Source organism: Ursus arctos, unplaced genomic scaffold, assembly GCF_023065955.2.
Source record: "Ursus arctos isolate Adak ecotype North America unplaced genomic scaffold, UrsArc2.0 scaffold_26, whole genome shotgun sequence".
In the NCBI taxonomy this organism is placed as follows: domain Eukaryota; kingdom Metazoa; phylum Chordata; class Mammalia; order Carnivora; family Ursidae; genus Ursus; species Ursus arctos.
In genome coordinates, this window is record NW_026622941.1 from 41925658 (window position 1) to 42063229 (window position 137572).

The 137572-nt window shown below is 54.4% G+C and overlaps 5 protein-coding genes and 1 long non-coding RNA gene across 16 annotated transcripts; 5 read left to right on the forward strand and 1 right to left on the reverse strand.

Annotated features, from left to right (window-relative positions):
- Positions 1-3412: 3412 nt before the first annotated feature.
- Positions 3413-37138, forward strand: ACVR1B (activin A receptor type 1B). Of its 3 annotated transcripts, none has more exons than XM_026501825.4 (9): positions 3413-3558; positions 19691-19930; positions 20744-20992; positions 23965-24195; positions 26675-26842; positions 27888-28044; positions 29260-29384; positions 32308-32438; positions 33926-37138. In XM_026501825.4, the coding sequence occupies exons 1-9, from the start codon at positions 3468-3470 to the stop codon at positions 34049-34051; spliced, it is 1518 nt and encodes a 505-aa protein (XP_026357610.1). In that variant the 5' UTR covers positions 3413-3467; the 3' UTR covers positions 34052-37138. The 3 variants fall into 3 exon arrangements, with proteins under 3 accessions (XP_026357610.1, XP_026357611.1, XP_026357613.1); XM_026501826.4 differs by lacking the exon at positions 3413-3558 and adding an exon at positions 4819-4965; XM_026501828.4 differs by lacking the exon at positions 3413-3558 and adding an exon at positions 4986-18330.
- On the reverse strand, positions 34955-42631 carry LOC130544862 (uncharacterized). Of its 2 annotated transcripts, none has more exons than XR_008961541.1 (2): positions 42008-42631; positions 34955-40418 (listed from the first exon to the last, which is right to left on the reverse strand). It is a non-coding gene; the product is annotated as an uncharacterized LOC130544862 (long non-coding RNA). The 2 variants fall into 2 exon arrangements; XR_008961540.1 differs by having other exon boundaries at positions 34955-40559; positions 42008-42265.
- A 2388-nt stretch (positions 42632-45019) lies between these two features.
- TAMALIN (trafficking regulator and scaffold protein tamalin) lies at positions 45020-52819 on the forward strand. The gene is made up of 8 exons (XM_048216583.2): positions 45020-45336; positions 47447-47496; positions 49087-49141; positions 49246-49348; positions 50527-50620; positions 50723-50789; positions 51003-51069; positions 51495-52819. The coding sequence occupies exons 1-8, from the start codon at positions 45085-45087 to the stop codon at positions 51992-51994; spliced, it is 1188 nt and encodes a 395-aa protein (XP_048072540.1). The 5' UTR covers positions 45020-45084; the 3' UTR covers positions 51995-52819.
- A 21652-nt stretch (positions 52820-74471) lies between these two features.
- Positions 74472-95488, forward strand: NR4A1 (nuclear receptor subfamily 4 group A member 1). 6 transcript variants are annotated; one of them, XM_026501821.4, is made up of 8 exons: positions 74472-74588; positions 78509-78630; positions 90580-91457; positions 92259-92388; positions 92688-92839; positions 93178-93380; positions 93484-93662; positions 94652-95488. In XM_026501821.4, the coding sequence occupies exons 3-8, from the start codon at positions 90582-90584 to the stop codon at positions 94906-94908; spliced, it is 1797 nt and encodes a 598-aa protein (XP_026357606.1). In that variant the 5' UTR covers positions 74472-74588; positions 78509-78630; positions 90580-90581; the 3' UTR covers positions 94909-95488. The 6 variants fall into 6 exon arrangements, with proteins under 6 accessions (XP_026357606.1, XP_044241391.1, XP_026357607.1 ...); XM_044385456.3 differs by lacking the exon at positions 74472-74588 and having other exon boundaries at positions 78314-78630; XM_026501822.4 differs by lacking the exons at positions 74472-74588; positions 78509-78630 and adding an exon at positions 80351-80654.
- Positions 95489-104184: 8696 nt separating this feature from the next.
- ATG101 (autophagy related 101) lies at positions 104185-110332 on the forward strand. 3 transcript variants are annotated; one of them, XM_044385454.3, is made up of 4 exons: positions 104185-104283; positions 104568-104677; positions 107467-107793; positions 109631-110332. In XM_044385454.3, the coding sequence occupies exons 3-4, from the start codon at positions 107542-107544 to the stop codon at positions 110033-110035; spliced, it is 657 nt and encodes a 218-aa protein (XP_044241389.1). In that variant the 5' UTR covers positions 104185-104283; positions 104568-104677; positions 107467-107541; the 3' UTR covers positions 110036-110332. The 3 variants fall into 3 exon arrangements, with proteins under 3 accessions (XP_044241389.1, XP_057174992.1, XP_026357604.1); XM_057319009.1 differs by having other exon boundaries at positions 104568-104671; XM_026501819.4 differs by having other exon boundaries at positions 104185-104277.
- A 659-nt stretch (positions 110333-110991) lies between these two features.
- SMIM41 (small integral membrane protein 41) lies at positions 110992-115652 on the forward strand. The gene is made up of 3 exons (XM_057318848.1): positions 110992-112640; positions 113971-114187; positions 115177-115652. Exon 1 carries the CDS (start codon positions 111997-111999, stop codon positions 112513-112515), a length of 519 nt encoding a protein of 172 aa, XP_057174831.1. The 5' UTR covers positions 110992-111996; the 3' UTR covers positions 112516-112640; positions 113971-114187; positions 115177-115652.
- Positions 115653-137572: the final 21920 nt, after the last annotated feature.

Here is a 137572-nt window from a genome sequence, read left to right on the forward strand (position 1 = left end):
GGATGCTTGTAGAATAGACGAGTGAAGAGGAGCTATCACCTTCTTGAGCTGAATGAGCCTGCCATTCACCAACCTGAACTGTGCCAGATCCCCTACGAAGACAATGTCTTGGTGCATTGTGACTGAGATGGCAGCTATGACACTGGATGGTCTAGTCGGCGGAGCCCAGGGAGTGAGCTCTGGGGAATCCCATGACAAGGGGACATTGCAGGGCAGAGAGGAAGCTTATAGATTGTGATGTGGGCCCAGTGCTAAGACTAAGGAGGTTTACAGAAATGGACACTTTGCTGAGCTGTGGGCGGGACACAGACAGATCGCGCTCAGTAGGGCTCGGCTCAGGACCTAAAAGGGAAGGTAGGCACATCACATAGGAAAGCTCTGATTTGAGGGGATGCACCAAACTCTCAGGAATAGGGTGTAAGGATATAACTAACCCCTCCCACACCCCATCCAGCCTAAGTTCCCCACCTTCAGCTGGCTCTCGGAGACCAGTCCCTGGGAAAGCATGAGATGCTAGCACGTTGAAGGAGCACAGGACCAGCAGGCTGGGCCTTCAACACTTAATTATACGTGAGCTTGGGCAAGGTGTTCACCTTCCCCAGGTCGCAACTGCCTCACCTGTAAATTGCACATACACCGACATGCCTCAACCACTTCACAGGATTGCAGTAAAGGTCAAATCGTCGTCATAATAATAGCTATTCTTTTTATATCACTTCCGATGTGTCAGAGCCTATGCTAAGTGCTTTACATACGATATCCTCACAACATCTCTGTGAGATGGAACTACATTTTTTAAAAACGATTTATTTACTTTAGAGAGAGAGCACAGGGAGAGGGGCAGAGGGAGAGGGAGAGAGAAAGAACTTCAAGCAGACTCCCTGCTGAGCTCCGAGCCTGACATAGGACTTGATCTCACAACCCTGAGATCATGACCTGAGCCGAAACCAAGGGTCAGATGCTAACCCACTGAGCCACCCAGGTGCCCCGAGATAGAACTATGGTTATCAGTTCCATTTTACAGATGACTGAATCGAAGTTTAGGGAGGTCAAATGCTATCAAGCGAGACGGTAGAGCTGGCTTCGGGTCGTTGACCCAGGGTTCTGGTTCTGTGCACTCAGGTGTGTAGCTGACCTTGCAGTCTAGGAGTGAGGTAACCACAGGCTGCTTCTGGGTCTGCAGCCATAGTAGCCGCCCTTAGCAAGGTTTAGGGGAAGGACAGTTCCTCCTCCTTGGCCCCAGAAATGTGTTCCGGAGGGGTCAGCTTTCTCTTCCCAACCACAGGGGTTGGTAAATGTAAATGTATTGAATAGCATCTCCCCCGAATTCATGTCCACCCAGAACCTGTGAATGTGATCTTTTTTAGAAATAGAATCTTTGCAGATATAATCAAGTTAAAATTACTTGAACTCATACTGGATTAGGGTTGGCCCTGATCCAGTGACTGGTGTCTTTATAGGAAGAGAGAAATTTGGACACAGAGATACACAGAGAAAAGATGGCCGTGTCGAAGATGGAGGCAGAGAATGAAATTATGCTTCCGCAAGCCAGGGAACACCAAGGATTCTGGGAACCACCAGAAGCCAGAAGACACAAGGAAGGATTCTTCCCTAGAGGCTTGAGAGAGAGCATGGGCCTGCTGACACCCTGGTTTCAGATTTCTAGCCTCCAGAACTGTGAGAGAATAAATTTCTGTTATTTTAAGCCACCCAGTTTGTGGTACTTTGTTAAGGCAGCCCTAGGAAACTAACACAGTACCCCAGCGCTGTGCACCTCACAGCTGGGCGCCCTAGGCATGGGTGGAGCAGAGTTTGAGAGACCAGTTAGATGGACTGGGGTGTGTGTACCCATTTTGGGGTGATGAGGGAGAGCAGTATAAAAATAAGGTGTTTGCTCATCTAGCTACTGACCAACTCGTAGACAGCGTTTCTGAGTGACTTTGCACGTGTGTGTTTGTGTGTGAATTGTGTCTGGGGAGTGTGGCTGCAGTCTTTTTTTTTTTTTTCCTGGAGGTGAGGATGGGCATTCTTCAGATTGGTAACAACTTATAAGATGAAGGAAACATTGCCCCCCCACCTCCGGTCATCCTCTCCACCCCTCGATCTTGCATGATGATGCCCTGTACAGAGAGGTTAAGAAATTTGCCCAAGTTTTCATCCCAGTTCGTAAGAAAAGGAAACCTCAGAACCAGAACTCTGGTTCCGAAGACCCTGTCCTCTTCAAGAGCTCAAACTGTTTCTCAAGCTAAAGAAAGCAAACTCTTTTCGAAAAGATACGGGCAATTTAGTTAACCTTCTTTAAGTACTTTTTCTAATTTTGAAAGTAACACTTGTTTATTTGTAAAATATTTAGAAAACCTTGAAGTGTTTCAAGAAAAAGTAAAAAAAAAAAAAATCCTGGCAATAACTACTGATAATATTGGGTAATTCCTTTCCAGTCTTTCCTCCATACAGTTATATATTATCAACAAAATTACAATAATATTGCAAATATTTTTTGCAGTATTGGTTTGGTATTTTGCTTGCTCATTTAACATTATCTCACAAACATCTCACCTCATTAGTTTTCATAAATAGAATTTTTAATCATTAAATAATGCTCCATCACATGGATGGGCCACCATTTATTTGTCTTCTATTGCTGCCTACTTTCGTGTCCAGCTTTTTACAATGATAAACATGCAACCGTTAACATTTTTCATGCATATTGGTCCTCATCTCTATTATTTCTTGGAGACAGATAAGGAATAATACCAGCCCATGGGTATGGATATTTTAAGGCATTTGATACATAATGTCAAACTGTTTACCAAAAGGGTTCTACCTCCCAGCAGAATGGGAGTGCCTCTCGCAGCACCCTCACCAAGACTGAGCGCTAGCATTAAAAACCTGGCTCTGTTCTGCAAAGGGGCACCCCAGTATGCGATCACACAGGTTGCCTGCGTCCAGCGGACCGCAGGCGTACGCGCGGGACAGGGAGGCTGGTTGCGAGGACCCCGGCGGGACGTGAGACGTGATGGGGGCTTGAGGCGAGACAGCGGGGATGGATGGAACAGGAACACACGCACGCGACCCGTAGAATATTCGATGCCGACGACGGGGATCGGTGCTGATAACTGCGCACGGGGCGGGGTGCAGGCCAGGGTGGAGGCCGCGTGTCAGACTCGGGCCTCTCCGCGAAGCGCTCGGCACCCACCCGTGAGGTGGCCGAGGCGCGAGCCCCTCCCACCCCTTTAACAGGGACACTCCCCTTTAAGGCGGGCGCCCGCGCGCACCCGGCCCCGCCCTTCGGGGGCGCGCGCGGCGGCCGCGGCGCCGGCTCGGCCGGGAGCGCACGTGCCGGCGCCGGGCGGAGGAGAGGGAGGCGGGAGCGGGGCCGAGGGAGGAGGGGAGGCGCCGGGGGCGCGCGCGCGCGCGCTGGGCGCTGCTGGGCTGCGGCGGCGGCGGCGGCGGCGGCGGCGGTTACTATGGCGGAGTCGGCCGGAGCCTCCTCCTTCTTCCCCCTTGTCGTCCTCCTGCTCGCCGGCAGCGGCGGGTCCGGGCCCCGGGGGATCCAGGGTGAGTCCCGGGCCGGGGGGCGGGGGCCGGGATGGAGAGGGCCGGGCGAGGGCGAGGCCTCGCGCCGCGGCCCCTGGCTACAGCGCGCCCCCTCCCCACGCGCACAATATGGCCGGGTGGGGGGCGCGGAGGAGTCGGGGTGACCCACGGTCGCCGTCCCCAGACCTCCGAGGCGCGGCTGCCCAGCCGCGACCGAGCTCATGCGGGGCCCCCGGGGACCCGAGCCCTCTTCCAGGCGGAACTGGATTCGGGGAGCTCTCAGGGTCGCGCTCCCAGCACCCCCTTGTTCCATAGAGAGGAGTGCAGGCTCCCTTCCCTGAGATTTGGAGGTTCGTGCTTCTGCCTCTGAGCATGTCCAGGGGCGGGGGTCTTCATTCCCTCCCTCCAGATGCTCTTGGGGGGCGCCTTGTCTCCCGCCAAGATTGAGGGGCTCAGGCGATGGGTTTTTGCTTCTCCGAGGTATCCTGATGTTGCGAGCCCTTGCGCACCTCAGATGACGGGGGAAGGGGTCTCTAACCTTTCCTTCAGGACCTGCACTTGGGGTGTCTCTTCCCTTCCCTCTGTTTCCTCCCTAATGTTCTGGGAAAGGGAGTCACATTTCCCCAACGCGCAGCCCCTTTGAGTTCAGTGGGGCAAAACCCCCCACATACACATGCCCCGTGGAAGCCTTGTGGAGGAAGCGAGACCAATAAGGCCCCTAAACGTTTTTGGAGCTTGGCTTTGGAATCTCTCTAACCCTAGGAAACCTGGTTCCAGAACGGTTAATCTGCATCTAGGTGTATTTGCTTTCCACCTCGCTTCCCCCACCCCACCCCAGGGGGCCCATTCAGTTAATCACTTTGTGGTTGCCTTTTCAGGTGAAATCCTAGAACCTCCCTCCAACCCCCAAGATTATTTAAAGATCCCACCACTGGACCGACTCCCCGGTCCTTGGTCAGTACTTATTTACCTTCCCACACAATCCCTTTTCCCAGCCCTGCCCCCCACGCACTCCCCCACCCTTACACACCCCTTACCTTCCAACCCCCACAGCCTTCTGCTCCCTGACACCACCCCCACCCTTCTCACTATAGAGGTGGGTACCTTTCTGTGGGACACTAGACTGGGTGTGTTGTTTTTGAGGCTTCGGGGGCTAAGAAGAGCAGATGAAACCCTAAAATATTTAATTTAAGAGACTCGTCTGAAATGTGTTTTGGCATTGGGGTAGCAGAAGAAGGTTATATTTGGCAGTTATATTGAAGTGATTATTGACCCACAGATGGATCTGGGAGAGACGATGAGGATTGTATTCGCTCCCGATGTACAAAGCCTGGGCTTTGACTTCTCAGCAGCCCCTAACCTTCCAGCTATGGGAGATCAAGTGTGTGTTCTGTGGCTCTCCTCTCTACTAAAAATAATGATTCTCAGGTGGGTTCAGGCTTCTTTAATAAACCAGACAAACAAGAAAAGACATCATCTTACTTTGGAGTCTCAAAAACAAGTTCATTATCTCCAGCTTTGATATCTGTTCCCAGTGGTGTAGCCTGTGCGGTGGGGTCTTTGTTCACCGGCTAATGCTTCTGTTAAGCACCTCGTGTGTATTCCTGGGTCTTGCTGCTCTGTGCATGGCTAATATGCCGTGGGCTCTGATAAACATGGTGAAGGTCTATGAACATGGGCTGACAGTTGTGGTAAGATAATGGTTTTTGTGAATAATGTTTGCTGGGCCTTATTATGGGCCATGTTTTTGGAACGTGTAACATAATAATGCTATTTCTCTAGTAGGATAGTAAATAAGGACACGCAGCCACCAGGTTTGTCATTTTGTAGGTGTCTGAATACATCTTAACATTCTTCCCATAGAATTTTTTATACTGTCCCTAATATAGTTGAGATTTTTAACAGCCATTTCCCTGTTGATTTGGTGTAGTGTCTGTGGGGTTTTTCTTGTGGTGAGCCTAGTTAAGAATGTTTAATTGGTAATCCAGCTGGTTCTGAATAGGGCAGAGTTCATTTTTTGTAACCTTCCTAAAATGGATGTTTGTTAGGGTGAGGATGGGTGGGCATAATAGGGAGTTAGTTTCTTTTTTTGGTAAATTGGAAATTAGGTTGTGTGTCCAGCAAACATTCTCGAAGGCCTTTAAACTTCTTGGCCAGACAGTACAGTTTTTTCCGGGACACATGTAGTTGCCAATAGTGCATGCTACAGAGACCACTGTTGCAAGAGGCTTCAAGTAAAACGTCAGTTCTGGGAAAATAGAGGCTGTGGGATTAACAAGAAGTTGATTGCTTTCCTCCCCTGCACTTCCTCTGTGTGCTCTCCTAGGTGAGCTGGGGGAGTGGCTGAGCCAGGCAGCCCTGATGGCTGGTGTTTGGACATGACACGAGGGCAACAAGGGATAGGTGTTCCTATTAGTGCATTAACTGTGACTTAGTAGAAGGCCAGTGGCAAGGAGAATGAGTTCCAGGTTGTAAACAGCATCCACTTGATAGGTATAGCAGGTTTTAAGGCCTCCCTTTGGAATTTTCACATCAGTATTTAAAAATGTAAAGTTGCATTAGTTAGTAGTGGGAGAACATGACATAAATTTCTGAAGACAAAAGCAACAAGGGAGACGTTTGAGGTTCTGATAGGAACATTTTGGATTTCTGTGAACAGACTTAAAAACCTGATTTCAGGCCGAGTCTTGTAATTTTGTTGAGTGGACATGGATTTGAAGTACAGTGGAAGTGAACTCTTGTAGAGAAGAAGAGAGTCTCTAGTTGATTTTGTTAAAAGAGCTCCGGGAGCAGATGTGATTAAAACATAATAAAATGGCTACTCTGGGTAAAGGTTGGAGCCAGATGGAGGGAGGTGGCCAGAGCTCAGCCCCTGAACTTTGCTCCCTTACAGGTTGTCCTTGAACAAGTCACGTGCTTAACCTTTCTGTGACTGCCTCAGTTTTCCCTCTGTAAAGTAAGGAAATAGCCTGCGTAGTTCTTATTGGGACATTTGTGAGACTAACTTACTGATAGCCAGTTGGCTGGGAGGTATTTTTAGACACAGTTTCTGACTTCAGGGAACAAGCAATGTTGGGTTCCTTTTTATCTTACGGAGCAGAATAACATAGTCTTGGGATTGATAGAAGCGCCACAGGCCACAGGGAGGTTAATTTCTTCTGATTTGTGCATTTTCTCTGATAGACCGTTTCAGATTTCCTCAAGTTGATTTCTGTCTTTGGACAGGCTTGTGCATCACAGACCGGGCAGCGTACCTGTGCTAATCAAAGACAGTCTGGAGGGAGTGACCTGCTTTAGGCTTTATTGGTTTGGCAACGTTTTAATTCTTACGCAACTCTGGGTATGTTTATGGCACTATGTAAATGTTACATAAGAGCATGGAGGCTGAGAGGTGGCTGGAATGGTGCCTGTGAACACAGGAAGGTTAGACTGAGGACTTCATCCGAAAGGACCTTGGGAATCTGCAGTCAGCACAGGAAGAAGCTACACTTCGTTTTCCTCTAAAAACCTTTTCAGATGATTGTGTCTTTCAGGTGGACTGCTGTGTTATAAATAGGTTTATTCTCCACCGGTGAGCTAATTGTAACCTTTCTACCAACATAGGAATCCGTGCAGGAGGAGCGAGGAGCCGAGCTGCTGCTTTCGGCACGTCCTGCCGAAGCTGCTTGTTGCATTTTGGAACATGAGTTGAATTGCGTTGCAGTCTGCTCTCATAATAACTGAGGAGTGCAGGGAGTTGAGGTGGAATGGAATTCCCAGTTCATGGTGCTTTAGATCTGCTTTATTTTTGAAGGTTAAATCGGAATACTGAAGTGGCTCTTTTGTTTTAATTTTGAAATCCTTATTGTTTACTGTTCAGTTTTTGCTCGGAGCAGCAGTGAACATTAATTCCGGAATCCCGCCTCTTTGTCTTGAATTCTTGTGTTATTTGTCTGTTACAGTAGGAGTTGATGTAAGAGGGTCTTATCTCATTTTCCTCTCTGTGTTTATGAAAAGAAAATCCTAGAGTCCTCTTTCTCATCCATCCCTCTGACATTGGAAGTGCTCCTGGCACCCGCAGCCCATCCGTTCCGCCTGGACTGGGACCGCTGAAGCCTTTGAAGGAATGGGCCCCTCAGACCCGCAGTCTAATCTGCATTTCTCTCCCCCTCTGTAGGCCCCGCCTCGTGGCCAGGTTCAAACACCTACCTACCTGCTCCGGGTTTTTGCTCTCCTCAGTGTCTCTCACACACGTGGTTTGACCTGAGCTTGGGCTCCTGGAGGTACCATTCCCGCTCTTGCCTGGTCTCTCCGCCTGCCGGCTTCCCCGTCAAGGATAAATGTACCACCAAGTGAAAAACTATCGCGGAGTCTGGCTCTCTTTCCCTTGCTCCGTAGAGCTGCCAGCGTTAGGTTGAGCCGTGGAGTTTGCATCCCAGACAATCGGACCTGCTCTCTGGGTTTCAGAGACAGTGTCACCTCAGGCGGCTCTGGGGTTCTCTTTGGTCTTCTTTCCTCTCTCTCCACTTCAGCCTAAGCCTGCATTTGTCTTACTCAATATTTTGAATTTAACATCATGAAAGTAACTGCCCTTCCCTTTGAAGTGTCAGTCACCCCTGATATTTACAGAATTACATATAGGAGATTTCTGTATTCATTAGGTTGGGTATGTGCCTAGAATGGTTCTTGGCTTGGGGAGATAACCCCGAGAGAACGAGACGGACAAACATCCCTCAGTCCCTAACTGTCACGGAACTTACAGTAGCAGCGGCTTAGACTGAAGATAAATAAGTAAACATAATTCTCAGTCTTAAGTGCTCTGGAGGAAAAATGAAACAGAATGATGTGCTAGAGTGAGCTGAGAGCTACCATTTCACATCTTTCTCAACTTCATTGTTTCATCTGTAAAATGAGGCTAATATAGTCAAGTGTCATTATTTGTGGTACTTAATATTGTATAAAGTCAACTGGAACATTGGCTTAGCAAATACCGAACCACTGCTCCTAGGGGAAAGACGGGGTTAGGTTCCTGTGAGCCACTGCTCACCACCCTTTCTTCCACCGATCAGTACATAACCCTGCTGTGTGTGTGTTTCTGTTTAAAAACACCTTATTTCATATATATCGTTGGCTAATTAACCTTGAACTTAAGGCCAGCAGCACTATAATGCAATCCCGAGCGACACTCATCTGATACACGTGTTTTCTCTGCAAGGCACATCACTGTCTCCTTGAATTTGGGAACACTGGGGAGCATTTTAGCACTACTCTTGGGGACCGCTTTAAACAGCAAAATCCCACCACCAACACAAAAATGCAGAAAGGTGAAAAGCATGGCACAGAGTATACTGTGAAAAGAACACGTATTTACAGTATGAAAACTGAAACAAGAAGGCAGAGCATTGTCACCTTGTTCACCATCAGCTGGGGACATGTGCTTTGGAGTACCCACATTTTTTTTTTTTTAAGATTTTTTATTTATTTATTTGACAGAGACAGCCAGCCAGCGAGAGAGGGAACACAGGCAGGGGGAGTGGGAGAGGGAGAAGCAGGCTTCCAGCGGAGGAGCCTGATGTGGGGCTCGATCCCAGAACGCCGGGATCACGCCCTGAGCCGAAGGCAGACGCTTAACGACTGAGCCACCCAGGTGCCCCTAGAGGACCCACATTTTTTACCACTCTGCTCATGTCTGTGAATGACCACGAAAGCACTGAGAGTTTTGATTTTGGGGTTACAGATAAATTTTAATGAATATGGAATCTGTGAAAAATGATCACCTTTATTTTGTTAAAGCCATACAGATCGTTGTGGCAGAGGTAAAATTGTATCGTATGGAATTCCAAGGATTCCTAAATGGTTTCACTGAACCAGAATTTGAATACAGAGAGAAGTCCCATTTCCACCCTGTAAAAATATAGTTATTTGAAGTAAATATATGTAGGTATCTATAGTGATCTCAGTGATCTGTATATAGTGATACATAGATATGTAGTGATCTAAATAAACATACGGTGATCTGAAGATTCCTTTAACACATTTATTGAGCACCTACCATGTGCCAGGTACTGTCATAGGTGCTAGAGATACAGCAGTAGGCAAAAGGACATACAGACGCCTTCCTTCATGAAGCTTACTTTCTGGGAGGTGAGATAGACAATAAATAAAATATAAAGCGATTCTTCCTACCACAGTCTACTCTCTGCCCCTTCCCCCAAGATTTCCTGCCTTTGGAATATACCACCTTCCAATTATTAAACACAAATCTAGGTCTGCCTTGGAGGGATTTTGCAGATGTGATTAAGGTCCCAAATCAGTTGATCTTCAGCTAAGGGGACTGTTGTGATAGACCAACCTTACCTAACTACCGTAGCCCTTTGAAAGCAGTTTTCGCAGCTGATTGCAGAAGAGGAAGTCAGAAGTGCTCCAGCTGGTTTGGAGGAAAGCAAATATCTGTGTGTGAACTACCCATGGGGGCCACGTGGCTAGGAACTGCGGGCCAACTCTCAGAGCTGAGAGTGGTCCCTGGCTGTCAGCAAGGAGGCAAAAGGGGACCTCAGGCTTCCATCCACAAGGCAGTGGAGTTTGCCAACAACCAGTGAGCTTGAAAGAGGTCCCAGCCCTGGAGGAGAAGGCAGCCCTGGCCAACACCAGTCATGCTGTGCCTGGACTTCTGACCTACAGAAACTGAGATAGTAAATAAGTGATGTTTTTTAAAGTGTGTGTGTGTGTGTCTGTGTGTGTGTGTGTGTGTGTGTAGTGGCTCTCGTGGATGTGTGAGGAGAAGGAGAGCAAGAAGGGAACTAACTACCCAAGATAGGCTCAGGGAGACTTGAGACCTGGTACCCAGCCATGCTGTTGGTGAACCTCGCATGTGAAAAGTCCTTTGACCACATGTGGCTTTCACCTACTGCCAGTTGCCTTTTCCTAGATAGTCGTGAGTGAGTGGAGGAGAGAGGAGATTGTGGGTACTTTGGAGATAAGTTTTTTAGGTGGTTATGGTGTTTGAGTTGAGGCATCTGAACTGAAGCGTGTCTTTTTTTATTAAATAGCTGTGGTGAGCCTGCCTTGCCCTAGATCTTCGTGTGTTGTCTTGGTGTTTTCGTATATTACACTTTATAATTGTGGTCGATAAGATTGAATTGTCACCAGTGTTCATTTCTAACATCCAGGACCAAGCAGAATGGTGAGAGGGATACTGAGGAAAGAGTCTGGCCTTGCCCTTCAGAAGTTTACACACAAATTGACTTTTCTTCTTCCTGTTGGAACAAGCACAAGACTAGGAAGAGTTTAGACCCTTCTCGTGCACTGGGATGACAGTAGTGATAAAGGCCTCTGGCTAACTGAACGCTTACTGTACACTCGGGTGTGATGCTGAGGACTTGGGTTTTGTTGGCTACTCCGTGCAGCTACTCTGAGCACTCTTATCCCCGTTTTGAGATGCGGCGACCAGGGCATGGAGAGGTTCAGTGGGGGGCTGGAGGTCTGCCAGACTCCAGAGCATGTGCTCTAAACCCTGCACTCTACCATACCCGACGAGGACGTGAGAGGAATTTTCTAACCAGTCTCTGCTTCCAGGCTCCCACCTGCCGTCCATTCTGTTGCTGGCTTTAACTTTGCAGAGCACGCCCTCTCCACTGCTTTCGTGTGGCCTCCAGGATCCACCCCAGACCCCTTAGCCTGGCATCATGGTGCATCTGATTTGGTCTCGTCTCCCTTACTGTCCTTGTCTCCTGCTGGACCCTTGCATCCATCGGTTCACCGTGGACCTAATATGCCTTGTGTTTTGCTTGGCCTCGGCCTTCTCTTTTTAGCCAAAGGGACCATCCTCCAGTGTGGGACCTCCTTTGTCCTCCTGCCTTCCCCTGGTCCATGGTTCCATCCTCTCTGCTCTGCTCTTTGGTCCATCTGCACCTCCCACTCTCCCAGCCTCTGCCCCCTAAAAATGGATGCTCGGAACTGGCTTAGCCTCCATTCTGTGGCTTTGTCCTGTCACAGAGCCTTGCACATTTTAGGTACTTAATAAGATTGTTTAATTGAATTCGTTCCGTTCTTTTCCATCCTCTCAGCACCATCCTAGGTAAATAATTCCAGTTCTGTCCTGCTCTACTTTTACTGTCTCCTCTATATGCAGTTTTTATCCTAGTCACTCCAAAATGCTACAAACATTTGTGAGTTTCTTGGAACATGATAAGCTCTCTTGCTATCTCACCGCTTTCATCTTTGTTTTGTTCTACCACCTACCCATTTTATTCCAGCCAAATGCACTTGATCTCAGCCTCATTAGTTTTATTCTCAGCCCTGGCTGATTTTTTTCTCCTTCATTGTCCCAGTTGCCTGAAACCATTCCTATTCCTCTTCTCACGCAGACCTGTGACGTACTCTGTCTCCTCTCCACTCATCCATGGTATGGTAAATAGGTCAGGAAGCAAATACAAAATACCACTCGTAAACATCCTCCCCTGCCCTAATGAACCACAAATACGTCTATTTAAATACAACAAAGAGAGAGAGCAGAATGGTTTTACATGTTCGCTATAAACAGTAAGTTAAAGGAGAAGTACCAGGTTACTCCTACATGGTCTGAATAGGACTGCTGAGCCCGTACACTTGGGGCCTGGGAACACCGGGCACTCTTGGTAGTAAGACACCACTCATTCCAGTTTTAACTTGACGTTCTCCTGGGCAGCAGGTGGGCCCTTGCTAAGATATTCAGGTATTTACAGTCAGCCATAAATTGAGTTGCAATGACAGGTCTCCTTAGCATAAACATCAAACGTCTCTTTTGAGTGAGAACAAAGCTTTCATTCTCTAGACCTGAGGCTTAAGGGTGAACTTGTTTAAACAGCTCTCTAGGGTTGGGTTTGTCTCCAAGCAGAATGTCAGAAAGGTAGTTGGTAGAATAGATGGAGTGTGGAGCTGGCTTTTCAAACACCTCTCTCTTATGCAAACCATTCCGAGACCTTTTCCCAGATTGGAATTAAATACCAAACTTGTCAAGTGTCTTATTGTTAAATCTCTGGGTTTCTTCCCTCCTCGTACAAATTGCTTCCTTTATTAAGTCGGTTACATTTTTTTCATAAGTGCTTTTTACCAGTACATTTTTTGGGTTTTTTTAAGTACCACCCAACTACACATGTAAAATTTGACTTTATTTTGGCTCTTGGATACTTGAGAGGTTTGATTTTGTTTTGTTTTAATGTATTTTTAAAATCTAATTTTGATGATTGTGGAAGGTGAAAATGTAACTTGGGTCTGTTTTTTTGTTTGTTTGTTTTTTTTTACCAACCAGTAGCATCTGATTGCTTTAATGTTACGTGATGTTGCTACTTAGGTTAGAGGTTTGGCTGCTGGCGCATTGGCAGTTCCCCGTTACTGTCCCCCCTCGCCCCTACCAGGGGAACCAAACATTACCTCTGTTTTGTGACAGTTTAGTGCCGGACGCCTCCATTTTTTTAACCTGATTCAGGATTTTCCTAAACATTTTGGCCGTCGTCTGCATCAGTAGTTACTGAACAATGTTTTTCTTTTTTCTTTGTCTGTTTAAAGCAGTGCAACCCTTTAAAGAATACGAATGTAGAGCCACTCCGGCAGAGCCCCCTTCCCTCTCAAGTTATTAGGCTGAGATGTACCAAGCACAGCACTGTTTGCCAGGCGCTGTGCTAGACCCCAGTGAGAAGATGGTGAAGCAGCGCAGGACGGTGGCTCCCCCCTTGTGGAGCTTAAAGGTCCCCGGGACATGTTGGAGAGCACAGGGCTTCAGGAAGAACACAATCTGAAGAGCGCTAGACCTCCAGGGTTTTTTCCCGTGTTATTTATTTATTTGTTTAATCTCTGCACCCAGCGTGGGGCTCAGACTCATGACCCCGAGATCAAGAGTTACGTGCTCTACCACCTGAGCCAGGCGCCCTGAGGTTTTTTTTGCCTGTGCCTGTGTGAGGTGTTTAAATGTTTTTGTTTCACAATTGGGATTATATTATACATACTGTTTTTCAAAGATGTGGGTTTTTTTAAATTGTGGTAAAACAGGTAACAGAAAATGTACCATTCTTAACCATTTAAAAATGTACAATTCAGTGGTGTTACGTACTTTCATAACGTTATCACCACTCTGGTTCTAGAACTTTTTCTTTACCCCAGAGGAAACCTAGTAACCCCTTAAGCAGTGACTTCCCATCCTCCCTCCCACTCCACTCCCCAGCCCCTGACAACCACTAATGTGCTTTCTGGATATTTAATATAAATGGCATCATACACTATGTGGCTCCTTTCATGTAACATAGTGTTTTCAAAGATCATTCATATTGTAGTGTATGTCAATAGTTTATTCATTTTTATGGCTGAATAATACTCCATTGTATGAATATACCACATTTTGTTTTTCCATTCATTATTTGATAGGCATTTGGGTTGTTTCCACCTTTTGACTGTATATACATAGTGCTATTGTGAACATTCGTGTACAAGTTTTTGTGTGAACACTTGTTTTCAGTCTTTTGGATGTATACCTGCAAGTGGAATTGTTGGGTTTTATGGTAATTCAACATTTAATTTATGGAGGAACCGTCAGCTGTTTTTCGCAGCAGCTACACCATTTCATGATCCTACTGGCAGTGTTTGAGGGTTCCCGTTTCTCCGAGTCTTGAGCGACGCTGGGTGTTTTTCGTTTTCTTACGGCCTTCCTGGTGGCTGTGAAGTGGTGTTTCATTGTGGGTTTGCTTTGCATCTGCATTTGAAATTCATCTGCATTTGAGGTGATGTTGGACATCTTTTCATGTGCTTGTTGGCCATTTGTGTATCTTTTTTGGAGAAATGTCTGTTCAGGTCCTTTGCCCATGTTTTAGTTGTTTCATGTTACAAGTTCTTTACGTATTCTGAATACTAGGTCATTATTAGATATGTGACTTGGAAATATTTTCTCCCATTCCATAGTTTGTCTTTGTATTCTCTTGATATTGTCCATTGATGCCCAGAAGGTGCATTTAATTTTTGATGAAGGCCCATTTATCTGTTTGTCTTTTGTCACTTGTGCTTTTGGTGCTGAGATACGGCTGCAAACTGCAGAGTCATAAAGCTTTACCCCGTTTTCTTCTTTTGAGGTTTTACAGTGTCAGTTATCGCTTGTGTGTTTAGGTCGTTGATCCATTTGGAGTTAATTTTTATATATGGTGTGAAGTAAGGGTTGACTTCATTCTTTTGCATGTGGATATCCAGTTGTCCAGCACCATTTGTTGAAAATTAGTCCTTCCCCGTGAACGGTCTAGAAATTTTTGTCAAAAATCAGTCAATCATAAATGGATAGGTTGGTTTCTGGACTCTCCGTTCTGTCCCATTGGTTTACGTGTCTCTGTTTAATGCCAGCACCACACTGTTTTGATTGCTGTAGTTTTGTAGTAAGTTTTGAAATCAGGAAGCGTGAGTCGTCCAGGTTTGTCCCCCCACCCCCACCCAAGATCATTTTGGCTCTTCAGACTCAGAGTTGAAGTCTTTGTTCTAGCCCAAGGAAGCTCTAGGGGGTTTGGATAAGGTCCAAGGAGGACTCATTAAAATAATCATGCGTTTTAATAGTTCTTATCAATTTGGCCTGTCTGATGGGTGTGTCCTCTGGAAGGAGGAGGGCTGAGAGGCAGCTTGTGCTCAAATTGTAAAGTCGTGAAGAGGAAGGGCTACGCCAGCTGGTTTGGGTTCCTCATCATGGATACCGTAGAGCTAGAAGGTTGCCCAGGGAGGTTTGGGAGAGGCAAGTTTAGCGCACCTGAACTGGACAGTGTCCCATCCTGGTACGAAATCCGTGAAGCTCAGTATCCCCGAGGAGCGATCGATACAAGCTAAAAGTCACAAATACTGTAGCTTTAAAATGTTTTAGAACATTTGTGGATCTTTATCTACCAGACAAATGGATGTTTTGAGGCTTGCTTCTTACCTTTTGAGGTTGGTGCCACCACCCTGTGCTCTCCCACACCCTGTCCCCTGGAGATGGGGTCTGGGGCAGAATAGTGGGCTGAGTGGCCATGAGTCTATGGCCTGTGTGGTGGCTCTTGAGAATTCCCATGAGCTGCACCCTTGCTGAGTGTCCTCCCGGTGGGTCAGAGAGAGAGAGGACCCAGCCCCAGTGCCCTGGCTGCAGTGGGGCTGTCTTTGCTGAGACCTGGCCGTGTTAGTGCCTCCGTAACGTGCAGCTTGACAGAGGCTGCCCGAGTTGGGACTTGTTGGTCCTCCTCAAAACCCAGCCTCTGTCCGAGTCAAATCGGCGCCTACACCCTGCCCCGCACCGCCTTCTAATCATATCTTGGAGCCACGTTCAAATCCTGCTTGGGTGGTTTTGTTTTTAGCTCAGGCTTGCCTGCCTTGTTAATAACGAAATGCTGTGCTAATGAGAATTTCGTTCTGACCCCTTTTTAGGGCGGGGGGTGGCTAAGGGAGAGGGAGAGAGAATCCTAAGCAGGCTCCACGCCCACAGCACGAAGCCTGAAACGGCACTTGATCCCATGACCCTGAGATCACGACCTGAGCCGAAATCAAGAGTTGGACGCTTAACCGACTGCGCCACCCGGGTGTCCCCTCGCTCTGACCACTTTTTAACGTGGTTGTGTCTCAAGTGACTTTGTTACTCCTCTGTAATTGGTTTTCCGGATTGTGTTATTTCTACTACATAACTCCTTGGTTGCGGAATACAGAGAGTTTTAGGTATGTATTGTTTATAAGCGTGTGTGTAGACCGATTTAACCTGATGAGTCACTATGAAGTAGATTATAAAGGGCTTTTAGCATTCATTAGTCCAGATTTAGCTTTTCAAAGAAATGGCGATCAGGTTTATGGTTTAGTGTGCTAGTACACTTACAGTAAAGTCAGAGGTTTTCATAATTTTATTACTTATTTTGGAAAATGAATAGTAACAGAAGCCCAGCCCTAATGTCTGTCTTTAAAGTTCAGAAAGAAGTATATAAAATTTAAAGCAGAACTTCCCATTGTTGGTTCAGTGATCCAAACGATGTGAATTTAAAAAACAAACTGGATTCAGATTTCAGCTGGAGGCGTTTAGAGGCCATCTAGCTCATTGCCTTCTTTCTGATTACTCATGAGGAAAACGAGGTTCAGAGAGGTTAAGTGACTTGCCCAATGCCACACGACTAGTTACTGGCAGAGCTGACTGGAATAGCAGTTTCTTGCTGTGCTTGCTGTGGTCTTACTGTAACTTGCCACTTCCTAATTAGTGGTTAAAGAGACGTTTTACGTGTGCGTGCCTGTGTGTGTCTGTTTATGTTTGGGTCTCACATTTAGAGGAAAGATTAAAGTTCGTTGAGCACCTATTTGCTGAGCACTTTTAAAATGTATTCTTTCGTATCGTTCTTACGTAGTCCTGTAGAGTGATTATGAACAGCCCCACTCTACAGATTAGGAAAGCCAGGTACAGGAAGGTTGCTAACTTGCTCAGGGTCGTGTGATTGATGTTAGAGCTGGTATTTGAGCCTTGGGTCTTTCTGACCTGTTCCTGCTAACGTAACGCTGCTGTGGCTCTAGCGATAAGTAACTGAAGCCTTTTCAGGGGTGTGGGCAGGAGTGATGGCTATCTTCAAAATATATCTTTTTCAGACTTCTCCCTCACTCTGTAAAATATATAGATGGACCCAGATGTGTGCAGAGAGAGTCCTTCTCAGAATACTCACAGCACTTAGCGGATGTTTGGCTAATCTTCATACCATCTCTGTCAGATAAATGGTATTTTCTGGTTAGGCGGCTGAGGCCCAGATAGATTCAGGGACTTGCCTAATTCCTTATCACAAACCCGCATGGCCCTGCTCCCAGTTCCGTTCTTCATCCCGTCTCACAGAGATTTCACCACTTTTGTTCTTTCCTGTCTTACACCAAGATTGTTTAAGTACTTCCCAAAAATAATGAGCCACGTGTGGGTGTGTTCGTTCTCCAGAATGAATCACTGTGAAAGAGGCCATGAACCAAACGAAGGGAGAATAAGTATCTGGAATCGGAGACTCTTGGCTCTCCTGTCTGCTAATTGACAGACTCTGAAGTGAGGTTTCTTTTCAAAAGGCGGCTACGGGTCTGGCCTGTGTGTCCCACTGCGCTCAGAATAGCCCTCTTGGAGTTGTTCGTTTCCCTTCTTGCTTCCCAGAATAGCCCCAGTGCTGTTCTCTTTGCTGGATGTCATGGCACATGTGTGGAGAGGTGTGCGCTCCACGGGGACCCCTTTGTGCCCACATGTCCTCCCTGACACGCACGGGAGGGGCCTTAGCTTCCTCGGATCGCCGGTCAGGACTCCAGCGTGAGTAAAAGGTTTGGCTCCGGTGTTCAGAGAGTTGCAGAAGTAAATTTAAGTTAGCAAGAAGACTAAACGAGGAAGCAAAAAGAGGTACGGGCGGGGGGGGATGAGGTTTCTTCATCTTTCTTGTGTCTGAAAAGGGTTGGAATCGAAGTTTAGGAAGAACTTACTTCTAAAATTGCTTTTATGATTTGGATTCGAGTCTAAAGGGTACCTGCTTTAAACTTCCTGCCCTCAAAATAGAACACTACCCTCACCCTTCAGCAGGTAGCTGCGTGTTTTGGAATTTCTCCCAGAAGAAAGGGCTCTGATCAAAGGCCTTGCGGTGACGCTCCCCAGGGCCGTTTACCTGTCACTGTGCGCTCTCCTTTGTTTCCGTGGGTGGGAACGGCAAGGGATTGCGTCATTTATAGAAGGCCTGACGAAGGGGGCTTGGGCACAGAGATATTTAGAATCTGCCTTTGGAACTGAAAAGCCGAGAGATGCCTTCCAGTGTATTGCAGGAAGAGACAAAGATAGACTGTTTACCGCCTGAAGGGGTGAGTTACAACAGGCTGGTTTTTCATGGGATTGGTCATAAATGTCTCCTCTCTAGGGGCCCTAGTTTGAATGTATTCCAGATAGTATTCACTGAGTGTCCAGTGTGGGACTCGGGTGGGCTGCCCCGTCCATTCCCTGACGGGCAAATGCTTCATTCAGCACCGAGTCCCCACCTAAGTGTCCTGGTGGCCACAGCCGCACTCCTGCCGGTTCCGAGAGGTCAGGGCTGGGTTAGGCTCATGGGAGACAGTGTTGGGGAGAACCAACTGCTGCTGTCTGCGCTATTCTTGTTAGATGGATAAATAAAGGATTTCAGATTCCAGGGCTGCTGAACTGGCTTTCAGAGGCGCCAAATTCATTTACAGAAATTTCCTGTCAACAGTGCACACTTACGTATAAAACACACCCAGCAGAGCTCATTAGTCCCAGACATAATTGCACACACTGCCTATTGGGGGGGGGGAGTGTGTGTGTGTGTGTGTGTATATATGTATAAAATGTATTTATATATTTTTATATATGTGCGTATATCACATATACGTATATGGTATTTTTTAAATGATATACAGGGACCTTCCAGAGTAGGTTAAATTTATCGAACACTTTTTATGCATCAGCTCATTTGATCCTCACAATAATTTTATGAGGTAAACATTGATATTATCCTCGTTGGAGGTTATTCTTTTTGCCCCTCATGAGAGGTGCACCTGCCGTGGAGTAAAGGGAGGAGAAGGATGTTGGACTAGTGGGCGGGAAGCTTTTCAAAGGAAGTGGTGGTCAGGCTGAATTTTAAAGGATTTCTGAGAAGTAGCCAGGAAAACAAAGCACTGCAGCAGAAGAGCGTGTGCGAGCGTGCGTAGTGCGTTCGGAAAACTGTGGGCATGCCTAGTGCCGGAGAGGGGGCTGCGGTCGGTGAGCCGTCGTCAGCGCGGAAGCCTGGGCGGTTTGGGAGGGAGGATGTAGGGGTGGGGCAGGAGGTGGGGTCCTGTATCCTCCAAGGGGTAGGTGCCTTCCTCTCATCCTCAGGTATCTACATTTAGAGGGAGACCCCATTCCCAGCCACAGAACAATGTGTAATGAGTCCAAGGCAGAGTTCCGAAGGTGGTTTGTCTGTTTCTCGTGGGCATTAGGTAGGGCACTTAGAAGAAAACGGTGGAGCTTGGAAGCCTGGTCTCTGAGCTGAATAAACAGGCGAAAAGTCGGTGCTCCCATTGACGGTGTCATCTTTCTGGCCCTGTCTCTATAAAAGCGCCTTATTTGGGAACATCAAGTGTGCTAAAGGATTATATTCTGAGTCTGGAAAAGGACCTAGGAGAAGATCTCACCGTTAATGTCAGCGTACTCCCGAATTTCCTGCAGCTCTGCAGTGTGCGTGTACCAGCTGCCTCCAGGCCAACTACACGTGTGAGACAGATGGGGCCTGCATGGTTTCCATTTTCAACCTGGATGGGATGGAGCACCACGTGCGCACCTGCATCCCCAAAGTGGAGCTGGTCCCCGCCGGGAAGCCCTTCTACTGCCTGAGCTCCGAGGACCTCCGCAACACCCACTGCTGCTATACTGACTTCTGCAACAGGATTGACCTGAGGGTGCCCAGTGGTGAGTGGACACCCTTGTTGGCCTATTGGCTCATCCTGGAGGTAGGGCACCCCCGTCATCGCATCCTTCTCTACTCTTCCCCAATCCCTTTGTTTGGTGATAGGTAAAGGTACCTTTTTGATGTTCCCCAAGGTGACAAGGGGATGGGATTCCTCCCCAGTCAGGTTTGTAGACAAGAGGTTGGGGGAGACAGATGGTCAGGGTGGCCCAGAGGTGAAAGCTGCATTTTGGCTACTGGCTGAGCAGCCGTGGGCAGCTGGTGAGGAGCGGGAGAGCCAGGCAGGGATCCCCACGGGCAGGTATGGAGACAACCCCTGAGCTGTGTGAAGGCAGCTGCTGGGTGAGGGTGATGGCGAGATGGGAAGAGAAGCCGGAGTTGGAAAAGAAGGACAGCAGTCAAGGCTGGGCAGTGTTAGCTGGCAGCCCTTTGCAAGTGTACCGTTTAGAAGGCGTTACTGGGGAGAGCAGAAGAGGAGGGACTTAAAGCCGCAGAGCTTAAAGCAGCCATAACGAGTAGAAGAGCAGAAGCTGGCATGTGTCTGGGGCGCTGAGGTCGGATAGTCCCATGAGGTGCTGCGGATGGGAGTGGGTTGTGAGTCGGACTGTTGGAAAGGGCTCCTCCGTTAGAGAGTTTGCATCTGAGAGCTCCGGGCAGACACACAGCCTGGTAAGACCAGGGAGGTCAAGGGCACCTTGAACACAGGCAGAGGGCAAGGGCATTTTCACGCGGAGGGAGGTGCTGGGGACAAATAAGGGCAGAGCTTTCCTGTGTTTTTACTGTGTTCTTTCCCTCTCCTCTCTCACTTGACCCAGGTCACCTCAAGGAGTCTGAGCACCCTTCCATGTGGGGCCCTGTGGAGCTGGTAGGCATTATTGCTGGCCCAGTGTTCCTCCTGTTTCTCATCATCATCATTGTTTTCCTTGTCATTAACTATCATCAGCGTGTCTATCACAACCGCCAGAGACTGGACATGGAAGATCCCTCGTGTGAGATGTGCCTCTCCAAAGACAAGACGCTGCAGGATCTTGTCTACGATCTCTCTACGTCAGGGTCTGGCTCAGGTACCGAGTCCTCCGAGTCCTTCAGCGGTTGTGTCTGTCGTTGGTCCTCATCACCGGTTTCCAGCAGGATAGAGCCTTTATGAAGAAGGCTGGGCCTTGCACTTGTTTCTGCCGGCACCGAGGCCTTTGGCCTCCTAATTCCCCTTCTTCTGGAGTCTGATATGTAATAAGATAATGGGTCCACAGAAAATCTTTCTTTCCCCGGGATTCCAAAGGTCAAGTGCAAAACTCTCCATTCCAGAAACCCCGCCTCTCTTCAAGTCTTGTAACTGTACATCCATTAAAATTCACCTGGTTCCACCTGAGCAGTGGAGTGCTCCATGGAAGGGCCCCTCTGGAGAAACAGGAGTGTGCCGGGTTTCTGTGAGGTGGTGACAGCTAGTCATTGATCTCCGAGCAACCGCAAGGGGAGTTTAAGGACACTGAGTAAAGCTGAGAGCTGGGGCTTGGTGAATCATTGACTTGTACCAGTTGCCCAAGGGTTTTTTGGTGGGGGTTACGTAAAGGCAGCCTGGGCTTGCAGCATGGGATCTGTACAATTTGTTTCCTGCACTGCCTGTTGGTAACGGAGTCTTTCTTAGACGAGGAAATGGAACCGAACCCTGGCCCTTGGTGTGAGCCCCGAATTCAGGATAAAGGGCCTGGGGTTGCTCAGGTCTCGGGGCACAGCTCAGCTAGCTGTTAGATGTGAAACGACTGCGGAAGAGTCTTTTTATGAAGATAAACAATTATTTTAGTGATGGTGGTATTCTGTCCTTGTTAAAAAAAAAATCATCTGCAAAGGTCTCTATTGCCATTCTAGCTAAAACATACAGAATCGTATTGTGAGAATTTTGTGTGTGTTTATGTATGTTTCCTTGCCGCGTGACAAAGACTATTGTTCTGTAGGGAAATTATGCCATCAGTCATGGCCAGACATTCCTCCTTGAACACAAGGCATACTTTGAGCTGTGACATCTCCTGAATTTCAGTGGCTTTGCCTTTATTAAGCTCTGCAGTAGAGAGTGCCAAAATGATGGATATATTTAAAAGCTGCATATTTTTAGGAAGAGAGAAAATATATGTCTTGTTCTTTGCTGAAAGAGGTAGGGCAGTGGTTAGAACTGCCTGACTGACGCTGCGGCTTGATTTGCTGTCACAGGAGGGTAGCTCGGGTTTTCTGGAGTCCTTTTTAAGATCAGAACTAGCTAAGGCTAGCGAAGGTCCATGGTGCTTACTTAGTCATCTGGAGTAAAATGATTAATAACTATTTCTGCTTGGATATTCTAGTCCCTTCTTAGTTCCAGATATGCAGAGCTTTGAAGGTGTTGGAGTTTTAATACTGTGATTCTTAAAGTGATAAGTGCTTGGGTGACTCTCAGTTGCCTTCAGCAAGTACGCGTCAAATACCCTCTGGGTGACGCAAGGTAAGCAGAGATGAAAAGGGCTGACCCAGGATTGGGTAGCAGAGGTGGGGATTGCTGGGAAAGGGTCTCATGGGGGAGGATGCATTTAAAGGGGTCTTGAAGACGGAGTTGGAGGTTTTAAGAGAGGTAAGAGGACAGGGAACATTCCAGGCCAAGGAAAACCCCGTGAGCAAAAGGAGAAAAAGGCACGGAAGTTCACCATGTGTTTAGGGGAGGACACAGAGACTGGCGTGCCCTGCCCGCACTGAGGGGGTGGGGCCTGGCGGCACCGCCCAGGTGGGAAGGACCTTGGGTACTGTGCTTTATCCAGTAAGGCCAGAGGCATCTACCGGAAGTTTTCACGTGGCGAAGTAAACGTTCGTATTTTCCCGTGGAAGGAATTCTGGCAGTGGTGTGGAGGGTGAAATCACTCATTCACCAACCTCCTGTTAGGGAGGGCAGGGTGAGGCAGCGCTGTGTGTGTGGGTGTGCAGGGCAGGAGGAGGACGCCGAGGGAGGTGGAGAGACCAGTTGGGAGTCTTTTAAAGAAGGGCCAGAACTAGGACGGGCACAGAGGCGATGGAGAGGAGGGGTCTGATGTGAAAGACATTTTGGTGGTTCTGTAGTGTTGTAGTTAAAAGCACAGACTTTGGGAGTCAGTTCTACACTTTAATCCCTCCTTTGCCACTTGCTGCCTGTATGAGTTCAAATGAGTTACTTAACTTTCCCTTTTGAGCCTTAGTTTTCTCATCTGTAAAATGGGGATAGTAACACCATCTACCTTATAGGTAGGGGTTGTGAGGAAATGAGGTGATTTAGCTAAAGCTTTCTCATAGTTCCTAGCGCACAGTAAGCCTCCAGCAAATGGTATTCACATCCACAGCACTTAGGGATTAATAACATGTTTATTTGGTCTGGGAGAGGAAGCGAGAGAGCTTTGAGTCAGCTGTGATGGTAAGTGTGATTGGATAGATAGGGAGACTACTGAAGGGGGGCAGAGGAAGCAGTGAATGAGCCCTGTAGAGACAGTAAAGTTACTCTTAGGGATAAGCATGGGTAGTCTCTTGTGTATCTGGAGCTTGACCTGTGAGCAGCTCTTTGGAGGGAGGTGTTTGGCTTTCATGGGCCGCGCAGCACCGCCCTCTAGTGGCTGCGGAGCAGAGCAGCCCGAGGTAGCCCCAGCCCTCAAGCCCCGTCTTTCACCTTCCCTAACCTCTTCAGTTAGCAAAAGCAGATGTGGGTGGACTGGCCCACAAGAGGCCGGCTGCAGAGTTGGTAAATCTGATCAGGCGTTGTGTGCAAATCTGTCACCCGCACTAACTGAAAGGAAAAATTGCTTATCTAAGACACAGCTAATCTCGTGCGTTTCCCTTTCTGTGTTCACCCACTGCCAGTCGCGGCCTGGCTTAGCCCTCTGCCGGCTCACCTAGCCATGGTGCAGGGGCAGCCACAGCTCCTTGGTCATTGGACCAGGGTGGATTGGAGGCGCTGTGTGGTAATGGCCTTTCCATTGTGGCAGCGAGAGTGGGAGTTGCAAAGCTCAGCGAATTGACAATGTCCGCTTTCTTTCCATTCTTTGGTCCACAGGGTTGCCCCTTTTTGTCCAGCGCACGGTGGCCCGAACCATCGTTTTGCAGGAGATTATTGGCAAGGGCCGGTTTGGGGAAGTGTGGCGTGGCCGCTGGAGGGGTGGTGACGTGGCTGTGAAGATTTTCTCTTCTCGCGAAGAACGGTCTTGGTTTCGGGAAGCAGAGATATACCAGACAGTCATGCTGCGCCACGAAAACATCCTTGGATTTATTGCTGCTGACAATAAAGGTAAGAGGCTGGCTTTGGGTACAGGGGGTCCCAAAGCCAGCAGTCGCCCTGGGTGGAGGGGTGACTGGGGTAGTTGAACAGCTGTGGGACCGCCTTCATAGTTATGACCCATAGAAAGAGAATCTGAAAAAGCTGATCGTCCTTCCAACTTTTCTTCTGTGAAGAGCTTATACCGAAACCCAGACTATTAAGCAAACAGTATTAAGCAGATAAACAAGATAAACCCTTCACCCTACCTGCTCACCTCCCATTCCTAACACCCCTTCCCCTCACCCCTAGTGTAGTCCCAGCAGGGGCACCAGTTATTTTACCTTGAAAATCACTGGAATGAAGAACTGTGGCCTCGCCCCCTGCCAGGGCAGGATAGCCCAGAAGAGCATGTGGTCCACGTTCTGGGACATGATCAGCCTCATATACGTGTGTAGGGGAGCAGGCCCAGCAGGGGTGACCTGGCTCCCCCCAGAGTGTTATCTCCTCGTGATCTTTCAGGCTCAGCTCTTGGTCGGCTTGGACCTGAGGTCCTCTTTCCTCTCCCTTCTGATTTTTCTTTAGTTTCTGAGTCTCTGTTGTGTGGCCAGGCACGTCCTTGTTTTTGAGGGCTTCACTGACCAGTAAAGCGAGAAGTAAACCAAGAGTTGATTCTAGGAGGTAATCAAGTAGCAAGCTCTTCTTCAAATAGCAAGCACACATTGGGAGTGAGATGGGGGTCAGGGAGGTCACACCGGAGCTCGATTGAGGCCAGGATGTCAGGAGTTGGTTAGGAAGAAAAATCCGTGGGAAGGGCACCATAGACACATAGGTAGAGGTGAGGGGTGTCTGGGACCCTTCAAGTCATGTGCACGGCTCCGTGGGTGGAGAGGCGGCGATGCCAGGCGGCGAAGGGCCTCCTTGAGAGTGTTGCATTTTATTCTGAGCTAGTGGGTAGTACTTGGAATTTCATTCATTCATTCACTAACATCCATTGACCACTGTGGGGCAAGACCTCTGCCAGCTACTTCGATCATTACACGTAAGAACGAATCGCGGTCCTTGCGCTCGCGGCTCCAGGAAAGAGGGGGCAGCAGGCACGTCGACAGGTAGCGCACCTGAAGTCAGAAAGACCAGGAGGCGTTCTGTGTATGTTTGAGAAGAGTCGCTCTGGCGTTTGTGACACAGGCTGCGCCCATGACATGGCAGTTTCTAGAAGTTAGTGTCTCCAAAGCCTACGGAAGATGCTAAGTAGTTATTTTTCCTTCCTAAGACAGCAGCAGACTGCTGATTCCTCATATCGCTGTGGGCGTTTGTCATGGCCTCACCTGCCCCCAAGCTGAAGAGGCTCGGACTCCAACACAGGGAAGAAGGGGAAGAGAGGAGCTTTACTCCCTTTGCGTGAACTGTGCTTTTTTAAACAGCAGCATCTTTCGAGAACACTCCGATTTGACATACAGTTTAAAGGCTCAGAAGATGTCTTCCCTTTTGACTTTGACTTACTGCCAGGGTCCTCTCGACTTCAGGGCTGGTTGGAGCGCAAGAGGGGGATGTTGGGTGGGCCCCTTGTTCAGAATCAGAGGAGCCAAAATTGGTGCCGTTCCAGGAGCCACTCCCTGTATTGATTCTGGCAGCTCGTGCGAATAGGGATCTGGCTGTAAAAACTCATATTAGGGCCAAGGGAGGAGAAAAATCGGACTCCTTCGTTTTTGCCTTTTTAGCAGGATATATATATAGTATAGTGTCCTGGAACTAGCACCAGCCTGGAATTTGGAGATCCCAATCCAATTTCCAATCTTCCTATTGACAGCAGCATAACCTAATTAGATTACCAGCTTTGGGTTTTTCTTTTTCTCCTTCCTTCTTCCTACTACACACTGCCTCTCATCCCCCACCCCATATAAAAGTGCATGCTGTCCACCTTCCATTGCTCTTCTGAGGATAAGATGACCTCTCTGAAATCAAGTACTTGTAGTTGTGCTCTTCACTCACTGAAAAGCTTTTTTGGGGGGGGGGGTCTGGGATACAAGAATGCACAAAGGAGCTCTGCTCTTCTCCCAGAGAGCGAGCTCATGGCCTAGGAGGAGCAGTGGCCTGAGAGGAAACGTTACGGATGAGCCGGCTGCTGGGCCGGGCTGTGCTCGCAGGGTCTTGGAGCGCAGAGGAGGGTCTGCGAGGCCTTCCTCCTCGGCAGCGGTGGGTGCAGCCGGTCGTGGTCTAATGAGTAGATGAGTAGGTCCTGTTCAGACTCTGACAGCCGCCTGCAAGAAATAAGGGAGCACGTGTCAGAAGGAATGTCGTTCTTCTGTCCTTCCTGGACCCCCACACTGGTGAACAGGTGTAGATAAAACGGGTGTAGAGGGGGAGCCTCGGGAGCTCTCAGGAGTGGAGACAAGAAGCGTGAGTTCAGGAGTGTGGTTGGAGTTCGTGTTCACATAATTCTTTTTTTCCTCCCTCAACCTTTTTGCTGGTAGTAGTGCCTCTCCCAGAACTCCTCTGTGGTTCTCTGCAGATAATGGCACCTGGACACAGCTGTGGCTCGTCTCAGACTACCATGAGCATGGCTCGCTGTTTGATTATCTGAACCGATACACGGTGACGATCGAGGGGATGATTAAGCTGGCCTTGTCTGCGGCTAGCGGGCTGGCACACCTGCACATGGAGATTGTGGGTACCCAAGGTGAGTGGACCCCGCCAAAGGCCAGGGAAGTTGAGTAGACTTTGAAAGCCGGTACCATCCTGATTTAGTTTCCAGAACTCCTTTTACTGAGGAAGTTGGAGGTGGGCCTCAGGAACTGTGGCCTGGTCTAAGGGAGAGAGATTTGAGTTTTTCTTGAGAACAAGAGGTTCTCAAGACCCCAGTGGGGGTCTTTTCACCTCAGTCTTTAGAATTCCCTCAGGGGCTCTAGAACATAAAGATTCCATTGTTTGTCATCTACTGGCCTGGCATGATTGTTGAGTGTTCTGTCATGCCAGAGGTCCACCACACACATGTAAAAGAAGAGCCCAGAAGAGCAAGGGAGCTAGGGCAGAGGAGCACAGTTTGGTAATGTCGCATCACACATTCGCTGTTGGGGACAGTTGGCTTACAGACTGCATGGTGGCTTAGACCCTGGGCTTTACTAACCTAGGAAAGTTCTCCTGGAGGAAACAGACCTCAGGCTTCCTTGCGTGTTGACTGTGACATCAGCTTTTTGTGGGGTATGGTTCTCATCCAGGTGGCAGGTGTGCGGCGCTCCCTGATTTCTGGTTGGCCAGGGCAATGGCTCTTGCCGGCCCTGACCAAAAACCAAACATTAATGTTCGATCCTGTTCCTAGCCCCTGTGGTGTTAGTAGCAGGCCTTATCTTCGCCTCTCCGATGGTGAAAACCTAGCCAGTACAGCAGTTTTTCTTGGAATTCCTTAGCAGCTCTATCTTGGAGCATATCAGTTCAGGGAAAGGCAAGGAGGAGGAGGAGTGAGAATCGCTAATACGCATGCCTTCTACGCTCTTCACTCACCTACATTAATGCCTTTAATCCTCACGTTGCTGTCAAGTAACGACTGGGTAGCTTCAGCTGATGGATGAGAATACAGGTGCAGACGGGTTAAGTCGCCTTTTGAGGGTTACCGGGTTAGTGGGAGGAAAAGCCAGAACTCGGACCCACACAGTCTGGCTGCAGAGTCTTACGCTTTTAACATTTATGCTATCTCTCTGTAAAGATCCTTATTTTTTCTCTGCCAGGGAAGCCTGGAATTGCTCATCGAGACTTAAAGTCAAAGAACATCCTGGTGAAGAAGAATGGCATGTGCGCCATTGCAGACCTGGGCCTGGCTGTCCGCCATGACGCGGTCACGGACACCATCGACATCGCCCCAAATCAGAGGGTGGGGACCAAACGGTAGGAAGGCCCCAGGCCTCTGCCTTTGCCCTACCCTTGTACCGAGGGGCACATGAGTGCCCTTTCCCATCTGCAGAGGAGAAAGAGGCGTAGAGGAGGTGTGGCCTTTGCGCTCCAACAGCCAAAAGCTGAATTGAAGCCCCACTCCGCACCCTGGAAAGCTGTGCTGGTTGCATCTGACAGATACGCGGGCCATGAGCATGGCTCTAGAGAACTATAGACGCGTAGCTGTTCTTGGTACTGGGCAGGGGCAGGCAGCAGAGAAGGAGAATCTGGAGAACGATTTGGAAGGGGGGGCGGGCCACAGGCTTCGCTGGGACTAGGAGGGGGCATGTGAAGTCCCAAGGGGTACTTGCGCGGAGACCTGAGGAGGCAGGGGTATGTCTTGCTTGGGGGTCAGACAGCAGGTTTGCCGAGCTCGAGCAGAGGTGATCTAGGGTGGAGATGGGGGCACCTTTAGGATTATGGGCCTGCCTCCCACTTCATACAGAGAAGTGAAGTAAGAAGGAAGGAATTCTGATTGTAGATTGACTTCATGAGTTGGTGATGGGACAGAAGAGGAGGTCTGTTTATCTGCCAGATTTCAGTGGATTTCACTCAAGTGTGCTGCCGCTTTCCCCCTTCCTTTTGACCTGAATGAGTGCAGCTACCTAGGCCCCAAAGTGTCAGACCTGAGGTGACCCCTGATTGGCCTTCCTGTGGGAGGAGGCTGGGGGCTGAGGAGAGTGGCTCGAGTGGTACTGATCAACTGAGGAAGACTTCAGTGATTGTCTAGAATTAATTTCATTTTTATCTGTAATTAGCTAAGTTAACAGAAGAAGTTCAGGATGAAATTTAAATTCTGCCCATCACTGCGGCTACGTTAAGTCCAAGACCCCGGCCGCAGCCAGATATTACGGATTGTTACTGCCCTGGGGTCCACAGTACAGACACTTCTGCCAAGACATGAGAACATGCTTCAAATACATCTCGATGGTTAAAAGATAGAAGTACAAATACGAGCAGCCTGGTGTCACCCAGCCTCTGCCGAAGCGTTTAGATTCGAATCCAGAACATGGGAGTCTGCAATTGAGAGCACTGATCGCTTCCTTCCTCCCCAAGAGGCATTCTTGGGGTGATGCCATTCCACATTCAGAGGCCCCTGAATCACTACTGGGATTTGAACAAAGAAAGCATCCTTTTCTCCGCGTGATCCTGTTCCCTTTGCTGTTGCAGATACATGGCCCCCGAAGTGCTCGACGAAACCATTAACATGAAGCACTTCGACTCCTTCAAATGTGCGGATATCTATGCCCTCGGGCTTGTGTATTGGGAGATTGCTCGAAGATGTAACTCCGGAGGTACCTTTCTTTTTGGCCTTCTCCTGCTCCTGCCTCCCGGTCCAGGTTGCCGGGTCACCCGAGGGTACTCACCTGAGGCTGCCGGTCTTTCTTTGCCTCCTTTCCTTTTACAGCCTGTTGGGTGTCTAGTGCCAGAGTCCATCACACTTAGGGTCCTCATCAGAGATGAGGGGATCTTGGAGATGGTTGTACTAAAGGTGTGTTGACTCTATCGAGTAGTGCTTTTTTAAAAAAAATTTATTTTTGAAATTATTTTTATTTATTTGAGAGAGAGCGCGTGCGCGTGCGCTCATAGTTGGGGGAGTGCAGAGGGAGAGGGGGAGAGAGACTCTCAAGCAGGCTCCACACCCAGCATGGGGCCCGACTTGGGACGCAGTCCCCGGACCCCGAGATCATGACCTGAGCCGAAATTAAGAGTTGAACGCTTAACCGACTGCACCATCCAAGTGCCCCTGTTGAATAGTGTTTTACAATGTGGTCACCATTCTGGAAGCTTGTTTGGCTTGTTTTTTTTTTTTTTTTTTTTCAACACGTTGTCCTTCTTGATCTTTGGAGGTTGGGAAAGCCCTGGGCAGAAGGAACAGCACAGGACTAAAGCAGGGGCTCGCCTTTACATGAGAGGAGGTCTGTTCTGACACCAGCTCTCAGGCCACACTGCTGGGGTTTCAGTGATAAAATCGTGTTAATTTCTGAATTTGGAACAGAAAGTCTATTAATACAGAATTCTCTCAAAAGGAGTGTTTTTGTTCTGTAATTTTTTCTTACACCGTTAGCATTTGCACCTGCTCACGCATGTCAGAGTCCAGTAGAAGGTAGTATCAGATGTAGCAGGGGACGTTTTGGATCATTGGCTTAGTACGTCGGTATGACACAATGACTTCTGAGTTTTCTGCCATGTGAACAAGTTCCAGAACCGCTAGAACCTTTCCCTCAGCCGTTTATCTCTGATGTAAAAGATTCCAGGTCAATGGAAATGAAACAAATTAAAATTAAATGAACTTAAAAGAGCCAGTAGGTCTTCCAGCAGAATGCTCTTCTGTTTTACTGCCCTTTTCCATCTCTCATATGTTTGGGAACATGCACGTGATGGAGCAGGCACCCAGGTATTATTCATGGAATTGCACATCTAACTTTTTTTTTTTTTTTTTTTTTACGTAAACTACCCCTCAGTGTGGGGCTTGAACTCATGATCCTGAGATCAAGAGTCATGTTGCTCTATTGACTGAGCCAGCCAGGAGCCCCTAAAAATTTTGATCATTGTATACAGATAAAACAGATTAAGAAAAATCTGGTCACACAGGTCTTAAACTGTGAATAAGTTAGTTTTTTCTTTCTCACACCATCCAGAAGTTGGGGCTAAGTATTCTAATAATACTAATATTTATTCACCACTCGCTATGCATGAACTCATTTAATCTGTACTGCAAAACCTAAGAGGTGGGTACTATTATTTTCATAATTTTGCAGATGAGAATGTGTCACAGTGAAATTAGGTTAATTTGTCCAAGGTCACACAGCTGATCAGCTAGGATTCAAACACTGGCAGACTGAGGCCAGAGCGTAGGTTCTCAGCTACCCCTTAGATGATTACCAAGTCAGACCCTATTTATAAATCTGCCCCATTAGCTCAGAACAGTCAAACTTTTCCTAGAAAAAGGCATGGGAAAGTTACATTGGATTTTTTAAATTAGCTTTTTATTGTGGAAGGTATTTCAGTTTGTAGCTTCTAAAAGGTAAGGACTTAAAAACTAGAACTGTTATCACCCTTAAAAAGTGAATAGTAATACCGTTTAACGTCAGTCTGGGTTGAGATTGCCGCAGTTGTCTCCAGATTTTTTTTTAACGGTTCAAATTAGGGTTCAAATAATGTCCATTGACTGCAATTGATTAACACACATCGTAAGTCTCTTATAATCTCCGGGTTCCCCCTCCACTTTTTTTTATTCTGCAGCTGATTTCATTGGAGGATCCAGGTCCGTTGCCCTGTAGTTACCCTGTCTCGATTTTGCCAGTTACCTTTTCGTGGCACTCACCTGTTCTACTCTTCCTGTGGATTTCCTGTGATAGCTACATGTAACACCCGGCATCTCACACACACACCCCACATACATAATTGTTCCCCCAAAGTTGCTCTGTTACCGGGCATATAATGCTGGTTATCTCTCTTTTTCTGTGGTTTTGTGATGTTAACAGCCATCAGTGGTCATTGTCCAAATCCAAATTCATTAACGGGGGAAAAATGCCAATAATCTGATACTGTCAGTCCTCAAATATTAGCTAGATTTCTTTTTTTTTCTTTTAACTTTTTTAAATTTCAACAATTTTTTTTTTAAGTAAACTCTGTTCCACATACGGAGCTCAAATTCCTGACTGTAAGCCAGCCAGGCACCCCTAGATCTCTTCTTTAAAGAGAAACTTCCCCTAATTGTTTGGTTACCAAGATACGTAATTTGAATAGGGAAGGCAGGAAAAATACTTGCTTGTTTCCATTTATTTAGCATTTTTCAAAACAGTGAGTTTGTTCCCTCTCACCCTACAGAGGTGACTGAGGTTTTTGGCATCCTTCTTTTTTTAGTATATGAACTGGTGGCTGTAAAGTATTTGCTTTCATTGCAGTGATTAATTAGTCTTACTTTCGCTTAAATGTTCTCCTCTTTGGCCACTTGGGAGCTTTCTAAGTCGATGCCTTTGGTATGACCTTAGCGTCTTTGATAGTCTGCTGGCTTTGGTATGAAAAAGATGTTCCTGGCTAATCTCGTGTGTCTCTTCTCCCATTCCTGGAACCCACCCATCTCTCCAAGGAGCCCCAGCTCCTCTTAGCGGGAAGTGGTATTTACAGATCACAGTGTGAGTGTTGTCATAGGTCTCTGAGTACTGCCCTCCTCCTGTTGATAACTCAGGTGGATATTTTCTTTTCTCCCAGGAGTCCATGAAGAATACCAGCTGCCATATTATGACTTAGTGCCCTCTGACCCTTCCATTGAAGAGATGCGAAAGGTCGTATGTGACCAGAAGCTACGTCCCAACATCCCCAACTGGTGGCAGAGTTATGAGGTAGGAAGCTTCCCTGCCTCCTGTGGCTTTTCCATCTGCCTGATTTTTCTACTTTAGAAAAAGGGTTTCCTAATTAAAAAAAAACAAAAAAGGGGAGAAAAGGGTTTCCCAACAAGGAGGCCGTGCCCAGAGGTGACCCCCGAGTGTGTCAGTCATACGCTACCACGTGCTGTTGTGTACTAAGCCCTGTGGGGCCGTGGGGCCTTGTCCGGGGCTCTGTAGGGGCCCCTTGCAAATGGACAGCCTGGTAGAAGAAAAATCTGTGTTTTGGGGACCAAGCCAAGAGAGGTAGTCTAGTCAACAAGAGACAGAAAAATGGAGCGGAAACTGTTAGACCTGTCTAACTAGAAAATGGCTCTGGAACCCCAGGGCTGTGCTGAGCTCTGTTTAAGAGTCGAGAAGAAACATCCATGAAAGAAGCCCAGCCTGGGTGTTGAAAAGCAGCAGGACAGTACTTAGCGAGAGGACATGTCTGTGAGGGAGGTGGCCTTTCTAAAAACTCAGAAGAGGGGAGGGTGTGAAGGCTTGGAATTTGGGAGAGGTGGCAGCTGAGGTGGGGTGGGGACAGCATTTGGAGGGGGGGAATTAAAATAAGGGCAAATTTATGATACACGTTTCCTAATAAGCATGGCATTCTGGGGTCTTCGAGTCTTGGGGGGGGCAGGGCTGGCCGAGCCAACTCCACGTGGGCCTCTTTGGCCCTGCTTTTAGGGACTAGAACCACTAGAGGGCATTTGTGCATTTAAGAACCGAATCTCTTAGTTCACGGTTGAGGTGACGTCTCCCTGTTGCGTAATAGAGCGGCATTTTCCAAAATGTTCCTCGGAGCCCTTGGGTCGGGGCTTCCGAGGACGAGGGTGAGGCTGAAAGAGCTGGTCTTCGGTTGCCCCCAGCCCACACGCCCTTCAGTCAGTTTTTGAAATTTTGAAAACCACTGGCCTAGGGTAGCAACTGGGGACTTCTGTGGCCCCCCGTAACCAGTGGGGGTCCGTAGGCGACCTTCCAAATCCATCTCTTGGCCTGACCACGGTGGCCGCCTGTGTAGTCCAGGCAACAGCAGCGTAGCTTTCTGCCTCTGACAGGATTGCTTTCAGGGGCCCCTTTCCTGCTGCTTCTCAGCCCCGGTCTGTGTCTGCCCGTGAGCCGTGGGGTCTCGCTGTGCGCCCGCCCGCGCTGAGCTGCGTCCCCGTTGTGCCCGGTTCTTGTGTGACTTTAACAACACAGAGGACAGAATCCTACAGATGGATTCTCCAACCTGACAGAAGTGATTTTCGAAGTCCTGGCTATTTCGGGTACCCCACGCAGGGCACCCCGGTGATGGGCCGGCTGAGAGCACTTGCGGGGCAGGCCTCCCCTCTCCAGGCACAGTGTTCTCCTGGCCCCCCGACGAAGGGAGGGCCGGGGGAGAGGGAGGCTCCGAGCAGGTGGTCGGGAAGGCCTCCCGGGGCGAGGGTGGGACTGACGCCAGTCTGGGTCTCCCCGCGCAGGCGCTACGGGTGATGGGGAAGATGATGCGAGAGTGTTGGTACGCCAACGGCGCGGCCCGCCTGACCGCTCTGCGCATTAAGAAGACCCTCTCACAGCTCAGCGTGCAGGAAGATGTGAAGATCTAAGCCTCTCCCTCCCCTGCACGCAGCCCTGGGCAGCGGGAACTACACAGAGCTGCCGTGTTGAGCGTACGATGGAGGCCTACCTCTCGTTTCTGCCCAGCCCTCTGTGGCCAGGAGCCCTGGCCCGAAAGAGGGACCGAGCCCGGGAGACTCCCTCACTCCCATGTTGGGTTTGAGACACAGACACCTTTTATATTTACCTCCTAACGGCATGGAGACTCTGAGAGCGAACGGTGCGGAGAACTCGATGCCACAACTCGAACTGGTGTGGTGGGAGGTCCCGCAAAACCCGGTGCATCTGGAGGGCGGCCGGGAGCGGTGACGGGCGGCCTGGGAGGACCCAGGAGACGCCGAGCGTCGCCAGTGCCCAGCGCCCAGCAGCACTGAGGGTTTTCCTCCAGGGACCAGCCCCAGCGCTCCGAGGTGGTCCAGAGACGCCGCAAGTACAGCCCCTCTCACAGGCAGCTCTGGGCCCCGGGCTCCCCTCCTCCCTCCCGCGGACATCCGGGGGGACCTGTCTGTCCAGCCGTGTGTGTGCATGTGCCGAGGTGCGTCCCCTCTTGTGCCTGGTCCGTGCCACGCCCTTACACGTGTGTGCGTATGTGTGTGTCTGTGGGTGCGCACTTACCTGCTTGAGCTTTCTGCATGTGCAGGTCGGGGGCGTGGCCGTCACGCCGGCTCTGCGTGCTGGTGCCTCTGTTCCGTAGTGAGCAGCGTCCGGTTTCCCTGGTGCCCCTCCCAGAGGTCTCGCTCCCGGCCCCTCCCCCCCGGAACCCCCATGCCACAGTGGGGCTCCCTGCCCAGCAGGCTGCTCCGCCCGCCCCTGTGTCAACACCTCCATTTCAGACTGTGGAACCAAAGCTGGCCCAGTTGTCCATGTCAAGCGAGGCTTTGGGGTCCAAATGTGAGGCGGGGGTGGGCGGGGAAAGAATCTTGGCAGAAGTCTCGGGCGTTGCGGTCAGTGGCAGCCGTGGGAAATGAGCCAGCCCAAGGGCATCGTCCTCAGTGGCATCAAGGAAGGGCCAAGGGATTTGAAGCCCAGATCCTGGGACTCAGATTGGAATGTCACATCTGTCTTTCATATCCCAGATTCTGGAAACAGCAGTGTATATTTTTGGTGGTGATGGGTTTAGGGTGGGGAGGGAGAGGGGGGCAAAGAGTAGGGAGGGAGTCGGGGGTGGGAGGGGAGGCATCTGCATGGGTCTTTTACTGGATTATCTGATCACGGTGGAGGGAAGATGTGAGACTTGCACCCACTTCAGGGGCCCTATAAAGGGGAACAGCCCGAGCCAGATCTGTTCTTTTAACCTGAGTATAGTATTTAATGACGTCTAGAAGCACGGTTGTGGGTGGTGGTTTGCTCAGCGTATCTTAGGTGTATAATCACTTTGAAGCCATAACTTTTAAACTGGAGTGGTTTGGTTTCCTCCCTTCCTTCCTTCCTTCCTTCCTTCCTTCCTCTCCCTCCTTTTCTTCCTCCCTTTCTTTCCCTCTTTTTCTTTTCTTTCTTTTTTCTTTTCTTTTTTCTTTTCTTTCTTTCTTCTTTTATTGGAAGGGTCTGAATTTTAACTTTTTTTTAATGTTAAGTTTTTATAAAAGGAAAACCATCTCTATGTGATGATTACCTCTCAGTCTCTTTGTTTTTAAAGAAATTCCTACAAAACAACCACAAAAAAAAAAACAAAAAAAAACAAAAAAAAACAAAGCTCCAGTCAAACGCACAGAGCTCGGCCACACTGGAAATATTTGTCCTCGCACCTGAGCCTGTTCCCACTGAGCAGCGAGAGCGCCTCCCTCTTTGCCCTGGAGGTTAGTCTCTCTTGCACTGTGCCCCCCCCCCCAGCCCCCAGTTCTGTGAGTGGTTTTTGCATCAGGGCCCGAGCCTTTTGTGCATCGTTCAGGCGGTCGCACCTTTTCCTCCAGGCCCTTCTCCGGCCGATGTTTGCTGAGTGCCGGTGGTGCGCCGGGCACTTGCAGTGCCTACGTGAGCAAGACAGGCCTGTGTCCCCCTCTTGGAGCACTGAGGAGGGGCTGATTCAAGTTAGTGGGTGCCTGTTTCAAGACCAGATGTTTGTGTAGTTGGTTCTGAGAGCCTTTTGAGCCTGGAATGACGGCTCTTAGAGAAGACCACCGAGGAGCAGGATGCCTCCCCACCCCAAAGAGCCCGGCGGTGGGCAGCGAGACCCTCAATCACTGCATTCGTCCTGAGCCCCCTCCTGCCCCCAGGGGAGGCAGATGATGGATGCAGCCTGAGAGCCTGCCCGCCTCCAGCCCAGTGATTCTCTGCCAAAGCTTGTGGAGGAGGGGCAAGCCTCTCCTGCTCACATGGTCTGCCACACGCTCCTGGTCTTCCTATTTATTGTCCCGTGTGTTGCTTCTTTCCTTGCATTAAAGGAGATCTTCGCCTCACCCTTTGGGCCAATTTACTGGCTACTGACTCATTTCCCTTGAATACCAATTGTGTCATTAGGGGGACCTTCTTTCCCCACCCCTGCTGATCCCTCCTGCCCTCCCCTGCCTGTCTGCCCCGCAGCAGAACCTGGCAGGGTAGAGGCGGTGATGGACTAGACTCCTGTGCCCCAGTCACAACCAGCCTCTGGGATCTGCCAACACTCCTCGACCCAGGGACTCCCGAGCCGCTAGCCTGGTCCCCCGGGGCCCCTTCTGGCCTCACCACACCTTGGGGAAGACTGAGCAGTTTTTTGGGAAGCTCCCACCCCCATCCCCACCGCTCTTAACACCAAGAGTTAGGAGTTGGAGAGCTGGGGAGAAACTAAAGCCTAAAGCCGTGGTTTTTGGCCCCTGGGGCTAACCCTGATCCATAGGGCTACCTGCACCTCTGGATTCTGGATTCACAGACCAAGTCCAAGCCCGTTCTTACGTCGCCATCAAGGCCCCCGAACGGCATTCTCGGTACTTCTGTTTGTTTTTGTACATTTTATTAGAAAGGACTGTAAAATAGCCACTTAGACACTTTACCTCTTCAGTATGCAAATGTAAATAAGTTGTAATATAGGAAATCTTTTGTTTTAATATAAGAATGAGCCTGTCCAATTTCTGCTGTACATTATTAAAGTTTTATTCACAGAGCTTCTCTGGTGCCCGCTGTCTTACGTGTGTGTAGACTTGACTGCCCAGCTCTTGCCGGGGGCGAGGGGAGGGGGGCAGGTGTTCCTGGGCGGTGTTGCTATCCTCCCGCTTGCTGGGAATGATGCCTGCACCGGTCACAGCTGGTCATGTCGTCATCGGAAGAGGAGCTGGTCTGAACACAGGGGTCTTCCCTCCCTGACACACAAGGGGCGGCCTGGCCTGGCCTGTGTGAGGGAGCAGAGGGCAAACCATACGTCTTTTCTTCGGCTTTGTATCCGCTTTTGCCCGTTAGCCTTTTCCTCGGTACAAAAGAGGGTCCTGATTCTGGTGCGTCACCAGGCGCCTCGTCCTGAAGGCAGCCGGAGAGCTCTGCTGGGTTTGTGCTCGCCCCCTTGTCAGTGAGAGAATAGATGGGAATTGGGGGCACGCAGGTGACTCTGAGATGGGACTCTTCTGCGGCTGCTTGGCTTCTCAGTGTGTGGGTGGCGGTGAATGCCTTCCTCTAGGCCACGGGAACCCAGATAGCCGGACCTCAGGTCTCGGAAGCTCAGGCGTAGCCGGGACCCTGGAGGTCGCCTAGTCCCATCGGTGTCAGGCACTGGGCTCCCCTACAGCCCCCCTGCCACGCCCTGGGAGGCCCCCGCCTTCGCCCGCAGGGCTGTCTGCTCAGTAGCAAGCCCCTCCTTGCGTGGAGCCAGGCAGCCTCGGGGGGGGGGGGGGGGACTTCTCCGCAGGGGGCTGAGAGCAGTTACTGTGTCTTCCCTGGGAGGTCCCTTCGGTCACCATCAGTTAGCGTCATTGAGTAACGTTGACACTCTGCCAGGCAGCGCGGCAGACTCGCTCTGTGCGTAACCAGGGCTCTGATCCTCAAACAGCACACGAGGTGGGCGTCAATCAGTTGTCCTTGCAGCTCACGGGGTGGAGAAGACCTTGGGTCCAGGGTGTCTCACCACAGACTGTGGCCCCTTCATGTGTGCGCTGTCCTGCCCGCGCGGGTCCGCCGCCGTGCCAGCCGTGCTGCGCTGAGCCTCGCCGGAGCCCGCGGCCAGAGGGACACAGCATCCCATCCAGGTGTTAACCGGCACGTAGACTGCAACACGAGTCACACTGCGCCGGACTCCTGCGGGTCACGTCCGACGACCCCAGGACTGCCATCTCATCTCATGGGCTGAGGGAAGCCCCAGCCGCCTTCTCCTTCGTCCCGTCCACGGGAAGGTGGTCTCTGGAACTCAGTGTAGGACCGTACGTGTTTGCCCTGTTCAGTTTTACCAGACGATATGCTCGTGGCTCCAACCTGTCAGTATTTAAAAATTCTGATCGTTGGGGCGCCTGGCTGGTTCAGTCGGTAGAGCGTGCGACTCTTATCTCCGGGTTGAGCGCAAACCCCACGTTGGGTGTAGAGACTTAAAATCTCAAAAATGAAAATCCTGATTGTTATCCAGGGTTTTCCATTGTTCTCTCATCTGAGACTCTTGGGCTGGAGAAAATCAAGAAACTCACCTCTAGAAGCTGGCTTTAAGTTTGGCACATATCCCAGTAACCTGGATTAGCTGCTAACTACATTGTCCTTGTGCCCTCGCCATAATTCATTTGTGGACAGAGATAACAGCGGAAGTCCAAATATCATTCTGAAATGGCAAGGTATTATTGTGGCTGTTGTACCTGTTTGTTGAAAGAAAGGTGTAGTGGCTTGTAGGGAATCTCTACCCCATTGAAAAGCCATCCTGAGAAGAATCAGTCATCTTGCCAGGCATGGACCTAAAATTCCCTAGGCTATGGATTGCAGCTTCGTTACCATTCTGAAAATCAGAATGGCAACTGTCGTGGTACCCCTTTGTGTGCCCTTGAAGGTTACTAACCAAGTTTCATCTTTGTAAGGCCCGTGACACAGGAGACCTGAATTCTTTTGAATAGTGTATCACTTATTTCACACATTGTAGATTTTTGTCCCCACCAGGTCCTGTCTTCTGATCTTTACAGTCTGGAGAACATGCTTGCGAAATCCAACCAAAACAAAATTGAAAGTAAAGTAGTAGAGTTCAAGAGACAGGGACATACGAGGGATGCATAAGGGAGGTGGCGGGACGGGGAGAAGGCTTTGGATCTAGCCAGGAATGGTGTGCTAGCGTTCTCCAGAGAAACCGAACCAATGGATGGATGGATGGATGGATGGATGGATGGATGGATGGATGGATGGGTGGATGGATGGATGGATGGTTGGATGGATGGATGGGTGGATGAATATTTTAAGGAAATGACTCATGACCATGGAGGCTGGCAGGTTTGAAATCAGGCCGGCAGGTTGAGATCCAGAGAAAAGTTGATGTTGCAGTCTTGGATCCGAAGGCATTCTGGAGGCAGAATTCCTTCTTCCTCGGGACTGCAGTTTGTGAAGGCCTTCAACTGATTGGATGAGGCCCATCCACGTAATGGAGGGTAATCTGCTTTATTCAAATTCTGATTTAAATGTTAATCACATCCGAAACATACCTTCACAGCAACATCTGGACGGGTTCAACCAGACAACTGGCATCACACCCTGGAAGCCGTTAAGCATCCCGTGGTCAGGATGGGATTGAAGGACTATGGCAGAGAGCCTTGGGTCCATCTGGGATTGCTCCTGGGAGCCATGGATGGGGGCTCGTGGGGTAGGAAGGTTTAAGGAACAATCGGATAGACTAGGCTTTCTAATTTGTTGAGCAACCTTAACACGTAATGCAGAGAGGAAGACAAGCAGTCGATGGTCCTTGCCCTTCAAGGCAGAGAGAGGGTTTGTACAGAAAGAACAATAAGGCAGATTCTGGCAAGTCCCATTACGAACCATATGTAACATGTCATGGAAGCACAGACGGGGTGCCTAGTCCCTGCCCTGCGCGGGCTCCCTGACGGGTGGCCTGGACTAGCAGACATAACCACAATGGAGCGAGGTGCGTGCTCGGATACGGGTTGATCAGAATGTTCCAGGAGCCCAGGACAGACGGCAAACTGGGATCAAGAGAGGTGACATCTCTATTTTGTTGTAGGCATTGGCCTGCTGACTGAGGAGAGGGTTTTAGTCAGAGCGAGTCACCGTTCAAGACGCACAGATGTCCTCAGCTGTGGCTAGAGCAAGGGAGCCAGAGCGGCAGCGAGGGAGTCTTCAGGGGCTGTCCCATGCCGAGACAAAAAAGACTTCATCCTGGGGGCCACCAGTGCCATCACTTGTGACAGCTCTCTCAGACTGTGCAAGTCTGGGCTCGGTCTCCAAACGCGTCTCAGTAGCGTGTGTCTGTGGAGTCGCCTGTAAGTCAAAACCTCTCTGAGGTCCCCGCTTCCCGGTGGAGGGAATAGGCTATGGACAGCGGACAGCGTTCAGCAGGGGATGAGGTAATCGTGCTCGTGTCCGGAAGATCACCGCTGTGACGGTGATAGATGGGAACAGCTGGAGGGATGGGAGAGATGCCAGGTAGAAGGCACAGGCTTGGGGCATAACCCAAAGCAGAGAGAGAGGGAAAGAGGGGAGCCGACTTTGGAGTCAGGTGGGGGGAAAGCCAGTTCGGAGTAGGCGGGGGGAAAGCTGGGTGCATCACCCCGTCACCGTCGCCTGGGAGAGGGAAGCGGGGACCAGAGGAGCTGTTTGTGCCAGGAGGGAGGAGGGCTGGGGTGTCCGAGGCCCTCAGAACTGCCCTTTTCTGCCCTCTCTACATGTTCCGAAATGAGGCAGGTAGAGTAAAAGCTGGGCCGTTAACCTAACTCCCTTCTTCGGTCATTCTCACCTGTTGAAGTCGGAGACCCCTTGCCACCCCCACCCAAGAGGCAAGGTGGTCCCAGGCCTCTGGCCAGACGAGACCCAGAGGCCACCCATATCCAATGCAAATCAGCTGCCATATCTGCTTTGCCCTTACTGCCAGACCCCCCAGAATCGGCTCTTCGGGCTGGGCTGGATCCTCCCGGCTGCTGGGCTCCCCTGGGCCCTGGCACCACACACAGACATGATCCAGTGGAAACTGTTGGGCAATAGGGGCCATTAAGAAAAACAACCGCTCCCTGCCCAGTCAGCTGCCCACCGGCTGTCTCTGCCTCCCTCGGTGTCATGCAGCCAGGGGCCCAGGCCCTCAATCCCGACCAGAGCACCAGCTGAGTCCCAGGCCCTCTCTCTCTGCCGCCTCCCCGGCTCAGAAGCAGCGGCGGTACCCGGAGAAGAGTCTCGGTGACCTCTTCTGCATCCTCCCAGTTCTGGGACCAAATGACGATGCCGGAGCGGACATTGAGTTAGACTCCAGAGTGGCCTGCGTGACTGGAGCTCCTGCCCCAAGTGCCCCTGACCTCCTGACAGTACCCTAGAGCCCGGCGGTGAGGACAAGATTCAGCTCTCCCTACTTCCTCCACTGGGGACTGGGGACTGTTCGGTATGCAGGCAGGGGCTTGTCCCAAAAGAGAAGGGGTCTTCCTCGGTCTCCTCCTGCCACAGACAGCAAGCCCTATCCTGAGAGCGAAGAGCCCGGGCAGCTGGAGGGAAAGTAAGCGAAGCTGGGAGCTCATTGGAAAAGACAGACTGGCTCAGGGGTAAGATACAGATTGAGTGCAGATGTCTAAGGAGCCACAGCCTGGGGCTTTTGCAAGGAGGCCTCCCGGAGGGAGGTGTCCTCGCACGCAGTTGCAGGCAGCAGGCGACATGCTCCCCCCCCATCCGCCCCACCACCCCCGAGCTTTAAGGAGCTGCGGAAGATAGGATGGGGAGAACAGATGCTAGACAAGAGACTCAGGCTTAGGAGGAAGTCGAGGAGGGTGGGAGAAGCCAAAGCTTCAGGGGCCCCGCGGATCTGGCATGTGGAGGTTAGGCCCAGAGGAGGCCCACCAGCTGTCTGCCCTCTGTTTGTTGAATCTCACCTGCGGCACCGCAGCCCTGGGGGAGATCAAAATCATAGCTTCTGAACTGTGACAGCGGCGAGACTCCAGAGCTCGGTGACCAAAGTGCAGCGTGGCATCTCAGTGGGACACAGACCCTCTCGCGCGGGAGAGGAGATGTGGGAGATCCGTAAGCCCTGCTCAGATTCCAGGTGGAGTCTGGCACGACCCAGACAGCCCTTCACACTGGTTTGAAGATTTTCCAGCAAGAGACACGTGGCCACCAGAGGGCATCACTGCCCCATAGTGTGGCGTCCTGGGCTCCCCATTCCCCTCCCAGGAGAAACGGATGAGATTGGGAGCAGGAAGCAGGCACAGATCTCAGCTCTCAGGGGAGCAGCCAGCCGCTGAATTAAATAGTCCCTGGAGTCAGGAGACCTTGGATCTAGTGGGTTCTGGTGCCTGTCCTGCCACCATCTTTCCTCCCTGGCCTCAGTTTACCTCCTCCCTTCAATGAGTGCTTGGACCGCATTGTATCATCACTGAGCCACGAGGCCCTTCCTTTCCAGCTCTCCAATTCCAGGGTTTGAGGAAGTCGTGCAATGAGCCTCACAGAAATTGCATCTCCTGGGCCCATCCTTACTCTGGGGTTCTCTGGAGCTCTGCCTGGAGGAGGGGGAAACTTGTGTGAACTTCACTTGTCTGGTGCTTCGCCCTCACTTGGAGGCAGAAAGGCAGACTGACCTGCAGACTGCCTCCATGTCAGCCTGAAGGAGGAATGTCTTAACAGGGCTTGAGACACAGGTGCTGTGACGCCCGGAGCGTCCACTTCTCTAGCTTTCAGACAGGGCGGTGTCTGTCGGGTCGCCCTCTGTGAGAGCTGGGGTGGTGATCCTTCCCACATGGGTGCCCTTTTGCTGGTGCCCTTTTGCTGGTCCCATCAGGGACAGCCACAGGAGTGAAGAGAATAGAAACCATCGCCTCTTGCGTCCCCATCCCCCACCCCACCCCCACCCGCACCGCAGATGCCGTCTGTCAGGAGCAGGCAGCAGACGGTCCAGGGGTCCATCTGTGCTCATGCTTCACAATACAGTCCCATGTTTCCCCACCAACACCCCCTCGGCCCCTCAGCTGATGGCCACTTGGTGGTGCCAAGGGGGAGGTGGGAGGAGGGAGAGGAAGGCACTAGGGAGCTAGCTCTTGGCTCCCAGCAGTCCCCAATCCACCCTCTGCCACCCCCCCCCCAACAAGCATCCTGCCATCTGGACTTGTACTAATTACTGAAGGGTGGCAAAGCACCCCTCCCACCCACACCTCCTGCAGGGGCTGGGGCCCCAGGGGCCTGGAGCTGGGGCAGAGACACAAGTCAAGGAGACACAGAAGCACAGAGATGGAGAGAGACCCGTGGCCTGAGACAGACGACAGGAGACAGAAAGCCTTTCCTGGCCTCTCCAGGTAGATATGGCCACTTGGCTCTCCGTACTCCTCACGCCGGCCGTCAGACACAGCACGTGAACGCGTAACCAGAGCCTCTGTAACCCCAGTGCCCGGCCGGTACCTGGCCCAGAGCAGGGCTGAAATGTAGGGTGAGTGGGGAACTGAGGCAGACAGCATCACATAGCGTTAAGATGGCAGGCTCTGGAACCAGGCTGCCTGGGTTCGAGTCTCGGTTCTGCCACTCAGTGGCCTAGAGCGAGTTACTCAACCTCTCTGGGCCTCGGTTTCCTCATCTGTGAGGTACCGAGTGAGTTAACATGTATGTAACACAGCACATGCCAGTGCGGACGGCCCATGGTAACCGCTCAGTACCTGTCAGCTGTAAAGGCAGAACACAGATCTGGGAAGACTGGAGGAGAAGGGGACAGATGGGGACAGTACCTCCCCAGCCTCTGTTTAGTGGCCAATGGTGGGATGCGGAGGCCCCAGCTGGTGGTGCTGACGCCCTGTGGTGGCTAGCTGCTCTTTAGACGCCAAGACTGGCCTTCCACTTCCTCCTCTCACTTCTTATTTGGGCACCTCTGACGACAGAGACTTCAGCTGGGCCATCCCAGTCTCTCCCACTGCCTGGCAGCCACGGTAACACAGGCGGGGCGGGGGGAGGGTGGGAATGGGGGGGATGGTCCCAAAGACGGGGTCAGAATGGTGGAGCACACCCCCCTGCCCTGAGCACCCCCTCAGCTCAACCACATTCCCCTCCCCATGAGTCAACACAGAGTTAAGATCTAAATTTCTGCTGCGGAAAGGGGTGTCTGAGCTCCAACATCAGGAGCTGGCGAAAGGGACTCCTGACTTTCTGAGGGGACAGGCCAGAATTACACCCTCACCCACGGCTGCTGGGTTTCCACTGCTTCCTTTCCCCTTGCCTCGGAAGGCGGGGGAGCCTCTCTCACCTCTTCTGGGGCAGCTGTGCAAAGGGGAAATCCTCGGCCCTCACTCCCTGGAGGCTTCTGCAGTTTCAGGGGTATCTCTAACCTCCTTTGGGACCTCACCGCCCCCTTGTGCATACCCCTGCCCCTGCACTGCGCTGGCGCCACTCTCCTCTTGACTAAACTCTACTGCAGCCCCCCTGGATCTTCTAGAATCTTCCCCTGAGCGTCCAAACCTCCTGACAACGACCCCTTTCTGTACCCCCACCACCAGATTCTCCATTAATCTCCAAAGCCAAAGCCATCCATCTCTAAATTTTCTTATCTCGTGCATAACCCCCTCACACACACACACACACACACACACACACATACACACACACACACAAACCGCTTCAGGTATCCGGGAGACCCCCGGCCCCACCCGAGGATGTCCTGCTCCCCTCCTCCGCGGCTAGGTTTTCCCTAGTGAGTGCTCAAGTCCCCAGACTTTCCCCAACCTGGCGGGGCGTCGGACGCTGTGGGCGGGGCTCCCGGGCAGCGGCCCCCCGGGGGGCGGGGCCTGCCGCTCTAGGGGCGAGGCCACCCGAGGCCGCTCCCAGCCCGCCCCCCAGCCCGCCCCCCAGCCCGCCCAGCTCGCGGATCCTATAAAGGGAAGAGCCCCGCGGCCCGCTGGGCTGGCATCCCCGAGCCGCTGGCAGCCCCGCCGCGCGGAGCGAGCGCCTCCTCCGAGGGTCGCCGGGCGCCGGAGCCATGACCCTCCGCCGACTCAGGAAGCTGCAGCAGAAAGAGGAGGCGGCGGCCGCCCCGGACCCCGCCGCTCGGGCTCCCGACTCGGAAGTCGCTCCCCCTACTCCAGCCCCGACCCCGGCCTCGGGCCCCCGTGCTGCAGCCGCCAGCTCTGGGGCCCCCGGAGACGAGCTGTACGCGGCGCTGGAGGACTATCACCCGGCCGAGCTGTATCGCGCGCTCGCCGTGTCCGGGGGCACTCTGCCCCGCCGAAAGGTGCGTCTCCACCCCCCAACTCCCACGGCCCCCCCAGTGCCCGGTGCCCTCCGGTGGCCTTTCCCCGAGACCTGCTCAGCCCCGCAGCATCCCGCATCTGTGCCCGCTGACCCCACAACGTATTCCTCGGGGGCCACCGCGTCCCCCACCTAATTCCCCAGCCCGCCCTTCCCCACCCTACACGTTCAGAACCTGCTGGCCCTCGGTCAGTCTCCTCTGCCCTCTCCTCCAAAGGCGCAAGCCAACCCCGGCCGCGGCCCCCGCCTCCACGCCGCCCCCGATCTCAGCGGCTCCCCACTCCACTCCCCACGCGCCGCCGTCGCGTCTCGCTCCTCTCCTTCCCGAGCACCCCCTTCTCCGGCTCGCTCCATCTGGCCCTCAGCACCCCTGTGCCCCGCCCCCCGCGCCCAGGTGTCTCGAGGCCCCCGGGACCCCTCGCCTGGGCTTCTCCAATCGAAGCGGGGAGGCCTAGGGCTGCGGTCCCGCCGCTCGCCCGGACACGCTGAGGGTCTCAGAGCCCCGCGGGGAGAGGGAGGCGGGTGGACGAGGAAGTGTGTGCGGCGCCGCGGACTCCCGAGCGCTCACCCTTCCGAGGGGACGCCCGGATTGCTGGGCTCCGGGCCTGCCGCCTTGCCCCGCGGAGGAGGTGCGGGGCGCGAGGCCACCGCTCCCGGGACTTCGCCGGGACCGGACGCGGTGGGAGGGGTCGCAGGGCGCCCGCAGGGCAGGAAGGATGCGAGCCGCGCCCGCCCTCTGAGTCTCCCCCTCCGCGGGACTCTTCCTCTGGCCTGGGGGGACCCGAGGGCTCAGAAGTGGGGACACAGACCCAGGTTAAGGAGAGGGGGCTGGTGGCCTTTCCCCGCTCAGCACCCCCCCCCCCTTGCCTCCCCCCATACAATGAACAGCTTGTTGAGAATTTGCATTTTATGAAAATCGGGTTGAAAGACAAAGGGGTCTCTCTCTATGCTGCCCAGTCCTTCCACCCTGGCCCATTTGGGAAATGCCCCCACCCCTGAGGCCAGTCTTTGGTTCTGGAGAAAGAGGGCTCACTTCTCTTCCTAGCCTTGGGGCAGCCTGGGGGGGGGGGAGGGTTAACTAGGGCACCGACCAGGAAGGCCCTGGGCTGTTTAGGGCACTTGGGACCAGGGCTGGTCTGGCCCCCGCCTCTTCCAAGGACCAATAATTTAGGCAAGGAGAGAGACTGGTTGCTCCAGGGCCCCAAGGAGGCAGGAACCCTCAGCTCTGACATCCCCCCACCCCCGCAAAAAAAAAACTAAGAAAAGCAAACAAAAAACCCTCCCAATCTATCTCCTAAGTATAGTGAGACTTAAGGACAAGTTTGAGGTCTGGTTTTTGTTTGTTTTGTCCCAGAGAGCAACAAAATATATGGCAACATGGAGAAACCCAGGTGGAGCTGGGTGCAGCTGGCCACCTGCAGCTGTGATCCACAGTTGGTCCCTGAAACAACCTCTAGTTTGGGGGAGGAGGGTTGGCCCTACGGTCCCCTGACTTCCCATGTTCAGGCTGGGATTGCCAGCCCTCCAGACCCGGGTCTCTGACCCCAGGTCCCCCTAGTCACTGTCTGTGACTGAGAAAATAGGAGGACATGCTCAACTGGGGGGGTCTCTGGAGGACCTTGATAGGCAAGCCCAGGGTCCCCCTGCCCTTCTTTGGGGACATCTGGAAAGAGCCCCTGCGTCAGCTTTCAGAGTCTGGGGGGTCTGAGTCCTGCAGACATACACCCTGAGGGTAGAGACTATTCTATCTAGATTAATGAGTGCCCCCCCACCCGCCGCCGCCGCCTGGGCTAGCACAGTGTTTAGAGCTTCCTCTGTCTGGAACCCTGGAGGACTGTTGTGTCCCCATGTCTCAGTTATGGGGTAGAGGCTTAGGGAGAACTCTGTGGAGTGATGCTGGAGTGGCGCTCGGCAGAGTTACAGGGGCGCCAAAGCAGGTATGGAACTGGGACCAGACAGGAAGGCGACAGGAAGTGAGGTGCTGGGTCCAGGGCTGGCGCCTAGGGGAGGGACCTCTCAGAGTAGGACTCTCAGCATCCGCTTGAGGACAGTCCCCCTCTCACCTGCCCCTTCCTCTCTGTCTTCCCACCCAGGGCTCAGGATTCCACTGGAAGAATCTCGGCCAGAGTCCTGAACAGCAGCGGTGAGTCACCAGCACCCCAGCCCCTGCCCTGGTCCTCAAGGGTGAGGTGCTGGGGTGGGCGTGGAGGGCAGCACGACTCCGCTCTCAGCCCAGGCGGAGTCATTCTCCTTTCAGCAGGCTCCCCTCCCTGGGAGTGAGGGGCAGGTGGGGGTGTGGGCTGTGTTAAGGGGGTGGCAGAGGAAGGAGGTAAGGACTTTTGAGTCATCAGGTGCTCCTCATGCCACCCCCAGTCCCCGCCAGTAACCCCTCCCTGGGGAGATCTGGATCTGGGAGGTGGAGGCAGTGGAAGTCTTCGGGTCTCCCCTGAGCTCTCTGGGCCACAGCAAGCTCCCGGTGCCCAGGCCCTAGCCCGGCTGCCTCCCTCTGCTTGAGTCTGGCCGCCCCTGCCTCCAGGAGCTCAGGCCTCTGCTGCTTCCGTCCTGTGGTGGCCCTCTTCGAAAGCGTCTGCGGTGAGGGCAGAAGTAGGAGCTGACCTCAGGCCCCACGTTGCTGAGTCCCATGCAGATCGGGGCCTGGCTTCTAAAAGGGATCAGCAGACTGCAGCCTGCTAGCCAGATTGGCCTGTTGGGCCCTTGAGCTGAGAGTTGTTTTTCTATTTCTAAAGCGTTGTAAAAATAACAACAAAGAACAATATTTGACAGAGGCCGAATGGAGCCCGCAAAGAGAGCCTGAAGTATGTACTATCTGGCCCTTTGCAGAAAAAAGTTTGCCAACACTTGCGGAGAGCACTGGGGTAACACAGAACTTCAGTCACCCTATTCCCCAGCGCACACACAGAGGGGGAAAGGCCTCCTTTCCCAGCGGGGAGGAGCTCAAGTGAGGGCTAGGAGTTGCTGCTCAGCATTTGGGGGGCATCTGGGTCAGGCTGGAAGCTGTGAGCCTGGGTCTCAAGGGCCTTCCTGAGGCCTTGAGACTTCAAGGGGCCTCTGGAGGCTGCTTTCACTCTGCCTCTGGCAGGGCGGGAAGGAAGGGGGTGGGGTGGGCAGAGGAAACTCTGGGCTCCCCCAGCAGGCGAGGATCTGGAGCGGCTCCAGACCATTGTGTCCAGTGGGCAGGCCTTCTGTGCGGGAAGGGGCGGCCTCCAGGCTCCCCTCCCCCCAGCCTCACATCTGGTGGGCTGGCCGGCCGCAGCTGGGAGGAGCAGCTGTGGTCTGGGCTGAGCCTCGTGACTGGCCTCCGGGGGTGGGGCCAGCCCTCTCCCCAAGGCTGCGGAGTAGAGAGGCTCAGGGCTGGGGCCGAATCTGGGGCCTCTTCTAGTCCGTCCATTAGCGGGACTCTAGGGCTCACTAGAAAGCTGGAGGAGTGGCTCAAAAGCTCTGGTAGTCCATTCCCTCCCGGCCAGAGGTTTCCAGTGCCTCCCTCCCTGCCCTGGAGGCTAGATCCATTCTCTGTGGCTCCGAGAAGCTGATTTAGGCTGGGGATTGGGACCGGCATTCCAACAACCATGATGAGAGTTTTGTCACTGGAGACCGTGAGCCCTGCCTGGGTGCTCTAGAACAGACCCCTCCATCAGTGGAAGGCCACGCTATGGGACCACCAAGCTCCTTTTAACCCTGACAGTCCTGAAATGGCCCCCGTGTCCCCTTGCAGGAAAGTGCTGACTTTGGAGAAGGAGGAGAACCAGACCTTCGGCTTTGAGATCCAGGTGGGAGAAGCTGGGTACGGAGGGAGCGAGGGATGGGGGGGCCAGTCAGAGGGATGGCTGGCCCCTACCACAGTCCTGGCTGATGGTCCCCTTGTCTCTTACAGACTTACGGTCTTCACCACAGAGAGGAGCAACGCGTGGAGATGGTGACTTTTGTCTGCCGGGTTCATGAGTCCAGCCCTGCCCAGCTGGCTGGGCTCACACCAGGTGAGGTCTGAGCCTAGGACACAGGGCTCCAGGCAGGTGGTATGACCTTACTCCCAAGCAGAGGGGCTGAGAAATCTCTTCTGAAATCAATTCCCCTTGGCCTCCTGTTTTGAGAAGGCCAAAAAGAGGAATGGGTAGAATCTAGGCTTTGGATCCACGCAAATTTGCCATTTTCTGTGTGATATCGAGCAGTCCCATCTGCAAAATGGGGGCAATAACATGCCTAGGGGGTCCCTAGGCACAGAGCCAGGGCCTGGTTAATGGCAGAGGCTGCCGCTGCCGTTTGACTCCTCCTGGCAATCTGGCCATCCAGCCCGGGGCAGGAGCTGGGGAACGTGCAACATTCCATTAGATGTGCTTGATATTGGAGATCAGGGCCTATCCCGCACCGACCTGGCCCAACTCTGGGGTACCTGTGTTACTTCCTCTAACAAGGAAATGATATGATGCCTCCAGTAGGGGACCCTTGGGATTGGCCAAATCTAGAGTCCCTGGTCCCAGGAAGGGGACTGGGACCGTAGGAACTAACCACCCCCTTCCCCCCCCCCCCATTCTATCACCACTTTCTTCCCTAAGCTCCCCCTCCGTGCTCACTTACGAGCAGCCCCTGGTAGCCAAGCGGTGTGCTGTAACTTTGCAAAATACCTTCATACCCACTCTCCCCCCGATCCCCGAAGTAGCCACAGTAGGGATCCACACCCCTTGTTTTACAGGTGGGAAATGGGCCCTCGGAGATGGTGCCCTGCCCTGCCAGAAGTTGGGAGGTGCTGCGGTGGCACAGGGTCTCAGAAGCTGAGGCCTCTCGTGCCTGGGGCCAGTGTCAGTGTCAGTTCCCAGCTCTGCGCTATTCATCCTGACCCCTTCCTGTCTTGGCCGGGTCTCATGACCGCCTGTGGGCTAGACAGAAGTAACCAGCTCCGGGGGCAGCCCAGGATTGCTGAGAGGGCTCGGCCTTTGGAGACAGTTTTCTGACGGTGGGGTGAAGGTGTGGGTGTATGAGGGCCTGACCCCTACGCTGGGGTGCTGGGCCAGGATGAGGTTTCCCCACAATCACGAGGAGCGGCGGGAGGGAGCTCGGGAAGTGTGGGGTTATTACCCCGAGCTGGAAAGGGTAGCGGACTGGAATTCTTCCATCATGCCGCAAGGAACAGATGCTGACCCCCCTCTCTGCCTGGCAGGGGACACCATCGCCAGTGTTAATGGCCTGAACGTGGAAGGCATCCGGCATCGAGAGATCGTTGACATCATTAAGGCATCCGGCAACGTTCTCAGGTATGTCCGGGTGCCGCAGTGTCCGAGGGTTCCCGGGCTCAGCTTCTCCCAATTTCCAGACCCTGGGGGCTCACTCAGCCGTTGATTCCCCAACCTCCTCAGGCTGGAAACTCTGTATGGGACGTCCATTCGGAAGGCCGAACTGGAGGCCCGTCTGCAGTACCTGAAGGTAAAGCAGCCCAGATGGCGTCCCGCCTCCGCCCCCCTCTCCCCACGCCCCTGCCCCTCCAGGCCTCACTCTTTTTGTAGGGGCCCACTGACCTGTCCCAACCTGCTTTTAAGATTTCTTCTGTGTCCTGCCTGACCCCTCAGTCTGTCTGTACCCACCTCCTGCTGGTTTCTTGCTGGCTGCTGACAGTGAGGCGGGGGGTGTCTCTTGCAGCAAACCCTTTATGAGAAGTGGGGAGAATACAGGTCCCTAATGGTGCAAGAGCAGCGGCTGGTGCATGGTGAGTGGACTCGGGGTGCAGAGGGCCCCTTTTGCCCTACCTATCCCCCTCTTCATGCTTCCCCCTCAGAACTAGGGGGTTACTCCCTCTCCAAAGTGAAGAAAGGTTTATTGAGCTACTTATCCGGGGACAACGCGGCCCCGGGCTACTTAACTGCACACACATTGTTAGTTCATTCTCACGACAGCCTTCTACTAAGCACCAGTACCTCCATTTCACAGATGGGAACAGCAAGGCCCAGCCAGCCAGTTTCAAACACCTTCCCGGGCCCCTGCATCCCGGTGGTCCTCATAAGGACTTGAGAGTAGAATCCTGTTTTACAGAGGAGGGAAGTGAGGCTCAGGCCAGGGGCCGCACCCATGGTGAGGAGGAGGGAGCGGAGGTCGCCGTCTGACCGCCTGTCCCCGTGTCCTCTGTCCTGGCAGGCCTGGTGGTGAAGGACCCGAGCATCTACGACACGTTGGAGTCGGTGCGCTCCTGCCTGTATGGGGCGGGCCTGCTCCCGGGCTCGCTGCCCTTCGGGCCCCTGCTGGCCGCGCCCGGGGGTCCCCGCGGGGCTGTGCGGCGGGCCGGGGGCGACGCGGACGACGCCGTCTACCACACGTGCTTCTTCGGGGGCGCCGAGCCGCCAGCGCCGCCGCCGCCGCCCCCCGCCCGCGCGCCGGGCCCGGGCCCCGCCGAGGCCCCGGCGTCCGCGGCCCGGGCCGCTCTGAGCCGCAGCGCGAGCGTGCGGTGCGCGGGCCCCGGGGGCGGCGGCGGCGGCGGCGGCGGCGGGGCGCCGGGCGCGCTCTGGACTGAGGCCCGCGAGCAGGCCCTGTGCGGCCCCGGCCTGCGCAAAGCCAAGTACCGCAGCTTCCGCCGGCGGCTGCTCAAGTTCATCCCCGGACTCAACCGCTCCCTGGAGGAGGAGGAGAGCCAGCTGTAGGGGCGGGGCGGGCGGGGAAGGTATTTATTTATTTATTCGATCCAGCCAGTGCAGAGAGGGGGCGAAGGGAGGGGCGGGGACCCGGGCCCGAGGGGACCCCAGGAGCCCAGCCCAGCGGGAGAGGGTCCTTGCCAGCCCCAGCTGGTCTGCTGGTGCCTGGCTGTCTCTGCGGAACGCTGACCCCGGGCAAGGGGGGGACCCAGATCCTTCTACTTCTCCTCCCCAAAACCACAGTGGGAGGTGGGGCAGGGAGATCCAGGCAAGCTTGGGTTGGGAGAGGTTTGGGGGCGTTCACCCTGCATCCGGGTCAGTAGTGCCTTGTGGGGTGTCCAGGAAAACCCCTCTGGAGGGGAGGAACCCTGTCCCACGAAGCCCTCTCCTCAGCTTTACTTGCTCCTCAGCCTTGGCCTGGGGGAGAAATGGCCTATGGTCGGTCGTTCCCCTACCCTCCACACACGTACACAGTTCAGTTAACCAGCGGGCCCCCGAAGGGGCCTAAGGTGCTGGGCCCCCTCCTTCGCGGCCTTGACCCCTAAGGGCTTGGCCCCTCCCAGGGGCCTGTAACTAAGTTGGGTCCTGCCGGGCAGGGGTCCCGGGTTCTCTGCCCCTTGGGGGACAGGAATGGGCATGTCCAGGCGGGGTGGGGGCAGCGCGGACTGTTCTGCCGTTTTGCATATTGTTGCTTCTCAACCACAGACTGTATAAAATGGACGGTTTTTGCATCTGTTGTCAGCGTGGTGACTGCCTGGTGGGGGGCAGGACTGGGCTCCAGCAAGCTCTGACTCTACCACGCACCCCCCCAACACGCGCGCCCCTCCCCCTAACACGGGCGCCCCCCAACATACGCGCGCGCGCGCGCGCGCGCGCGCACACACACACACACACACACACACACACACACACCTAGGCTATATTTTACATCTTATTTGCTTGGAGCCTGCAGCCAGGGGAATAGTCTGGGGGATTTTGACTTACGTGTAGGAACCTGAGCAAGAGGCCCCACACCCTCTTCAGAACTCGGGCATCTTGTTTAAGTGCGTCTTGAACCTCCCTTCCCCGCAGGTGCTGGCCAAGGCTCCTCTCAAGCCCTTAACTATCCCTGTGCAAATAACGTGCTTGGCACCCTCTGGGCGCTGGGCTTGGGTCTCCCACAGAGGAGGCCTTCGCCACCAGCCCCCCAACCTGTGACAGGCCCCACCACTGACCCCTCCATTGTTCTAGAACTCCTCACCGGTGCCCCGGTACTCCTAGAATAAGATTCTCACTGCCATGCTGCATTCTCTGACCCCGCCTGCCTCATGTCTTGTCTCTCTTGTCGCTTCCTTCTCTGGCCCCACTGGTCTATCTGGTCCGCTTCCGATCCCATCCGCTCGAGGCCTCTGCATTCACTCTTCCCATAATTGGCCCCTTCCGTCCTCGGCTCTGCCTCCCAAAGGCCTCCCCACCCAGTCTAAAACACAGTCACACCTTCCGCTGTGACAGAGCCCTGGCTTTTTCTGTCCTACTCCTCATCCCCATCTGCAGTTGCCTTGACTTCTGTGGAGTCTGGTGCAGGCCTGGCCGCCTTCCCCGTGACAGGGCTCACTCCTTGCAGCGGAGCCCGGGGACCTGTCCTGTCTTCTCTGCTGCTTTAGTTCTTGCCCAATCCGAGCTCACAGTAAAACCCTAATACCTACAGTGTGTGCCACAGCGTCTCCAGGAGGTGGACAGCACCTTTCTTTGAGGCGACCCAGGGCAAGTGACCTGTCCAGGGTCCCACAGAAAGCAAGTAGCAGAGCTAGGCCTGGGACTTGAGACTCCGGTGACAGTGCTCCCTGGCCGTGGCCAGCAAACAAGAAGCAGCTTTAAGGGGTCTGATGGCGCCTTCCCCCAGCCAGGCCATCTCCTACCCTCTCTGTCCTCCACGGTACTGCACTTCCCTCCTCAGTGGGCCCCCTGCTTCCTCTCTTGCCCCCGGACCATCCCTCCGCCTAGTAGTTCAGGTGATCTTTCTGAAAAGGAAATCAGATCATAACCCTTCTCACTTAAAACCGCTTATGGCTTCCCCGGGGATAACAGAATAAAATCCAAACTATTGCCTATGGCTTGTCCATAACATGTTGTCCTTCTGGGCAGACACATCACAAAAAGACATCCCTGCCTCTGAGTTGACAGCAGCCACACAGGCCCACGAACTGGGTAACTGGGAGCTTTTGTGCAGTGCACAACATCTGCAATTGTACTGGATGCCCTGCAGGAGGCCCTCCGGGGTCAGGTCCCTATCCCTCTCCTCAAACTCAAATTGATTCTCCTTCCATGTCACTTCTCATGTTTCAGCCACACTGCTCTTCCTGGGCTAATTCCTCAGCTATGCCAAGCTCTTTCTTGGCTCTGCCCTTTGCCCATGCTGTGCTCTCTGCCTGGACCATTCTTCGGCTCGAGATTGATTCGTCCACCCCTGGCTCAGCCTGAACACTTGCTCACAGAGCTTTCCCAGATCGGATCTGTAGTTCCCTGTCCTCATTACCCTTTATCTTGAGCCCTCTAGTTTTTTGTTTTGTTTTTTTCTTTACAACACAGACTCCTCATTGGTAATTATACGACTTCTTTTGTATAGATAGTCTTCTGCCTCCTGGAGGCAGGAAACTCAGCCTGGTTTCCGTTGTGCCTCCAGGGCCTAACACGGTGTGGTACACAGCAGGTGCTCGATACACAGGAATGCTTCCAGGGGGCCGTGTCAGCAGAGGGGGGACCACCACCTTCCCCCCACTCTCAGCCGTGGGGTGGGGGTGGTGAAGAGGCCCCTCCCCCGCTCTGGCTGATGCTGGTGTCTGTGGACCCCTCTCATGACATCCCTTTGGGCCTGGGTGTAGCTTCCGCCCGGCACCTGCACCTGGCCGCCTTGCCCTCCTCCCTGGTTCCGGGGGAGGGAGAACATTCGATTAGGAAAATGGAGCTTCCCCAAGCTCCCTGTTTGAACAGCTGCTCTGCAGCCATGACAAACAGCAGCTCCCAGAGGCTCAGGGCTCGGGGAGGGGCCCTCTCCTACTTTTGTTCCCAGAGCCCAGGACTGCCAGGAGACCAGCTGCCCAGGCAAAGCCTAGCACCTTGCCGGAGGCGGGGTCTGCAAAGGCCTCCCCGGCTTTCTCCCCCTAGCAGAGCTCCCCAGCCCCTCTCTGAACAGCCTCCCCCCTCCTCCTGGGCAGCTAGTCTCAGGAGTCGAGTCGGCACCCCTCACCCAGGCTGAAGGGGGCTCCCGGCCGGGGCACACACCGATGAGGGCGAGGGGGTGCCCACAGGGGGGCTGGGTCCCACCTCACAGATGACGGGATGACGGCACCAGCACAGCAGCCTCCTGCCTGTAGGTGGGTGACAGGGAGTGACTAATGTGCGAGCTGCGATGCTAAAAATTAACCCAGGGATCGTGTTTGGTGGAGGGTGGGGGTGGATGGGAAGGGAGCAGGGATGCAGAATAGTGTGTGGCTGGTATTCCCCTGCCCTGCCTCCCCTCCTTCAGCTCCCACCAGCCTTCTGGTCCCCTCCGTGCCTCAGGGGATCTGTGGGAGCCCTTCCCCATCCCCAGGCCAGAAGGGGCCCCGAATAATTCCAGGGAGAACAGTGGACACCGCTCTACGTTTTGTGCGTGGTGGAGTGAGGACACAGCCCTGCAGATGGGGCTCTGGGTTCCGGTCTGAAGTCCCTACAGAGCCCTGCGTCTGCCCCCTTCTCCCTGGCATGGTGGCTGCACGCCCCTGAGTCCCCTGGTTCTCCCTACTCTGCCCGGCCCAGAGCTCTGCTCAGGAGCGGAGTGGGGAGCAGAAGTAGCCAGTGCACAGAGACAAGGGCAGGTTTCCAGCAGCCGGTGGAGTTGGGGGGCGCTGTACCTGAAGGAAAGGACGAGGGACTATCTCCCAGAGCACCTCTATGTACCAGCACCGTGCGAAACACTTCCAGAATCATCGGCCACTTAGGCATATCTGAGAGCCATCTTACAGATGAAAAAGAAGCTAAGAATTGGAAGAGGTTAAGGTAGCATAGCTGTACCTGGCAGAGCCTGCCTTCCCTCATCTATGTTTGTCTCTAGAGCCCCGATGGGGCAGAGGGAAGACCTCCTGGAGGAAGGAGTGTGAGGACAGGATGTCAAGATGGTAAGGAACCATTTAGAGGAGCTGAACCCCTAAGGCTGTGGGGCTCACTTGTGGGGAGGGAAAGCGGGAGCACGGAGGGTGGATGACAGGTGGGACCTGAGGGAGTAGGGTCTGAGATGTGCCAGAGAGCAAATGGAGATCAGGTCCAGAGGCATCAAGGCTCCATGTATGTGGGTGCTGTGCTGGAGGTGAGAACATTCTCATCAAGTGATTTGAGGGGCTTTTGAAACTGGACTCTGGGGGCCACAAAGGGGCTTGGGCTTGGAGAAGAGCTTTGTTGACACATGTAAGAAAACACGTTAGAAGGAGTAATCCAGAAACTCCCATTTTGCTTGGAGACAAAACCAGAGAACTTGAGCTGAATGGGGGCAGGACAAGAGATAAGATAGGAGTGGGCAGTTTCTGCTCACTAATTAGTCACTCCTAAAATTGGGGAAGTGAGAGGCTACGGGACTCCCCAAAGGTCAGGAGAGATGCCAGGCTGTCTAGTTGGGAGGCTGTCTGGCCCTACCTTGATGGATGATGAGATGGCCTGCAGGAGGGAGGGCTGGGCTGTGGCAAGTGAGAGAGGAAGGAGCCTGGGGCAAGCAGAAGGCAGAGGACCAAGGAGGGCTCCTCAAAGCAATGAAAGAGCCAAAAAAATGAGAGGACACCGCAGAGAAGATCAGGCTTGCCTGACCCCTAGTGGTGACCTCAGAACACTGCACCCGTCTCAGCCCTGACCTTAAAGCCAGACCTGGCAGAAGTAGGCAGACCCTGTGAGCCCTGTACTGTGAGGGTTGCTCTCCGTCCCTCCCTCCAGGCCTTCCTCAGCCCTGCCCCACACTCACTCAAAGCGGAGCCTCCTCTGAACCACACAACCCTTCTCTGAAGCTCTCTGCAGGCTCGATTTGCCTGGCACTGAGCAGGCACTCGAACAACATTGATTAAAGGTAAGTGTGTCTGAATGAACGAATAATGCATTCAGAACTTATAAATCATCAAACTTAATTTATTTCAACCAACATACCTTCTCTGTGTGGAAGCCCACTTAGCCTGAAGGCTTATAGACTGGGGGGGGGGGGGTTAGTGGGGAGGAAGATACCTGCTGAATGGCAAGATACAGAATTTTTGCCATAAGGGAAACCTCCAAAACCTCAGCGAATGTTTCATTCCTGGTGTTCAGAGAACACACCAATTTATACAGAAAGTAAGAAGTATGGAAAACGGGGCGCCTGGGTGGCTCAGATGGTTAAGTGTCTGCCTTCGGCTCAGGTCATGATCCCAGAGTCCTGGGATCGAGCCCCCACAGGGGGCTTCCTGCTCAGCAGGGAGTCTGCTTCTCCCTCTGCCTTTCCCCTGGCTTGTGCTCTCTCTCGCTCACTCTCTCTCTCTCTCCCTCAAATAAATAAATAAAATCTTTAAAAAAAAGTATGGAAAAGGAAGGGTGCTAATTAGTAGCAAGAAAACACGTAAGAGTAAATCTCAATGGAAAAGTAAATATATAGTAAAGGGAGTAGATTAATTATTATAAAGCTAGTATGAAGGTTAAGAGACAAAAGTAGTAAAAAATAACTCTGATTACAATAATTCGTTCAGAGATACAAAGGTAAAAAGATGCAAAACGTGACATCAAAAACACAAAACCTAGGTGGGTGGGGGGAGAGTAAAAATGCTGAGCTTTAGAACGGGGGTCACATTTAAGTTGTTGCCAATTTAAAACAGACTTCGTGGTAATCACAAAGCAAAGACCTATAGTAAATACATAAAAAATAAAGAGGAAGGAACATAAGCATACCACTAAAGAAAATCATTAAACAACAAAGGAGAAGAGCAAGAGAAGAAGAAAGGAGCAGAGAGGAACTACAAAAATGGCCAGAAAGCAATGAACAAAATGGCAATAAGCACATACCTACTCATAATGACTTTAAATGTAAATGGACTAAATTCTTCAATCAAAAGATAGTGACTGAACAAATTAAAAAAAAAAACCCTTTTATATGCTGCCTACAAGAGACACACTTCAGATGTAAGGACACATACAGGCTGAAGGTGAAGGAATGGAAAAAGATATCTCAGGCAAATGGAAACCAAAAAAAAAAAAAAAAAAAAAAAAAAAAAAAAAAAAAAAAGCTGGAGTAGCCATGCTTCTCTTAGGCAAAATAGACTTTAAAAAAAAGACTGTAATAAGAGATAAAGAAGGGTGTTACATAATGCTAAAGGAGTCAGTCCAGCAAAAGTATATAACAATTGTAAATATTTATGCACCCAATATAGGAGCACCTAAACGTATAAAGCAAACATTTATAGACCTAAAGGGAGAAATTGACAGAAATACAATAATAGTAGGGGATTTTAATACCCCACTTACATCAATGGATAGATCATCCAGATAGAAAATCCATAATAAATATGGCCTTAAATGACATGGTAGACCAGATGGACTTAACAGATATTCACAGAACATTCCACCCAAAAGCAACAGAATATACATTCTTCTCCAATGCACAAGGAACATTCTCCAGGAGCGACGATATGTTGGGCCACAAAACAAGTCTTACTAGATTGAAGAGAACTGACATCATAACAAGCATCTTTTCCAACCACAATGGTATGAAACTAGAAATCACACGAAGAAAACTGGAAAATTCACAAGTATGTGGAGATTAAACAACATGCTCCTGAACAACCAACGGGCCGAAGAAGAAATCAAAAGAGAAACAGGGACGCCTGGCTGGCTCAGTCAGTAGAGCACACGACTCTCAGTCTCAGGGTGGTGAATTCAAGCCCCACGTTGGGTGCGGAGCTGACTTAAAAAAGTTCCTTGAGACAAATGCAAATGGAAATAGGATATACCAAAATTTATGGGAGGCGGCAAAAACAATTCTAAGAGGGAGGTTCACAGTGATAAGTGCCTACCTCAAAAAACAAGAAAAGTTCAAACAAACAACCTAACCTTATGCCTCAAGGAACTAAAGAGAGGACAAATGAAGCCCAAATTTAGTAAAGAAAGGAAATAACAAAGATTAGAGAAGAAATAAATGAAATAAAGACAAAAAAGGCAACAGAAAAGATCAAGAGCTGGTTCTTTGAAAAGATAAATAATATTGACAAACCTTTAGCTAGACTCACCAAGAAAAAAAGAGAGGGGACTCAAATAAACAGAATCAGAAATGAACGAGGAGGTGTTACAACTGACACCACGGAAATACAAAGGATCGTAAGGGAGCACTATGAATGATGAGGTGCAGCAGACTGAACAACCTAGAAGCAGGCGATCCATTCCTAGAAATGTGCAGCCCACCAAGACGGGATCATGAAGAAATAGAAAACCTGAACGGACCGATTCCTAATAAGGAATTGGACTCAATCATCAAAAACCTCCCAGCAAACAAAAGTCCAAGACCAGATGGCTTCACCGGTGAATTCTACGAGACATTCAAATAATTAATATCCTTCTCAAAGTCTTCCAAAAAACGGAAGAGGGGAACTCTTCTAAACACATTTTATGAGGCCAGCATTATTCCGATACCAAAACCAGACACGAATGCCACGAACCAAGGAAATTACAGGCCGATACCCCTGATGAATATACAGGCAAAAGTCCTCAACAAAATAGGAGCAAACTGAATTCAACAGTACATTAAAAGAATCATACAGCATGATCGAGTGGGATTTATTCCAGGGATGCAAGGATGGTTCAACACCCACAGATGAGTCCATGCGACATACCACATAAACAAGATGCAGGCTAAAAGTCATGTGTTTGTCTCCATAGAAGCAGAAAGAGCATCTGACAAAGTGCAACATCCATTTACGATAAAAACTCTGAACAAAGTGGGTACCCCAACACAATAAAGGCTATGCGTGAAAAACCCACAGCTAACACCATATTCAAGAGTGAAAAGCTAAAAGTTTTTCCTCTAAGATCAATAACAAGGCAGGATATCTACTCTTGCCACTTTTATTTCACACAGTATTAGAAGTCCCACTCAGAGCAATTAGGCAAGATAAAGAAAAACAGGCATCCAAGTTGGAAAGGAAGGAGTAAAACTGTCAGTATTTGCAGGTGACATGATATTATACATAGGAACCCCAAAGACTCTATCCCCAAACTGTCAGAACTAATAAGTAGAGTCAGTAAAGTTGCAGGATACGAAATCAATACTCTGTTTCTAAACACTAATGATGAGCTATCAGAAAGAAAAATTAAGAAAATAATCCCATTTACAATTTCATCAAAAAGAATAAAGTACCTAGGAATAAATTTAACCAAGGAGGTAAAAGACCTGTATATTGAAACCCTTAAGACATTAATGAAAGAAATTGAAAAAGACAAATGAATGGAAAGACAGTCCATGCTCATGGATTGGAAGAATTATATTGGTAAACCAACGTCTGTGCCACCCAAAGCAATCTACAGATTCAATGCGATCGTTATCAAAATTTCAATGGTATTTTTCACAGAAATCGAACAATCCTAAAACTTATATGGAACCACAAAATCCCTGAATAGCTAAGACAATCTTGAGAAAGAACAAACTTGGAGGCATCACACTCCCTGATTTCCAACTATATTACAAAGTAATAGTAATCAAAACAGCATGGTATTGGCAGAAAAACAGACACATGGATGAATAGAACAGAACAGAGAGTCCAGGAATAAATCCATGCTTATATGGTTAATTTATTATGAGGGAGCCAAGAATATACAATGGAGAAAAGGCAGTCTCTTTGATAAACGGCGCTGGGAAAACTGGACAGCCACATGTAAAAAACTGAAACTCAACCACTATCTTACACAAATATTCACTCAGAATGGATTAAAGACTTGAATGTAAGACCTGAAACCATAAAACTCCTAGAAGAAAATGTAGGCGGTAAGCTCCCCTGACGTAGATCTTGACAAAGATCTGACACCAAAACCAAAAGTGACAAAACAAAAGTAAACAAGTGGGACCACATCAAACTGAAAATCTCTGCCCCCCAAAGGAAACCATTAACACAATGAAAAGGCAACCTACTCAATGGGAGAAAAGACTTGCAAATCATGTATCTAATAAGGAGCTAATATCCAAATGTAAAGAACTCCTACAAGTAAATAGCACAAAAAAATAAACAATCCAGTTTAAAAATGGGCAGGGGGCACCTGTGTGGCTCAGTCAGTTAAGCGTCCTACTCTTGATTTCAGCTCAGATCTTGATCTCAAGGTCGTGAGTTCAAGCCCTGCGTTGGGCTCCACACTGGGCATGGAGCCTACTTTAAAAGAAAAACAATGGGGAAAAAAATGGGCAGAGGATCTGAATAGACATTTTTCCAAAAAAGACACACAGATGGCCAACAGACTCATGAGGAGATGCTCAACATCACTCATCATCAGAGAAATGCAAATCAAAACCACGGTGAGATATCAGTTCACACCTGTCAGAATGGCTAGTAGAAGGAAGGGAGGAAGGAAGGAAGGAGGGAAGGAAGGAAGGAGGGAAGGAAGCAAGACTGAGGGCTTCAGAGGGGAGGGGGGCGGGGAATGGGAGAGGCCGGTGATGGGCAGTAAGGAGGACGCGTATTGCATGGAGCACTGGGTGTCATACGCAAACAATGAATCATGGAACACGACATCAAAAACTAAGGATGTACTGTATGGTGACTAACATAACATAATAAAAAATTATTATTAAAAAAAAGAAAGAGAAAGAGAGAAAAGAAAAGAAAAAAGAAAAGGAAATAACAAGTGCTGGCAAGGAGGTGGAGAAAAAGGAACCCTCGTGCACTGTCGGTGGGAAGGCAAACTGGTCAGCCACTACGGAAAACAGTATGGAGCGTCTTCAAAAAATTAAAATTGGATGGGGCGCCTGGGTGGCTCAGTCGTTAAGCGTCTGCCTTTGGCTCAGGGCGTGATCCCGGCGTTCTGGGATCGAGCCCCACATCAGGCTCCTCTAATGGGAGCCTGCTTCTTCCTCTCCCACTCCCCCTGCTTGTGTTCCCTCTCTTGCTGACTGTCTCTCTCTGTCAAATAAATAAATAAAATCTTTTTAAAAAAATTAAAATTGGAACTTCCCTATGATCTGGCAATTCCACTTGTGGGTATTTATCCGAAGAAAATGAAAACCCGAATTTGAAAAGCTATCTGCACCCCCATGTTTACTGAAGCATTATTTAAAACAGCCAAGATATGGAAACATCCTAAGTGTCCATCAAGAGCTGAATGGATAAAGAAATCATGGTTTTTATATGTATTATTCAGCCATTAAAAAGAATGCAATCTTGCCATTTGTGACCACACGGACGGACCTCAAGGGCATCCTGCTGAGTGAAATAAATCAGACAGAGACAGACAAATACAATGTGATCTCTCTGCTATATAGAATCTAAAGCAGAAACAACCCAAGCTGATAGATAGGGATAAGTAATTGGTGGTTACAAGAGGCAGGAGGTGGGGGGGCGGGAGAAATGGGTGAACTGTTTTGACTTTTTTTTTTTTTTTTAGTTTAAATAAATTGAATAAAAACTTTTTTTTAAGTAAAAATTATGCAAATAGTGGCCCTCTGGGCCTCTTTCCCTGATGTTCCCCCCGCAGTCACTCAAGAGCCCCCCCCCCAAGCTGGCCAGGTCCAGACAGCACTCCCCCCCACACACCAGAATGACAGGCCACCCAGGTCCCAGCACACATAGCATGTTCCGCTCTCTCCAAATCTCACTGTAATTGAGGCCTGGGCCTCATCCCACTTTCTCTGAGAAACTGGTCTCTGGTTAAGTAAAGGCAAGACCAGTGCTGACTAACTATGGCCACAGATGACGGGCGGGACGTTGAACAGCAGCTAGGACCCTACCCCTTCCCTTAAGATTCTGGTTCCGGATCAGGAGTTCTGCGGTAAGCTGAAGCTCCCGCGTTTTAAAAAACATCCCGGATGCTCAGACATACTAAATGGATGCTGACTGAAGATGATTCTAGAGACCTCTGAGCTCCCTCCCACCTAGAACCTTGGCTCTCCAAACACTGACAGCACTCTGGCTCTCCTGAGGTCACATCATCCACAGGGATCTAATGACCTGTGCGTCCCACTGGCTCTTTCTGCTCCATGGTGCGGTGGAGGCTCCCCCCGCAGGCGGGGACCTCTTGGAGGACAGGGAGATCCCATGGGACACATGCGTGTCCCCACGTAGGCTGGAGCGGGTGTGGGCACACTACAGAGGTGTCGGGACCTACTGGTTGCGTGTGGCCGGTGCTCAGGGGGGAGGGGAGGGGAGAGGAGGCTGGGACCCGAGGGGCGGGCCGGCTAGGTCTCTCCTGCAGGCGGCTGCTCCTTAAGGGTTCATGTCTAGACCAACAGTTGGGGGTCGACAGGGGATCAGAGTGGTGGTGGTGCTGGGGGGAGGAGCCCCATGAGCTGCCTCAGGGGCTACAGGACTGACCTTCAATTTCGGATTTGGTTTAAGTGGGGTGGGGGTGGGGGTGCCACTTCAGTGCACCAACTGGAATCGGGGGGGCCCCCTCCCCATCCTCGCCCACTCTGAAGCTGAGAGGCTGAGGGCTGAATTGCAGAGGCAGGTTCCAGCCTGGGGGTGCAGCCGTCATTAGCTGGGGTGGGGGTGGAGATGGGGACTCTGGGTTGTGTTTGGCTGGAAGCTGGGAGGGAAGCAGGTGGCAAAGCTTGAGTGAGTAACCGCCTCCCCGGAGCAGCAAATCTTGCCGCCCCAGGAAGTCCCACAGACATTCTGCACCCCCTCCCCCCGCCCACGCCGGGACCTTCTCCTGGCAAACGCCCACCCGGGCTCCGCACCTCCAGCTCGCTCTCGCGCTGGCTCTTCCGGCGCAGACGCGCGGCGCCCCAGCACACTTGACCCCATTGCAGGCACCCACACCGTGCCCCCGGGCAACCTCTCCGAGCGGGTTCCCCTTTCTTCCCTTGCCCTACCCCACCCACCGCCCCTCCACCTTCTCGCTCCGCAGACCCTTTAGAATCCGAGGGAGGGCCCCGCCGCGCCCCTAGTAGCTCCCAGGGTCCGGGGGGGCGGGGGTCCGGTCCGGGCAGGGGGCGTGGCCTGGGCAGGCTTGCCGAGCTTTGGGGCGCTGCCGCCCTCTGCTGGACAGACTTGGGAACTGCTTCACCTCTTGGTCGTCGCTTCCTTTCCTTTGCCCCCTTGGCCGCCTGGTTTCGGACGTTCCTTGACCTCTCTGCCATCTCTCTTGTCTCCTTGACCTGACCCCTGGAGGACTCCGAATTTGTAGGTGTCGGTCCTAGTGCCAGCTATGCCACAGGCTAGGCTTGGGTGTCTTCCCAGTGATAGCAGTCATGACGATCAAAGGCAGGACGGTGAATGACACTTTGTAAACCCCAAGGGAGCATCTGAGTATGAGGTGTGGATGTAGCTAATGTTAAGGGCAGTCTCTCATACTTTGTTTGGTGTGGCTGGGGAGGGGGGATTTCCTTTCCCCCTGTCCTTGGCCCGCAGTGGAACCAGAGACACAATTCATCCCTAGGGATCATTACATTTTGTTACATTGCCGTTTAGTCTTTCCCCATGTATAGAAGCACATATATGGATATGGATTTTAATACAAATGTGACCATACCCTACATGCTGTTTTGTATCTGGCCTTTTTTCCCCCTCCAAGTGCACAAGTCATGGTTAAAAGCCTGGATTCTGGAGTCAGACAGACCTGGATTCAAGTCCTTCCGTCCTTAGGCAAACCACATAACCTCTACCTTTCTCATCCTGTTTCCTCATCTACGAAATGGTGCTAATGCCAGGAATACCGCCTTCACAGGCCCTGGGCATATTCAGCTCAGAACCTGTTAGCAGGTGCCGTCTCGTGCCTGTATTTTGAGCCAGACTCTTCTTTAGCCCCGTGATTCTTGGAGTGTGCAAGATGTTCTCCCTTCTACACGTGTCCTCACAGTAAGAAAGGGAGAGACCTCCATCTCTGAGCTCGCCCCCACCCCAACGCTGCTCTTGGCCCCATGCGTCTCATTACTCTTCCAGCACATTCAGAGTTTCCCCTCTTAGTGCGCTGCAACTGTCCTCTGCCTCGCTGGCCTTTTCCCCAGGTAAGGGCTCTTTCCCTCACTTCCCTGGGGTCCCTACTACCCGAAGCCCCTCCGACTGCTCCTCTATACTCAGCAGCCTCAGGCATTCTGTAGCCACTTACCTGCCCTGTCCGCCTTCATAGCATTTCTCGGTGTGAGGCATATACGCGTTTATCAGTATCTCCCCTCTCCCCACCAATATATCTCCAAGGAAGGCAAAGACTTCTGGAGTTTTTTAAATGCTCCCCCGTCTCTGTGGTTCCTAGGAGACTGCCCAGCACACAGTAGGCCCTGGACAGTTTGCCGTGTGAATATGAAGAAGTCCACCACTCACCTTCCTCCCTTCAGAGGCAACAGTTTACTAGAGGCCACTTCTGTCCAGCAGAGGGCACCACCGCACAGCATTTTGGGGGTGGTCTGGCCCCAGGCTAGGATGGGAAACCCTGGGGGCGTTCAGTCGGGTGGGACTGGAAGAAAGAGGGCCTCCTCCACTAATCTGCTCCGGCAGGCACGGAGCTGGCGAGCCCTGGCCGCCTCCTCCCGCATGCTCCAGTGCCCAGACTACCCTGACTGCTGGCCTGGGGACACTTCCTGGCAGCGATGCTTCTAGGTGGCTCACGCCCTGTCCTGGGCTGTCTGTGCAAAAGGAGCACAGTGACATGAGCTGCACTGCTTGCCCCCGGGGGTGCTGCAAGGCCCAGACAGAAGCGTGTGTGAAATGTCTTGGGAATGTAAACACCAGGCACATGTCATTTATGCCTGCCTGGTGTATACACGAAAGAGGAGAGCCCTGAGGGCACTCGAAGATTCCGGAATTGCCAGGCTTGATGAAGGTGGGCTTACCAAGAAGATCAAGACAGTGAAGGAGAAAGAAGTTGTTAAAAATAACAACTACCTTTCACCAAGAGCTTATCAGCAGCCAAGGCTGAGGAAAATGATCCCCAAACGTTGTCTAATTATAGCCAACACTTAGACGGTGTTGCCCTGTGCCAGGCGCTGTTCAAGTGCTTCATGCAGACAAACTGGTTGGAGCCTCAGAACTCAGGGAGCTGGGTCCCATCACCGTCTCCAGTCTTCACTGGAGGAGACTGGAGAGACAGCTTGAACAACTTGCCCAAGGCCACCCAGATTGGGCTGGGATGCAGCCCTGAGCGATCTGCCTCCTGGATTGGGCTCCCCAAGCCCTCGTGGTCACAACCACTCTGAAAAGAGGATATTATTGTTCTGGTTCCCAGACGGGAAACGGAGGCTCAGCAAGCTTACAAAGGCTGCCTAAGGCCATGATGCAGACAAGTGTATGGGAACCCTGCTGAAACAGTAAGAGGTACCTCCCAGTCCCCATGCAGTCAGGAAAGGGGCTGCGGAGACAGGGACCGGCGTCTCTCAGACCGGCCGGCAGCAAACATGCCTGCTTTTTTCTCTGAGGGTCAGGGGAGGGTGAGAGGACAGAGGCCATGTAGGGCTGAGTGGGTGACACAGAGGCTGCTTGGCGGCCTCAAATGTGTGGAAGGAAGGAGGCTGGGCCACTGTCTGGGGCAGGATGGGAGGGAGGAAGTGAAGAGTGCTGGTAGACACCAGGCTGTCCACAGTGATTCCACCCAACCCTGTGAGCTCCCCCCCCCACAGCCCCCTCCACAGGTAGAAAAGGGGTGCTGAAGGGCTGGCCTGACAGTGGGAGGTGGGAGCAGCCCCATCCCTTGCCGCGAGTGCCCCCAGCCGAGCCCCTGGCTTCCAACCCTTTACATAAGCTGCTCCGTACCCAGGGACTGGAAATAGCCGTGGCAGTGCCGGGCTGGGCCGGGGGCATGATGAATGGCCCCCAGAGCATCAGCTGACCGCTCCCGAAGTGACCTGAGGGCCTGCCGGCAGCTCAGGTTACCCAGCCCTCCCTGGGAGGAGGCCCTGCCTGGCTTGCAGACGACAGTTCCAAAGTGACTCTGCGTCTGGACATTTATGGTGTGAGTGTCTGAAGGATCGTCCTACTCGCAAGCCTGAGTGGCTAAGGCAGTTAGTTCATAGTCAGGCTATGCCACAGCAGCGCCCCCCCCCCCCCCGCCCCCGGATGCTGAGAGCCAGAGCCTTGCCCTGGGAACGTGCTTTGGGATCCCCGGAGCCAGCACCAGGGACAGCTGGCAGCTCTCCTCCTCTGGGTCCTCCACCAAGGGCCCAAACAGACAGCAAGAGGAGACTGAGAAATTGGGTGGCGTGGGGGCTGCTGGAGGCCGCAGGCTGCATGGTTCCAGGGCCGCGCTCCGCCCCAACCCCATGCCCGTGTCACAGCCCACTCTGTCATTGCACTTCCAGCCCTGCAATCCAGGTGCTCACACACCCTGATGCCCACTGGAAAGGGCAGAGCCACACGACCCCTTCAGTCACCAGGCACACACCCCTCCTCTTGAAAGCAACTCGGGCACACTTTCACAGACACCCCGAGACACGGGAGGGGGTTCTCCCACTGTACGGTGGTCACATGTCAAGAATGATGGTAATGGCTATTTAAAAAAAAAAAAAGAAAGAAAGGGAAAAAAAGAACAACAACAACAAAAACCCCCACAAAAACAACAACCCTCTCCCTAAAAATATAAAATTAATGCTTTATGATGTTCCCTAACCGTTAAATCACCTAATAATTTCCCCCCAAATCCTTCAGTGGAATAGACGCTCTCATCCCAGGGAATCTCTTTACTCCATGACTCCAGAACCCTCTGACAGGTAGGAACCCCCCACCGGAAATGTGTGGGAAATTTTACAGAATGCACAGAAGGCAGGGGAGTTGCCTAACTTTCCTGATGATGGATTCCCTGCTCCGTGATCAGATGGACACACACACACACACACACACACACACACACACACACACAGAGTGCTGCTCTTCTTGGTGCTCAGGTGTGGGGGCAGGACTCCCCGCCAAACTGCTGTGGCAGCACTCTCTGGAGAGCCCTGCTTGTGCCGACGCACTGGCCATGCCTCTGCCACCCTCCTTGTGTGTCTGTGGGTCCTGGACTTCCGCGCCCATGCAGGAGGCACAGGAGAGACAGGCCCCAAAGGCACACCCAAGGGTTAAGGGTCACCCACCCCACTGCCAGGTAAACCCGTATGGGAGAAAGGTCTGGCCTCTCCGTTTCCCCTGTCTGCTTCCGTGTCTCCGCAGCGCTCCCCTGGGAGCCGTCACCGGTAACCAAAGCTGGCTCTGCCGGTGAGAGCGGAGGAGGTGTCGCTTGGCAACATGGACAGCACGTAAGACCCAGCTAATCTGGGTTTGCCCCGGCGGGCAGCTGCCTGCCGGCTACCAGCAGACCCCCAAAGACCGAGGCTTAAAAACTCCTCCTTATTTCCACTTCAGGAAACCCCACGTTCTAGGCGAGTTCCAGCAAACCCCAAGGTCTGGGCAAGGAGGACACTTTGTCTCCCCATCCTTCCTAGCCGCCCTGTCCCTATCCTTTGCTTGAGCTCTACCACCCTTCGCAGCACAGTGAAAAATCTACAGACCTCTCTGGGGCTCCCAGGCTCTGTTGCAAGCCAGGAAATTCGAGGTGAATCAGTTCGCTTTTCCGAACCACACACTCCAATCTGGGAGGTTCAGTGCACAGACTTTGAGACCACACTGGCCTGGATACTAACCCACGCCCCACTATTTCTCAGCTGTTGTGACATCCGGCACGCTCTTGAACCGTCGTGGCCTTGGTTCCCTCGATACTAAATAGTACCCACCTTCGAGGGCTGTTGAAAGAAGGAAGAGACAAAGCAAGGAAGGTGCTTGGCCCAATGCCTGGCACGCAGCCCTGCACGACGGGGCCAGGCACTCGTCCCAACACTCTCCCTCCATCACCGGGCCGGGCTGTTCACCTTCCTCTGCTGTTCCTGTGAACCAAACTCTCTCCACACTCTGGCCTTTCTCACATATTCTTCCCTCTCCCTGCAATACTTGGCCCTTACCACCACGCTCCATCTGACAAATACTCCTCAGTTGAAAAATTACTTCCTTGGAGAAGCATTCCCTGACCTGTCACTTCTTCTAAATTACAGCTCCCCATTAAATATCTTGTTGGCGTCCTGCATTTAGTTTTCTCTCCCTCTCTCTTTTTCCAGGCCTCAAATGATTTACTGCACACTACTTCTTACCCATCCAGCTGCCCCTGCAGGGTCAGCCCTCTCCTTTTCTCTCTACAGCACTTATTCCTTATTTGCAAGATGGTGTAACATTAGTCTCCCCCTGCTGGGCTGTAAGACTGTGTGGGAGGACAGGGGCTGTGTCTGTTTTGTTTTGTTTTTTTATCTCCAGCCAGAGGGTTTGGCCTAGGTGTTCTCCAAAGTACGTTCCAGCTCCCTGTATCTCTTTATAATTTTTTTTTTTTTAGGAGAGGGGGAAGAAAAAGAGGGAGAGAGAGAGAGAGAGAATCCAGAAGGCTCCAAGCCGAGCAGAACCCTACCTGAGGCTCTGTCTCACATCCCTGAGATCCTGACCTGAGCTGAAATCCAGAGTCGGAGGCTTAACTGACTGAACCACCCAGGGGCCCCTGTATCTCTTTTTCTTTCTTTTTTTTTTTTTAAGATTTTATTTATTCATTTGACAGAGACAGACAGACAGCGAGAGAGGGAACACAAGCAGGGGGAGTGGGAAAGGAAGAAGCAGGCTCCCAGCGGAGGAGCCTGATGTGGGGCTCGATCCCAGATCGCCGGGATCACGCCCTGAGCCGAAGGCAGACGCCCAACGACTGTGCCACCCAGGCGCCCCGTATCTCTTTATTTCTTATATCTTCCTTTTCCTCACCTCCAAGTTGACCTAAATAATTTTTGCATCATTTCTTAGGTTCACTGAATCTCCAAGAAATGGGGTTTCACTGGAAAGACAGCTCAAGAATTAAGGGAGCTTACCCTTAATGCCACTCCATTCCCCAGAGGACTGACTGGACCAGATCTGGGATGGCTAATCGCAAATCTGACCCCTGCACACTTTGGGACCCCTCCTCTGCCTCCTACCGGGGCGCCCCCATCCTCGCAAAGGCGTCTATTTGCATACACCAGACCCTAAGGGGAGCAAACGCCCAATGGCTGATTTGCATACAATCGTGCTATTGGTTGGAAGGGCCGCAAGGTAGCCAATGGTTTGCGGCGGTGTTTACCCCGCGGCGGCTCCGCGCCGCCCGGTGATGTAATGGAAGCCTGGCGGGACCGGCGCGGGCTCCCTCCCGTCCGCTTCGTGACGTAGCGGCTTCCCCGGGCCCCACCCGGCCCAGCCGGGCCAGGCGCGGGGCCGCGCGGCCGCCCCCGGGAGAGTGGCGTGGGGCACGGCCCAGGCTGCAGTGTTGCGGCGGGGCCCAGCCCTGTTCCTTCCGGCCTGGCGTTCCGGTCCCGGCCCCAGGGGGAGGGCCCGCCGGGCAGATCTGATCGCTGGCGACGTGGAGAGAAATCTGGAAACAGACACCAGAGGATTACCAAACTCTCCTCCTTCGGGAGTTGATCACCAGCCTCTCGCTTCGTAAATCACGTAGTTCTGTAACATTCTGCATTTGTTTACGAAGAGCCTGTTGGATTTTGTAATTTAAAAAATAAAGTTATGGAGGAGTTTTGCTTGTTTTTAATGAAGAGACTGGCTTGGATTTAGGGGAGATCTTGGCATTCATTCCAGCTCTGTCACTTCCAGCCTGGTGACCTTGGTCACTTTTTCTCGCTGGCCCTGACGGCCTCTCATGGCAACCAGGGAAAAGCAAATGTGGAGCCACTTTTGGAAAAGCACCCAGCCAGGCCTCCTCATCTTTATGTAATTCAGAGCACGTAACCCCGTAACCTCATCGGATGTTGTCCCTGGGAGGCCCCTGATCCCTGGGAGACCCCTGCCCTATCTTTGTGTCCCCATTTTCCCCTTTAATTGCTCCTAAAACTGGGGAGGGGTGGGGGACCCCAGCGAAGTCTTTCTTGATTCTCAGGATGAGGAAGGGAACCATGAAGGGAATCCCCTCCACAGACCCTCTCCTCTCTCAGGGCCAGGGCAGGGGCGGGGAACCCTTTCTGCGCCAGAATGGGCTGGGGAACCCCCTTGACATACTTTTATCCCCAGCCCCAGTGGGCCAGGGTGGAGGTGAGGTGGAATGGTGTCTCCCTGACTGGGTGGAGTTGTACCAAGGGTTTTTGCTACTGTGAGAGGGAGGCACATGTGGGGAAGACCACCTGCCCCCACCCCATTCCTAAGAACTTGGAGATCAGCCTTTTACCTCCACCCGATGCCCTCCCTTCTGTGTTGCCTGACCCTCTCCCTTCACACAGTGAGTGCCCCATATTCTCTTCTTCAAGGGAGGCCTCTCAGATTAACCTTCCAGATTCCCATCCCAATGCCAGCTGGAGGCCTCTTGGAGACCACCTTTTGGGCCTTCTGGCAATGTTTCCATAACTATTCTGTGTCCTGCTCCTTCCCCCCACCCCACCCCCCATTAGACTAGGAAGCAACTTTTTGTAGCAAGATCTTGCGCTACTCCCTTAGGAATTTCCCAGAATGTGTGAGAGCTCTGGCCAGAGGGCCTGTTTCCCCCTCTAGTCCTAAGCTCCTGAGCCATGCAAGTGGTTGGACTTCTCTCTCATCAGTTTTCCCATCTGCAAAAGGGGCTTTGTGTGGTAGTTCCTGGAATTTGTGTAGCAAGAAGAGGAGCTAGGTATGAAGGAACAGGATGGTGGGTAGAAGCTAGAGCACTGGTCTGGGAGTCAGAAGACTGGGGCTGTGGTCCTGGCTTGGACGCTGACTAGCTGAGTGACCTGGGTCAAGAAGGCAACAAGCGGGCTGAGATCTACTGGACATCTGTAATGACACTGAAAGGTGACATTGCCTCCATCACCTGGGCAGCTCCTTAAGCCCCCAAATACAACATGCCAGCTGGGCAAAGCTAGGTGAGAATTCTGTATCTGCAGATTCGAGACAAGACCCCCAGGCCTGCCTTCCCCCAAGGCCTCCTGTGTGGAAGCAGCAGATCTGCTACTCTGGGCCAGACGACTTGCTACCTTCTCTGTATCTACTACCAAAGATCCACCCTTCATGACAGCTCTGTGACCTCCGGCCTGTTTTCGTCTTCTTGTTTCAAATGAAGGAACCGAAGCCCAGACAAGGTGAGTAACTTCCCTGAAGTCACACAGTTGGTAAGAGTTGGGACCAGCCTCCTGAACCTTTTTGCTCCTTCTGCCACCTCACGCTGCCACCGTAAGCCACACAGGTGTGTGTGTTTCGGCATTACATATTTCAGTATATGTTTTACTTGATTATAAAACAGGAGAATATATAATAAAGCCAAGTTGTGCTAAAGTATTTATAGAAGGGAGAGACCTCTGTGGGCTGGAAGCCTTCACGGAAAAACTGGTAATCAAGCCTTTTCTTTTTCTTTCTTTCTTTCTTTTTTTTTTTTATCCTTCCTGTCCAAATAAATGTATTTCTCCTACACAGGCAAATATTTTTAAAATGTATTTCAAAAGTTAGATTTCTGGAAAAAGAAAAAGAGAGGGTGGGGGTAGTGGGTTCTTGAAAACGCCCATTTGGAAGGAGCTGCTGGGGTAGGAAGGAGAAGGGGGAGCTAGCCCCAAGCCACCCCCCCACTTTGCCATTTTGAGGCCTCAGTTTCTTTATTTCTATGTCCGCCTAATACTCAAATCTGGGAAAGAAATGTCAAGGTTCTGAGAAGAACCTGGATTTTGAGACAAACCAGAGGTTCTTGGGATCGTTACGAAGAATGAGAGAAAGGGGCTTCTGAGTTGCAGAGTTTAGGACAGGTCCAGAAAAGGATTTCTGCGGGTGGGCAGGGGGGTGGGGAGAGGAATGTGGCCCCTGGAATGAGGGCTGAGTGGGGGTGTGGGGCCTCTTTTGGAGAGTTTTGAATGCAGAAGAGATTCTTTGCTGCGTGGGGCCTGGCCTGGGTGCTGGGGAGATGATAGCATGCTTGTAACTTAAGGTGGCTCTAAAAATGAGCAGGGCCTGGGGGGGGGGGGCAGCAGAGCACAGGACTAGGGCCTGCCTAATGGCTATTCCCCAATAGCCTTGCCTGCCAGGTGGTAGGGGAGCAGACATTGTAACCCAACCCCACCCAGTCAGCCCCCAGTTCCCCTGCTCCAGCTTTGGCCTGGCTTCCCTGAACCAGCCATTCCGAAGTTGGAGGCTGTTGGGGGAGAAGGATTTGCTCTGGACAAGGTAGTTCTCTCCCATTTCCAGAGTGTTCCAGTCAGGTGTGAGAGGGAAACCTGAGTACTTCCACCCACAGGAAGGTTCTTCCTGGGGAGGCCTGTGCTTGGAGACTATGGCCAGAAGAGGGTGGGTCACTCACAGCTTCCTGGCCACAGTGGGGAGCCTCTGTGTATTTCCTTCACCAAGCACTCCTGTGGATTGGGGGAAGTCTGACTCCTAGAGGGGAGCAAGGTGAAGACAGTAACTAGGAGTGCCTACTGTGTACAAGGCACCTCCACAATTGTTCCATCTCCTGATAACCAGAGAAGGTCGATAATATTATCACCCAGGCTCAGAGAGGTGAAGGGACTTGCCCAAGGTCGCACAGTAGTATGGGAACAGCTAGATCAGCGAACCCACCCCCAACCTTGCCCCAGCCTTGCACTCCCCACCTCTGCGAATGCTTCTCTTCAGGAGAAATTTTACCCTCCCAAGAAGTCCTCTCCCTCTGTCTCAGATGCCCTCTTGTGTGGAAGCTGGGCACCCCGCTAGTTGGGTTTCTTGCCCTTCGGGTGGCATGCAGGCCAACCAATCGATGCTGGTGAGGGTGTCCAAGACTCAGAGGCCCGGGACCCTGTCCTCTTAAGAGAGCCTAATTGCTGTGTGACCTTGGGCCACCGCGGGGCCTCTCTGGGCCTCACTTTCCCCATCTCCTCTTCCGGGGAAGCCCCGGGTAAATTTATTTATAACCCAGCTCCAGGTCTGCTGCCTCGAAAGGTGTTAGCAAGGCCACAGGACCCTCACCTGAAAAACAGCTCCCGCACCCCAGCCGCAGCGAGGCGGATTATGTAACTGGGTGTGCGCCGTGTGTGTTGGGGGGGGGGGGCGTGGGGCGGGGCGGGGCGCTCGCGGCTATTCCGGGCGCCTCTATTTTTAGCCCCATTGATGAGGCTGCGTCGGCCGCCGCCGCCGGGATTCCGGAGACGTCAATGGGCGCGCGTCACGGTCCCCGCCCGCCCACCGGGGGAGGCGCGCCCGGGGCTGGGACGGCGGCGCTGGCGGCCGCGGGCTGCGGGGGCGGGGGGCGCGGCCGCGGCCGGAACTGCGGGGCGGGGGGCTTCCCGGGGTGGGGGGCTCGGAGCCGCGGCGGCGCGGCTGCAGGAGCGCGCGGCGGCGGCGGAACTGGTGGGGGCCCCCGCACGGCGCCCGAGACCCCTGGCCTCCCGGCATGGGCGCCCCTGCGGTGCGGAGCAGCTCCCCGCCGGCTGGTGCGCGACCCCGGAAGGCGGGGGTGCAGAGGCGAGCAGAGCTCGGCGGGCCAGGTGAGGGGGCCGGGTGGGGAGGGGAGGGGAGGGGGTCCCCGGGAGAGGCCCGGGAAGAACGGGGTCTCCGCGTAGGCAATGGAGTGGGCCGGGAACCACAATGGGAGTCCTGCTGGGGTTCGGGGCTATGGGGAGGTTGGGAAGGACTGGATTCCCAGAGGAACCTCCTCGCTCAGAGTCAGCCCCCGAGTGCGGCGGCCAAGGCTTTCTCTCCCCGGCCCGCCAAGGGTGGGGTTTGGCCCGCGAGGGGCGCTGGAGGTGGCCAGGCCGGAGAAATTCCTTCCATTTCCCCGCCGGCTGCAGGGAATGGGTTCCAGGAGTTCGGGAGGGGAGGGACCAGACTTGCCCGGTGCAACCCCTTCGTGGGATTGAGTGAGGAAATCGAGCCCGGAGAGGGTCTTACAGCGTCGGGAACGGACCTGGGATTAGAAACGCTGCAGGAGCGGCATTTACAGTGGTTTGCAGTGAAGCATTAATTTGGATTGGGGGCTAGTTAGTGTTCGGGCATGCCGGGAAAAGGAAGGCTGGGCAGAGGTAGGTGTCTCCCCAACAGTTGTGCCCAAGAGGTGCTGATGGATTAGGGGGCTGATAACAGCCTGGACGGGGGCTTCAGTGGCGGCTGCAACCATGGTCCTACACCCACTGCAAGTGAATGTTTAGATCAGTGACTTGAATGAAGGCTTAAAAGGGAAGCCGGCAGACTCTTTGTAAAGGCCTAGAGCCAGGGGGAATGACAGGTGTACAAGAGGATAAAATCAAGATTCCAAATGATGGCAGCCAGGCAGAAGGATGGACCAAGATGAACGAGATGAATGTGACCGATTACAGATGTTGGGACCTGTGTTGGAGTGAAGAAAATGAGCTGAGGGGTTCAGGCCTAGTGCCTGGCTCTAAGGCACACCCAGGCCCGGAGCTTCCCACTTGCTTTCTGGTGTTAGTTGCCAAACTGCTCCGTGCGATCTGAGACCTCTCCCCACTAGAGGAGTCCAAGGAGGGGAAGATGGATGCCTGGCCCCTGGCTCCCTGGTTGGGCTCCCTGGGTCCTAATCCCGGCTTTGCCACTTCCTAGCTGTGTGACCTTCAGCAAGTTGCTTAGCATTTCTGTGCCTTAGTTTCCCCATTGGTAAAATGTTCATTATAGTAATCGCTTCCTCATGGTGTTGTGAGGCTGAAATGAGAAAGTGCCTGTCAAGTGCCTAGTAAAGTATCTAACACGTGGTGTTCAATATCATCTGCTGTTATTATTGTTCATACTCGTAATATGCCCATTTCCGGGTGGGGACTTAGCCGAACGCAGGGCTGACATCCAGGAGGGCGCCAGGGCCGGAGAGGGTCGGACAGCCATGTCCTGTGGCGAGGAGGAGTTTAGTTAAGAGAAGACATACTTGATAGGAAGGGGAGAAAGGAGGGGAAGAGGTTTCCTGTGGGCCCGGGCAGAGCTGGGATCCAGGCCTGGGGCTCCTGGAGCCAGGGCTGTAGCTCAGAGTAGGGAGGGACGGTCAGTCTTTGCATCTGGCCGACCATGGAAAGGACAGCTCCTTAGCTCCAGCGTTCTCCCCACCGCCTTCCAAGCAGCTGGCTGGTTCTCTCGGCCCAGTTCTGAGGCAGGCATGTGCGAGTCCTCTTCTCCACATCCCTCAAATACTTCCTGAGTACCGACTAGTGCTGAGCTCTGGGAGACCGAAGACTGCTGCGATTGAGACAGATGGGTGAATAGCTGAACCTATTTGTATTAAAATAGGTTAATGTGTGGGGGTGGGCGTGGGGGCTCTCCGGGGAGGTGGAATGGGGCTGGAAACCTGATCGTTGAGAAGAAGCTAACCATACAGACGTACCGGGCAATGACTTTCTTGGTAGAGAGAATAGCCAAAGCAAAGGCCTGACTGGGGAAAGCAAGCCCAGGTGCTTGGAGCACAGCAAGGAAGGGGGAGCGAGAGCTGGGTCTTGAGGTCTGGCCTGAGGCTCCCACGCCATTTAGGGGGCATCAGACTCTTCTCTTCCAAGCCCCCTCGGCCCTGGGTTCGCCCTCTGCACAGGGCTGAGTGTAATTGACCTTGGTTCATTCCCACACCGTAGTGTCCTGGGGCCCAGAAATGTAGGTTTGCTCCTTCTCGGATCTCCTGTTGTTCGGGGCTCACTGCCTGGCTCACGTTAGGCCCTCAGTCAACACTCGTGGACGGGATTTTGATCTGCGACGGGAGATGGGATCAGATATTCGCTCTAAGATGTTATGAAGCACTTTCAGGGCGTGACCTGGGTCCCCGACTCTGGCGCCTATTCTCAGAGATCTGGGAAGGTGCGTGGGGAAGACCTGGGTGCTCAGGGCAGACCTGACTGTGGTGGGAGGTGTTGGCCCTTCCTGCCCTTCCTCCTCAGTTGTGGACTGGTAGAGAGAAAAGGGAAGGCTGTGGAGGGGAGCCCTGGGGCCTTACTGCAGATCTGTTTCCGGGGTATGGGAAGATGACAGTGTCATTCTGGGAAGCAGGTGTAGCCCGTGGGCTAGGGCAGGTCTGAAGCCTGATTTTGCCTTCTATTAGGGGCTAGAAGCCCTCCAGGTGTTCTAGACTTCTCCCCTCCCTTTTTTTTCCTGCCACCTTCACCCTCTGCTCTCCATTACATCCACAGGAGCATGGGAGTGTTGGTGGCTGTGTAAGAGGAGAATCTGGGTACCATGGTCCAGAGTAGCTCCCTTTAGCCTGTGGACCCTGGGGCAGAGGTCAAGAGGGCAAGGAAGCACATCACCCACCCTCTGGGGCCCTTCTCCTCCTTACTCCCTCTACCTCCCAGCATGGGAACATCTACTTCTCTTTTCCCACGCCTCATCTTGCCTGAAGGGCACCTGGTCCTGCTTTCACTCTGGGGCTCAGTCGAGAGGTGGAAAAAGGGAAGAAGAGATGTGGGGTCTGGAGTACCTTGGCTCAAGGAGGCTTTGGCATCGGTGAGAGGACGGGCGAGAGCTTAACAAGGCTGGAAGGGTGGTGCTCACAGTTGGCTCCGGAAGTAGAGGCCAGCTGCCCAGAAGTGGGTTGGGATGAAAACCAGGGTCTGGGGCCGGCTCTGATGTGTCCTCATTTAATTTCTCCTAATAATGATAGGGCTATCATATGTGTACCTGGCACTGTTCTATGTCCTTTACCCGTATGAACTCATTTTAAGCCCCACCATAGCCCCGTGGTTGTTAATTTCAGAGATGTCAATTACAGATTGTTATTTTCACAGTGGAGGAACTTGAGGCACAGAGAGATTTTGTAACTTGCCCAAGATGACAAGTGACAGAGCCAGGATTTGAACGCAGGCATCTGGGATCCAGCGTCTGTGCCCTTAACCACTTTGCTTCAAGCTGGGTCTTCGCATTTGTGGGACTGGAGCACCTTCACAGAATATTTCCTGGGAGTCACCGTTGCTCTGCTTAGAATGCTGGGCTGCCTGGAGATGGGGTGATTGAGCCCCTGCCCCATGGGGTCCTCCGAGGCTTTAGGGCCAAGTTAGAGCCCTCTAAGGAGAGAGGGGTATCCTGCCCTGTCCTCAGAGTAGCTCCCTTTTCTCTGCCTACAAAAGGGCCAAGTGCTGGACTGAAGCCGCCCCCGCCCCCCCCCCCCCCCCCCGCCAACCCCAACCCAGGAGTGGGGCAGGAGGCTGAGGGGCTGGATGCTGGCATGTGTCTCCATGGCCCTGAGATGGCCCAGATAACTGTCAGCAGTTCCTGGTCACGTCCCACATCCCCCAGAGCTGTTTGCCTGGGGTTCTGTGTGCCCCCAGGTTCTGCTGCCCAGCCCAGGGAAGTCCTTGGGCTGGCTTATCGCCTCTCATGGCCTGGGTCCTGCCCCTGTTCTTACTCCTGTGTTTCCTGGCTGTGCTGCCTCCAGGGAATGTCCCGGCTGGCTGGTTCCTCCTCACTCACACTGATTCCCCCTCTGTAGGCTTCCACCATGGACAGAAGCCAGCCCTGGTCCCTCTTTGGTGTCCCAGCTCCTTCTGCCTGGCCCTGGAGGCCCAAGGGATGGTTGACTGTTGTCCGAGGTCTGTTAGTTCATCCAGACTGGTGAGTGCTCTACTGTTGTCCTTTGTACTCCTCTGGGGCCTTCAAGCAGGTGGGGCTGGGGGGCAGAGGTGGGTGTGGAGCTGCCCTAAGCGGATGTGGTTTGGGGGATGGAGGGGGAAGCCCTGCAGAGGTGGCAGGCGAGATGCTGCTCAACTTGGGGAGAACTGATTTCTTCAGTGACGGGAGTAATGGGGTGGGGAAGGGGGAAGCCTGGCTTTCTTAGCAGGATAGGCTGGGGGGCTCTGGGCCTGGGCGGCATGGGCTGGTGTGGGAGGAGAGGGGCAGGGATGTGAGTGAAAGACTGCTGTTACCAGGGCAGCGTGTGCCTGGTTCTGATGGGTGGGGCTGGGTAGCTCAAGGCAGGCTGGGAGTGTGGTGGGGCAGGCCCAGGGCATGGGAAGTTGGCTTGCTTCTAGGGCATGCACCAAGGGAGAGCATGGAGGGAAGGCTGGGATTATCTCCCCCCTAAAAGGGCGATGACCACCACTTCCTACTATGATGGGTCTGTATGGGGAAGATCTCGCTGACCAAGGGCAGTGATAGACCCTCCATGATTCATCCAACGTCCCTGAGGGGGAAAATCTCAGACTTGTGGCGATGGCCAGAGGGACTCTAGGCCATCTAGTTCACTTTCTTCTCTTATGGGTGAAGAAACTGAGTTACAGAGGGGAGAAGTGACTTTTTGCAAGACCCTACAGTGAGGGCGTGTAGAGCCAAGCTGAGAATCAAGGTCTCTGGAGGCCTGGTCGGCTCGTGGAGGACTTACCTTCCTTGCCTGAGGAGGCTTCTGGAGAAGGTACAGGCAGACCTGGGCGTGAGGGGTGGAGTGTAGGAATGGAATTTCCACCAGGTCTTTCCCGTGGGATCTCAGATACTAGGATGGGGCCAAGGGCACCCCAGTCCTGGTTACCATGTTTACCTGAGAGAGCTGGAGTTCAACCTGGCACGTGGCCAGGGACCTGTGATTGCCTTCTTCCTGTCCCAGAACGGAGGGCTGTCTCCGAGCCACAGCCCCCTTCAGGCCTTGAGGGATCCCTGGATGAAGGCGGAGCTGTCTCAGTATCTCCCCCAGCCCCCCAGCCACTGTTGCCTCATGTGGAGTGGGTGTTCAGGGCACAGGGAGTCCCAGGGAGGTGGCTGCAATGGGGGAGGACGGGGTGGCCACTGTGAGCCTGGGTGGAAGGGGGGGAAGCCCAGGGAAGCAGGGCCTCCTGTTCCAGGGGCTGGGCTGGGTGTGCACCTGGCCGCCCGCTGGCAGCAGGCTCCGTTCCACCAACCTTGGGCTGGGGGCAGGGAGAGGAATTACTGTAAGTGGGAGAGGCAGGTGTCCCTGGTCGGCCGGGGATTTGGACTTGGGAGGCACGTGAGTGAAGATGACAGCAGCGAGCCAGATGGCTTCCCCCAACCTGGCCCCCACCTCTACCGTCAGCTCAGACTGCCTCCTGAGCGCCCAGCCTTCCCCTCTGTGTACAGAGTGGCCCCCATGGGCAGAATTCCTTGTGTTCACCTCGTTGTCCGGGTGATGGTGGTGCCTGGGTGGAACTCTCATGCCATACCCACTGCCAAGGCCACCCCGAGGGGCTGCCAGCCGGGGCCCCGTGAGCGCTAGAGCTGCTGGTCTTGTGACGTGGGCACCCGTCTGCCAGGCCTGGGCACGGGCCCAGGGTCACGCTCACGCCGGGGCTCCCGTCAGCTGACTATTTTGGGCTCTTGCTGACCTGGGCCAAAGTCAGGCCTCAGCCAAGAGGGCCCCGAGGCAGCTCCCTCCGTCCCCAGAGGCCGGCTCTGGTTTCGGCTATATAAACAGAGGAGGACATGCTGGCTTGGAGACAGGTCCACGTCCTAAGTCCGCTCAGCTGGTGCATAGCCTTGGCCGGGCGGGCCGGGCTGACCGGGCAGTCCCGTCTCTTCCCGCAGGGCTCCCTGAGGCTGCCAGGAAGAGCCCCTGAACAACCCCAGGATTCTCGCCTGGTGCAGTTGTCCAGGATCTCTGAGAGTCTAAGCAGATCGTGAAGAGATAGCTGGTGAGTCTTAGGGATGGGGAAACTGAGGCATGGGAGCTGGGCCGTTTGGATCTTTTTCCATCGTGACCATCTTTGGCCTTGAGAGGAGGGGGGCGGAGGAGGAAACAGGGCTGGCTGACCTTCCCGAGGAGTGAGAGTGAAGCTTGACCTGAGTTGGGAGGTGGTGGGAGTCACATTTGGTGGCTCGCCGTGGTCAAGAGCTGGGAGACGTGGGAAGAGACAGGTGCTGCCATTGCTCTCCTTCCTTGGAGATTTCCACCACACTCTCCGTCCTTCTCTTCTGTTGACCCGGCCTGGGTGAGGCACTGGTCTGCTCGGGCTGGGGAGGGACGCTGGAGTGAGCTGGGGGGGCCTCTGCATAGATCCCCGAGTAAGGTCCCTGACCCCCCAGCTGGTTGGGACTCGGGTACTTGGCTTCCCTGAGCCCTCAGCCCCTGCCCTGCTCTCCTTGCCTGGCTTCCCAGCTGGTCTTGGTGCCTGCAAAGCAGGGCTGGAGCGAGGTCTGGCAAGTCCACCAACCATCTTGCCACAAACACGCTTCCCGGGCCCCGGGCCAGGGGCTGCAGCCCGGCATGGAATAAGTGGCAGCTCCTTACGTGGGAGGCTCTTGTGCTCTCCTTCTCAGTTCTCAAAAAAAAATTTTTTTTTCCCTTTTCTGAACGTGAGTCTCTAAATGAATCCAGAGCCTGTGACTAAAAATACTTTAACAATAGGAAAATGCATCAGTCTTTCCGGCTGGGGCTCGTTATCAGAGGGTTTTTATTTTGGAATTTGAAATTTTGCCCAAGGAGGCTGGGTGGAGACCTTGGGCAGGGGCAGGAGAATTTGGTGGGTGGTGATGTTCTGCAAGGTGGTGGGAGGCCCTCCAAGGGTGGAGGAGAGGAGCTGGCCAGGAGCTGAGCAGACTGGGGGGCACGGAAGGAGGTTTGAGGAGGGTGCAAACATGGCGTAGGCCGACCTTTCCCAAAGGCACTCCGTGATCTTGTCTGTGTTTCTCTAGCACCGTCTGGCCCTTCTTCCCGAAGTCTGATCTTACTCTTTCGTGCTGTCTGTTCATTCTTCCTAACCTGAGAGGGAGTGGAGGGTAGAGAAATCCCTGGACTAAAGACAGCCTCAGTGGAGAGAGGCCTGGCCTCCTTAACTCACAAGCTTTCTCCGGAGTATTAATTGAGCACTTGCTGCATATACAGAGTCTGGAATTTTCCCAGTGCTGGGTGGAGCCACGTCTCTGGGCACACTCTCATTTCCTTCCACTCAGCCCTGGAGGGGGAAGAGGTGTGGATGGGGTTACTGTTCTCCAGTTCTTGACGAAGGGGGTGCTGGCCCTCCAGTCTAGCTGAAGACCCTGGTATCTCCTTTCCCTGCCCGCCCTCTCTGCCCCAGGGTCCTGCTGCAGGTCCCTAGAGTTCAGCTTCCCAGGCAGGGCTCCATTTCACTGGTGAGCCTCCCCCTTCCCTTAACCTGTTGAATTCACACAGCCCCGGGAGTGTGAGGTCTGCACTGGGCAGACGAGGAACCGTCTCGGAGAGGGCAAGGGACTAGCCCCAGGTCACACACCAGGCTTACAGGCTCCTGGTCAAAGAAGGCTCTAGGAGCTCTTCCATCTTTTGTCCTTGCTGGGGTTGGGGTGAGAGGCAGGGGGCAGTGGCTTACCTGCCCACATCCTAGGGAGTCTGTTGTCAAGGAGGTGACAACGTGTGTGGTCGTGGCAGGGCCTGGGCGAGATCAGAGCCAGAAGCCTGGTCCTGACCCTACATCCCCAGTTGCCAGAGCTGTGCACAGGAAGCCCCCTGGGGCAGTACGTACTGCTTCCTTGCCCACAGCATAAATCCCCCTACCCACTGCCAAGGCAGGAAGAGGAAGTGGCCGGGTCAGGGCTGGCGATAGGGCCTGGGGCTGAGGAGGGGAAGCTCCCGTGGCCACTTCTCAGCGGGAGGAGGCAAAGCTCACTCCTTCTGCCCACCACGCGGGAAGGGTGTGGAGCCCTGTGGGTGGGGATGGTCTCGGTGAAAGTAGGGCAAGTTCCTGCCCTCTGCTGGGGGAGGCGCAGCCCAAGGGGGGGGGCAGTGTGGGAAAGGGGCTGTGCATTTCTACTTCCTACATCCCCCATTTACCCAAATCCACACCCACCCTCTTGGCTGGTGAACGATGGTGGACATTGGCTGCCCATTTGGGGCCTGCCCCGGGCTAGTTAGTATTGAAGATGCATGAAGGCCCCGCCTGCCGAGGTCGGGGACGTGGGGGGGGGGCTTGCCCTCACGTTCACACAGAGCTGAAGGAGGGATGAGTCAGCACATAAGTCCCTGGGCCCCATAAGCTCTGACTCGGGGGGCGGGGGGCAGGGGCCTAGTGAGTGCTTCCGAAAACATGCAGCGTTGACAGAAAACATCCTGTGTGAAGACCCCTTTCTACCGAGAGATAGCGCAGCCTCTCCTAACCGTAGCTGTGCTCTGCGTGTGTCGCTAAAACAAATACATAATGGGAAACAGGCACTGTTCTCTGATTTCAGCAACACACACTTGAATGAATCTGTACTCGATGAATTCCAGCAGCATCTGCGTCCATGTGAATAAATACGTCTCTCCCGTTTAGGCGTGGCTATTTTTTAAGAAACTTTTGTTTTTGAAAATAATAACATACATAGAGAAAAGTACACAAATCGTAGGTGTGAAATCTTGAGTATAGTGTGATGACGTTTCCAGGGTGAACACACCTGGCTGATCGTTGTCCAGGTTGGAAACTGGGATGCTTCCAGTCCCACCCAAGACCCCCTCACAGGCACTGCTGTTTTCAGTTTACAGGCCGTGTGTGTGTGTGTGTGTGTGTGTGTGTGTGTGTGTGTGTACACACGTATGCGTGCGTGCACATACCTGGTTCTACGGTACATTTAGAAGAACCAAGGCCCAGCAGGCCAGAAGCCCAGTCTGCAGTCCACAGTGGGGGCCATGGGTGCCGCACAGACCTGGGAGTTAGGGGACCTGCATTTGAGTCCTGCCCCCGAGCCTCCATTTCCTCGTTTATCAAATTTGGGTCACAATTCTAAACGGGGAAGGTTGAGGGGAGCGTTTAGTGGAAGAATCCACACGAAATGCTGTGGACTAACGTCTGACCCTTGATTGGTACTCCCTATAGCTCCCCTCACTTGCGAGAAGGTGCTTATGATTAAGAGTTAGGCTGGGGGAGGGGTATGGCCTGAAGTCTTGGAGGATGGGCAGCATTAGAGCAGAAGGGAGGAAGGGGGTCTCTCTGCCCCCGGAAGGGTGGAAAGTCTCGCCCAAGGTCCTCTTATGGGAGCAGTGGGGAGCCGGGGGTAATGAAGGTAGACGGGTGCACTGGGCCAGGCTGTGCTCTGGGAGCCTGGTGTGGACTGTCGTCTCATCTCCAACACTACATCTTCCCTCCCTGCGCTTCTTGTGGTATCGTGGCCCCGCCTTACCTTCTGGTCCTCCCTCTAGTTTTGGATATCCCTCCCATCATTACCTCCTTCATCATTACCTGTCCCCTCCCACCCCACACCTCCCCCCACAAGGGGCTGTTCACTCTGACCTTGCTCTTGAGGGTTGGACTTGAAGATCCCTTAGGAGCTTGGGACCAGCTTATGCTCTAGGCCTCCCAGGGTCTGCATTCATTGTGCCTTTCCCCAGAGTTCCACCTTAGCCAGATTCCGCTCTCCTCAGAGCCCCAGGACACCGTGGAAGGCCTCTGGCCAGCAGGGATGACACCAGGGGGTCCCAAAGCCCCTCTTCCCTCTCTCCCCTCTGCCATAAGGTAGGTGCTCCACATGGGTGCCTGAATGGGTGGCCGTGGCTGTGCTCCCACAGGGGGACCCTGCCTTTTTTCTCCTTATTTACTTATTTTCAGAGCGCAGCGTATACAGACCCTGTAGCGTCCCTGCCACCAGAAACATGGCCAAATGGCGGATGTGGTTGTCTTCGCCTCCCTCTGCCTTTGTGGCAGGGAGAAAGCAGCCGCCAGACCTGCAGTATCCTGGCGAGATGGGGCCTGGGCTGCAGGCTCCCATCTGGAGGCTAATGCTGAGATTCGGAGATTTAGACCAGGGCCTTGGGCAGCTCCCCACCACACTTAGTTCCCTGGGGCTCCTGGCTGGGCTGGTCCTGTGGGAAGGTAGGAAAGATCTGTGTTGCTTTTTACAAATGGAGAGTGGCAGGGAGGACAGGGGGCCACCAGGGCTCAAGGCCGGCTCCGCTCTCAAAGAACTGGTAACGGCTGGGCTTGCACACAGACTGAGATCAACCTTCAGCTAATACCCCGGTAGGCTGGGGCAGGATGGAGGGAGCGTGGACTTGGCTAATCATGTTTTGCTGACATTAATTAATTAATTACTTTTGAGGAAGGCACTGCTGGGGTGGAGGGAGGCATTCCAGGGTGGGGTGACAGGCTAGGTGGGAAGCCAGCCCATGATGTGGCTGGGGCTAGCTTCACCAGCCCAGACTTGCTGTGCACTTCTGAGCAAGGTTCCTCTGGGAACCCTTGGGTCCTAATCTGCAAAATGGGAGGACGTGAATTCTATCGGCAGTTTTATCTTTTTTATTACTTTTCTTTAAATGCCTATTTTTTAAAAAGATGTATTTCTTTTAGAGAGAGAGGGAGCACAAGCAGGGGGAGGGGCAGAGGAGAGGGGGAGAAAGAGAAGCAGACTCCCCACTGAGTGTGGAGCCCACCACAGGGCTCCATCTCAGGACCCTGAGATCCTGACCTGAGCTGAAATCAAGAGTCGAACGCTTAACCGACTGAGCCACCCAGGTGCGCCCCATAGTAGCAGTTTTAAAGCCTTTTTGTTTTTTTCTTTTTTTGTGCGTGGAATCTCTTTTCCAGGCAGAATCTATGCAAAAGCCCAACACAAAGGAAAACAAAACTTGTGAAGTGGAGATCTTGCATAGGTCCCATTGCGTTATTCTGCCCATGCTTCACTTTTCCCGGGGTGGCCTTGGAGGGTCTTTGAAAGATGGTTCGGGAAAAACCAGAGCTCTCTAAAGACCTGTCCACAGTGAGACTTATGCTGAAGTGGGGGAGCTATGGCAAGTTCTGACCAGATCACCCAGTGAGATTGGTGTTGCATGAAGACTACTCCACTGGTGGGCAGGGGATTTGGAAAGAGGAGACAAGCTGGTTAAGGGTCAGGTTCCTTATTGGGTGTGGGCAAGGAGAAGTGGAGGTCACTGGCCTCGCTCAGCTGGTCTGCTGTCTTCATGCACCGGTGAGGCGTGGGCTGTGGTTGGCAGTAGGAATAGGGGTCCAAGAGATCTTCCAAAATAGAATTTCAAGAAAAAAAAAAGAGAAGTTGCTTGTGGGGCATCAGGAGCGGAGATGGGGTGGTGGGCAGGGAGTACGATGATGACAAGCTCTGCCTGCAACGGAGGAAGTTTGAGATGCGGGCAGGACCTTTGAGTGGGCAGAAATGGGGGCTGAAGACAAGGCTGTGGGGGACCTGAGATGGGAGGTAAGAGTGGAAGTGAGGAACAGGAAGTGCCTCAAGGGTAGGGGGAAGTGCTGTCGGGTGACCAGATGAGGTGAGAGTGGGGCCACCAGAGCAGGCGCAGTGCAAGCAGAAGCCCTTCCAGCTGACTCATAGGGGAGAAGGGGGCTGGGTGGGACCCCAGTGTTGGGGGGCGTCTCTCCTCTTTGTAAACATTAGCGCTACTTCCCCTCTTACCTAGCAAGTGCTGGCTCCCCGAGTTTGGGGTAGAGCGGGGGGTGGTGGAGTGACAGCCAGATCAGGGAAAGTTCTAGGTGGGCTGCCGCGTGGTTTGTGCCCCGACACACCCCTCTCCGTCCCTTCTTGCTCCACGGGACAGGTCAGAGCTGCTCTCTCCACAGGTGCTGGAGGTGAGGTAGGAGTCACGGACAGGGGAGGGCGTGAGAAGATCCCCTGCAGATGCAATCAGAGGTCCCGGGTTCCACCCAGTGTCCCACCACCTCGCTGTGTGACCTTGAGCGAGTGCCATTATTTCTTTGAGCTTGTTTATTTATAAAATGGGGAAGAGTCGGCACAAATTTGACAAGATTTCTCAGGCTCCACCCGGTTCTGAAATTCGGTAATTTCCCAGCTATAGTGCACCCACCCTCTAAGGGACTGGGAAGAAATCAAGTTCAGCGTGTGGAGCGGAGCCCATTGGCCCATCTTCGGCCTGGCAAACCCCTGCCCTGGAAAGGTACTTTGCATTGGGAGAGTAGGGGGCAGAAACCAACAGGGACCGGGGCGAGGTGGGGGGGCGGGAGGAGGATGAAGTTCCTGCGCCAGTCTCTCAAACAGTGACTCTGCTGGGGAAGACGAGTCAAGTGCACTGGCTGCGCCTGGGGCTGAAGTGGGGGTGCAGGTTGTCCCGGGTGTGTCCCCGAGTTGCCCGCCCCGGCCCGAGGCCTGCCCTGGCAGCCCAGCAGCGGCAGAGAGCGACCCCCCAGGGCCCCAGGAAGGGCTGGGAGGGTGCACAGGCGGAGCCGGGCGCAGAGGGAGCCGCAGGGAGCGGGCGCGGCCGTGGCTCCCCAGAGCAGCCGGGGGCTGGAGATCCTAGTCCGGGGAAGCCCCGCGGCCGCGGCTCTAGAGCGCCCCCTTCTCAGGCTCTGGCCCTCCAGGCCGGTTATTTCGGACCTGGGGGCCCCGGGCCGGGTCCTGGGTCGGGCGGGGGGGAGCCTCGGGAGTCCGCGAGCTGCTATTTTTAGCCGGCGCGGCGGGCGCGAGGGGACTATTTATAGATCAAACAATCCGCGCTCCCTGCGTCAATGGAACCCCGCGTGCGTCACGCGCGCAGACATTCCAGGCCCCCTCTCGCCCCGCCCCCTCGGGCTCCCCGTCCCGCGCCTCCCCCTGGCCGCCTCCCGCCGGAACCGCGCCGCCCCCCGCGCCCTTGTATGGCCAAAGCTCGCCGGGCCGCGTGCGTCAGTGGCGCCCCCGCCCCTCCCCGTGCGTCACGGAGCGCTTAAGAGGAGGGTCGGGCTGGGCCGGGGAGCCCCAGTGGCAGAGGCTGCGGAACTTGGGGGACTGTGCAGTACCGGGGGAACGCACGCGGGACCAGACTGCGACTCGGGGTGCCGGTCCCGGGCAGGGGGAGCAGGAGCCGGCCAGGTAGGTGCCCCCCCGGGGGGGGGGAGCGTGCATCACAGCAGCGCTCTCTGCTTTGGTTTTTAGGGGTGTTGCATGAAGGAGATGGGCGTACGCGCGGGCAGAAAGGATGTTGTAGGGTCAGCGTGCAGGAGAGCGGGTGTAGGGTGCAGCTCTGGCGTCGGAGGAGAGCGGTTGGAGCGGGATGAGGACCCGGATCGGACTTCAATCTACTGGGCGCGGGGGTAGATTGGGGGGAGTGTCTGTGCAAGGTGGAAGCCGCAGGGGGTTAGAGCTGGCACCACGAGTGGGGACTTGTGCAGTAGGAGGCTGCCTGTAGTTCAGTTTCCGAGGGTGCCGGAGGGGCACGGGGCGCCCTGGACTGAGGTGGTGATGGGGTCTCAGGACAGTGGGGGAAAGATACACGGAACTTTAACTGCTGGGATCCATCGGACCCCTTCCTGCCAGGATTGGATTTCCAAAAGGGTCTCCTTCCTCCCCGCATGTCTGCCTCCTCCCCCATTCCCTTCGTTGTTTCCTTAACACGTTAGAGGCTGCGGCTTAGTTTGCAAGGATCCCCGAAGTTGCTGCCTGAACTGTATTAGGAGACTTCTGGATTGCTGAAGGAAATGGCCAGCATTGGTGGCTGAACTGTGGAGGGGTACTGTTTGTGTTCCACTAAACGAGTCTTCTTAGGGGCGGGGTCTCTGGAAGCCCAGGGAAGATTGTTTTAGCTGTAGCTGGGCTCCTGTGGGGGGGCGGGGTGTGTGTGAAGGAGAGAGAGAGATGTGGAAATCTTGGTCCTTGGGGATCCTGGGTAGGAGTTGCTTATGTTGGAGTCTCTGGTGTACTACCTGAAGGATACCCCCCCCCCCACTGTTCCAGCCCCACATGCTGGTCACATCTGTGCCCTCCCCCCCAGTCCCAGTTGGCTCATACAGGTAGGGTGCAGCCTGAAGCTTGTTCAGCGTAACAGGTGCAAACCACATTGTTGCCAGGACCTGCCTGAAGCCGGATTCTCCCTGCTCCCTCCTTCAACCCCGCCCCTTCCTCCTCCCTGTGGGACTGCTTCTCCCCCCCCCCCTTGACGCTAGATGTACGTTCCTATCTGGTGTAGTTAAGTACCTGCTTGAAGGGGGGTGGAGGGGGATAGGTTGATGGGGGTTGATCCGGATGTGGGACGTCCAAGTGGAGAAACAGGATTTGAATAAGGCTGGAACACCCAGCCTTCTTCCAGGTGGCTGCCACCTCTCCTCCACCCCTAACCCATCCCTGCCTAGGCTGTCATCGGGCAGGGAGACGTGGCCACTCTTATCTCTCGCAGGTGCGCTATATGCCTGTGGACAGGCCCTCCTGGGTGGGTGGCACCAGTGCTTCAAGGGGCTTCGTTGTCGGGGTTGGTTGTGGGAGTGTCAGGCCAGGGGTGGAGCTGCCCTGTCCAGCGCCCATGGAGGTGGGAGAAAGTCTAGAACCAGAGGACTCCCTGGGCTCTTGGCCAGGAGGTGGTGCCAGCCTTTGCCCCCTCTCTCTGTTCCCTCAATTATGGCACTCTCTGTTCCAGCTTGCTTTCCTACCCAGCCTCCCTCCCTCACTGGGAGGGCCAGAGCTCTGCCGACCCCAGGCATGAATGTGGGTTGGGGAACTGTCCCACAGCCTCCTCCATGGTCGTTTTTGACCAGTCTGCAAACTTAAGGATCCCCCCTAAATGGTGCTGTCTGCTCCTTCTGGCTTCTCATGATTGAGAGTGTGACCAACCCTCCTTTCCTGAGCTCCTGGATTCTTCAGGGCACAGATACTCCTTAGTGGAGGGACCCAGGCAAGGACGGGATGTCTTCAATCTGCCCACCAACAGGCTGCTTCTCCCCGTGTTAGCCACCTCAAGTCTGCTGGACTCCGAGAGTTCTCATAAAAATAATAAGGCGCAGTGCTTTTGGGGTAGCAGAGAAATTCTTCTTAGGGACTGTCCATTCTTCTGGAAGTCAAGGGGGGCTGTCCTGTCCTCTTTCTGGCCCCTATTCGGCCTCCCTCCAGCATGCGGCCTTTAAAGGTCTGGAGCCCGGTTACTTGATCCCCTGGGGAGCTGGGGAGCTGGGGAGCTGAGGACTGCTGAGGAGGCCCCAGGTTCCCTTCGTTTTTGCTTTTGGGAGCCTCCCAGGCAGCGCCGAGTGGGTGCCCATGCCCATATGGCAGGACTGGGGTGCGCGTGGGAGCTTCAGCCTTTGTTCAGTGTGTAGAGTGGGGGCAGGGATGGGGACAGACTCATGGCCACTTAGGCCTCTTGCTTGGGCAGCTGGGCCTTCACTCTCGGCTCCTCTTCCATTTTCAGGATGTCCATCCCGGGCGCTGTGGGGGAAGGAGGAGACGGGTTTTTGCAAAGGCTGGGCCATGCCTGGGAATATTCCCAGAAGGGCCAGGTTGGAGAAATATCATATCTGCACCCCGAGAGTGGGCTAAGTCAGGCTTTGCTCCCACCCACCCTTCTCCCAGCCCCCACCCATGCCTTACCCGTTGCGGGAGGGCAGGGGGCTGGAGGAACACAGTTTCCCCCTGTTCCAGCAGAGAACTCCTGGCTGGATGCCTTCCCTAGGGTTCCCAGGCTGACTTGGGTGTGGCTGGCCTTCCAACTGAGCCCACTCTTGCTGGGCCACTGCCCAGGGGCTTTGTGACATGGAGGTTGAAATGGTACTCCGGCTGGGGACTGGGGTTTCTGGGTGCCGTGGTGGGCCACGGTGCTCACGCCTCAGTGTCCTGTGTCTGGCTGGGATCCCTGCCACCTGGCTGCTCAGGGACCTATACTTAGGGGTCAGCCTTCAGGCTTCTCTCACGGACTCTCACTCCCCCAATCTTGGTCTCCTCCCTCTTCAGAGATGCCCTGTATCCAAGCCCAATATGGGACACCAGCACCGAGCCCAGGACCCCGAGACCACCTGGCAAGCGACCCCCTGACCCCCGAGCTCGGCAAGCCCACCATGGACCTGGCCAGCCCTGAGGCAGCCCCCACGGCCCCCACCGCCCTGCCCAGCTTCAGCACCTTCATGGATGGCTACGCAGGGGAGTTCGACACCTTCCTGTACCAGCTGCCGGGAACAGCCCAGCCGTGCTCCTCCGCCTCCTCTTCGGCCTCCTCCACGTCCTCCTCCTCGGCCACCTCCCCCGCCTCTGCTTCCTTCAAGTTTGAGGACTTCCAGGTGTACGGCTGCTACCCTGGCCCCCTGAGCGCCCCCCTGGATGAGACCCTGTCCTCCAGCGGCTCCGACTACTATGGCAGCCCCTGCTCAGCGCCGTCGCCGTCCACGCCCAGCTTCCAGCCACCCCAGCTGTCTCCCTGGGATGGCTCATTCGGCCCCTTCTCACCCAGCCAGACGTACGAAGGCCTGCGGGCATGGACAGAGCAATTGCCCAAGGCTTCCGGGCACCCCCAGCCGCCGGCCTTCTTTTCCTTCAGCCCCCCTACCGGCCCCAGCCCCAGCCTTGCCCAAAGCCCCTTGAAGCTGTTCCCTTCACAGGCCACCTGCCAGTTGGGGGAGAGAGAGAGTTACTCCATATCAACGGCTTTCCCAGGCCTGGCTCCCACTTCTCCACACCTCGAGGGCCCAGGGGTGCTGGATGCGCCCGTGCCCTCGGCCAAGGCCCGGAGTGGGGCTCCAGGGGGAAGCGAGGGCCGCTGTGCCGTGTGCGGGGACAACGCTTCGTGCCAGCATTATGGTGTCCGCACCTGCGAGGGCTGTAAGGGCTTCTTCAAGGTATTGGGCTGCCCTGGGTGCGGCTTTTTATGGGAAGTGGGCAAGGCTGGTCTCTTTGCCCAGCAGCGTCTCTGTGGTAGCCTCCCTGGGGTTCTCTTCCCAACTAGTCCTGCCCTTCAGGGAGGGGTCGCATCTGCAGGTGGCCTACCCTCCCAGGGACCCACAAATGGCAGGGGGCTGCCCGTAGAGGGACGGTGAGATACGGGGCGAGGCTTCGGGCTGCAGGGGTGCCCCCAGGAGGGCACAGGCTAATGGGCAGCCTCTGGTTTTCCTCTGCCTGTCCTCCCCCAACTCAAGGTCCTGGTGGGAAGGGGGCCCCAGGCACTCATGTTCCTGGCGTGAGATAAAAGGATCTGGGAAGAGGGCTTGGTGCTTGAGGGCTGGGGGCGGACTGGGGAACAGGCTGTATGTTTGTCCCAGCTCTGGGTGCCTGCTCAGCTTCCCATCCCCACCCCCCACCCCTCCTCTGCCCTCTCTTGTCTGCCCCAGGGAAGGCACATTGAGAAGTGCAGGTATCTGGGCTGCCAGGGAGCCCCGAACCCCTGGCTCCTAGTCTTGTGTCCTGGGGGGTCTCCCTCCTTAGGCAAAAACCTCCCCCAGTGTCCCCAAGATTTTCTTTTTCCTCCCCCCCACCCCCCGCCATCTCTCCCTCCCCTGCCACCCAAATGTTAGAAAAAATAGCTGTGAACAGAGAGTGCTTTTGTCTGTGATGGCAGCAGGATCTGGACGGTCCCCTCCCCTGGGCCCCCCCGCCCCCCCGCCCAACTCTGACAGCCTGTTCCGTGTTGCCCCCCCATCCAGCGTACAGTACAGAAAAACGCCAAGTACATCTGCCTGGCTAACAAGGACTGCCCTGTGGACAAGAGGCGGCGAAACCGCTGCCAGTTCTGCCGCTTCCAGAAGTGCCTGGCCGTAGGCATGGTGAAGGAAGGTGGGTGGCTGCGATGCGCTGGTGGGACAGAGGCCGGCCTGAGTGGGGTGGGGCAGGCAGAGTGCCCCCAGACCTCTGTCCTGGTGGGCCGCAGTGGACGGCAGGAGCAGACCTTACGTCCGCTCCCCCTCTGGTCCACCAGCTTGGCGCATGGGTGGGGCGTGCTCTCTGTAGGGTCTCAGGGGCTCCAAGTCCTGAGACTCGGAGGTACTTCGCAGCATTGACGCACACGGCGTGGGCTGAGAGTCCCTTCCCTGGACCCCTTCCTCCTTTCCTTAGCCCTGCCCGTTTCTCTGCAGTTGTCCGGACAGACAGCCTGAAGGGGCGGCGGGGTCGGCTCCCTTCAAAGCCCAAGCAGCCCCCGGATGCCTCTCCTGCCAATCTCCTCACCTCCCTGGTCAGGGCGCACCTGGACTCTGGGCCCAGCACAGCCAAACTGGACTACTCCAAGGTGAGGCCCCGCCCACCCCACTCTCAGTGCCTTTGTGCGCATGGGATAAGGCCCCTTCCCAGTGCAACACCTGGGAAAAAGAGGAGCCCCCTTTTGGGCTGACCAGCTGGAAGAATGTACCCCGTCAGGTGGGCAGCCAATCAGAAAATTGTGCTCCTCCCAGCAGCCTCGGCCCGGGGTGAATATTTAAGGGTTGGCGAGCAAGAGCAGGGGCAGAACCTCAGGCCCTCTTTCGCCCCCCGGCATCTGGAGATCCTCTGAGTGCATGACGTGGCCTCCTGTGGCGGCCCCGCCGCGGGGCCCTTTGCGGGGTGCTGACCCCCTCGGCCCACCCTCAGTTCCAGGAGCTGGTGCTGCCCCACTTTGGGAAGGAAGATGCCGGGGACGTGCAGCAGTTCTACGACCTGCTTTCGGGTTCCCTGGAGGTGATCCGCAAGTGGGCTGAGAAGATCCCTGGCTTCGCTGAGCTGTCCCCAGGCGACCAGGACCTGTTGCTGGAGTCGGCCTTCCTGGAGCTCTTCATCCTCCGCCTGGCCTACCGGTGAGTTGCCGCTGTCTGCGGTCCCTTGGCTCCTCTCCTCCCCTGTGCCCTGTCCTCCCTCGAGCCGCCCGCCCCGACCGACCTCTGCATTTCTCCGCACTAGGTCGAAGCCGGCCGAGGGGAAGCTCATCTTCTGCTCCGGCCTGGTGCTCCACCGGCTGCAGTGCGCCCGCGGCTTCGGCGACTGGATCGACAGCATTCTCGCCTTCTCTCGGTCCCTGCATGGCTTGGTCGTCGACGTCCCTGCCTTCGCCTGCCTCTCTGCACTCGTCCTGATCACAGGTGAGCGGTCCCTGGGGGCCTGGGGAGGGCTTGAGGACCTGGCCCTTGGTGCACCGGCATCTGGCACCTGGCGGGCCCCCACGTTGTGAAGTGAGGGCGTCCCGAGGCAGAGAGGGGCAAGCATGTGCTCAGAGTGACGCAGCTGGTAGGCCGCAGAGCTGGGGTTCAGGCCCCGCCGCATCCGATCGCAAAGCCCAAGGCCGTCTGTGACTTATCGCATACTCTCCAGGATGCACGCCGTGTGGGTGTCGCCTATGGCCTGGGGTTCTCGTTTGGTTTGAAAAATCTTCCCGAATTATGAAAGTGCACAAATGCTACATTTTCACAAGCTCCTCACACTCCCGTAGCCAGCACCTAGATGGGGAAACAGAACCCTGCCTCCTGTCCCCTCACAGCCCTCGGTGTCCCCAAGGGTAACTGCTCCCCTGGTCTCCAACAGCGTAGGGTAACTGTACGTGTTGTGTACTTTTGTAGGTATCATTCTTCAGGGTGGATTTTTTGGGGGTAAATGCAGAGGTTTTCAGATCTCTTTTTTTACAAAATTTTTTAAAGCCCCAGAATCTTCCCCCACCCCCCTTTCCACTAAAATTTCACAGAGGACCCAGCCATATAGGACAAAATCCGAGGCACTTTGGGCCGAGAGAGCGGTGGGTTTTGGAATCTCTAAAACGCACTGCTCCGCTCCAGGGTGTCTCAGAACTGGCTGGGAGAAAACTGTGGGCCTAAGCAGAAAATCTGGTTAGGGATTGAGTTCGTTTTTGTGACCTTGGGCAACTCATTTAACCTCTCTGGGACTCAGTTTCTCATTTGGAAGAGGAGGATAATGACTAGACTTCCAGTGGGGCTGGAAGATGGGCTCCTGTGTGCACTTTTGCAAAGCGCCGGGGGAGGGGGGATGGGTGGCCAGGAGCAAGTGGGGCGAGGCGGGGTCTGGGGTTGGGGGGGCCTGCTCCTCAGACATGTGGCTGACCCTGCCCCCCCCCCCCCAGACCGGCACGGGCTGCAGGAGCCTCGGCGGGTGGAGGAGTTGCAGAACCGCATCGCCAGCTGCCTGAAGGAGCACGTCTCGGCTGTGGCGGGCGAGCCCCAGCCGGCCAGCTGCCTGTCCCGCCTGCTGGGCAAGCTGCCCGAGCTGCGGACCCTATGCACCCAGGGCCTGCAACGCATCTTCTACCTCAAGCTGGAGGACTTGGTGCCCCCTCCACCCATCGTCGACAAGATCTTTATGGACACGCTGCCCTTCTGACCCCAGCCCAGGAACACGCGTGCCCCGTGTACGCACGCTCATACGCCACCCCACGTGCCTTTAGCCCACGGCCCACCGACCCCCGGAGCACCCCCACCCCCCGGCCTGGGCTTGAGCTGCAGACCGGCCGGCCTCCCCCACTTGGGCTGGGTGGTTGGCAGGGAGCTCACGCCCTGGGGGAGGGAGGATGCATTCAAGGGGGGGGTGACCCCTACTATTTGTCTTACCCCCCAGCCCAGCCCCAGCCTTCATGTTTTTGTAAGATAAACCGTTTTTAACACACACCGCTGTGCTGTAAATAAGCCAAATGCTGCTGTAAATACAGGAAGGAAGAGGCCGAGATGGGAGTGAGGGTTGAGAGGGAGGGGCGGCCCCCACCAGCCCGGGCAAGCCTTTCCCGCCTCCTTGCACCTGCTCTCTCTTCCCGCCCTCTTTCCACATGTACATAATCTTACCCTAGGAAGAAGACAAATGACAGATTCTGACATTTATATTTGTGTATTTTCCTGGATTTATAGTATGTGACTTTTCTGATTAATATATTTAATATATTGAATAAAAAATAGGCCTGTAGCTGAAACCGGGAGCCTGTCTGTCTCTGACACCCTCCTCCCCACCACACGCACCCCCCCCCCACACCCCGGTAATTACTGAAGACAGAAGCGACTCTGGATGAATCGCGGATGTTACCAACCTGAGCTCACAGGCCTCAGTTTACTCCTCTGTGAGAGGTAGCCACGCCTGACCCCTGCTTCTTGGGGTTGGCACACTAGCACTCAGACTAGTTTCAGATGAGTGGAAAGCCTCTGATGAAGCCACGCCTCGTGGAGGGAGCCTGTGGTGGAGGCCCTGGGGGCTGAGGGGACAGCAGCGCCACTCCGACTGTCACGGCTCCTCCTCGGAGCCAGGGTCTCTGATTGGGCTTCCATGTCTGTAGGACAGGGTGAGGGGCAGAGCCTGCCTCCTGTTGCTGCTGGGAGTCTGGGAGCGTGGGTGGGGGGCTGAGCCTGGGGCTGGGTAAAGGGCCGCCCAGGATGGCGTTAGTTGTTAGTACAAGTTTTTTTCCCATCTGCATTTTCTACATTCCTTCCCACCTGCCTAGCACCCCAGCAATAAGATCGTTCTGGGGTTCCCACCTGTACTCAGGTGCCCCTGTGTAGGTCCTCCAACTCCCAAGCTCATCAGTTGCTTAACTGGCTTAAAATGCAGGTTTCTAGCATCTATGTCAGAAACTGATTTGCTGAGGCGGGGGGCCCAGAAATCTTCGCTTTTACCAAGCACCCAGAGTGCTTGTGATGCCTCTGGTCTCGGGGCCACTTTTTTGAGAAACAGGAACCTAGATCGACCCCAACCAGAGGCCCCGGGTAGATTCCAGCCATGGAGGGTCCAGCCCCCTTCACTGTGCTTAGTGTCTGTCTAGCTGCATTGAGTCCTGCTCAAGGACCTGGTAGGAGGCCCGAAAGCACCGCCTATCACACCTGTTCCTCACAACCCTTGGCCCAGGACTCTGAGTCTCCACCTTTGTGGCCCCTGACTGGTTGGAAGTCATACAAAATAGGGCTTTGCTGCCGAGGATGGGATCAAGGGCCTTTCCCCGTGCTCTAGCCACAGCCCACAGGTTCCCCGAGGGGCTATCAAGCACAAGCCCTTGCTCGGGTTCTAGGAAGACCGTCCAGCCCCAGGCCTTCTGCAGGGTCCACATATGGTTGGGGTGGGGAGTCCTGGGCCCAGCGCATGGTGACCACCCCTCCAGCATGTGTCCCTGGCACCCCCCACCAGAGCCCCTGAATGAGACTTTGTCAAGGCACACACTTGGCAAGGTGCAGGGCAGGCGGGGGGCAGTTAGGAGATCTTCTATTCTCAGCTCTGCCTCCAACTCCGTGCTGCTCTCTGAGAAGCTCCTCTTCCTCCCTGAGCCTCGGTTTCCCCATCTGCTCAATGGGTCCAGGAGCAGCACTCTGATTAGGAGCAGAGCTTGCTGGGAAATCTCCCACCAACTGTGGGACTGGACTGAGTTCTCTCCCTTTGGGTCACTCTCTTCCGTACCCCTGACTTCAGAACTGACAGATGTGGAGCCCAGGGCAGGCCCTTGGGGAAGGCAAAAGGGCCATTTAGGGGCTTGAGTTAGAGGCAGGGGTTGGGTATGGGGAGGGCAATGGAGAATCTTGGTCTGTATAGATATCTAAACCCCATAGTGACAATAATAGCAGGTTCCATCAAGCACTAAGTTCTTTTCGTATGATATTTGTCATTTCCAACCCTCACTACCACCCCATGGGGAAAGTGTGGTTATCCCCACCTCATGGGCTGGGAGCACAGCAGAGTAGTAAAGAGCGAGGACCCTAGAACTGGACTGCCTGGCTTTAAATCTTGGCTCCAGCTCTTTCTAGCTGTAGAATTTTGCCAAAGATACTTCTGTGCCTTGGTGTCTTCATCTATGAATAGGGACATAATTGTATCTATTTCATAAAGATACTACAACGATTACATGAATGCATGTATACAAAGTGTTTCAAACAGTGCCTGGTGTGAAGCAAACACTCAATAAATCATAGCTATTGCTTTTACAAATGAAGAGAAAGGAAATGACTTTCCCAAGGTCACTTGGCTTCTCAGCAGCAGAGCAGGGTGTGTCTCAATACCTAACCACTAGGTTTCCCTGCCCAGGGCCTTGTAAATGAAAGAAGCTCCATCATGGATGGTGGCTCCTTTCCAGTGTTCTGGTGATTGGGGTACAGGGTGGGAGTCTGATTTCTCCAGCCCCGCCCTGCCCCACCCTGCCCCGCCCAAGGGCTGGAGCCTGGAGGCAGGCCCTTTCTTTTCCACTGAGCAACTGGAAGAACTGGCCTCCAAGTCTTGCTAGGGGCTGGGAGGGCGAACAAGGGGGCATTGAGCCTGGTGGGGCCTCACAATGGCTGCTCTGTCCCCGCTAGCCGGGGGCTGGGCCCGTTTCCGACAGGGACAATAGTCAAAAGGCAGTGACGCCGGCAGGGCCTGGAATCCCAGGCGGGATTTTCCAAGGCCTCAAAGCCTGCTGTTTGTCCTCACATGGAGACCCAGGAAGCCTGCCTCCCTGTCTCCCCCCCACCCCGCCCACGCTGGGCCCTGTGCCCAGAGGCCCCGGCCCCCTCCCCAGCCCTGAGGTGCCATTGTGACTGGGGTTGGGGTGGCTCTGAGGTCTAGGATCCGAGTGGGGGTTCTAGACTCCAGAGTTTGTGCCTGATGACCCTGCTCTGGGGCCGGGAATGGAGGAGACGGCCTCGTACCTGGGCTCTGACCACTGGCACTTGGTCATGGAGGAGGTGGCAAAGGCTGGCCTCGAGGAGGCTGCGGAGCTTCTGAAGGTCACAGGCAACCGCCCGTACTTGAGCTGTATTGTGCCACACGATCGGCTCTGAGTGTCCAGTGCGCTGGGCCGTGTGGCAGCTTGCTCTCTGGCCGCAGAGGGAAGCCTGCGAGAGGCCATCAGAGGTGGGAGGCCGCATGTGGTGGCTGGATGGTCAGCAGGTGGTTAGTGACGTCGTTCCGCAGCCCTGAGGCAGCTGTGTAGGGCATGTCCCGGCTGAGGGCAGTGCTGGGTCCCCTTTATGGGACAGACAGGCCTAGGGAGTCCCAGGGAGTTTTAGCTTAAATCTGAACCAGCCTCAGCCCCTCCCGAAGTCCCTGCCGGCGGAGGAGACCCCAGAGCCTCCTCAGAAGATAGGCTGCAGGGGTGAGCTTCTGTGCGTCCACCCTCCAGCCCTATCCAGGCCTGGCCTTGCAGCTGGCAGCTGCTCTGTCCCCCCTAGAGCCCAGCGCCAAACCTCTGCCTTCACCCCTGCTCTAGGCTCAGGCTTCTGCCGTGTCCTGCCTTGGCCCCAGGCTGGGGGCTGCTGGGGTAAGGTCTAGGCTGGCTAGGGGGACTTCAAAACCCCCAGCCTCCAGTTGCGAGGCCAGGAAGGAGTTAGCGCAAGGCTGAGCAAAAGCCCCCTCCGCTCCCCCAATGTCTCCTTCCCCACACAGCCAGGGACACTCTGAGGGCAGGAGGCCCATTCCAGGCTCTCCAGCTAGACTCAGAGCTGGCCTGAGGACTGGGGTGCCCTGGAGACTTTAGCCTTGGCTTCTGCCTCCTTTCCCCCACCCCTAGGCCCGTGCTTGGTTATTCTCCCTACCACCCTGGCTCCCCTTCACCTCCTGCCAGGCCCTGACCCTTTCAGGACAGGGGCCACTTGAGGTCTCCTCAAGGTCTGACCCAGGCGCCGGCACTGTCCAGCCCCTACTCAGGCACGGCAGGGGCCGGGGGTGGCAGCTGGGTCGAGAGGGGAGTGCTGGGGCGGGTGTGTGTGTGTGTGTGTGTGTGTGTGGTGGGGCTGTCTGGGTACGTGCTGTGTTAGCAGGGAGCAGTGCCCAGCTGCAAGCCAGGCAGGCGGGGTGCCGACAGTCCCTGGCCTCCTAGTCTGGTACATCAGAGGGACAAGGTCCTCACCCAGCCCAGCCTTGGAGCCCTGGACCTCAACCTGGGTAACTGGGGTACTATGAGGATAGACAGATGCCCCTGGCCTGACAAGAAACCAGGGTTACATAGAGAGACCACCCCTACCGGGGGGGGGGGGGTGTTGGTAAATACTCTCTCCTTTTGCAAGGACAGTCACACAGGCTCCCCTGGCCCAGAGAACAGATACACGCATGCCTCCCAAAGGAACAGATGCATAGGTCTTGCAGGACACAGATGACAGAGGCCTTACCCCTGAGGACAGACGCAGAAATTAAGCCCCATCCCCACCCCAACTTGGCCAGAGGGACAAACATATAGACCTTCCCAGAGAAAGACACCCACCACCCTTCCCGGACACCAAAATGCAGATTCCCATATCCCGCAGGAGGACAGGCAGCCGCCGTGGTACCTCCCAGCCCAGGCCAGGTCGAGAGGCTGCCTGATGAGGTCTGGGCTGGGAGGTGCCTCTTTCTCACGCTCTCCGCCACCCTGTCGGAAGCCCAGCCATTTCCTCTGCCTCGGAGGAGGGGCTGTTGGGGTGGGCGATGGAGGAGCCCCTTCCCTGGGATCCCAGAGGGGAAGATGTCAGAAGAGCACAGCTGATTCTCCGTGGCCCTGCAGCCTGGCCCGGGGGGAGAGGGTCAGCAGACAGGGTGCTGGCCACCCGGCCAGGCTAGGTACCGTCAGGAGCCCCGGCCTGACGTCAGTCCCACTCATTGTTGTTGCCGGGGCTTGAGTCACTCCCCGTGACGCCACTGGGGTCAGCTCCGGAGCGACTGGGGGTGGCCTGGAGGCCCAGCTTCAGGGCTCAGCTCTCCCCTGGGCACACACTAGGATGGGGTGGGGCCATCCAAGGCCACAGTCACCATGCAAAGCCAGCTGCCTACTCCCAAGGTCTTGAGTTGGCCTTCAGGGTCTCTCCACGGGCCTCTGCTGCCGGCCTGGCTCAGAGGGCCTCAGTCAGCCGCCCTGCTGCCTGGCCGGCCGTGGCGCTGGGCTCTGACTGAGACGTCCGCTCTCTCTGTCTTTGTCTCTCCCGCCCTCAAGCCTCAGTTTCCACCCTCGGCTCTCAAAGAGACCTCTCCCCAAGCCTTTTTCTTTCCCCTTCTCCAGGATTCCCTCTCCCCTAATAAACTCCCTGTAGCTCCACTTCTTTCTGGAACCACTCCCCCCTTCCTTCCCATCCCCTCACGTTGCTATCCCGTGCTCTGTCCCAGTTTTCTTCTGGTGTCCAGTCACCGCGCACCTTGCCAAAAGCAGGGCTTGGCCTCTACTTCATTCTCAATGTATCACGTTCTCTCCCACAGGCCCTGTCAAGACTGACAGCAGTAGCCTCTATCCCAGGCCCCTCTGGTCCCTGTGAAGCCTGCTGCCGTCGCTTTCATGCCAGGTCTTGTGTTCTCCTGCCCGGGAGTAGCCCCTGGTCCATTTCCTCTGCAAGACTTTGAGCTTCCAGAGCGCCACACTGTCCACCTTGGCATGACATGGGCGTGGCATGTGGACAGTTACATATGTCTGGCATGAATGAATGAATAAGTGAATGAATGCGTGATTATCTCTTGAAGGGGCGCCTGGCTGGCTCAGTCCATAGAGCATGAGACTCTTGAACTCCCGGCGGTGAGTTCAAGCCCTCTGTTGGGTGTAGAAATTCCTTAAAAATAAAATCTCTGGAAATAACAACAAAGACTACATCTTGATCATCAAGAGAGTGGCATAGGATGGGATAATTCATTCCACACAGTCTTTTTGGACCCTCCCTCCCTGACAGGACCACCCACACGGGCGTAGGGCCCAAGGTCTGAGGTGCACTGCCCTGTAAGGATTTGGGGAGGTAAGAGGGGCAAGGACTGGCCAGCATCTGCCCCAAGACAAGCCAGGTGAGGGGCTCAGCTTCAGCCTCAGGCAGGAAGGGCTCCAGGGACAGGGTGAGTTTTGGAGGAGGGACAAGAGTGGGTGGAATGAGGACAGAGGAGTGTGTGGCCCTGGCGAGTGTATTAGTCCGGGTTCTACAGGGAAACGGAACTAATAGGACGTATATCTACAGAAAGAGATTTGTTATGAGGAATTGGCTCCTGTGGTTATGGAGGCTGAGTCCCAAGATGTGTAGTCAGCAGATGGGAGACCCAGGAAAGCTGGGGTATAGTTCCAAATGCCGGCAGGCAGGAGACCCAGGAAGAGCGGGTGTTTCAGTTCAAGTCTGGAAGCAGGAAAAAAACCCAGCGTCCCAGCTTGAAAGCAGTCAGGAGTTCTCCTTATTCCTGGCAGGGTCAGCCCTTTTATGCGAGTTGTGCCTTCAACTGATTGGATGGGGCCCACCCTCATTAGGGGAGGCAGTGGTCTGCTTTCCCCAAGTCTACCAGACACGTTCATCTCATTCAGAACACATCTTCTCAGACACACCCAGAATAACGTTTGATCAAACGTCTGGGCACTCTGAGGCACAGGCAAGTTGACATAGAAAATTAGCCATCGAAGTAAGTTACTACATACCACCGAGCCTAGGCTTCATTATCTGTAAATTGGGGGGAAATTGTATTTACCTTCAAAGAGCTGGAGAAATCAACACAATAGGGCATTTGAAGTGCTGGTGTTGTGCCTGACAAGGCTCAGTGATGGGGAGTAGTGATGATGATGATGTCAGGACTGTGGCCTCGAAGGTCCCTGAGATGGAGGGTGTCAGGGGTAGAGGAGAAATCAGCCACTCCCTTCACTGACTGGCAGTCTCTGGGAGTTAGGCTCTGATCCCCCCACCCACCCAGGGCTGGTTCTAACCTCCTTGGGTCTCCCTCTTTTGGCTCCTCACACGCTCTCGCAATATTTTATGCTGATTCCTCCTGGTTAAGTCCAGGCTCCCAAAGAGGTTGCTGGTCTGTAAGGAAGGCAGCTTTCCCCTTCCTGAAGCTGCCAGGGCAGACGTAGCTGCACCTGGGACGGAGACAAACCAAAGACCAAGGCTGCACAGGGGCCCAACTATGGGGAGGAGGGCGAGGGCACAGGGAACTGATGAGGACGGGGGTCAGCCAGAAAAGGAGTTTTGTGGGGGTTTAGAAAAACTGGTGGGAGGGTGCCTGGGTGGCTCAGTCGGTTAAAGCCTCAGACTCTTGATTTCCGCTCAGGTGGTTATCTCAGGGTCATGAGATGGAGTCCTGTGCTCACTGCGGAGTCAGCTTGAGATTCCCTCTTTCTCTCCCCTCCCCTTCCCCCATTCACACTCTCTCTCCCCACCCCTTTTTCTAAAATAAATAACTAAACACGTAAACAAATAAATCAATAAATAAAAATTTTAAAAAAGAAAGAAAGAAAGAAAAACTGGTGGGAGAGGGGAAGCCTAAAGGGTGTACTGGAGCCAGCTGGTCCTGGTTGGTGCTCGAGAGCCCACTGTACCTCTGAGATCAAAATGTAATCCTTCATCCGTTCTGGACTCTGCATTCCGGGATGTCCTGTAGCTTCAAATCAGCCATCGTAGAAAACTAGCAAATGCTACTGATCAAGGCACCTTCCCCCTAGAAAGCAGGCTTTGAGTGGTGTGTATTAGAGAATGGTAGCGCATGGGGAGGGTCAGGGCGAAGAAACCAGAAAGAGAACTTCTGTGGTGGTATTTGAACCCCAGGCTCGGCTACTTACCGGGTGACCTTGGGCAAGTTCCTTAACCTCTCCCAGCGTCAGTTTCTTTTATTTGCCTTCTAGTATTGATCGTTATCAAGCTTAAATTAATTAACATATGTAAAGCACTTTAACCGTGCTCTTCACGTTCCACTCAATAAAGATGATCTATTATTATTTTGGGAAAGAAAGGGTATGTTAGGAAAATGAGCATCTTAATCCTCAAGTAAACCACTCAAGCAGGTCTCGGTTGGGGCATGCCAGGCCCTGTGGGCATTAACAAAACGACGGACAAACCTCTGCCTGCCCAGGGCTTACGATCTACATGGAAAACCAAGCACGTTCCCAGAAGTTACAGAGCACTAAAAACGGACTCATTCGTATAACACTTTACATTCCACAGAGATCTTTCATATGAATTCTCTCTTGTGATCCTCACAACAGCGCCCTATTTATACAGGAGAAAATCAGAAAGGATGAGTGACGTCAAGGGGCTCACACGGGGGGCAATGGCAGAATTAGGAGCCTTACAAGAATTGTCACCAGATCAGTCACGGTAGAGCCCCAAGCACTGCTCCTGCATGAAGAAAACACAGTAAGGTTAAGCCCCTTTCTCTGGCATCGTGGGGCCGGGGATTCTATTATGCACGTTGGACAAGCTAAAGTTTTGCCATGAGTTCAGCATCATGCAGCGCCCTGGCGTGGGCTCATCTCCGGGCCCCCTCTCCTGATGGCATGCCCTTCATCTTGGGCGATCGGTGCCCCGACCAGGCCTGTGCGCCCGGAGTTGGAGACCAGACAGACCAGCGTCCCAGGGGCAGGCTCGTCGCCGATGACTCCTCTCCGCCTGGGGAGGCGGCACAGAGCGCACCGGCCTCTCCTTCCCTCTCATCTCTATGGCGGAAGTGCGTGTTCCAGCCGAACCACAACAACACTCTCGGTGGTGGGAGTGAATGGACTCGTCCAAATGAGGGGGATACTTCTCACCATCGACTCAAAAAATCCGAGCGAGGTAATCAAGACAAAATCAAGCACGTTTTCAGGGAGCAGTGTGTGGCTCCCTGTGTCCGCCGGCGTGGCTGTAAGGCGGGGCGGGCGGCTGCGCTGCTGTCGGGGCCCGGCCAGGCGGGGTTCGCGCCCCCGCCGGAGGCGCACGGAGCCGGTGGAACCCGCCCGGCCGGCGGGGGCGGAGGTCTGGACTTCCGCCGCCGGTGCCGCCTCCTGCCGCGGTGGTCGAGCCCTCCTGGTGCGCGGTTGCTTGGTTGTCGGGTCCCGGTCGCAGCTTCGGAGAGGTGGGGGTCCGTGCCAACCGTCTGCCCCCTTCCCCGTGCGAGGGCGGGCACTCCCCGGGCCGGTGGGAGGGACGGCGCGCCTCGAGTTCCCGAGCGCGGCCAGGCTGGGCGCGGGGAGCCCCCCCCCCCCCCCCGCATCTCCCGGGACCTCAGGAGGCAGCTCCTTCCCTGGACCTTGCACTTCGGCGGGTGGCGGGTGGTGGCGGTGGGAGACACGGGACCCGGGCGGGAGGCCCTTCCTGGGGCCCGCCGGAGTGTTTTGACGCTGAGCCTTCTGTTTTTGCTTTCAGTCTCTCTCTTGCGCTTAGTCGCCGGGCGCACCTGCGGAGGGGACACCTGCGCGTGAGGAGGGGCAAGGGCATGGTCCGAGCCTGAGGGACTCACGCTCCAGCCTGTACGCGTAAGTGGGCATCGGGATGCCCTGGGCTCCAGCCTGGCTCTGTGCTCTGCAGACCTGGGCCTTGGGGGGATCGGAGGGATGAGACTACCCAGAGAAGACTCCCTGCTCACCGGAGGCGCGGGTGAAGGGAAGGGGACAGACAAGCTCATCACAGACCAGAGGTGGCTTGCTGTGGGAACGAGGCTGGGGTTGGTCAGTACCGACTTCCTGGAGGAGTGTTGCCTAAAGCAGTTCAATAATGAGGGAAGAGCCCAGGCGTGGGGCAAAAGAAAGAAGTGGCCTGGGTGAACGTTTGTGGGGGACCCCAGAGGGGGAAGTGGTGGAAGAAGGGGGAGCTGGGCCAGAGCTGGGAGCCTCTAGATGGAAGCCTGTTGAAGGGAGTTATACTAGAGAACAGAAATGAGCGGGAGAGCCCGACTTCTCCTGAGTGTAGGAGAAATCAATCCAGCAACTCTTGGAAGGAGCTGAAGCCTCCCGGTCAGGGTGATTTGAACAGTTACTTTGTACTAGGTTCCGGGCACTGAGTTTCCAGTGATGAGTAGGGTCTAGTCCCTGCCCTCAATGAACTGTCTAGTGGGAGAGCCAAGACAGCATAACACCTGTGAAGAGATGACTGCTGGAACAGGTAGACCCGCGCTGGTAGCCGAGCCGAGAGGCAGAGGCATCTTGATCTCTCGGAGCTGTGCGCAGACTGCCTCGTCCTTTCCACTGAGCACTGCTATGTAATGGGGCTTGAGACAAACTGAAATACACTTAGAGGAGAGCTGCCAGATAAGATGTGATGTCTGGCTGTGATGTGTATGGGGACTGGGGACCTTTAACCTGTGCTAGGGGTGAAGGGTGATGGAAGAATTGTTCCAGATATCAGAAAGGCGCATTAGTGGAAAAGGGGTGAGACTTATTCTGTGTGGCTTCTGATACCCAAACTGTGACCAGGGGTTTGAATCACGAAGGGGTGGATTTCTTCTGTAGAAGGAGTATCTGGGTAGAGCCGTCTAAAGATGGAATGGTCTGCTGTGAGAGGTGGTAAGTTCCCCATCAGGGCAGGTTTGTAAGCTGAACGCTCAACAAGAAATGTGACTATTGCTTCTCCTTTGGGGCTCATAGTCAGTTACTTACCAAGGTCTGGTTCTCAGGTGTGTTCTTTCCTTCCCACTGGGTCCACCAGTGCTGTATCATAGGCTGTGTCCTCTCTCAGCAACAGTGATATCGTAATGAATTATAGTGGCTGATATTACTGTTTACTCCTTGGCAGGTGCTGAGCGCTTGATAGATGCTAAATCTTCCACTGCCTGGGACAGTCCTTTCAGGGTAGCTTCTGTAGGTCCCCTTTATGTGGATTCGGGAAACTGAGGCACATAGGAATGAAGTACCTTGCCCAAGATCACACAGTGAGCAAGTGGCAGAGCTGGGCTTCCAACCCAGGCTGTCTGGCTTTAAAGTCACTGTTTTTAACCACTATTCTACTGTGTATTACGTATGTGATTTTATTTGATCGTCACAAGAATCCAAATTTACAGATAAAACATACTCAGAGAGGTTGAGTGATTTGCTTGAGATTACAGAGCAAGGTATAGGAGAGCTGGGGTTTGACCCAGGGCTGTTGGACATGAAAATCCCCACACTTTGCACTTCACTCGTCCACATCCCCTTGCGCTGCCTCTGTAACTGTCTGTACTGTCGGGGCCTCTAACTGGACCTCTTGCCCAGCCTTTCTGCCTTAAATCTGAAAGTTTTGACTCCAGAGTCTGTGGGTGGACCTGGCACTAGGTGAGATTTGGGACGTGCGTGTGTGTCAGTCAGGCGTCAAAGCCCAGTCTTCGTGTTTTTTTTTTTTTTTTTTTTTTTTTTTAAGATTTATTTATGTATTTGAGAGCACGAGTAGTGGGGAGGAACAGAGGGAGAGGGAGAAGAGAGCCCGTTGCGGGGCTTGGTCCCAGGACCCTGGGATCATGACCTGAGCCGAAGGCAGACGCTTAACTGACTGAGCCACCCAGGCGCCCCTCAGTCATCATAGTTTTTATTGATTTCTCAGAGCAGTTTCTGGCCACAAAATAGTAAAGAGCCATCCTTCACCTTTTATCCGGTTCACTTTTTTTTTTTTTTTTTTAAAGATTTTATTTATTCATTTGACAGAGATAGAGCCAGCGAGAGAGGGAACATAAGCAGGGGGAGTGGGAGAGGAAGAAGCAGGCTTCCAGCGGAGGAGCCTGATGTGGGGCTCAATCCCATAACGCCGGGATCACGCCCTGAGCCGAAGGCAGACGCTTAACGACTGAGCCACCCAGGTGCCCCTATCCGGTTCACTTTCTGATGCACAGATCTGATCGTGGCACAGTGAGGCGTTGACTCTTCCCCAAATGCTTTAACCTGGTCCTTCGAGGTCCCAGGCAGTCAGACTCCAGTCTTCCTTTTCTTTGAACTCGTGCCTTGTACTCTGGCCAGTCAGGCGGCATTCACCTGCTTTTCTCTCCTGCAGTCCTGCGGCCTCGAGGGCAGGGGCCGTGCTCGCCTCAAGCGGCCGGTGCCTGACAGGTGCCACGCAGCGAGCCTTTGTGGGACACTGCGCTGGACGCCGTCCTGAAGTCAAGTCCTGGCTGGTTGTTTGGACTGGTAACTTTGAAGCTCTCTCCCTTTCTGAGCCCGAGAGTCGTCCCGGTAGTAATGTGTTGGTCGAAATGCAGAGAAGGGCCACGGAGGCAGAGGCTGGCCGGGCCAGGAAGGCAGCGGACAGGTAACAGGGACATCATTCAGAAAGTGTTAGCTTGCTGACCTGGCTGCTCTTGCAGGGTGGCCCCTGGCTGGGGTGAAGCTCCCCCGTCTTTATTCTTGTCCCGCACCGGGTGTGGGCCCCTGGCTGCAGGATGAACTGCCGCTCGGAGGTGCTGGAGGTGTCGGTGGAGGGGCGGCAGGTGGAGGAGGCCATGCTGGCCGTGCTGCATACAGTGCTCCTGCACCGTAGCACGGGCAAGTTCCACTACAAGAAGGAGGGCACCTACTCCATTGGCACCGTGGGCACCCAGGACGTGGACTGTGACTTCATCGACTTCACCTACGTGCGGGTCTCCTCTGAGGAGCTGGACCGTGCCCTGCGCAAGGTGGTCGGGGAGTTCAAGGTAGGGGTGTGGCCCAGCGGGGGCGGGGGGCAGGTGGACCTCGAATGCCCCTCCACCCCAGCTTGCTCTTGCACCAGCGTACCCTTCTCGAGTGTCCCTGTTGGGTTCTTCCACGTTCTAAGGAACGCGTGTGTGTTCAGCGCTCCTTGTGGGGAGGGTGGCTTCGGGCGGGGGGCAGGGGGGAGGGGCCGGTAAAATTACCCAGGGAAGGAGAGCAGGCAGCCCTTGCGGCATGGACATCGGGTTCCCTAGGGTGCTCATCGCCTCCCTGGGCTGAACGTTCTGTCTGATCCTTCAGCTCTCTACTGACTCCTCCTCTCTGCTTCCACTTTCGCCTTCAGGAAGTTCCTTTCCCCTGGGAAATTCCCTGAGAGGGAGGCTTGCTGGGCGCAGGCGCTTGCCGTCCAGCGGAGCGTCCCTTTGGGCAGTGCGGCACATGTCTGTATGTGCCTGTGCGGGTGTGGAGGAGGCTGGCGGGGACACACCGGGCTGCTAATGTTAGTCGCCTCGGGCAGTGGGAATCTGTTTGCGTTCAGGGTTGCAGTGTTTCACTGTTGCAGGGAGTGGCTATTTTGACTTTTCAAGTAAGAGGGAATTTTTTTTAAGGCCCCATGTCTGAGGTCAGAAGTGGAGGGTCGTCTGTCTGGCTTCCGTTGTACAAATGTGTGAAGAGCCCATACACAGTGCCGGGCGCCATGTGCTCATGCCCGGAGGTGGACCCTCTCCCAGGCCACAGTGTCCCCCCCCACTCCCACTCCCCAGTCCCTCTGAGACCTGACAGGGTAAGTTCATAACAGTTTCCCAGTCCCTCTTCAGGGGAGGCTGTGGCAGTCAGCCATTGGTCCTCTAGACGCCTGTAAGAGTCATGTACATATCATGGATTCTGGAGCCAGGCTCTATGACCCAACAGGTGTGTGACCTTGGGCAAGTGACTCCACTTCCCTGGCTCAGTTTACCCGTATGTAAAATTGGAATGATAATTGTACCTGGCTCATCGGCATATACACTGTGCGGATTACACGAGTCCGGTACGTCAAGTGCTTGAACCAGCCCGGTGCCAGAACAAGCACTGTGGAACTGTTAGCCACGATGACTACCAGCCAGGATCCCGTGACCTTGCTTTGTCTGCAAAGGAGCGAATTAGTCCTTGACGGACGGTTCAGGACTTGAGGGTTCAGGACTTGAGGGAAGCATCCTCACCCTCCGAGTTGGTCTTAACTCAGATGGAAAGGTGCGTCAGGGTCCCAGCTGCCCTAGGAGGCAGAGTGTGGGGCCACTCCACCCACTGGAGGTAGGGGATAGGCAGAATTATTGGGGGAGATGGTCTCATTTGCTTCTCAGAGGAGAAGAGGGAGAAGCCAGGTCTGGTCTGTCCTTTCCTTACCCCTTCTGTTTCTTGGTCCCCCCCCTTAAGATTTTATTTAGTTGAGAGAGAGAGAAGCAGTGGAGGGGCAGAGGGAGAAGCTGACCCCCCCCCCCCCCCCCCCCCCGCCTCGTGACTGAGTCCCAAAGGCAGTTTTTAACTGACTGAGTCACCCAGGTGCCCCTCTTGGTTTCCTTTTTTCTGATTAAGGATCACTGGGCTTTAATCCCGTCTTCTGCTTTTCTTTGGAGACAGATTTTGTTGGTTTGCTTGGAGCATTCAGGGTTAGGCTGGCTGTTCGCTGTGTCACTTCACATAAATCCTTTGCTCTCTGTGGGTCTCCTTCCCTGCCGTCCCCGAGGGACTAGCAAAGCTAGGAGAGCCTGAGCCCCCGGGGCCCAGGAAGCAGGCGCTCACAGGGCCAGAGCTGCTCCAGAGCCTCGCTCTGCTCATCCGTTGCCCCTCCTTCCCCAGGACGCGCTGCGCAACTCTGGGGGCGACGGGCTGGGGCAGATGTCCCTGGAGTTCTACCAGAAGAAGAAGTCCCGCTGGCCTTTCTCGGACGAGTGCATCCCCTGGGAAGTGTGGACGGTGAAGGTGCACGTGGTCGCCCTGGCCACAGAGCAGGAGCGGCAGATCTGCCGGGAGAAGGTGGGCGAGAAGCTCTGCGAGAAGGTCATCAACATCGTGGAGGTGATGAACCGGCACGAGTACCTGCCCAAGATGCCCACGCAGTCGGAAGTGGACAACGTGTTTGACACAGGCCTGCGGGATGTGCAGCCCTACCTCTACAAGATTTCCTTCCAGATCACTGATGCCCTGGGCACCTCGGTCACCACCACCATGCGCAGACTCATCAAAGACACGCTTGCCCTCTAGGCCTTACTGGGGCCACGGGCTCTCCTGGACGGCTTGCAGACCTTGGCTTCTGGGGATCGTACCGCGGGGCCCTTGGGGCTCTGGAACCTGCTCCAGGTCCTTGAGGAGACTTGGAATGGCCACCCCTGGCTTCCTTGTTTTGTGGTTGCCGGTCTTTGGTCATCCCTTTAACCTTTGCTAATGGTCACATCTGGCCTCCGCTGTCTCTGTACACCCCTGTGGGGGTCCCCCTTCCTCCACCGTATGGAAGGGCCATCGCTAGGATGGTGAATAAAGTTGAGAACGTGTTTAGGTTGAGCCATCTCTCCCTCGGCTTGTGTCCTGCTCTGAAGCGCTAACACTTTCCGGCAGACCTGGGAGGGTGCAGGCGTGTGTTAAGGGTATTCCAGCGTGAAGGGAACGGGGGGATGGGATAGAGTGAAACGGACCAATTTGGTCCTTTGTTGGACATTCACATAAGCAGGTGTTAACCACCCAGGTGTCACGGTGGTCAGTCCTATGAATGACGGCACAGATCAGCAGCTGTGACTTTTGGGTATGATTGCTGTTTCTTCTTCCTAAGGAAGCTGTCATATCCTGCCTTTTACATTGTCTGGTCTGGTTTCACGATGACCCTCAGAGTGTTTTCTATGTCTTCATAGAGCACATAGAGGTCCCCACGTGGCACCAGAAAACTCATTTAGTTGGGGGTTTCCCTCTCTGGAGAGAGATTGGCCAACTGGAGACAGGTGTCTGATGACACTTCCAGGTCGGGCTAGCCCTTGCTGCTTGTTAGGACTGCTTTGTTGACACACTCCTTTCTACACGGGCGTACTCAAAATCCGTGAACTCCTTTTTGTGTACTTCTTACTGATTGATTCTGTATTTTAGAATACCTTTGGGTTGTATGTGGGCAGTTTTACCAAGCTACATGGAGCGGGGGTGGGGGGTTGGAGGGTCTTGCCTGTGGTCCTGGAGCAGGTAGCCAGCGTGGCCAGGAAGTGCACATTTTCCCCATTCCAAGCCACCCTGGCCCTGTGATATTTCACAACAGATCTTGTGAAGTCTTGCCCTTGATTTCTGGGGCATTGGGAGGACTCAGGAGGTTCTCAAGGCTTTGGAGATGGGGAAGGCCATCTCCTAGCAAGTCCTTGATGGTGTGTAATCCCTACCTGGCCTGCTGCAGTCTGGGGATCTTCTTTTCCTCCCAAGCTAGCCATCAGCTAATCCCTTCTGAGTGGTTGGTTGGCTGATAGAGTTGTTTATTGGCTGTGACTTACTTTTTAAAAAGAGAGCTCAAGGTTGCTGTCTTTCAGGAGACCTGAGCAGGACGGTCTTCCCTCCATCCCAGCTTTTTGAGACTTTCTGCTTTCCTGCAGCCAGACTCTGCTCCACCCCGACCCCAGGTTGGCCATGGGACACTCCACTGGCAGTGAGCTCCCCTTGGTTTACAGGACAGTAACCTTTCCAACATTTTGGCATTATGATTTCCCGGAGGTAGGGGACTGATTTACTCAAGGTCAGGACAGGAGCCCTGGTGACTCAAATCTGCTTTCTCACCAGTAGGTAACTGGACCTCTGGGGTCTGAGCGAAGGAATGGGGATAGGACTTGAATTCCCCCTACCCTCCATCTTTCCTTGCTGCCGGCCCAAGGAGGCACCGGGCTGCTTGTCCAACTCCAAGGGGTGCCCAGAAAGGACAATGGAGGAGTAAGGATCCGCACCCCTCAGGTCCTGGAGGCTGCTCATTTGCCTCCTGTTCCAGTGGCCCCCTGAGCCACCCGGCAGTATTGAGCTTTGGCTCAGGGACAGCCTAGGAATGCTTGCTTGTCTTGTGTCCTGCTTAGCCGGGCAGCACCCACCAGACCCTGGGATGCGGTCTGGAAGATTTTTTCAGTTCTGAGGGAGGTGCTGTCTCTTGACTTCCTTTGCCAAGGGAGAGGAAAGGCCTTCGGGACCTGACTCTGGGTCTGGCTGGTTGGATGCATGGGCTGGATTCCCACGCGTGGGTGTGGAGGTCTTTGGGACAAGAAAGAATACCCCGGCCGGGGAGTCTGGCCCGTGGTCCCCGCTGGAGGAGCCTGGAGGCTGCGCGCAGGGTGGGACCGAACAGCGCCTGGGATCCGCCCCTCGGGCACCTCCCCTGTGCAGCCGGGCCCGCCCGCCGGCTTGGGCTCCCGCACATCTGGCCTTCCCGCGCACATCTGGGCAGCTGGCGCCGCAGCATGAACGGCTCGCAGGCGGGCGCTGCGGCCCCGGCCACCTGGCTGAGTTCCTGCTGCAACCAGTCGGGGGCGCCGCCGGAGCCCCCCGAGGGGCCGCACGTCGTGCAGGCGGCGGTGCTGGGCGTGCTGTCGCTGCTCGTGCTCTGCGGGGTCCTGTTCCTGGGCGGCGGCCTTCTCCTCCGCGCCCAGGGCCTGACGGCGATGCTGGTCCGCGAGCGGCGCGCATCCCGCGAGGCCGAGCCCGGCGGCGCCAGCGGAGGCGAGGACGACTCCTAGGCGTCCCTGCGCTCGAGGGTCGCGGCTTCCGGGCCGCCCAGGCTTGGGCGCCCGACGGCTGCTGCGGAGCGCAGGCGCCGCGTCCTCCCCCCCCGCCCCCCATCCCCAGGCTGGCGCCCGCGCAGGTGAGAACGGGGAGGGGGGCAGCTCTTCAGCGACTCGGGTTCGGCTCTGCACGACCACCGGGTGGGCCCTGCGGCAACGCTGGGTGTGCCGGGACCTGAGGGAAGAGGCTGCCACCCTCTCGTGTCTCTCCTGCGTCCTTTTTCTAGAACAGCCGGTCACCGTGTGTGAGAGGGAGGCAGGGCGGATCAGAGGGGGACGTCTGGAGGGGCCACAGTGTGCTTTGGAGCCCCTCCCTGCACGTACCCGACTCCCGTTTTGCCCCAACGTCACCTGGAGCTAAGCCCCCGCTCCGCGTGCCCTAGCACGGCCCATGCCACTGGGAGGCTGAACGAGTCGCTGCCACAGAAACTCGGACCACCCAGGCCTTTGGCTTCTGCTTCCTCCTCCTCTCCTTCCTGAAGCCTTGTCCCTAGACAGGGGTTTGAGTAAGACTCCTCACCGTGGCCTCCCTTTGGAGGCAGAGATGGGAGTGTGGGTCCTGTTTTATGGCAGAGCCAGGGGCCTCCATGACTCTGGGGAATGGGGAGGTATGGTGGGTCTCCCCTCCCTCAGACCCTGTTCTGGCGTGGGGGGGGGGGGGGGGTGGCAGTTGTGGCCCAGAGCAAGGAGCTCTGCGGTTTTGTGGGGAAGGTGGTGGACGGCAAGGTTCCTGACAGCTGGGGGGCCTCATGAGCACATTGCTGTAGGAAGCTGGGGCTGAGGGTTCCCAGCTGTGGGGGCTCCATTTGGCTCTCCTGCCTCTGTCTCTCCAAGGACAAGGACCATCTGGAGGGAAGGGCCTGGGTGGCCTAAAGACAAGGTAATTCCAGGCCAAGGCCACCTGGGGTGGAGCCACAGGGCTTGGGCATTGTCTCTCCTCTGCAGTGTTGTACCTGTGGGGTCCCGGGGGGGGGGGGGCTTCTGTGGGGCTCTTCTTTGGGGATGCCTCTGACCTGTGGCTTGCCAAGGGCAGAGGCAGGGTCCTAGCCTCCCTCTGAGAAGGGAGTCAGTGCATGTGAGCGGAGGCTGGTGAGGGAAAGGTGACGGCGTGGGCAGGGTGTAGCCGAGCAGCTGTGAAGCTGACGACGTGTGATCCGTGCCCAGAGCAGCCAGGATTTAGCACTAATCCCAGGAAGTTGTGCCACACTGGCCTTGCTGAGCTGCGGACTTCTCACCTCAGGGATGCCACTGCCACCCCCTCGGAGAGAGGGCTGGCCAGGGCAGTGAGGGGCATGTGCGTGTGACTGCTCCTGGCATCAGGGGGGCAGGCCGGACCTGGGGGACACGGTCCACCTCCCTGGGCTGCGTGTCGGACGTGGGGTGAGAATGCCCTCTTTTTCTTGTATCCAGGTTCATTCGCCCCCTTGCCTGATAACATTCTGCTGGTTTTCGACCCTTTCTCCACCCTGTGCTCTTCTCTCCTGCCCCAGCGGGGATAGAGGAATTCCCATATCCACGGTGAACCCTTCATTTTGCAAATGGGGGCGCTCAGAGAGAAGAAAGTGACCTGCTCCAGTGAATGCCAGCGCGGAACCCAAGCCGAGGCTCCCGATTCCGAGCTCAGCGGGTGAGGGCGTCCCTGAGCGAGAAGGCCTCTCCTCGGGTTATTCCTCTTGCTCTGTCCTTGATTTCCCACCACTCTTCGAGATGCTGATGCAAAGTATGACCTCTCTCTGTGACAGAATGAGCCTTCACATACACACCCTCATTGGGCATATGGTGCCTGGGGCTGGAGCTCAAAGCCCCCCTGTTACTGCCTCCCTCTTGACACTTCTTCCCCAGCGGCCTTCTTAGCCTTCCATTGCTGGGTACAGCCCTCCAGCTGCTGGCAGCTGTTCCCCAGCCAGCTGGGCTCAGCTTTCCTCTGGCCTAAACCGCAAGGTGGGGGGGTGGGCTCAGAAGGTCAGCCGTGGTATGTATCTAGGGAACACAGTCCAAGGGGACAGAGCAGAGGGATCAGAGGTGAGGGGGGTGCCTTCTGTATTGGCGTTTGGATTCAAGTCTGGCTGGCGGTAGGGGTGTAGAGAGATCTGGTGGAGGGAAGGGCCGTGGCCCCACTGTCACGTGTCTGCTGGAGTCGGGGGACCGAGGGGGTAGGCAAAGGCTTTCTTTATCCAGCTTCCTGCCTTTGCTGTCCCATCAGCTCAGTGCTTGGAGAGCCGGGCCGTGGCCTGTGCCAGGGACCTCGATGTTCCTGAGGGAAGATACTGGGATGTTTGCTGTGGAACTCTGACCCTGGCCAAGGCTGTCCGACTGAGGAAAAAGATTTAGAAAATTGGGGAATGAGTGTTGCTGTCTTCCCAACTCTCAGGCTGCAGCTTGGAGTGACAGGTGGGGGAGTGGCCGTGGTCTGAGCGCCACGGAGTAAGGCTGGGCATCCGGACCCCCAGCAGGCCCCATTAGCCTGCACTGTCCCTGAGGGATAGGCTGGGGCCCCAGACAGGTGATCTTGCCTTAACCTTCCTGTGGCTCATGAGTTTCACCACGAGCTGGACAGGGCTGTCGGGGGTTCATCCAGTCCATTCCTCAGCAAGGATGGGGTGCTCTCTGTTACAGGTTCTTGAGCGTTGCGTGGTCTGTCTCCTCCTGCTGCCTTTGATCCCTGAGCGGTGCAGACAAGTCTGGGAGAAAGCTGGCTTGTGCTGAGGCCTCCACCTGCGATCCTGGCACTCGGCCCCCCCTCTCATTTGCTCTGTTCAGCCTCCTGCAGTGCCCGTGGACGTGGGCCGGGAGGTCAGTGCTCCAGCGATGAGCGAGCCCCTCGAGCAGCTGCTGCACGTCCGGGGCACCCGAGTGGACATACACCCTGGGTGCTCAGCGCGGAGGCTGCCTACGCCCCCTGACTTGCGGGCCTCCGACGACATGAGTACCGCCCCCGTCCCATCTCTGATACCAGCTGCTGTGGTCTGACAGGCCAGTGACCTGTCCGCCGCTGAGGGCTATGGGTCGGTGTTGTCCATTTGGAGATCTTGGGTGCCCCAGCAATGCCCTATCCCTCACTTCCTGTGGCTTGTTATTAAATACGTTGGTAATGCGAGTGTGGGGTGTACAGTCTATGTTTTCAGCTCTAGACTCTTGGCATTAGTGGTATCCTGCTCCCACCCTCCCTCCAGTTTGAACTGTTTCTAGCTGATCCTGAAAGAGCAGCTGCAGCCATGGCCCCTCTGCCCTGGCCTCTCCTCAGTGGCGACTATTCCCCTTGGAGCCAAATCTTTCCAAGGGTGGGTGGGAGGTGGGGCCGACAGTGACGCTCACGCCAGGACTCGGCTGCCCCCCAGTGGCCAGTGTGGGCAAGAACACCACTTCCTTCGATGGGTGTACTGGCGTGTAATCACAGCCCAGCCTTAACCCGAGGTGCTTTGGAATGAGAGTGGGTTTGTGAGTGTGTGCACTGAATTCTAGTTGTAAACCAGCCCGAGCCTCCGTCTCTTCATCTATAAAATGGGGGCAACAGTATCCTTGTGAAGATCAAACAGGTAATGTGCTTGTCCATAGATACGAGGCTTTCTACCCTGTAATTATCATGAGATGTTATTTTTCTCCCCCCGAACCCGACCATCCCCGGAGAAGAAGTGTAGAACCACCCACCCTGTTCCTGGGAACACTTCATTTATTCATCTTTTCCACGAGTATTTACTGAGTGACCGCTCTGTGCCAGGCATGCTCTGGGACCTGGGGGGTAATGAGGAGGTGATGACACAGAGCCCTTGCCCTCAAGGAGCTCACAGTCCCGTAAAGAGCACTGCCACAAAACTGAAGTGAACAGAGACAATGAGTCGTGCCCAGGGTCAACAGGGTCAAGAGCAGAGAGTGTCATAGAGAAGGTGGTGTCCTGAGTGGGCCCTCACAGGACGGAGAAGGGGAAGAACATTCTGGACGGAGGTGCGGAGGCTGTGGGGCTGGGGGTGCCCTATGAGCAGGGTAGGTAGAGCAGGGCGTGAAGGGAGATGAGACGGGAGGGGTGGCGGCTGGAGGGGAGTGGAATTTACCCTGGGGTAGTGAGGTATCTAGGGGGTTTCAAGCTGCCCAGTGACATGGCAAGATCTGGATCTTAGGGGATCGGGAGCGAAGCCGGTGGGTGGGAACAGGCTGGACAGCAAGGAGGCCATGATCAAAACCCCGCAAAGTCGGGGCGCCTGGGTGGTTCGGTCGGTTAAGCGTCTGCCTTCCGCTCGGGTCATGATCCCAGGGTTCTGGGATCGAGTCCTGCATCGGGCTCCCTGCTCAGCGGGGAGCCTGCTTCTCCCTCTGCCTCTGCTGCTCCCCCTGCTTGTGCTCTCTCTCAAATAAATAAATGAAATCTAAAAAACAAACAAACAAACAAACAAAAAAACCCAAGCCCCCAAACCGGCAAAGTCATAATGGCCTGGACGAGGGTGGAAAGCAAGGGGACAGATCCAAGTGATATTTAGGGTTCAGGCTTTGGTCACGAGTTGGATGGGGGACGAGGAGACGGAGGACGGGAGGACCTAGTTCCTGTGCTGAATTACTGAGTGGGTGGAGATGCCTGCCACCCACCGAGGTGACGTGTTATCAGTTAGGACTTTTTGGGTCTGAATTTACTGGAAACCCAAAGGCTATTTGGCTTGAGCAGAGGGAATTGATGGCCCATGTAACTGGAAAGCCTGGGGGTCACCCTGGCCTCAGGGCTGCTGTGACTCAGGTCTCAGAGGTGAGAGGGGCTTTGGTTTCTCTCCCCTCCGGGCTTGGTCTGCTCACTGCTGTCAGCCTCTGGCAGCGCGTCTTGTGGTCAGAGCAGGAACTTGGAATCACACAGCCGGATTTGGGCTCTGGCCCCACATTCACTAGCAGTGGGATCTGGGCGATGCTAGCGCATTGCTTTGTTAGGACGGATGAGATTCGTGCATGTCGGGCACCTGCCACAGAGCAAACGCACAGTAGGCGTGCACGTTACCATGTTACTAGTCTCAGCCTCCACGTGAGGCCAGGTGTTGGCTTTATAGCCTGTCAGGTTCAAATCTATCAGGAAAGAGAGGGGTCATCTCTCAGGTCAGTCAGCCCAAACCCCTGGAGCAGCTGAGACTGGGCCTGTTTGACTCTGTACTCCCCCTGAAGTACTATGCTTCGAGGGTAGAATGTTCTAGGCCTCAGTCACATGCTCGACTCATAGTATGTGTGTGTGTGGGGGGAGTGTCAAGACACCCCAAACCACAGGACCCAAAGGAAGGGGCTCTCTCCTCACCAAATCTAGGCCTGTTTCAGTTGTGGGGTGAACAGAGGCTGGGTGGCCATAAGCAAACTCATGGCTGCTGCAGATTGGGGCCACAGGCAGAGCGGAGGGCTGACGAGTCCAGTTCTGGTGTGTTGAGTTTGAAGGGGCGCTGTCGGGTGGACAATTGGTGTATGGGGCTGGGGCTCCGCAGAGAGAGTTCTGGACCATGATGTTGCTGGAGCCAGAACACGGAGCTGTGGAAATGGGTCTGGTTCGGTGGGGTCGTTGGGGCAAGATGGGAGGAGCCGGAGCTTGCCGCCCCGCAGGACACCACTGAAAGGCAAGGCAGGAGAGGGGCTGGTGAGGAGGCAGAGGACTAGGATCCAGGCAAGTGGGTGGGGAGCAGGGGAGCGGGCGATCTTGGCAGTCAGGGCAGAAAAATCTTGGGAACCGAGTGGGTGGCCAGGAGCGTCCCTGCCCCAGCAGTTCCGATGTGCTGGGAAGAGGCCTCAGCCTGAGCCCTTGCCCAGAGCAAGTGGGGAAGGCTTCTCCCTAGGCCACACAGGCAACCCGAGCTAGCCCGCCACCTCCCTCTGCCTCGGAAGAAAGGAGCCTCCGTTCAGAAGAAACTGGGAATGTGATTCCCTCTGCGCTGGGAACCCACTGTCGGGAGGGGGTTGGGTTTATCATCTTTTTAATAGCACTCTTCCTTGTATTGTGCAAATGCTTACCACACGTGCACACACACGCACGGGCACACACGCACACACGTACACACGCGCACGCACACGCACGCACACGCACGCATGCACACACGCACACACGCCTTGCCTAGGTAAAATAGAACAATACAACACAAACACGCACAAAGGAACCTCACCCTACTCTATGGCTACTGGGCTTCCCTTCCGAGGGGCAGCAGACAGCGACAGCGTTCAGGGAGTCCCGCTTCCTGCCCGGAGGGCTGAGGCTTCAGCCACACGCCCCACACCTGGGAGTCCCTGTCCGTCTGGACATGGCTCAGAACCTCTGGGTCGGAGACCCCGACTGAGATGCTCCTGTGCTTTGTGACCACACCGCCTGCAACCTGCACATTCAGACATTTTCAAGACGGTCCCTTGACCTCACCCTCTCTATGTCCTTATTCCTCAGCGACCCCCCCCCTTCCTGCCCCTCCAGTTTCCAGTCCCTGCTCATGCCTCAATCCTGCGCTTGCCCGTTTCCTGACTTCACTCCCCCCATGGAGCCCTCCCGGTGGAACCTCAGCCCTGGAGGGAGGCAGCTCTCAGCTCTCTGACTCCCACCTGACTGCAGAGCGCCTGCGAACACCGCAGCCCCGGGGCAGACTGATGGCGCCAAGAATGGCCACCCAGTGGACCCTCGCCGCGCCTGGCCCTCACTCCAGCTGTCTCGGTCTCCCAGCTGAATTACGGCAAACCTTCCCCCGCTCTCAGACCCTGCCCTGCCTCCTCCCCTGCACTCTGCTCGGATGTCCTCGCCTCCTGCTTCTCACAGAGCACAGGCGCCAGCAGACAGCGCCGCCTCCGCTTCTGTCCCCAGATCTGCAGCACACCTGCTGGGAGCCAGGGGTTTAGTGTGGCCCGTCCCCGCGCTGAGGGTGCGCTCCCGCCTCTGCGCCCCTCCCACCCCGCCGCCCCATGGGGCTGCTGGTCCTCCTCCACTCCTTTTTTTAAGGCCCCTTCCATCGCTCCTTTCCTGCTGGCTCTGGCTCCGAAACACACTCAGGTTTCTTCCAGCTTAAAATAGCCCTCCTCCGCACCCAGGGCTCCTTGAGTTACTACCTTGCGTGGCACTTCGTCTTTGTAGCCAAACTTCTCCAAAGAGGTGGCCCACACTTGCACCCATGTCCTGGCCTCCTGCGCACACCCTCACTCTTCTCCAGCCTGGCCTCAGTCCAAGCCGTTGGCCGGGGATCACCAACCCCTGGGTTCTTAGCTGCCCTCCTGGCCTCTCCTGTGGCTGCCGCCCCCCCCTCCCCACAGCCCCCCTCCCCCACCCCCACAGCCCCCACCCCACCCCCACGTCCCCTTCAGCAAGAAGCTCCCGGGCTTGGAGAGGGGAGGCTGTGACTGTGAGCTCCCCCTGGGTCCGCCATTTGCCACTTACTCAGGAATGGAAATCCTCTCTCTCATAGAAAAATTGGATAATGCTAATACCCACTTTGGGAAGCTCCGAGATTATGTGGCCGAGCGCGTGTGGGAGCCCTGGCCTGGGTTGAGCCCAGGCCCCCCAGCTCCCAGCTGCGTGCCCCTGGGGGAGTCTCGCTTTGCCCTTGCCCTGTCTCAGGGCTCTCCAAGAGGACTGGACCAGCCCCTCCTCTTTTCCCTCCCAGCCTTGCCTGCCGGGTTCCTCAGGACTCTGTCCTTGGCCTTCCTCTTACCCTGCCCCCTTGCCTGGGGTTCTCCCCCCACCTTCTGGAGCTTAAATTGCCACCTCTTTGCCATGACTCTGAAATGTCAGCTGCCTTCGTGGTCATGGGGCGTGGTGTTCTCCTGTGTGTCCCTGTTTCCACATGTCTTTCTTCTTATAAAGACACCAGTCACATTGGATTAGGGGCCCACCCTATTCCAGTATGACCTCGTTTTAATTTAACTAACTACACCTGCAATGACCCTGTTTCCTGATAAGTTCACATTCGGGCACTGGGGATTGGGACTTCAATATTTTTTAAAATTTATATGCATATATTTTAAAGATTGAGTTTACTTATTTGAGAAAGAGAGCCAGCAGGGGGAGGAGCAGAGGGAGAGGGACAAGCAGACTGCACGCTGAGCTTGCAGCCCAATGCGAGGCTGCATCCCACGACCCTGAGATATGATCTGAACGGAAATCGAGAGTCGGACGCTCAACCAACTGAGCCACCCAGGCGCCCCAACACATCTTTTCTGATGGGGGAACACAAATCAACCCATACCAGATGGTACCAAGTGTTATGGAGAAAATAGAAAATAGGGAGGATGCATGCACAGTGTGGGGGAAAGACTGAAATTTTAAGTTGGGGTCATCAGGGAAGGTGTCACTGAGAAGGTGACATGTGACCAAAGACCCGAGTGAGGGCATCAGTAGAGATAGTGGGGAGAGAGCGTGCTGGGCAGCAGACAGCAAGCGCTGACCCCTGGAGGAGGGAGCGCACCTGTGTGGTTAGCGCCTGGCAAGGAGGCTCAAGGAGTGGGGGTGCTAGGACAGGACTGTGGGGGCCCCAGCCTCCCTACCCTGCGCAGGGAGAGGGAGTAAGAGGCTGCAGCCGAAACAGGTCTTCCACAGAGAGCCAGAAAATGCACCATGCTTGTGTGTTTTCTTAGGAAGCACTGGAGAATGTGCCCTACCCAAACTGAAGAGTGACCCAGGAACGATGGCCACAGGGCCATGTCACACGCTGGGAGACCGGGAAGCCTGGGTGCCATCTCCTGAGCTCTTAGGCCAAGGGGACTGGGCTCTCATCAGCCCAGCGAGTGGGACAGCTTCCTCCTGAATCCTGTTCCTGTCCCTGGCTGCCACCCTCCCCTGGCCCAAAACACACTGAACTTCTCTAAAGGCCCAAGATGTATCTTCGTGAAGGATCAGGTTGGGATTCCAAAGCTGTGCAGGGGACTTGATGTAACTACCTCACTCACTCCCTTGCCCCACTCACGGGTGGGTTCTGGGGGTGTCCTCAGCCTGGAGCCTCTGCCGTTTTCACAGGGGGGATGCTGCAACCCCAGCTCCATTTCTCAGCCAGGGTCTTTCTCCTTCTGAGACCTGGACTCCTCCCCGCCGGTGAGAGCTGCTTTTCAAGCGCCATGGAGAGTCTGTGTGAACCTTCCTGTTTTCATAACTTTGAACCCCGTCCTTGCAAAACAGCCACCTATAAAAGCAAAGATTTGCCTCCCTCTTGGAGTGGTTTTGATGGTAAGAGCCACCATATTAGCTGGAAACTTCTCTGCCTGAGCCATCTGCTCAAATGTCAGCTCCATTAGGGTAGGGATTTTTGCTGTTTTATTCACTGCACATAGAGGGCCACTAGGAAATTTATTTTTGAATAAATAGCATCATCTCTTAAATTCCTTCGTTAATCACAGGGTGGGGAGGAGGGAGAAACAATAAATGCATTAAAGCCCCTTAGTTTTCTCAAGCAAAAAACTCGTGACCTCCCAGAGATGAGCTAGAACCCGAGGAAGGCACCCTGGAGTTGATGGTGTGATACGCTGCTGGCGTGAAAGGGGGCTTGGGAGAAATGGCAGCAACATTTAAGGGGGCAGTTGGCAGATTTCCAGATATTGTTATGTTCACCTTTTGGATTTTGCAATAGTCAATCAATGAACAACGAACAATGAAGTTAGTTTTTTTTTTTAAGGATTTTATTAATTCCTTTGAGAGAGAGTGCGAGCATGCCTCGAGTGGGGGGAGGGCCAGCGGGAGACGGAGAAGCAGACTCCCTGCTGAGCAGGGAGCCTGACGCGGGGCTCCATCCCGGAACCAGAGCCGAAGGCAGATGCCTAACGGACCGAGCCACCAGGCGCCCGAACAGTGAAGCTTTGGGGGAAATCTACCTCCAAAATGCTTTCAACACTGTCACTTCTTCAGAATCTACTCTTCATGGGTTTGCAAAAAAGATCAGCACATTTTTCCCAGCGTGCAGGCTGGGTGGAGAGGGGCAGAGCTGGGTGACTGGCCGAAGATTGGAACGGCACGCTTTAGTACGGGGTGGGGGTGCATGGGGGGGTGGGCAAGGGGGGCGTTCCAGAAGTTTCGGAAACAGTGGGAGCGGAACCAGTCACTTCTAACACATAGACGGCTGGCGGATGGGACAGTTTGCTGCCTGTTGGTTCCCAGTTTTGAATGTATCTTCTTGTTTAAAATTTCTTTATCAGATACCAAATGTTACAGGAATTGTAGGCGAAATGAATTAATTGATGAATATTTCAAAGACATTTGGCAGAAAGTGGGGGTTGATGTGCCGCCTCCCCTCCCGCAGTGGCTAAGGCAGCGTTTCTTAAAGTGGGTTCCATGCCTGCTCTAGCCTCAAGGGCCTTGAATGGGTGGCACATGAGAAAAAGGGTTCCGTGGTCTAATCTGTGTGGGGCTTATTGTGTTCAGCAAAGTTCAATAGGCTTCTTTATGGTGCTTCTTTTAAGAGGCGTTACTATGCCAACGGGATGGTGGGTCTGAGAGAGGCACTGAGGATCTCCAAGTAGATGTAACCAGAGAATTTTTCCCCTTTTTGTCCTCCCTTCTTCTTTTCTTTTCTTTTTAAGGAACATCTCACGGGACACCACCATTCCAACAATATACTTTGGGAAATGTCATTTAAAATCTTCCTTTTAGAAGGGAAGAAAAATTCTGGAAAACATTAGATCCCGCTACTTGAGATAGTGCATTTCCCTTACTTTGTCAGAACAACAGTATAAAATTAATTTGCCTTCCAAGGACTATAATGCCACATTACTAAATTTAAATTCACTTTTTCCCCAAAGAGTGTCTTAAAAAACACATTTCGGAACTCCTCCTTCTGTGAGACAAACCTCTACAGGGGAGCAATGGCCAAATGTGTTCCAGAATTTTCTACAGGATGTAAATGTAATCCCAGAACTTTGATTTTGCCACAACTATTTTACCCGAAGTCGACTGTACTTTGTGGTTCCTGTAACGCAACAGATCCTGGCTGGTCTTCCTGCAGCGCCGTTTCTCTCAAAGAACGTCCGTTCCTCGAACAGCTATTTGGTTTGCTTCGTTTGACCGAACTCTATAGCGGGTCAACCACCATGTTGCCTAGAGTGGACTGACCCGGACACGGGTCAACGGCCTGGGCTGTTGGCGGAGGTGTAGGGACCCCGGCGTCGGCGGGGGGGGGGGGGGGGGGGCGCCGGGGAAGCCTGAAGGCCTGACACACCGTAGAGAAGTTGGCTGCGTTGCCTGAGAGATCGGTGATGTTTTGCTAGACTAATCTGAGCTTACCTTGCTATGTTTTATCGTATTATCCATTCTTTTTTTTTTTTTAAAGATTTATTTATTTATTTGACAGAGAGACAGCCAGTGAGAGAGGGAACACAAGCAGGGGGAGTGGGAGAGGAAGAAGCAGGCTCCCAGCAGAGGAGCCCGGTGCAGGGCTCGATCCCAGGACCCTGGGATCACGCCCTGAGCCGAAGGCAGACGCTTAATGACTGAGCCACCCAGGCGCCCCTAGATGGCACTTCTTGATGAAAGTGTTGCTGTGAGTCTCTTTTGAAACAATCTACCACAACTGCCAACTATTCTATCTGGGGTTGTCAAACACAGCGCTCCCAGGGCTAGGCGGGAAAGGTACGGTGCCCGTCTGAGGGAGGGGCCGCTAGGCAGCTGGAGATGACTGTTGCAGGAGGGGATTCAGGCCTGATGGTATCAGATCTTCTGGTTTTTCAAGAATAGATTTTCATATAAATTTTACTGATGTTAAAAATGTAGTTTCCATTAGAAAGTCACGGGAGCCGACCCAAACTTCCACATGTGACCTAACCTGGCCTGTGGGCTGCCAGACTGTGAGCACTAGTGATTGGCAAACTTATCTCCAGCTTTGACCCTCTTCTGGGCCCCAGAGCCACATACAGAACTCCCCACCGGACGCCTCTGCCTGGATGTCCCAAAGCATGTCAGTTTCCCCATGTCTGAAATGGAACTCATCATTTCCACGCCTGTTTGTGCTGGGTTCCCGTTCTTGGTGGTAACACAGCAAGCAGCCAGCCCCCAGGTCACCCGGGGAGCCCTGGAGCCTCTACCTCCCCCTCCCCACCCTTAGCTCATCGGGTGACTTTCTTCCTGGTTCTAGTTATTAATCTCTAGCATGCATACTGTGCCCCCTATTTCTATTTCCTTGCCGCAGTCTTCCCACCCTTATCCTCTCTTACCTGGACCGTTTGCACAGGTGGCCCCGCCTCCACACCCTCTCCCTTCCAGTCCTCCCTCTAGAGCGGTGCTGTCCAATATGGTAGCCACTAGCCATGTGGCTATTTATGTATAAATTGAATAAAATGTGGGATGCCTGGGTGGCTCAGTCAGTCAAACGTCCGACTCCTGGTTTTGGCTCAGGATCAGGTCATGATCTCAGGGTCAAGAGATCGGGCCCGGCCTCGGGCTTTGCACTCAGTTTGAAATCTGCTTGAGATTCTTTGCCCCTTCCCCCTCTCCCTCCACTCCTCTCACCTCACCCTGCCCGTACTCTCTCTCTCTGTAAAATAAATGAATAAATGAATGAATAAAATATTTAACAAATTAAATTAAATCAAATGTAAAAATTCATTTCCTCAGGCTTAGTAGCCGTATTTCAAGTACTCGATAGCCACATGTGGCTAGTGGTTTCCGTGTTGGGCAGTACAGATATAGAACATTTCCATCACTGCAGAAAATTTTATAGGACAGTGTTGCTCTGTGATCACATTACTGCCTCAAGCCTCCCTGGTTGTCCATTTCCCTCTGTCTCCTTCACCTAGTTTACATCTCCCCCTCACCTGGGTGCACCCACCCAGCTGCACCTCCCATCTTGTTCCCACACGCATCCTCTGTTCCAGCCACCCCAACCCCCCCCCCCCCCCCCCGCAGCTCCCGGCCTATGTTGAGTCTCTCCTGCCTTCATGCCTGGGCACCCTTGCTTCTTGCAGCCTGGAGCTCCTTGTTTACGTGCATAACCCAAGCTCACTTCAAACACTACTCTTGCTTGGAGTTTGGGAGCGCCCCACCCCAGGCCCACCCAAATGCAAGACTGCGTCACACACAGCACCCCTGTTGGGCCCAGCTTTACTATAGCACTCAATTCTCCGTTGATAACTTGTCTACCTCTCTCTGTAGGTCTAGCTGTGTTTCCTTCCTGTCTGCGCTCCCCAGGCCTAGCCCAGTAGGTTCTGGGGGAGGGGGGTAGCATAGGGGGTAGGGATCAGGTGGGGTAGGGCAGTGGGTGGGTGGGAGAGACTGGGGAACACAATCTTGAGAAGCTCCCTAGAGTTAGCAGGAGGCTTTCATTTGCAAGGACCCACCTCACTCGCTGGGCTAAGCAGTAAAAAAGGTTTAGGAGCTCAACCAGCTGGCTAGTGCCGAGTAAGATGGACCTCAGGGCTGGTTTGACTCAGGCTCATCCAGTCAAGACCTGCGTCGTGGTCTGTGGCTCAGATGGGCAAGGCCTGGACAGTAGTCACGTCTCTCTACAGGCGCCCCGGTGCGGCAGCCGCCTGCGATTGGTGCCCCCGTGTGGCCCGAAGGGGTACAGCAGCTCCCACAGTTGTGGCTCCCTGGTCCAGGTCCAGGTAGAGAGGGAGGGCGGCTCTGGGAGGCTCTCCTGGGAGGGTGAGGAAGCGACTTTCCAGGCAGCCCACAGCAAAACTCTTCTTGGCCCACACGGGTCATATGCCCACCCTGACCCCGTAACTGGTGGGGAGTGGGCATGGTCTTGTGTGCCCACCCTGGAACCCATGGTGACGTCAATTCCCCACAAGCACAATGGGTTGCTTGGGGAAGTATGTACAGCTGAAATAAAATTAGGGACATTGCCAAGAAAAGGGGGATGGTTGCTGGGGAGGCATCTGAGGGCCACTGCAGCCCACCAGACTCTCCCCTTGGTTGTTAGCCAGAGGGCGGCAGCAGCTTCCCATACAGGAGTGGGTGAAAATCGGAGAGGCACCCCATTCTTTCCCATCCCAGCCTCAGGGAGGGACAGCCTCAGTCCACAACTACTTAATGGAGAAGTCTGGGGAGGTCGTGTCTTGGGACCCCGGTTTAGAGGCTCCCCGCCCACCCGTCCCCCTGAGCTCCGGCCCCACTGGCCACTCTCTCTTCCTCTGAGCCACCAGCCCTTGCCAGCCTCAAGGCCTTCTCAGAGGCTGTGCTCCTGCCAAGAACACTCTCCTTACCATACTCCACCCTCCCACCCCGCACCCCCTTATTTACGTGGCGGGTGGGAGTGAGGGAGGGGAGGGCTGCTGTCTCAGCTTCAACCCCCCCTGTATAAATTCCCAAGACATCCAGAAAGTGTGTGAGGGGGTAGGAAAGACCCTTCATTTCTTCATAGGGAAGGTCAAGGTTAAAGCAGGCAAGCCAGGCCAGCTGGCCCTGGGGCAACAGGAAGCACTGAAGGATCCCGGACAGAAAAATGGGGACCCGGTGACCTCTGGAGCGGGACGGGCGCCTTGCAAATGTGGAAATGCCCTTCCTGGATCCCATTCGTCTGAACTTCTTGTCCCTGGGAGTTTCTCCGATGCCATCTAGCCTGCAGTCCCTGAGAAGGAAATGGGGTGTCTCTAGTTCCCTTAGTGGGAACCCTGAGAAGGAAACGCATGGGAGGGTTCCCATCCTTATCCGCACCTCCTCCAAGCTGTCCCCAGCCTGGGGACCTATTTAGGGCTGCAGGAGCCGGACCTGCGGCCTGTCCTGAAGTCAGGGGAGGGGCTGATCCTGAGGAAAGGGGCGGATGCCTGACCTAGAGGGAAGGAGAAGGGGGAGCCTGAGGCTGGAAAGCAGCCAGGAGTGGGGAACTCTGTGTGGGGAGTCCCTTCCTTGGAAAGGCTCTTGTTTTTAAATACATTCCTTAGTGAAACGCAAGGGAAAATCCAAGTCACTTTGGGGCTTTAACGGTTTCTCTCAGAAGAGGTCATTCCCTCTTATGCAAGTACTTCAGTAAAGAAATTTGCATATGGAGTAAATGTGCCTTTGGGGGAGATTCGGGTGGCAGAGGAGCCCGTGTCACCTGTCACCTTCCACTTTCCGGCAGAGAGGATGTCAGTCTGTTGAGGCCAAGAGGTCCGTGGGTGATTGGTGGCTCTAGAGGTGGCAAAGCAATGTCAGGACGAATAAGCCAGAAGACGTGCACCGGGGAAATGAGACCCAGCTTCCTGATGGTCCCCCGCCCAAAGAACAGAGAGTTCTGCCACCCCCACCCCTGGGAGAGCTCTCACCTTCTCCTCCGGGCTCAGCAGCCATTCCCGCATCCTTCCCTGTGCCCTTCTGCACTTCGGAGGTGGGGAAGTCAGACCCAGCCCCCACACGCCTCAGGCTCTGGCCGCCAGAGGGCAAGAGGTGCCACCAGATGGTTGCACTGGGGCAGGGTTGGTAAGTGGGAGGTGCGGTGGGGGCCTTCTCCCGCTGACCAGCCAGGGGGCAGCACGGCAGCTGTGGGGCTGGTCTCCGTGTCCCGGTGTCTGCTCACGACTGCTTGGGCATCCGATGGTGGCTGCGGGGGTGGCAGCATGAGCCGCGGTGATTCTTGACCTGTGGGCGGCAACATGGTGGGGTGTCCGTGTGTCCTTGAAGTCAGCAATTCCCTGGGAAGCCTCCTGACTCCTGACTGTCTAGCAGCCACCTGCTGCCTCCACATGTGATTTTACAAGCGCCTAATTCCCTTGAATTGAATCCCTATTTTTTTACCTAGAATGGTTTGTTTCCTGCACTGCTGGTGCAGTAGGCGTGCAGATGAGGCCGGTTTGAACGGATGGAAATAGAAATGTTGAATCTGCTCTTAAAACAGGTCTTTAGGGCCGTTGGCTCTAAAACAGAGAGAGCCCGGCCAGGTTGGGGGATAGGAGGGGGACGGAGCCCACAGACGTACAGGGCTGTGTCAGAGGTCAGCGAATGGGCAACAGGGAAAGTGTAGGTGGGGTGAAGCAGAAGCTCGTGGGAGGACCGGACTGGCGAAACGGCGACATTGGCCAAGTTCACCTTCAGGACCTTAGACGTCCCCTCTTCTTTCCTTCCCTTTCTCTTCCCAGGCACCTAGTCAGGATGGACGCTTGGGGAAGCACGATGGCCCAGGTGCCCCTCCTCCCCATCTTAGCCACAGCTGCTCTCTGCAAAGAGATGTGCGTGAAGGAGCAGGAGGGAAGTTTCCAGCCCCAGACAGCTGAGTCATCTCCTCCCAGTCGAGCCTTCCCAGCTGAGGCTCCAGGCTCCGTCCCTGACATACACCTCCGTGTCCCAAAGCCCTGACCTCCAGGCCCCCCACTAGGTTGGAGGGGGTCTGAAACATTGCAGTAGCTAACTGCAGCCCCACTAAGACTCACGCAGGCCCTTCCAGGGGGTCCCTGCCGGTGCCACGTGCCACGCTCCGTGGACTGTTGTGGGAACGAGGTCTCCTCAGGGTCGCAAAGCCCAGGTGCGCTCTGTGAGATCTGCCGACTGGCCCTCTGGGAAGGTCATGGCAAGAGCAGAACCCAGACGTCCCCTCTACCACATGCTGCTCTCCGGTGGCAGCTGGGCGCTCAACCCTGGCACGGGACGGGACTAGCGTCTTCCCCCATTTCCATGAGCAAGCCAGCTCCTTCCAGTGTTTTGTGACTGTTGGAGGATCCTAGAGAAATGTAGTGGGTGGTAGGCAGCACCCTGTCGTGGGCCTTGGTGGTCCACCCAGCCCCCTACCCCCAGCTTGTCTTCCCCTCCCCCGCCAGCCGTCCCCCCACCCCCGCCCCATCCCAGGTTTTCTGCCTCTTTGATGCAGAGTAGTTTCCCTCTGCCCATTGGAGTCCGAGCTTAGCCTCCACACAGGCTTGCCAAGGCCTCTCCCACAGACACCCTCTTTCCACGAGAATGACCACGCTGCATTCGGCTGAATGGGTGAACAATTCTCGCTTCTGTCAGGGAGAGCGAAGACTTGGGAGCAGGGGAACCTGGAACTGAGGCTGGCTCCACCAATTATTGTTGCCTCCCAGCTCTCGGAGTTTTGGTCATGTCTCCGAACCTCAGTTTCCCCATCTGTAAAACAGGAATAGAAAGTCTCTTGCAGGGTTGCTGTGAAAAGCCCCGGAGGCAGCGATGGCCCCAGGGGGACCGGCGAGCCTTCTGCTTGGAACAGTTGAGAGTGGAATAGCGTAGTGGGGAGACCACGTGGTTCACCCCCAGAGCACCCAGGGGTGAAAGGCAGCGGCTTCTCATCACAGATCCTGGGTTCCCTGGGATACTAGGTGGAGGGCCTCAGAGACTCACAGTAACAAGAGGGAAGCTCGGTTTTCTCTCACCTACCAGTCCTGGCCAGAAGCTTCCAGAACTAGAGCAGCGGCTCCTCTCTCTTGTTGCTTCACAGGCTGCCGGGCAGGTTTGATCTAAGCCGACTCTCACCACCACCTCTGGGGTCCAGCCACCACGGGGAGGGGACGAGCTGGGGAGACGGCGTGTCCCCCACGCAGGGTTGGACTCACGACTTCCCCTCACAAGCTGTTGGCTATCGACGGTCACAGGGCTACACCCAACTGCCCGGGTGCCTGACTCCAAACTACGCACTAGAAGCTTCACGACTTCTACAGAAGGGGCAGCAGAGATGAGGGGCCAGGGAAGGGGCTGCCACAGTAGGCGAGGGGGTGCGGAGGCTGGCCTGAACCCGCTGCCTGCCCACCTCTCCAAACGGCTGGGCTGTTGAGGGCACACTGAGCCAGAAGGCTGGCACGGGAAAGACGGGACCCTGCCCTCAGGGACCAACCGATTCCTCACAAACCACAGCAGTGGGGGTGCGTGGGGGCATGAAGGGCTGTGCCGTCTAGCCAGGCCAGGTCTCCGAGTTCTGGTCCTGACCCGACTGTCCTGCCCTGGGAGCGTCTGTCCTGGGACCACGTGGGTCTCTCTCCTGGAGGGCTCCCCCTCCCCAAGTGTCACTTGGTGCAATGCCCTTCATGTTGGTCAACGGTCACATGACATAACACTTTCCTTTTGCAGCAGAAATGGTTTTTCGGGACACGGACAGCGCATTGCCTCACGCAGCACTCCCGCTATTAAGGCCCACGTGAGCAATTTGCATCAGAATTTCTCATAAGGGGAAAACTTTGTCACCACAGAGAAAGAGTCTGCTTCCTGCAGATGGAACAGATCAGACTTCCCCTTCCGCCCTGGCTGCCTTGAGGCTTAATCACGGCCTCTGCTGCGCCCCCAGTCAGCCTTTATCATCTCTGTTACTGGTGGACCCAGCACTCCAGTCCTAGGTGCTGGTCTTACTGCTAACGTCTTGGACACGTGCTGCCGCCCCCATTGTCTCTAGAAAGAAGCAGGCTATCATTAACGATAACACAGCACACTAGAGCCCCTTCATTGGGAAGAAAACAAAACCCGCGGCCGCGAGGGGTAGAAGCATCACCGTACTTGGGTGTCAGTGTTGACTCGAGCTTCCCCGCAGCTGGTGCAGAAAGAGTGGTTACAAGGCTGTTCTCAGAAAGGAGGAAGCAGAGCGATGTTGCAAGAGAAGCAAAGCAGGAAAGCCCTGAGCTGGAGGGAGGGGCCCCCTGCACCGGTCCTGGGGGGAGGGCAGGAGCCCGGGCGCTGACCCCCAGCTCCAGCACTCAGAGACTGTGTGGCCCTGGGCGAGCCGCTTGCCCTCTCTGTGCACCCCGATAGTCATGATAACGGCCGGCCTGTGGCTGCCTCACGCCAGGCTCTGCTTCGGTCTTCACATTGCCTTCTCCTCTGCGTGTCCTGTCTCCTCTCCTGTATCTCGTAAGGACACTTGTCATTGGTGTCAGGTCCCACCTGGATAATCCCGGATGATCTCACTTCGAGATGGTTAACTTAATTACATCTGCAAAGACACTTTGGCCAAATACGATCACATTCACAGATTCTGGGACGTGCGCTTCTCTTTTGGGGGCCATCATTCAATCCACCACAAGGATCTAAGCAATGCGTCTCTTATGGTTAGACCAGTTCTTAGTGGGCAGATGGTGGGGGATTTGTTCTTATTTTTTTTGGTGGAAGGAGAGGGGACTGTAAAAGCTCACCTTGTAGACACCAGCTGTCCCGTAGCACTGCCTCAGGCTGTCAAGCACCAGGAGTTCCGTGCATGCTGAAATGCCTGAGGGTGCTTGGAGGACCGGAGGGGGCCCGCGGTTGAGCGTGTAAGAAGATGTTGAGGGAGGAGGACTGAGAAGTGGGGGTGAATGGAGAGGGAGGGAAAGGGATACGTGTGTGACTTTGGGCTGGTTAACTTCTACCTCCCCGGCCATTGGGGAGAATCTGCCAACTGACTCCTCACCCCAGACAGACTCACTGACAGAGTCAGACCCAAGGTGGGACTCCTTTCCTCCTCTGCTCTCCCCTCCCAGCAGAGGGCCACACTGCTGGCTCACCCGTCAGCTCTAGTGGTCTCCCTGCCTCGAGTTGCTCCCTACTCTGACTGCCAGTACAACACTGCGAGGCTGATGGGCACTTTCCTGCTCTAACACCTCCCATGGCTCCCCACTCCCATGGAGTCTAAAATCCTTCCTGGCCTGCCGCCAGGGGGCCTAGGCTCCTTCTCTGGCTTGAGAATCCAGGATTCTTTTTCTAAAATCTATCTTCTGCTTGCTGTTCCCCAGACCTACCCCTGGATCCTCACCCTCTGGCGTTTCCTGGCTCCATCCTCACCTTCTGGAATAAGTCTCTTCCTTCCTGCAAAACCTCTGAAAGCCTCAGCTCTCCAAGGAGCTGCCTCTTCCTCCAAGGAGCTAATTCCAGGTGGAAGTGCTCATTTCGTCCCCGGTGTCCTCTTAGGACACCTCCCACCCCCTATCTTGTCCCCTTGTAGTTTCTGGTCAGGACTCACTTCCAGTATAGAGCCACCTCTCTGTTGGAAGGAGCCATGTCTAGCTCACTTTTGGATTCCCAGCCCCTCACACGGTGCAGAGCACATAGTGAGGGCTTACTACTTTTCAAATGAGTAAAATACCCGTTGTAGTTGATGCCCATTAAACTTCCGGGGCTCAAGGGCCAGCGTTCTCAGGACGGAGCTGTGTGCAGTGTCCTGACCTCTGGGCTTGCTTTTCTTTTCTTTTTTTTTTGTAATTTTTTATAATAATTTTTTATTATGTTAGTCAACATACAGTACATCCTTAGTTTTTGAAGTAATGTTCCATGATTCATTATTTGCATATAACACCCAGTGCCCCATGCAACATGTGCCCTCCTTAATACCCATCACTGGCCTATCCCATTCCCCCACCCCCTCCCCTCTGAAGCCCTCAGTTTGTTTCCCAGAGTCCACAGTCTCTCATGCTTCATTCCCCCTTTCTGTTTATCCCTCCCTTCATTCTTCCCTTCCTTCTCCTACCGATCTTCCTATTTCTTATGTTCCATAAATGAGAGAAACCATATGATAATTGTCTTTCTCTGCTTGACTTATTTCACTTACAATTATTTTAAATATTTCAAACACCCTGATAAAACTGGAGTATTAAAAAAAAAACTGGCACATTTATCCATGGTAATATTTCAAGGAAAACCAAGAGATCATTCACTTAAGTAATTTTAACACCATTGGGGCACCTGGGTGGCTCAGTCGATAAGCGTCTGCCTTCGGCTCAGGGCGTGATCCCGGCATTGTGGGATCGAGCCCCACATCAGGCTCCTCTGCTGGGAGCCTGCTTCTTCCTCTCCCACTCCCCCTTCCTGCGTTCCCTCTCTCACTGGCTGTCTCTCTGTCAAATAAATAAATAAAATCTTAAAAAAAATTTTTAAATACCATTTTTCAAGTGCTTATTTTGATAGCAAATTTAGTTTTACGTCCCTGATTTAAAAAATGAAAATTTATTTTGATAGACAATCTTTTCAAACGTGAGGCCCAAGGAAGATGGGGGAGAAGAAGGACGACAAAAGTGATCCTCTGCGGTCGAAAGGTTGGGATTTAGCTGCTATACATGTACTTAAAAACTAATCTTAGTTAAAAAAAAAAAAAAAGCCTTCCTTCTGTCTAGTCTATCATTCTAGTAGCTTATATCTGCTATACATCTTCACTATACTCCCACCTGGATCTCTAAATGTTCTGTCTTGTTTCACTCCTTAAGTCTGTCACCCCCATAATGCTGCCAGGGTGGCTTCGATAAGCTGCACATCCGATCTCACACCCCAGCGCACACTCTTCCACGCTACAGCACTTCTACGGAAAACACCGAAACTCTAAGGCACCGTCTTTCACCGTCGGGGTCCATCCAGCCTCTGTGTGGCCATTCTCTAACTCATGTCGTACATGTACTACGATTGTTTTCCTTGTAGCTCTCCGAGCAAGTCTTGCTGCCCTATGTCCGTGCTTTTGACTGTGCTGTTCCCTCCGTCTAGATATCCTCCCTGGCATATTACCTACCCATCTCCAAAAGAACGAGAACAAAATAGCTTCGCTCTCCCCCGAAAACTCAAGATACCTGTCTGGGAAGCATGCTTCCACATTGGTAGGCAGCTGCGGGTCACTTCCCTTGCACTCTAATCACCCTTGTGTTTGTTGGCAAGTCTGTGTCCCTGTAGAGAACTGGAATCTCCTCCAGGATAGGATCCATCGGCATCTTTATGTCTCTAATGTCTGCAGTAGTGATGGGTCTATAATAGGCACACGGTAGGAAGTGAGGAGTAAATTATTTATAAATTCACTGGACATGTGAATTCTCTAGAAATTAAGATTAAAATTATGAGGATTGGGCTTGCTTTTCTTCTCTGGGTGGCTGGTGCGGGCTCACATGCTAACATTTCCCTGAGAGGGGGGGCCTCTTCCCCAGGGTGTTGGTGGTTTATCACCAACTGGGTGATACAGAGTTGGTCTCAAACGTTGGGAAGTTTGTCTTAAAGACAATACATTTTAAGTAAAATATTTCATATCTACAAAACATGTAAAAAGCTTAGCAGACAGAAAAACACACATCCATATACCCACCACCCAGACTAAGGAAGAGAATGTTGCCAATGTTGTGAGTGATGTCCATTCCCTTACAGCCCCCAGTAAGGGCACTGTCTCAAGTTTACCTGACTCCAGAAACAGGTACAGTTGGACGGTGCTCAGGGACTGTATGAAGCCCTCAGTCAGATAATCAGCTTTCAGAACTTTTTAAAAAAAGATTTTATTTATTTATTTGAGAGAGAGAGCACGCAAAAGCAGGGGGAGCAGCAGAGGGAGAGGGAGAAGCAGACTCCTTGCTAAGCAGGGAGCCCAAGGCAGGGCTCAATCCCAGGACTCTGGGATCATGACCTGAGCCGAAGGCAGACGCTTAACCGACTGAGCCACTCAGGCGCCCAGCTTTCAGAACTCGTTTTTTTTTTTAAGATTTTATTTATTTATTTGACAGAGATAGAGACAGCAAGCGAGAGAGGGAACACAAGCAGGGGGAGTGGGAGAGGAAGAAGCAGGCTCATAGCGGAGGAGCCTGATGTGGGGCTCGATCCCACAACGCCGGGATCACGCCCTGAGTCGAAGGCAGACGCTTAACCGCTGTGCCACCCAGGTGCCCCCCAGCTTTCAGAACTCTTAAAGTCACCTGTGTTCCTACTGAAAAGAACTTGGGACCCCTGAAGAAACCACACTTTGCACACAGTTCTAAAGGGAGCGGTCTCCTGATTGGGAGCTGTATGAAGCAGATCAGGTGTGCAGTAGTCACAGCTCTGAACGGCACACACATGGTGGGGGAGGGGTGGGGGTGCGGTTGGCGCGTGGCATTCTAATAGGATCTTTGTCTGCAATTGTCCTCATGGGTCCCTAGGCCCGCTCCACTGCGCTTACACCTCTGCAACGCACATTTCTGCCCCTAGATGGCGCCACTGGACTGTGCCCGATCCCACCGCACAGACCATTCCGGGGAGTAGAGGAAAATTTTATCTTTCGGAAATGATAAAGAGAAGAACCCTTTAAACTCAGAAGTGGAACTCTGGCCAACAGTTATAAAACAGGCAGAGTTAGTTGCTAATTCCAGCTGCCTGTTCCTTTGACTCAAATCCTGGCTCAGCATCGTGTCTACAGGACTTGGGGCCAATTGCTTATGTGAAGATAATAAGAGGGCTTTTAGGATAATTAAATTATTTCACATAAAGTGCTTGGAACAGTCTCTGGTACATAGCAAGTGCTCAATAAAAATTGCTCTGTTCTTTTCCTTTTCAGTGTGTAGTGCAGGGACACCTGTCACACTCTCTGAGGGCAGGGACCACAGCTGGCTGCTCACCTCTGCACCCCAGGTGCCTGGCAAATAGCAGGTGTTTCTTTCCCCAGCTGCCCCCATCACAGAGGAGCAAGTGTCTGTGTTCCATGTGGCTTCAGGGGAGAAGACCAGGTGGGGACTTACAGGGAGGTGAGTGAGAGGCTGGTGGACAGTCTGAGCTGTCCACACATGGTATGGGCCTCTCGGTAAGAGAGTGAGCTCCTGGCACTGGAGGTGTGCAAGCGGAGGGCACCTGCTCCCAAGGGTGCTGCAGAAGGGATCCTGGTTCAAGGCTGGACTGGGCAGCCCTGTCCGGTGGTTGTATTCCTTCCCTTCCCTTCCCTTCCCTTCCCTTCCCTTCCCTTCCCTTCCCTTCCTTTTCTTTTTCTTTTTCTTTTTCTTTTTTTTAAAGATCTTATTTACTTATTTGAGAGAGTGCGAGTGTGCACCTGAGCTGGGGGAGGGGCAGAGGAAGAGACAAGTAGACTCCCGGCTGAGCGCGGAGCCCAATGCGGGGCTTGATCTCACAATCCTGAGATCAGGACCCTGAGATCGTGACCTGAGCCAAAATCAAGAGTCCGACGCTCAATGGACTGAGCCACCAAGGTGCCCCTGGTGGTGGTATTTCTAAGTGGAATGCTGATTAACTATTGCTGGGGGCGTCAGCTTCTTGAGGTGGTGAGAGAGGCAGGAGCGGCTGCGAAGGCCAGAGAGAAATAAGACGAGCGGGTTCCCTCATCACGGGTGGAGGGGGGTAGGAAGAGGGGGAAAGAAGGGGAGAGGCAGCTCCAGGCCTTTACCCTCCTCGGGCCAATACCTAGGCATGGATGAGCTTGAGTGTGGGGTGGGGTGTCGGAGAACCCTTGACCCTGGCTGGGACTGGAAGTAACTGGGAGGACTTTCAGGGGACAGCCTGAAGCCCTGTAACACACGGTGGGGCCCAAGAGCCCTCTGATTTGGGCGCTGACCTGACAGTGGTCACTTTTCCACACAGGCTGGGGAGCACCTTGGTGTGTGCTCAGTAAACTTGGCGTGTGCTCAGTAAATGGGAGCCGATGTGATCCGTGTCTGCAGTGTGCTCTCAGGAGGGCTCTCTCTGCAGGGGACCGAGGCCTGGGGAATGGCAAGTACAGGCAAAGAAGGGTCCTCAGCAGCAGCTGCTCCACCCCAAGCCCATTTTGAGAAGAGGCTTGCCCAGGGCTGGGGTCGGAAGCCAGAGAGGGGAACCGCGCTGTGATGGAATCCCTCCAGAGCTTCGGTCTACCTCCTGCTGGTCCCTCAAGGCCACTGTGTTCAAGACAAGCCCTCCAGCTGCCCTCCCAGACCTGTCCTCACCTGGGGCTCCAGTCTTGGTCTCACTATCCACCCGGTCCCAGAAACCTGGGAGTCCTATCTGACCCTTCCTTCTCCAGCCTGGCCTCCTCCATCACTAAGTCCCAGGCTGCGCACCAGGCTCCAGACTCCCCATCTGCCTCTGGCCCCGCTGTTCCTCTCCTGAGTGTTTGTGCTCGTGTGGTTCCCAGGCCGACTCTTTCCTTTCCTCCGCTCCTCACACACCTTCTCTGATTTGGCCCTGGGTGCTCTAGGAGGTCAATAAATGGTGGTTGGGCAGGGGTCCTGGGACACAAGGGACTCCCTTCTGGCCTGGGGCCTGGATTGGGTCCCAGTTGCCTGCGTGTCCCACACTGGTCAGCTGGGGGCGCTCCTGCCCCATGGAATCCATGCATCCCAGCGCCAAGTGGGTGCGGGGAGCCTCTGGAGTCTCTCTCAGGTCTGAGCTGGCCCAGCTGGTCTGGCTGGTCTGGGTGTTGACAGCAGCAGAGGCCAGGAGTGGGGGCGGGGTGAGGGGGTGTGGGACTGTGAGTGCTGGGTTTGTGCACGCAGCTTGGAATGTGTGTGTGTTGGAGGAGCTTGGAACAGG

Excerpts from the sequence above, each read along its gene's own strand:
- NR4A1 (XM_026501821.4), top strand. The coding sequence starts at position 90,582 with ATGCCCTGTATCCAAGCCCAATATGGGACACCAGCACCGAGCCCAGGA. Across the intron at positions 91,458-92,258 it reads GCTGTAAGGGCTTCTTCAAG|CGTACAGTACAGAAAAACGC; the intron begins GTATTGGGCTGC and ends CCCCCCATCCAG. Across the intron at positions 93,663-94,651 it reads TGCACTCGTCCTGATCACAG|ACCGGCACGGGCTGCAGGAG; the intron begins GTGAGCGGTCCC and ends CCCCCCCCCCAG.
- SMIM41 (XM_057318848.1), top strand. The coding sequence starts at position 111,997 with ATGCATGGGCTGGATTCCCACGCGTGGGTGTGGAGGTCTTTGGGACAA.
- ATG101 (XM_044385454.3), top strand. The coding sequence starts at position 107,542 with ATGAACTGCCGCTCGGAGGTGCTGGAGGTGTCGGTGGAGGGGCGGCAG. Across the intron at positions 107,794-109,630 it reads AGGTGGTCGGGGAGTTCAAG|GACGCGCTGCGCAACTCTGG; the intron begins GTAGGGGTGTGG and ends CTCCTTCCCCAG.
- TAMALIN (XM_048216583.2), top strand. The coding sequence starts at position 45,085 with ATGACCCTCCGCCGACTCAGGAAGCTGCAGCAGAAAGAGGAGGCGGCG. Across the intron at positions 47,497-49,086 it reads CAGAGTCCTGAACAGCAGCG|GAAAGTGCTGACTTTGGAGA; the intron begins GTGAGTCACCAG and ends GTCCCCTTGCAG. Across the intron at positions 50,790-51,002 it reads CCCGTCTGCAGTACCTGAAG|CAAACCCTTTATGAGAAGTG; the intron begins GTAAAGCAGCCC and ends TGTCTCTTGCAG.
- ACVR1B (XM_026501825.4), top strand. The coding sequence starts at position 3,468 with ATGGCGGAGTCGGCCGGAGCCTCCTCCTTCTTCCCCCTTGTCGTCCTC. Across the intron at positions 20,993-23,964 it reads TACGTCAGGGTCTGGCTCAG|GGTTGCCCCTTTTTGTCCAG; the intron begins GTACCGAGTCCT and ends TTTGGTCCACAG. Across the intron at positions 26,843-27,887 it reads GGAGATTGTGGGTACCCAAG|GGAAGCCTGGAATTGCTCAT; the intron begins GTGAGTGGACCC and ends TTTCTCTGCCAG.